Here is a 120142-nt window from a genome sequence, read left to right as displayed (position 1 = left end):
TTCAGAAGGTTAACTGACCGGAAGGGACCAGGAGAAAGACAAAATGATAATAATAAAAGCCTTTCACAGTAATTAATCCCTCAATTCTAACAATCCAATGCTCCACTCAACCTAGCAACAATCTAACTCCCTGGCTGTTTTCCAACTCAATCAAATTTAGCTTGCAGAGCACATTCTCCAACGGTAAGAGGACCAAAGGTAGAAGAACGATCTTCTCACCCTCAAGTAGGACCATACTTCTCAGTGATGTGCCAGTTCGGTCTACATAACTGTAAAAACAACAGACTTTGGAAACAGAACAAAATTATGTATGATGAGGAGGGTCGGGTCCCTTTGCATTTTCAAACCCAGAACCACCAACATCAGGTCATTTCTTTACAAGTCTTCCTGAAGATGCTCTGATCCACAACTACCCACATCACCCAAGTCACTTCACACAATTGTATGTAACTTGTAGCTATGGTTTGTTTTCTTCATCAGCAGTTCTCGCTCACTTGGTTTGTTACAGTGGGTAAAATGACTAAATGTGCAAGGACAAACATAATAACATGGAACGTGTGATGTTTTCTGTGAAAAGTGTCAAATGTCATTCTCATGTTATTACCTATGGCTGCATTTACGATATTTGCCCATTAACAGTAAGGGGAAAGGTTACTCTCAATAAAACCTGTGAAACCATCTTGCGTGTGCAAAAAAAAAAAAAAAGCTGGTCTCCTTTATAGCTGTCAGCAGCTACGACACAGTGTGATCTACCTTTTTGTTCAATTATCACTTCAAGGTTGAATGATGTGACTGCCATGACTAAATTGTGGGTGAATTTTAAATATGCTGTGGAAGGTAGCGTCTACTCAAATTAACGTCACTGACCCACGATGAATTTATAAAAAAAAAAAAATCAATACTGTATATAAAACAAAGAGCACCAGCCTCTTCATTATTGCATCCAAGGTAATTATTCATTTTAAACTGTGCAAGGGCATAACTTAAATGGAAACTTGAATATGCAATCTTTCATGTTTTTTACATTGTATTTACTGAGTCATTCATGCAATCAGCCTCTTCATGAATTATTCCACAAACTTGATTGCAACCAAATAGAATTATGAGTACAATTCAGTGCTGTGAGTGATGCTGTTTTCTTCCCTGGGAAACTACTTCTCAACGCCATGAATTACCGCCTTCACCCCCATCTTTCGCTTTTTCCTTTTCCTTTTTCAAGGACAACCGCCTATAGTAGGGTTATTCACAAGTGTTTGCCTTGGTTTCTAAGATACTGTGCGTGCTTGTGCTTGTGCATGCTTGTGTGTGCTGCCAAGTTTCATTTTCAATTTTGCTGTGTTTATCCAGCAGATTCTCTGCAATCTGTTGACAAAGAGCCGGCCATGACAGCTAGGGCAAATGTGGTGGAATTGCTGGAGAGACTGACAGAAAAAGTGAAACTGATGGCTGTCAAGTCTGAAGAGCTCTTTATAAGGGGACAGATCTATAGCGACAGTATGGCTGAGTGCGATGCGTCTCCTCTGCCCTACAAGCTGAACTACACCATATGTCTCCTAGGTGTTCAGCTTTCTATCATTATCATCCACCAAATGTTGAATCTTAAAATAATCCAAAATATTATTCTCCATTTATTGTGGAGGTCTTTGGGGATTTTGGAGGACTGGCTCACTTTGGCCTCTCGAACAGGTACCTGTAATCATTCAGGCGATGGGGTTTCCAAAATAATGAGGTTTATTGAGGATGTGCAGAAGGCACCGTTGCAGGAAAGAAGTCTGGAGGTGATGAAGACATTGATTAGCTTCACAGCAGTGAAATAAACAGGTGGTGTCAGAGATAGGCAGGATGTCTCAGCTCTGTGAGGCAATGTTTTCCTGCGTAACTGACATCCTTGGAGGCAAAGAAGATGCCAAGGTTAAGGACTAGGGGATGAGGTGACACTGGTGTTGCGTGAGATGTTAAGAGAGGAGGGGTGCAGGAGTAATGAGCGCAAATGTATGATTTCAAATTTACTGCAGTAGTGTTTGAGAAAGATTACTTTCTCTTAAAGTAGGCAGTTGGTGAGGAATTAGGAGGTGTCAGAGATAATGAATCTGGTGGTGAGGTGGAGCTCCATCCAGCAGTGATAAATTCACATTTGTTTATGGAGATATATCACTGTCTGTCACTATCAACGCTCACGGCGAACCAGTGGAGGATGTGTCCTGCGATGCCAAGAGAGGACTTACTGTGGCAGATGAGAAGGGAATGCTAAATTGTCAAAAGCTGCACTCAAAGCAAAGAGGATGATGCTGTGGCCTAATCTGGCATCCGAAGAGAGGGGGGGGGGGCATCTTTTAGAGTGTGCCCACACTGACAGTGACTTATAAAGATTTTGAAGTGAGATTTTCTAGCGCAACGAGAGGACTGCAGCAAAATAGATAGTAAAATGAAAAAAAAGCCATCTGAAATCACTCACAAGTATTTTGTGCCACATCGTGAAGGACAGAGAGCTTACCAAAATGTTTTAAGGATTTGCAGAAATTAGATTGCACCCACGCATTTAGAGGTCAAACAGATGGCGATAATTTTATTTGTTGTTATACATGTGTCAGTTAAAGGCAGCCAATCAAACCCACTACATCGTCAATGTGTGGTTTGTCTTTGCTGAGGAGATTTCAGAGATTTAAGACATTTCGTTTATGTCTAATATGGTTTTTCCACAAAAAGGTTAATTTACCTCCCCCCTTATTAAAAAAAAAACTGAATATCTAAATATTCTTCATAAAAACTGTACCTACTGGGCCAAAGAAATCTCCTGCTACACTGAAACATCCATAAGTTTAAGCACCTTAAACTTTAAGGTGAGACTTCCATCTTTCAGCAGATTAGTGTGAAAACAGTCTTTTAGTGTCAAACTGGAATAGTGAAGATGAAATACCTTGTGAAGTGACAACAAACAAAACACATTTTGAGTAAAAAGAGATTTTAAACATGTACATTGATGGCCAGAGTAAAACATAGCCGGCAGGTGTCGGTTGTCAAACCCAACGAGTGGATAGTAAATGCACTGGCTGTTATTTTATTTGGGATTGTTGTCAGAGAGGCATGGGGGATCTTGCCCCGGCTCAGTGAGACTCCCATGACAATATCAGCAGATACATTTTAAGTCAAGACTATTGAAGAAAGCTCTTTGGGAAACAGTGCAGAGACAATCTGTTCTAACAAGAGAGGCTAAATTACAACACTGCACTCTCCAGGGGAGCTTTCAGCAACTAGAGCTGGGGACTTGGTTCCAGGGTTAAACAGTAGATCTGGTCTTGGATGAGACCAGGACACTGTGTGTGGATCTATGAGTGAGAGCAGGTATAAGCAAAGATGCATATCAATATCATTATGCAAATGCCCTTCCTGTATTCATCTAAAAATCCCATATTAAAGACCACCAGGAGAGGCCACGCTGCTTCATGTCAATGGCACAATGTGAAGTGGCAGCATAAAAGAAGTAGATGAAGCATCGGAGTGAACCAGATGAAAATAAATTGGTCACTGAGGGAGCTAAAGGCCAGGAGGCCACTGGCCTTTGGCTTACCCCGAGGGCAGCTGAGCCTCAGAGCGGCACCGGTCTCAGGTGGGGTGTGTGTTAACCACCACACTGTTCGAATGTTGCAATTAGTCAAATGTCATGAGTCACAAATCAGCCTTTCAAGACAATCTGACACCTCATCATACTGAAACGGTTGTCCACCACATGTTGGGAAAGTTTCATGAAATGATGCAACATATGCAATACTGAGGCCTAAAAAAAAAAAAAGATGGAAAGTGAATGGTTCCCTTTCTTCTTCCCTTAATACAGCAGTTACGAATGCTGAAAGGTTAAATAAAATACAGTATAATGAATGTGGTTATGTCTCTTGTCCCACATTTATACTGTAAAATATAGCGAGTTAGTACAAGTTCTGGAATGACACTGTTTACATTTCCTTTGAAAATATATGATTCTGACATTTCTTATGTCGAAAAATGTCCTTTTAGTTGAGTGGTGACAATTCCTGTTGGTAAATGTGCTACAATTTATTGCATTTTGTTATAGCTTGAATAAATATGTTTACTCTATGGTCTCTACGGTTAATTCTGTAAGCTGCAGCATGTCATTATTTTTTATTTTTTCATTTGTCCACCTTGAGGGCGCAATAATGAAAATCACTGAATGAGAAATGGGTCTGAACGATGTCTTTAAATGACTTCGACATGTTGTTTGTCATAGAGCTCTATCTAATCTATCTGTATGAATAGGACATATATATTTGCTACACACTACAGAGCAGCTCTCACCCCTGTAACTCCAATTTTGAAAAAGCAGCATAAAACACACACAAAAACAAGATTCTTACATGAATCTCTTACTGTGGAATTACTTAAATATTAGCACCTTTAATTTCTAATCAGCTGAAAATTAGAAATATACCCATTCAAATACTAAAATTGATGCTAGTGATGTGTATTGTTTTCTTTTGAATAGTAATTAAACTGCTGCTACTGTCCTCCTTGGTTTATTGTCCTTAATACTTCGAGTGCTTTCCACAGAGAAATGATCCCCATTACCAATAGTTTCCTGTTGTTTGTAGCAATGTCCAAAGCAGTGAGGCAATTTAAGGCCAAATTGCTCCCAAGTGCTGAAAAAATATCCTGGCAGTAAATAACAGTTACAGTAAACTGCTTTTTCATCCAACCAAAACCACAACACCCCATAAAGTGACCACATCATTCTCAGAACGGTATATTGAGTAACATATTCATTGGACCAAACTGCAACTCTGGGAATGCAGGTGGAGCCTTGTAATTGGGCTCGGTGGGCTCGGCTATGTATTTCCCGTTCTTCCATTAACTTCACACGCACTTGAGTAAATTAGGAGGAGCCAGTGCAAGACCTGATGATGGGACTTGTGCTGGGGAGGGGTGCTGGTCCCTGTAATAGGGCGGCAAAGTAGGAGTGTAGACTTCTAACTTCTGGGAAACCCAACCAGTTGGATTTAAAGCTTAAATGGTGGATCGCACATCGTGCCCCCTGCCTGCACAATATCTGCAGACAATCCTAATCCCTGCCTATCTGTCTTGAGATACAAATATTGACAGGGTGTGCATAGCACCTATTGTATCATTGCCTGAAGCCATCCTCCCAGAGCTGTCCATATTTGTGCTCAGGAAGCTGTCAGGTGGTCCAGAGATAACTGAATTATTTTCAGTCTCTCCTGGCTTATCTGTCTAATGGAGTAAAGTTTGGTTTTAAGACTTTGCCATGTGCTTAAGCAAAAACGGTCGATTGTTGGAGGTGATACACCATCCTCACATGGACAGGAACGCTGTCCAGGGACCTCTTTGCTGTGGTCTTCTGGATTTTAAAGATTTCTCTATTAGGATTTGTCTCTGAGACCAATGACTCCCGCAGGCGCTGGATCAAAAAACAAACTAATGCAAAAGTCAGACGAAGGATCCGCACGCTGCACTGGTGGCTCCCACATAATTGTGTTCGTCCCCTATATTGGGGGGGGGGCTGCTCTGCTGTTATTGGTGCAGTCTGACGGCAGCGTGACTCTCAATCACGTAGATCACAACCACCTGATCTGATGAATGTGTTTGTGTCTATATGTGATATTTTGTGATGGTTATTTGACAATACCTGATGAAGGTCTCTGTTAGATCGAAACGTTGCTCTGTTAAATGAAATTTCCCAGGAGCCATCAGTACACTTCGTTGATCTTTTGTCTGACATTTGCCATAAGCTGTCTTTGAGAAATAGAATCACATTAGATCGACAAAGTCTGAGCAGCCGAGCAAAAGAATCCATCATTTAACTCTGTAGCATCATTTAACTCGCAGAAACCGCATATATCTGTTATCTGTCTAATACTTCTAACAATGATTTACAGAAAGCTACGATGATTTGAATAAAATGAAGTTAACATTTTAGGCAAAGTTGACAATGTGTAGATCAGAGCATGAGTCTACACAAGTAAAAGATCACAAGATCTAAATTAAAAAGTGTATAATTTCAAAATTACAAAGTGGACTTAAGTGGGTAAACAGTGTGTCAGACTCGTGGGCATTGCAAAGAGAAAAAAGCTGGTTCATTTTCACATACACATTTTTATTTTGCATCAAAGGATTGAAAAATGGCCCTACTGTATGTGGCTGTGTATTCCTGAGGGCAAACCAATCTGGCAGGCGAAGATTCTTCAAAGGGACAGCCATCACCAGAACAACGATCAGAACAAAACCACCCAAACAAGTGTAAAGACATCGCATTGTGAATCTCATTGGCAGAAAAAGCTAATTGGCTGCATTTTTTTTAAAACTGGAAAAGGTTTTCAAAGGATCTGAATTTGGCAGTCGTTTAAGTCCATACATCTTCATAAAGGTGATAGTGTAAGTCCATAACCATTCAACAGTGTAATACATAAGAACAAATCTACTGTAGTATAATTTCTTTGATGTTAACAACATATATATTCGTCGTTAAAATCTGCATCTCGTTTCTCTTCAGGTGACACCAGGACATTTTGGCCAGCTTCCACTGGCATTTCCCTTTGCTGTCATATTGCCCTTTCAATATTGCACTGTCATTATGTCACTATATGTAATTGGAAAAGAATTATGAAAGCAAATATATAGATATTTTCTATCAACATATTTCTTTTGAGAATTGGCAGAGAAGTGAAACATACTTATTCCTTTGTCTTTGCTTTGGATATCACAACTAACGTGTTGCTTTGTTATCATAGAAAAATGTTCTGGTAACCATTTTGCTGAGAACCATTGTTAGTATAATGCATAATAGGATTCCCCGCAAGTAGTAGGTAACACAGTTTGTTATGTTGGTATCAGTTCCAAGTATTTAACTGTGTTTTTTTTTCCTTGTAACTCTCAATATATGAGTATTTCTCAAAACAATTACAGCACAGCCAAGTATATATCTTCTGTTTAGGTTCTGTTTAACATAGACGTCCCTCTTTGCCATTATGATTCTCCTCCTCAGCTCAGCTGACAATGAGTTTGTGCTTATTTTTACCAAAACGCTCTGTGCAAAGTACAACAATACAGTAGCTTCATCAAAATAAGCTAACAGTTTGAGCATTAATGAAAAATGGTTCACAATAATAAATCACAAAAGAGACAACATTGGGTTTGGCTTGCATAGCAAAGCAAAAGAAAGAGAAAAACATTAAAAAATATATTTACAAATTATGCAAGTCCATGTTCATTTTAGTTAGTCATTTTGTTGTGATTTTTCTTCTTCATCTCCATTGTGTGAACCTTTGTACACCGTGTGACAGAAAATAGAAGCGGACATATAACATACTGTTTACTCTTTTGAAGAGGGGGGATGAAAATAACACTGTGAGACTGGTGTCTGTGTCTGTACATGACATTTACAGCTCTGCATTTTATCTCGCTCTCTGTTTCTTTGTCTTCATTCTGTCACCTCTCCATCTTCCAAACATCCTTCTGTGTCACTCGCAGAGAGAGAAAAATCTCATAGCGCTTACAAACAAGGTGTCCTGGGACAGGCAGCAACTGCAGGGAATGATGTTTCACAAAGACTCTGAAAGAGAGGCAGGGCAGACGCAGCAAAAACAAAATGTAAAATCTGCTGTTGAACACTTTTCTCAATATTGCCATCTCTATTTCACAATCCCAGGATGCAATTCAGTTTGGATGCAAGCTAGAAACCGGTGGGATTTCCTTCTTATTGCAAATGGTGGAGCATAATTCTTCCAAATCTACAATTGTGGGACAGTGACAGCTAGACATTACTGTTTTTGCTGTTTTTGGCAAAAATTAAACTTTATTACATGCTCTGTAATTATTAAATCACACAGCCTCTGTTATTATTTGTCAATCCGGGTAAATCAGACTATAAAATGGATTAATAAATCTGTTTTATTTTTCTCTTTCATTTTGCAGATAGCGGTAACGCTCGCTTGCACAAGCTAACATGCATTATTTGTATTGTGTACACATATACGTCCTCATGAGGATGAACACTTACAGTGTTCCCTGTTCTCTGTGCTGTTTGTGGGAGGATGCCCGGTGTGGGAGGGATCTGTGCCAGGTCTCTTGTGGGAACCCCTGCTCAGGGTGGCCCTGTTGGATGTTGTCGTGCCGCTCCAGGAAGCCATATGCTGCCGCTCCAGTGTCGACACAGTCACCATGCACTCCTCAGAGGGGTCTGAGGGTGCAGCTGCCCACGAGCTGTGCATGTGGGAACCCACACTGTGCAGGGACTTCATGGCCGCTGTGTGGGCTGTTGAGTGGATGGTAGATGATTTGGCACAGGGTACAAGTGAGACACGGTGGTTGAGGCACTCCTTGTTGAATTTACTGTGAGAGAGGATGCTCAAGTAAATAATGTCTGAGAGGGTAAAAGACTTAACTTACCGTCTGTGTTGGTGTCTCTTCGTCTGGGCAGAGTCCCCACCTTGTCTGTCTGTGGCTTGAGGCCAGTCAGTGGTGCCCTCTTGTGGCCTAGGCTGTGTGTGCCCTGGGCACCGTGGTCTGCTGTGCCAGTGTCTGAGCGACACTGCTGAGAGCTGTTACCTAAAGTGAGCAGAAGGGAGAGAGCTAATGAGGATGCCTGAAGAAGTACTATGCTTACACACAGTGGATCAGGCCAGACACTGAAGTGTGATGTAACTGTCTGTGCAATACTGTTTTTCTGACTGGTACAATAATTCATCACTTCATTTGTATATACTGCATAGCTTTTTTATTCTATTTATATTATACTTATATTGGCACCTGTTATTTAACTTATCTTTGCACTGTTCTTGTTTTTTGCTGCTGCAAATTTGCAAATTTCCCCAATGTGGGACGAATAAAGGTTTATCTTATCTTATCTTATCTTAAACAGAACTAAATAAATCAGATTCACTACTAGATGTTGTGTCAAACCTGTATTAGACTTACTAATCTACATGTGATGTCTTCAAAGTAGGGAGTTGTAAAGGTGATTCACACACTCTCTGCATCACACAGGACTATAACTCCTTCATAGTTACTAGCCAGAATACACTGTTTAATCAGAGGGCCGCAAGAACCATTTTTCTTTGTTAGTGTTTAATCCAAATTAGATATCATGAAAACGTTTAAACAAATATGCTATATTAAGCATTAAGCCACAACTGCAATATGGCATCCCCTGTGGAAATACTGCCAGCACGCTGGCTTTGTTTATGATACGGTTTACTGGACTAAAGACATTTTCTCAATCTGCCTGAAAGCACTTCTACTACACAGACTTACAATATGTGACAGCTAAACATGAGACGATGAAATGTTTGCATTTGCTAAAGGTTGTAAATATTTTTAGTCACACTGACATGCAGTTTGCACTGAAATGGGTTATCAAAAACACATATTCTAAATTCACAAGTCACTCTCTTAACCTATCAAACAATGGAGTCTAAAAATGGTACAGTTCTGTCCCTGTGGGAGACGCCTTCAAGTTTCTCTCTAAAGAAGCGTTTTCAGACAGAACCCTATTTATAAATGCATCAAATCTTAAACCTTCGTTGTGTGACTTTTCAGAAGTGCAATACTAAAGTTTTTAAAATATCCTATATTATAGTTTTAATGTCTATGCAAGAATAGCTTCAAGTAACTGTTAAAGGGCTGTCTGAATAGCTGTTTGACAAAGAATACTTTGTACGCCACGATTTAGAGCAGGATAGTCTGAGCCTATAAAACTTACTTACTTACATCTTACACCAGTTAAGGTTTCTACTTTGCCTTTAAGTGTCAGTCACTGTCCCTGCTGGCTACATATACCTGTTCTTGATGGGCTATGTAATATCCTAAAAGACACCCACAATACTAGTGTGTTAGGGCTGGTATGCATAGTGTTTTGCTTTTGTATGCCTAAACTGTCTTTGTTCTATGCAGTGTGTCTGTAGATGATAGTTCAGCCAGCCAACAGACTGCACAGTTTTATTTTGTTTTGCCTCAGTGGCTCAAACCCTACAGGCAGACAGACACTGATATTGGATGCTTCAAAACTCTGGATTATGTTAAAATGTTTTTAAACGTTTATTGCCATGTTTTTTTTTACTTTATTTACTCCTGGGATATCTGTGCATAACAGCTAAAAGGCCTGGTAAGGGCAGGTTTGTAGACATGGTTTAAAAAAAAAAACTGTTGGTCTGACACGCACGCATCCACTACACTGACCTCCACACACTCACTTTTTGCCTCGCTACGTAAAGTACACACTCCTTCCCCCACTGGCACTGAGTATTGTCATGGGATTCGAATCATCTACTTCAAAATCCAATTCATCCAATATGAGCGAAATTCCCAGGGATACTGGGCTGAGTGGCTGCGGACTCATCGGCTACATGTGGGAGGAAAAGAATGTGTCTGCACTATATTATCTGGCCACGGCTATTTTACACATCTGCATGAAAAAAAGAGCATGAGCTCATTTTGTTACATTCTTATATCTGCATCTTTAGACACGTGTTTTGAATGTATGTTTAAGTTGAAACTGCTGAAATGTATTGGCATGTGGTATATTTATATATATAATATAGTTTTACATGCACATATCTGATATGCTTGCTCTTTCATACATAATCAAGAGAATTACTATCTATCTACATCTATTTGTGCTGCATTGGCCAAATGTTTCATCAGTTTTTGTGCAGCAGGAACGATGTGGTGATGAAGCCAGCTAGCTGTGGACAAGCCTCGTTACTGTCAATGACCCAGTGGTTTACTAATTCAAAAGCAGTCAAATTAGTTTTACCGCTTGTAAGACATACCTGAGCCCTCAAGGTTATCCATGCTGTGACCAGGAGTGTATTCAAAGCCACATAAATTCTTTGACACCACGGCATATCTTTCCTCCTCCTCCTCGTCTTCTTCAGAAAGGAGAGTGGTTCCCAAGTCAGAGCCCAGTGTACTGGACATGAAGTCCATTGGAGGGATGGGCGTGTTGGACACGTTTGGACTGCTCTTCATGTGCCTAATTAATTGTGGGTAAATACTGTATATTAATGAACAAAATAGATTTAAACAATGCAATAATAGATAATGAGCAGAGAAATTAATGCAAAACAAGTTTCAGAATGCAGAATCAGTGCATATTCAGAAAAGGTTGGGATGCAGAGACTGTGAATGCCTGCAGTGATTTAACTGATTACTTTCTCAGCGCTGGTGTGTGTTGTGCTAACACAATGGAGTTGTAATTGGACTGGATAAAGGATATCTGGATGGGCAGGGCTGTCACCAACATGCCTGTTATCTCCCCCACAGCTGTCCTCCATGATGGCTCACATCCCGCCACAGAAGAGATGCATGCATAATTACCAACTCTATTTACTGATGTCAGAACAGCATGTTAGACTAAACCCAGTCATTACCCTCCAACACGTGGTGCCACTGACTGTCAAGTTTTCCAATGCTCCATCAAAGGTGTAATCAATGGTGGGCTGTTTTTTATCGCTCACAAGAAACATGGACCGCGGGTTCGGGCTGACACACGTAAATACCAGCGTTACAAGATTCTCAAACATCGGCTATTGATATGCAAAACCCAAACTATCAACAGAATAAAATGAATAGAATAACAGGTATCTCTCCTAACTGTGCAAAGCAAACATATTTGAACAAAATTGTAATGCATGCACACAGTATAAGACTGTCAAATGATCTAGATGTCACACAGATCTTCCTTTTCCCCACAAAAAACATAGACGCTGGTCCCAAATTGTAGTTTACTGGAATTTTAAAATGTCCTTACCATGCTTGCTTAGCCACCTCATATTGGTAGGCTCTGGTGAGCTCATCCAAGTGAGCCTGCAAAATGGATTGCATTTCCTCATGGTGGGCAGAGCTGAGGGAGGAAGATGAGGGCTGGCTGAAGGAAGCTGCTGCCGGCGAGGAGGACCTTCCTCTTAGGGGGGGAGTGGGACCTCTCTCCTCCTCTACCTCATTGTCTAAATTCTGGTGGCGGTAGGTCTGGACAGACATGGGTGGGGCCCAACTGTTGCTGTCATATCTGGTATGTGGACAAAATGTTTTTCTGGATTAATAATCACATTGACTTCCATGAACAGCTTATTGCATGTATATTTTGGAGAGAACAGGAAAAAGGAGAGAAGACTCACAACTTAAGATCAAAATGTTAATAATTTGCTTCTTCTTCCATTGATATGTTAAGTGAGTATAACAGCTTAATACAAACCTATTGATGAGACTTTCTTTTTTAGGAAAATAAGCAGATAAAGATCTATTTAAGCATTGTGTGAAATGTGTGAAGCTCTTGTCCAAGCATCCTGATGGAAAAACACACACACTCTCTCTGGGCACAGGTGCATATATTGTGACCTCTGTGTTTGCATGTGTTGCTTCTGTCTGATGTGTGTTTTCGTGTTTGTGTGCATCTGTTCCGGGGTGGAGATTGATGAGATATGAACGTATCTTACCCTCCTGCGTGGTTTTCCTGGGGGTAACAGTCAAGGTCAACCTCGGTACCAGGGAGAGGGTGCATGGGTGGTGGAGGCAGGGGCATGTTCGCCCAACATGTCCCATTTGATTTAGAGGCCTTTGTTCCACCCTTCACCTTCTTTTTCTTCCCAACCTTTGCACCTGGGGGTAGGTAAAGAGGGAAGGAAGCTTAGTCTCCTCCACACAATACCAGGAAATCCCTGTACACTTTACACACATACATTTTGCTATATTGAAATCACACACTCGCAGCACTATCTTGAAAGCTATCCTCTATCTTTCCCTTCCGCTATCCTCTATCTTTCTCGCACCCACTGTTCATTATTTCTCCTTTTTGTGTGCTGACAGCACATTAGAGCTTTTTCTAAATGGTGACATTTCTTAAAGAGGCATCAAAACCTGTGGCGAATCACTTTAAGTTGCTTCCATACAGCTTCCGCACTTGCTCTACTTTATCGCTGGTAAGCCTGACATTTAGCTGAGCAAACAGCCTATTGTGCAAAAGTACAGACTGAAATGCCTCCATGACTTTACTTAATGTATATACACTGCATAAATAACACAGAACACTGAGGGATTTTCCGCCATCACTAATCAAGTTAACCCAAAGAAATGCGTCATGATTGTGTGACATTTCTGGGCTAGATAAGCTCCCAGGGTAGAATTCAGATGAAGACAGAAGAGTAATTATGAACATTAACCTAAGGGTCCATTTTCAGTTATGTAAATAAATTCATTTTTGTTTTGCTCTGTTCTTGTATAGTTTGCCAACTTCCTTGTGTAATTTTCCCTGAAAAGGAAGAAACCTCTTACCTGTCATTATATGACAAAATGTTGGATTTACTGGGCGTTAAAGCACACAGAGACCCAAAAAACATCCCATCAAAAAAAAAAAGAATTGAGCTCTATTTTCATTCTGGCTCTTACCACTTCCAGGGCGTCTGTCAGTTAAGGAGTAGCCCAGGTTTGCTATTTCCTGCTGGGCTTGGAGAGAAGCCTTCCAGCGGGGATCCGGCCTGTCCACAGCCAGCTCATGGAAGCTGTTGGACTGGAGTATCTGAGTGGTGGCATAGGGGGTGGGCTGACTGCCTCGCGCTGGGCTGTTGTAGCCAGCCTTCCCCATGAAGTCAATACTGCTGTAGATGGCACCATCAGACAGCATGGTGCCCGTCTTCTCCACCGCTGCGGATGGTAAAACATCTGAGACAAAAGAGAAAGGTGACAAAACGAGGAGGGAAAGGGAAAAGGGATCATGGAGAGATAAGATGACATGAAGTTAACGATCTTTAAGGTCATTAACACTCCCTGCTGCTCTAGCACTCTGTATTAGTTAAATACAGGTCTCAAATGGTCTTGATATAAATGAAAGTGATTATCTACAACCATAATTAGCATACAGCACGCTGTGAGAGCCCAGCAGAGTGTTCACAAGAGGGATATTCAAACAGCGCTAACCTTCAGCTCTACTGTCCTGCACAAATAAAGCTCGCAGCTCACCAGGGTTCCAATGGGGTGAGAGAACATGCAAACACACAAATGCACAATACAAACTCATATACTTGAACTATCAATCTGATACAACCTCGAAAAAATGCACAATGGCAGAGCATGAGGAAAAACGAGAAAAAGTCCATGCAAACGCCACAAACTTAAGCCAAATATCAGGCTTGTCAAATCCTATTATCAAAGTACAGCCCTCAAAGGCTCTTTTAATTTGTGTGCGTGTTTGTTTGTGTGTGCATGCTTATGTGTGATGTCCTGTCACTGTGCTTCCCAATGGATGAACATCAAAACTGTCCAACCAGGCATTGCTAAAACTGTATTTCCCATCACCCCCGCCTGTTTATGTTTCTTACCTCCTCTGCCAAAGTTGCTGCCGCCCTTCGGACTCCCTAAGCCCCCATTGGCTGGGAGGCTTGTGGAGGGCCAGGAGTCAGCCAACCAGGGGAGACCTGGGTCACCCGCTTTCAACAGCCCTGGACGGCTGCGAGGGGTCGTTTGTAGAAAGAAAGAGGAGAAGGGGTAAGACAGAGCCGGTGACATATCATACACACACACACAGACATATATATATATATATATATATATATATATATAAAAATATATAAATATCCAGCCTGCACCATAACAGTATTGCTCATTTTCTTCCTGCTGCATCAACAACAAATTGATGTGAGGACTCATTCAGCATATTCTCGCCTGTGGAGCAGCCTAGCGCACAGGCGACAATAAACAACAGAGAGACATAAAATGGCAAGTCTATAAATCAGACTTCTGCCTCCCCTTAACTCCACCACCCCTAACTCTCCCCGGAGATACAAGGCAGGCCTAAATACACACTAAATCCACTTTAGAGCCTTAGCACAACAGAAATTTACATTTTAAATTGAGAATCATGGACAGCCTCTGGCAGATCAGCTACACTGGTGCACTGTCTCCATAGCAACAGAGACAGCAAAAGCCCATTAGGTGGTTTAGGAAAGCTACCGTGTCATTTTGTTTTAGTGAAATACAATGGTCATGAATGCAGACTTTGACTTCAAGGTAGGAAAGTTGTGGACAAGCAATTCAGGAAGAAAAAAAAAAGACAATTTAAAACCTCTTTGTATCAGCTGTTGTAAAAATGTCAAAACATTCACATGCCTCATGCGTCCTGTTCGCATATGTTTACCTAATGCGCAGCTACACAGTGAATTTTCCACTGAGCCTGATTCACCAAGTGTCGAGGGAATTGTTCACAGCTGAGTTGGTGATGGCTCAAAGGTGTTCAAACAATTACGTCAATAATTTCCATTTTAAAATACACAAGCATGTACATACATTTACATACATTTACCGACAAACACATGGCAAGATCAACACAGTAACACACATGTGAGTATACAGCGTGAAGAAGCACACTCATGCACACAAAAGGGTTAGGCAAGAAACTGGTTATTTTTAGTTCATTATTTGCAACATTTGTTCTAGCTCTGGGCTTCTCTGCTTGCTAAGGTGTGACAAAAAGGAAAAAGGGAACAGGGAGGAATGAAAAAGAAGGCTCTTTTACTTCCTGCAAAGCAAATTCACCCCTTTTTCTTGTCGTTTCAGTGCACTTTGATATTCAGTAGATACAAAGCCCGGCTTCGCTCTGGGCACTTTGAGCAGGCCACAAATTCTCATGGCCGTCGAGTGGAGTCTCAAGGTCCAACTCTTTGTTGTTCCATCCCCATCACAGTGTACTGTACGCCCAGCTTTTTTAAAAAGCACATTCATCACCTCTCTCCTCCTCCCATGACCTCTCACTCCGCCAAACAACCTCAGATGAACTACGAGAGGGCCAATGAATAAAACAGCGGCCCACCTGCATTAATTGGTAGCACTCACTTCAAAGGGGTGATTAATGATTTCATAAAGTGTAAATCAGTGCAAATCATACACTGATATGAGCAAGCAGCAGGGATATTGGAACATGCATGCAAATTCCATTCATCATGAAAGAACTCTTCATTACAGGTATTACAATGGGCTCTTGTCATTGGGAAGGCAGGCAGTGTGTTACAGTGCGCAGCAGTGAAATGTCAGTGGGAGAGCTCGAGCTGTGGGGTCTCGTGGTTTTTATGAGTTAATTTTGAATTCTCACCTGCCATTTCTGATCAGACCTCTGTCTCTTTGGAATGTAACTGGTAGAGGAAAGAGGACAGAAACAAAAACAGTTCAGCTAATCTTATTTTGTCTAAAAATGCACAGAGCAACCATTAATGTGAACGCCTGACAAATCTATTATGAAATGCACAATGTAAAGACATACCTGCCCGAGTAAAGGTGAAGGACTGAACTGCAATTCAAAAGACAGGGAGAATGTTTAAAAAGGTAGATAAAGTGTCCTGAAGCATACATATATATATTTTTTTAAAAAATGGATCAGGATCTCATGTGTGAGAGCCCTTTCACCTTTGCTTTATGTGTTCATTAATCACTGGTTTTATGTCAGCACTGATCACATTTTGATGAAACTAGGGGCAATACTGCATCTAATCACTGCATTCCAGCATTTTCTGAATTACTCCGATTGACCCGAGGGATAAAGTTCAAATGAAGGTGACGCATTTGACCCCCTTTACCCTGGAGCATCAGCATCATTATAATTTCATTTATTTAATTCCTCCAAAATACAAATTGGAGCGTGGAGGCTGACTTAAAAAGATATAGGAAATATATTCTAATTCTGAAATGAATTCATTATTTGACAAATGTGACACCTCAAAACACACACAAAAAAAAAATGCTGCATTGAAATGTTTAGTGTTAATACAATTTAGGTTTTAAAGTATTTAGCATTTTAAAGGAAATCATAGTATGTTTTTTTTGTTTTTGCAAATGGAAGTGTGGTGTTTTGGAATTGAACTCTTCAGTTTGTTTTTTGTGAGAGGGGATCAGAGATGAAGCACTCAATCATGTAAATCCCTGCTGAATTAGGAAATCACAGCACTCTCTCCCGAAATCACTACAATGAAATCTGCAATACACATTATGATAATGGCACACAGCTATATGCTTGACTCACAGAGGGATAAGACTATTTCATATGTAAACCTTGTGTTAATGTGCAAACAACACCAGCTTTGGTCTGATAATGGAAGGGGATGTTAAATTACTTATCTCACATGAATGTATTAGAGTGTTGAGGTGCAGTGCTGATGGAACTCAGCACAGTTGATGCACATCACTGCACAGTGAATTAAAGTCAATAGGGCCTATTTCCATCTGTGCCGAATATATTTCGTTTATTCTGCATTTTAGCCAGCTCATCTGTGATGACATCAGCTTTCATTGGAGAGAGAGAGACCTATTGCGCTTTGAGATCCTGTGTTGATGCAGAACCATGTAAATTGATTATTTTACCTGCATAGTTGCTGAGTCCCTTCCTCTTTTTCCTCCTCCAGTACAGCCAGGCACTGAAGCCCATGAGGACAATCCAGCAGGCCCCTCCCAAACCAGCGATGAAGGCTGGCTGCTTCACCACGTCTGAGATGCTATTGTTGCCCTCCGATCCTGTCATTATGTCCCTCAGCTCTGCACCTGGGGGCACCGCACACAAATACACACACATGTACCCAGGAAAGAGGCAAATGAATGGTTGAATGTCAATTTAACTACACGCGAATGAACAAATAATTATATTTCAATAGTTGCTGTGTGAGAAAATCATTTGGGACAAAAACAAAATTATGCCAAAAAATCCATTTCATTTCCACTGTGGTCCAATACTTGTGTGAAATGAGAAAAAACAACCCTTTACAGCAGACAAAATGAATAAATATCATTGTGAATTAAACATGCAAACAAACAAATAAAAAAAAAAGAAAACTATTATCCATTATTATTTATCTAACTGTGTGGGTTCATTTTTTGGTTCCCAGGACACTCAAATAAGGAAAAAGATCCATTTTCAATTTTCAAATAACAAAAACCTTGCTCAGGTCAAATGCACTTTAAAAAGAGATGCAAGGCAGCATATATAAAACACATGAACTGCACAAAGCACATGATACAAGGGGGGGGGGGGGGGGGGGGGCTGTGGTAAAAGAAAGAAAAAAAAGCAGCATTGGTGCATCCAATATTTAGGCAGAGTAAATCAATTCAGCAGTGCACTTATCAACTTGAGCTGCAAGACACGAGATTGACAGAGCAGCTCTGACAGAGTTTGATTTTCTGTTGCAGTTACTGTGCTGTGAAATTAGATTCACAGTCTCCAGCAGGAACACCCTCCCCACCCCCGACCCCCGCCATCATTAAGCTTCGGTCCACAGGCCTGTGTTTCCCTTTCTCTGTGCGTTAAGGGTGTTATTATATATCAGTCAAAAGTCACAGATGAAGAGCATCTGGCTTGGGCTCTGATATTGATTCTGGGCTTATATACTCTGGGCATCCTTTAGCTATTTGATAAGATGTGATAGTCTGATAAGCTCCTACAAAAACACTGTCTACTTTGTTAGCGCCAGCTGCCCACATATTGAAGAGGATTATTGATATGGCTAACAGAACTTGGCACAGTGTTACCAGACACTACACTTAATGAAACGCTATTGATTTCTCAGTAGACGTCTGCGTTGTAAAGCGCAATCTTCTTTCTTCATGTGCAATAAATTGATAAATCATTTTTCCAGACCCCCAATCTGTGACGGAGACCCAGGCCCTCCATTATGAGGTCATTTCATTTGACTCCAGGTTCTGTGTGTGAGTGGATTACCCAAGATGATGAGCTGGGGTTTGCTCTTGACCCCCACCCCTGCGCTGGTGCCTGCAGCCACCTCCACACGGTACTGCACTCCAGCCTGCAGCCCCCCGACAACCACTGAACGGATGGTTGCATCCACAGACTTATTGACATGAAAGCGGGTTTCGTTGGCCAAACACCAGATCTGACAGACAGACACGGCAGAATTCATTGTGAGGTACAGTACATTACTAAAATATTCAGTTTGGTACAGTGTATCAGGTGCAGAGTTTGATCCTACCTTGTACTCCTGGATGATGCCGTTCTGTTGGTCTGAGGGAGGAGGGTCCCATGACACGCTGATGGACGTGCTGTTGTGGCTCCCCACTGTCAACACTGTCACTTGCTGCGGAGGTGCACTAGGTGCTGATGGGTCGGATGGGGAGATTAACAGACAGAAAGGAAGTAAAATGATTGAACATATCATTCTTTATATTACTTATAGAACAGAAAAGTGTTTAAAGAAGCGATTCAAAGAAGGATTTTTCAATTCATATTCATACAGCAAGCCATACAACAAGGTGTTTTCTAAGCCAAGCGTGGCAGATGGCTACCGCCGCACTTCATCTCCATTTCATATCTTAATGGCAGAATTGCTTTGCATAACTACAAAAACTGGGATGCACTGGGACCTAAAATGCACACTTCTTCCACCATACTGAATTTAAGATTCTATTATCTTATTGGCACTGTAAATTACACACACAAAACATTTGAGGTCCAAAGCATGCTTTGCTAATTGCACAAAAGCTAACCATTCCAAGCAGACTAGTAAAGTATAGATATGAGTAGAATTTCCTCTGCCAAGAAGAAAATGGCTGAGTCCAGTCGCTAATATCACTTCCATAATGGATTAGAACCATTAAGACCACACCTAATGCTTCCAGAGTAGCTATATTTAATTTTGCATATGTTATCTGAATGAAAGTGGTCACTCTCCATGTCCTGTAATGAGGGTTCTGAGATGGTTTGTCAACAGAAATGTGGCGCTCACTGTGCCTCATCTAAAGTCCCTCTTTAATGGGTCATATTTCTAAATGTACCAAACTGGCCTGATAACCTGCATGGACCATCAGCGATTTAAAGAGACTGCAGACAGCAGGAGGCAAACAACATGTCTATGCAGCTGAGCAAATCATCATCTCTCACTGAACGGTCTACACAGACGCTCTGGGCACATAGTTTCTCATTATTCCCATTAAAACTATCATTACGTTCTGACTGAGTGGATGAAATAACTACTCTGAACCCAATTAAGGAGCTGCAAACAAATAATTCTATCTGCAGTGTAATGTAAGCAAGGCACTGAATGCCACAGCGGTGCAGAGAAGCCAAAGCAGGTGGGCCATGACGGGATTCTCTTGTTTGCCACCTGGCCAGAGAGCAACATGGTTACTGTGACTTACATTTTCCAGATGGGTTTGGCTCTGTAAATGGTTGGAGAGGAGTTCAATGAACATGTGCAAACTGTCTCGGTGAGGCAACAGCAAGCCGTACTCGTAAGATCAAAATAATAAAGCCATAAATTCATTTTAGGAGTATAAGAAAAAGCGTAGGCTGACAGTCTTCTGGCAGGTCTTAACAACTGGCTCAATTAACTTGTGTACTAAATAATGGAAAAACAATAGATTTTTTGAGTTAGAAAGATGAAGCAAACATCTCAGAGTGATTTAACTTGTGCTTAAAAGAGAGGCTCTGAACAGATATGGCATGTCGGCATAATATTTGACAGTACAAAGGACTTACAGCTGCCATATGACAGGCAGTTTATTTCTATTACATTTAACAAATTGACTCAACTCAGTTAGAGGATATCTATATTCAACCATTTGGACTGCATTGACTTTCTGCAGTAATGACTGTTAAACCCATTCGCATAGATGTACTACCACAACATAGTGATGACTCTTCTTCTCAGAAAGCATAAGGACTTATTTAATAACAGCCATAATAGCAGCCATATATGAAACTGAAGAAGTTATCTTACATTATATTCATCATCCGGCGTGGACACAAATAATCTTAAACAAACATTAACCATTATAAATACAAGCACGGTGTAATGCCCTCTAAGGTCATCCATCGTCTTTGTAGGCAAAATCTCACAAAATGAAATCGTAATCATAAATCAGCCGACAAACAAAAACATCCAATGGAGCGCAAACAGTATTGGAGCATTCTCGAGTAAACAAAACTTCAGCAAGGAGCAGTTTATTTATCATTTCTCTTTTTTGATTTGATTTTCGGAAAAAATAGTAAATAGACACAAAGCTGTTCAGCAGCTAAGCAGCAATATCCAGATGTTGGACTTCTGCACTAGCACATGAACACAGAATAATAGCTATGGCTTGAAATTAAAAATTGTAGTAATAGTTGGAAATTGCACATCTGGATTGTCACCGCAGCCCTTTGGACTTGGGCCAAAAGCTGTCTACCATTTTTTTATTTATTTTTGATGATGATTTCAGTACTAGCAGTTAAAATCACATATCAATTTGCGGTTATATTGCATTTAAGTGAACATTTCATTCCTTTTGTCAATCACTACTGAGCTGCATCCTGAATACTGCTTGCAGACAGCTGTAGCAAGAAAGCAGTAAATGTAAAAGACTGTGACGACTCCATGTGCTAGCTGCTTTATATAATTCCCAAAAGACAAGAGTAAGCATAGAATAACAGTAACTGTTACATACTGTATGTGGGAATGAGAGGAATGAAGAACTAAAAGTAGGACAGAGAAATGGGAGAAGACACTGGCAGCAATCTTGGACAGTGACCACTAAAATATGCATTGGATTTCACAAAGTTCTTCACGCGACGATCATGCCAAAGTGGAAATTTAGCTTAAAACTATATATGCATGTTTTTGGTTAGCTAATGTGAGTGCACCATTAGTAAGCTCCGGTTTTCCAAATATCATTTCAGTGCTGCTGTTTCAGCAAACTGATGGGGCTTGCCCAGTCAGTCAGAGGTTTACATTAAGAGAAGACAGGAACCATTAAGTGTAGCTCTGCAATTTCCGTATGTATAAGAACAATCCCTGAGGATGAGTAATGGCTACAACACCGGTAATGACTCAGGATAGCATTACAATAAATGGTCACAACTACAGAAAAGGTCAAAGAGTATGTCCCTAATAATGTGACTAATACTAATATTAGTACTGATGAACAATTTAAAGCAATTATTGTTTTCAATTTCTCAGAAAACATTTCAGTTTTTACTCACAGCTGTGCAATTAAACAAAAGGCACTTAAGCCGCTTAATGTCCTGCTATGCATATAAAATGCAAAACATAACCTCTTATGCAAATTAGCATATCAATCATGCTAATGAGTACACGAATTAGCAAACATTTCTATGTCAACATACCTGTCTGCATATAGCACACATGTAATGTAATCTAGGAGGATCAGGGAGCTCTATTCCACAAAGGATGGGCCCAGTCTTTTCTCCTCACTGACCCTCCGGCTGTGCTCTCATAATATCAGTATCTTCCTCGTCTTAAAAGCTAGACCTGCCTGGGACTATAGCGCACCTGAGCATTTCCTTCGCTTTACCACTGGCAGTGGTGGAAAGCCTATGGTTGACAGTGATGATGGTGACGTCGCAGAGCCTTCTGCCTCGGGCCACACTGCTCACACAAACAACACCTCAAAGAGTTGTGGGGATCATTAATCTTTATACAAGATTTCCCCGCGTATGCAGTGGGAGACATCAGCTTTTTTGACCTCCGAGGCCCCGAAGACGCCCTCTGCTAGCATTTCACGAAGGCACTGCCACATCCCCAATTTGTCTTTGATGGATATCAAGCAGGTTTTCCCCTCACACAATTCTGCAGAGCGGCACATTTCTGGGCTCTAGAGCATTTATAGATCAAGCCAATTTTCCTCTACCATGATGCCTTGTTCCCAATATCCAAGTTGCTAGAGCATGTACGCCAGTCCGTGAAGACCTCTAGTGATCCTGTGTGGCCATTTTAATTGGGCTATGGTTAGGTGAGTTTCTGTTTCTCCACCAGTTGTATCCCTGGTTCATAGCCCTTATCCTGCTACTAGCGGGAAGATGCATTAATGGCCCCAGCATTACTTGCTGTCAGTACGAGCCATGCTCCACACAGTCCAGCTGATTCAGCATCTGAATGCACAAAAAACACAACACGAAGAGGCGCTCCTGTCCAGCCAGCAGGCACAGCACACCTTTCTGCGAATCAAGCATCAAGTTCATTCTTGACCTTAAGCAAAACTAACTCAACTGAAGGGCAACTTACTAGCTTTTTCCTGAGCTTTCAACCTTATGATCCATATGACGCATATCACTTTTTGGAAGGAAGGACAAAAAAAACTAGTAAATGGACCTCGAGTTGGGATAGTTTCCCAATTAGCTAATATGGAAAAGAAGTCCTAAGAATGCTGTATATGAAATTATACTATTAATTTATACTAGTGCAACTTAGCTACCATGTTGACTGATCCATGACTGTTAAGCTAAATCTATCCACTAATAAAGACTGTGTGATGTGGTTGAAAGCTCTGGACAAAGTTAATGAGAGGACTTGGGAATGTTGTGTGTGATAACTTTTATGAAGTTTACATTCACCCTGTCACTCTGTTATGCTATGCTTTTCTTCTACTTTTTTCTCTTTTAATTTACAGGCTTTTAGTAAACTTGAGACCCATCTTAATCAATATTTGTTTTGGGAATTGGCACCATTAAATGTATGCCGAATTATCCATATAAACAGAGAACTATGACTGGATTACTCTGATATTGATAGTCAAGTGCTGGAGTTCCACATCTTTTTTTTCTATGATTTTTAAGCCGATCTGTGCATCTAAATTAAAAATGGAAATAGTGATAAGTCCTACTGAGTGTAAAAAATTGTGTATCTCATATGTTGATGATTTGTTGATGATTTATTGATTTATGTCTCAGAGGACAGGAGTTTAATTATTTGATGCCAATTGCATCATTCACTGACAAGGGGTTAATCCTATATCAAATTAATTGAATTATACTGTTTCCCACTTTGCAAATAAAGTATGCAACAAATAATGTTATATTACACTATCACTTACATTTGTGCCACAAACACTTAAGTCATGAAGACTAGGTAGTTGATCAATTGACCTGCACAACAGAGGACAAGGAAGACACTGATACTGGAGGCACTTGACACTGTGTGTGTGTGTGTGTGTTGGTAAAAGGGCGACAAATCACTCAGGTCTAGTTGGTGTGTGACTGAGTCATGGCAGCAGGGGGTCCACAAAGGAGCAGTGAGAGAGTTGAGCTTATGTCAAAAGAGACATTTCCTGCCCCCCGCCACTGGCCACCAACCCACAGAGGCCCGGGCTTGTCATAGACCCCCACTGCGCTGTCTGAGAGACCTGTTTTCACACACAGGGGACATGGCACTGCAGCAGCATGCGTGTGTGGGTGGGTGTACTTGAAATGCCATTATCCATTACTATCTAGCCATGAAGCCATTACTCGCAGCAGCCACATATAAAAGTGGGTAGAATCATTTACACAAGAGCATCTGCTCGTGCATAAGTAAGAAAATCTTACATTTATTGCAAAATAAAGTCAGCAGAGAAATTGGTTTATTGTCAGAAACGTGAATTCATTTGTCGCTTACCTTCTTCCATGGTGCGTGCTGTCATGGATTCACTGTCTGCGCCCTGGAACTCATTGAAGAACGGCCGCACTTTAATCTCATAGACAATGCCTTTCTTCAAACCAGAGAGAGTTATGTCCCTCTCTGAGGCGACCTTCAAGTCCTGCATCTGCCACGGCCCTGGGGAGGGTAGACCTGACGTCTGTCTGAACAGAACACGGTAGCCTTGAATAAACTGGGATGGATTCTCCACCTGAGAGGAGAGAAGGAGAGAGAGTGGGATGAAGACATGCTGCATGGTAATGAATGATGTGCGAGGTGTCATACATGTGTGTGTAAACTGCTTTGGAGTGGTGGATCAGCGTTCAGTTTGTGTCCTCTGTCACTGACAATGCACGCTTAGTTAACCATTCAGTTTAATTAGCAGCAGAGAAACGAGAAACCATACAAAGAGTGTTGCAGTGTATTTGCCAAAACTGAGCAGTACCGCTGAGTCAGAGGCCTTCAGCACAATTTAAGCTCAAAATATTGGATCAGAATGGTCAGAATTATTTTCTTGTCTTCATTTTTGCTGGTGCATGTCAAGGTTAGAGCAAAATATGTAACAGATACAGCTCACGGTAATGGTTTGTTAACGAGGGTAGAAGCAAGAAAAGGTTCTCACAAGTGATATAAAGCATCCGTTCATCATCATACCAGTCCAAATATATCAGGATGGATCTCTTTTCTTCTGTAGCAAAATCATTTGTGAATCTAAAAGCCTTATTAACACAAGATATAGCGCCACCCACTACGTTACTTGGAAAAGAATTTATATGTGTGCGTCTTTGAAAGAAAATAAATAACTCTCCTCTGTCTTCACTTTCCTATTGTTTATAGCAGGAGAATTTATCAAGATCTCTACTGCACACTTTCAGTGTGCACAAACAACTTTGATACAGACACCTTTGCCTGCCACTGGGTAATGAATGAGTGTTTTTGCGGCAAATGGAGCCTGGTCGAACAACACCTGCAGACCCATTCAGATAGACCACAAACACAGGTTTATCCTGTCACTGTCTCGGCCTGCAAGCAGCATTACAGTACTTGGTTGTCGTACTGACAAGCATGAAATAGCAGACCAGTGTAAGCCCATACTAGGAGTGTCATTAACCTGCAGCAGCAGGCAGTGGGGACACCTTGCCAACAGACAGAAATAACATTTCCCAGATAAAGGCTTGACTGCAAACTGCCTCCAGAAGTGACACATGTAGCACCTAATGGTGATGTATTTGTCCTGAATAGAAACATTAGTCTTGATTCCTGCATCACCTCAAACCATTCTAAATTGATGGAGCACCAGCTGTTCAGACTATGAATCCCACAGTGCTTACTATGTGTGTGTGTGCCATCTAATCCAAAACCCAGTGACATGCCAAGTATAAAGTTCTGAAATAAGCTTAGACGAAATTTGTTTTGCTGCTCTGAGGGTAAAAAGAAGCATAACTACTATTAACAGATGTCAGTTTTTCAAATGGTATTAGTACTCACAGTCCATGTGACCTGCACTGAAGTAGAGCTAAGGACCACTGGGTTATGCATGCTGACCACCACATCCCCCAACTCCTTCTGCACACGACGATGGTCCACTCCCTGCGCTGTGGGACTAATGTCTGCGAGAGAAAATGAAATGCAGCCATTTAAAGTAAATTAGACATGCTTATCATTAAAAATAAATTATAATTCATACTTATTTCTGTACCTTGAGTCCGGACAGGCTCAGACATGGGGCTGGGGTCCCCAAGCCCTTGAGCATTGACTGCCCTGATGATAAACAGGTAGACAGTATTGGGTCGCAGGTCCTTGACTGTAAACTCAGTGGTCTTCACGTGGTCTGCCACTGTCTGCCAGCTGTTACTCACTGACTGGCTGCAAAAAGAGCACGATTACATCTAATTAATTAGGAAGAATCTTTTCACCAACATAAGTAATTTAGACAGTTACGTTGGGGCAACACTGGTGGGCCGTGCTCCTAGAGATAAGGAGCAAAAAAAAAATCACATGTCATACAGTAATGACATGCCACACTCACTTGGGAAATCTTTTCAAATACTTCCTGTCATCATCAAAAAGAGTAAGCAGGGTAACAATCATGAAGCACTGCCTTTGTAGTCCTTTCTTTTTGGTAAGGAAAGAAAAAAGGAAAATTCTTATGTGCCGATCATCTTCCGCTTGAAGTGAGCTTTTATGTGCCAAATAATTAGCAGTCAAATTTAAATACCAGAACGTTTTTTCAAACTCGTAAATGGAACCGTAAGGTTGTAAGAGATGATACATTCAGGATATTCTGCTTGAAAGTGTCCTGCCACGACTGAACACCCACATCTGTTACTGCCACGAAAGTTCGGGGTCACTAAACGTAGCCCGAGGCCATAGGTCACAGACATACCCAAAGGCCTCGATGACATAGGAGGACACTGGGGAGCCCGCCTCTGGCCCCGGTTCCCATGACAACGAGATACTGCTCTTAGTCACATCAGTGACCTCTGGCTTGGACGGCGGCCCTGGGAGGGCAGTTGCGTTGTGAGATGTGAAGTCTACGAGGTCAGTGGCATCTGACGATAGGGGACACATAGAGAGACAAAATGAATACCTGCAAAGGCAAAACACAGTGTGTCCATTCTTCAAGTATTTAATTATTGCTGCTGAAGCAGACCTCTGACATCCAAGTAGGCGCTCCATGATGTTTCGCCACTGGAACTGGTAGCAACACAGGTGTACAGCCCCAAGTCAGACAGCTAAGGAAGACAGATTTTGATATTATAATTAAAATTTAAACCAGCTCCCTTAACCTGCAGCAACTTTAACAATTAGGCTGATTTCAGAGTTGTTACAAAAACCAAATTTAACACAAAAACACCAAACAAATCTCTATGAAACTGCTCATCCCTGCTCATCCAAATCACAAATAATACAGCTTTCAGATCTGTGCTCTGTTGCTGTATTCGACTGAATCCAATAGCCTTTGTAACTCTGATCCCAGATGGTTTCTACAAGCTCTTACGTCAGTCTGGGCTTTTGAAGGAGGTTCACAGCTAGTAGTACAGTAAAAATGCATTAACCTCCATTGGCCTGCATTTGGCTCGGGAAAAGCCGGAGAGTGGATGAGAGGAAACTTTAACACCGACCAATGAAAAAAGAAAAGAGCCCAGTAAGAGCTTACATTAATTTTCTTAATTGATTTCCTCCAATAATAGTCACCCCCACTCCCAGCACCATCAACATTATCATCATCATTGCTGACACAGGATATAAGTGATATGACAATCTATTTTATATTGGCAATGCCTCAGGAGATACTGACGACTACGCTATCTCTCAAGAGACAGTAGAAGAGACAGAGTGACACAGGCAAAGCACTTTGACACTGGCAGAGGACAGTGTATATATTGCAGTTCCTCCATTACATGAGCCCCTTTAGACTCCTCTCACAGGTCTCTGTCCTTGAGTCCTTGAGTTTAAATGCTGCCTCAGAGATTCAGACTAAATAGCAGCGTTTTACAACTTATAAAAATCAATCCCCCCATTCATCTTTTAAAAGCAACCTGACTGCACTTGTCCATTTGAATTACATTCAGCTGACACCAGCTGGCAGATGAGAGAATTTCTCTTTCATCTTTTAGACGAAAAGGGGGGATGTGATGTGCAAACACAAAAAAAACCTTGACATGTGAGTTTTTTGTGTTTGTTTGTGTATCTGCAATACATTTAGATCCTTTTTTTTTTTTTTTTTTTTTTTTTTACAGCTATTTTATTAACAGTGTAGTGTAAGTGGTTTACATGCAGGTGATCAAAATATTGAAACACTGAAGAGGAAAAACAAACTTGCAAGCAATTAGAATGTGAAATGTTTGCACAGTATTACATCTAGGCAAACAGCAGATTCAACTGATGAGGTGTGGAGGGGAAAAAACACCTCTATTTTCATTTTGGGATGAAACATTCTTTTGATGATTTATTAACAGTTTTTCGTTTTTATTAATTAATCCTTGGGTCCCGGAAAAAAACATTGCGAATGAAAGTTTTGTAACGTTCCTCAGTCAACAGGATGGTTCAATATCATTGAGCTTAACCCAGGATCAGCCAGCCTAACAAAAATGTCTTGTTTACTCAGTTCATAATTGATTTGATCAACATTTCTACCACTACTTATAACACTGGAAGTTAATTGCTGAGATTTAGCATTGCTAAAAAAAAATCTGATGAGGTAATGAACATGAGCAGTCAGGTTTAAAACACACACGCTTGTTTACAACTCAGTAATTACTTTGATGACTACAATATTATCAGTTGTAATGAGTTGCAATATGGCCAAAACTACCAAAATAAGACCTAAATTGCAATAAGCTGGAATTGCCCTTTCATTGTCTGTATAATTATTGGGACATTGTGCAATGCAATGTTACATTTTCATAGCTGCATGTTAATATATATGCACTATTACCCACCCTGGTACTCTGGATTTGAAGGCTTCCATGCTCCAGCAGGGAAAACCGCGGGTCCTTTCCAAGCAGACTGGCCCCATTCTTTCGCCAGGTGACTGTAGGCTCTGGGTCCCCTGATGCCTGACACCGAAGTATGGACACAGCTCCCATTGCCTGTGTTTGGTTGGATGGGCCTTGTCGGATAATGGGTGGTGGGCGGTCCTTCAGGGCTAAGGATAATAATCAAGGAGTGGGTATATTATTATTTGAATGCATTTCTAGCACTGTAATTTTGATGTCATGGTCTTGACGTGAAACATTGACTCTTTTTTTTCTAACTAGCTAGATGATGCCTGATTTGTGAAGAAAAGAAGACATGACCTTATCACAAGGTGTTAATTTGTGATTGCAGTAATTGCATTAGTGGTTGCAGGCCCAAGATGTTAGGGTTCAATCTGTTGGATTTGTTGTGAGAGGAAGTGACTGTTTTGTGAGCCTTTTCCAGAGTAGGGCAGTGTGCTCATGGCACTGCATCACACCTTTGAGCTTTAATTACTAGGTGAGGATTAACGATGCTTCACCCGTGGTGCTAATTACCATACCTTCTTTATAACACCTCTAAACACATTCATGCCTGTCCTCTCTCTCATCCTACTCTGACTCATGGCTGCAAAAAAAAAAAAAACAACTAAACTCTGAATTAGCATGCCAAGCAGAACACCAATTCATCTCTTTTAAAGCTTTTTAACGCATGTTATATCATCCAGAAAACAGCCTCTGCACTCTGCAACTGTAATTTCTGGAGTGTTGATGCTCTCTAGGCCTTGTAACTACTACCCGCTTCCAATTTCCTCACTGCTGCTCTCCACTGTTATCAGGTCTGTCTCCATTTGCACAAGTGTTTACAGCAGGTTCCCTCTGCCTTATCTTTCATCACAACTCCTTCAGCACAATGAGGAACACAGCAACTCAAGCAGAGTAGCAGATAAATCAGGTACAACTAGGTGCAGGGACAGTAAGCAGAACCACAAGTGATAGTTATTATGGAGGCTGAATTGTTTGCATTTATATAGCAACATAAACATAATCTACATCGTGCTGCTGGCAAGATTTATTGGGATTTCACTTCTATGTGAAAGTGTTAGGAACATGAATCGAAGGCCTCATCAGACAGTTTTTCGTGGGGAACTTCAGTTGGGCATAAGATTAGTCTTTATACTGGCTAATGATAGACAGCATTTAGTTTTCATTAAAATATTAGAGCTACTGTACAGCACGCTATCATTACTCCAAATAATTAGAGAGCCAACAAGATCATAGCAGTGTTCTTAATTTAGCTGTAGTCCTGTAAGAAATGCAATCATACACTCCAGCTTTAGCAACAGAGGCAGTATGAAATGTTGCTTTTCATGACTGTTTATCATTGATCACTGCCTGAAGCTGCAAAATAATTGGAATTGTTTTGCAGTAAGATTATCAATAGAGGGATGTTGGGAGACCAACATTTTAGATGTGTGCCTGCTACTGAGTGAATGTTGATTATTACAACATTGATTAGAGGAGTAAATCTAATCCAAGCATCGACTTCTACAAATACCACCACACCACTGCTCAACACTAGAATTGAAAGGTAAGTCTTGAGGACCTAGTATGCACTCTATGATTAAGCATCACACCGGTGGCCACTTAAGCCTCCAGGTATCCACCATGACTGTTGGAATTAGACGGGTCGAAGTGATAATACGCTCAAAATGTATCTAGTATCAAACCCTCACCCCCTGTAGGCTTGAAATATGGTTCTGAAAAAAGCGTAGCTTGCTCTTACATGGAGGGCAGCGGCTGTGGTCAGCTTGGATTCCCAGCAGTTACAATGGATTCTAAAGGTGACCCAGTTTCACATCCATGGAAAGTTGCCAAACAGCTTCTGCTGCATCTCAACTGTCTCTCCGTATGCCCAGTGGGTTCCAAACAACTTTCAGAAAAAAAAATGGCCAAATACAATGCCTCTGTTTCAGTCCCCAGACAGAGACTTCCCCTGCTTACAAGCTGCTGTGTGCCATGCTTTGTGTACATTATGGAGTGCATGACTCCTACTCTTACAGTTGTCAGGAAAACTACCCTGTACTTCATGCATCTTTAAGTGCAGCATGTTCCATTTTCAAGCCTAACTGGATAATTAATAAACCTTTCGGTCACACATCCATGACAATGTCCACAGCGGAGCACTAGTCCACTAGTCCAAAGTTTTCATTTAGTCGAGGACCCAATAGGACACCATTAATCCCACTAAGCACTGCTAGTAAATGCTAGTAATGGCACCAGGTGAGCTTCCAAATATTTCACTTGGTATCATGGCAAACTGTTTACAGCCATAAATCAACCACATTCCTCCCTTCCCTTGTGCGCTACACCATACATTTGGATATCGATCCATCTCCTCTGAGTGACAGAAGAGGAGTCATTTCCTCTCCAAAACACACTTCAACAGACATTAATTTAATAATGTGTGGGAGAAAAATCCAAGAAACTAATGGAGAAAAGGGCACAAACAGCTCCTAGCTGGCAGAGGCTCAAGACTTAATGCTGACATTAAAATGCTTTGTCAAAAAAAAGTGTAAAGTGTTTCTCCATCAAGGAGACAGTTTTATTTTACATAATTTTCAGTCTTTTCAGACTATTCAAATTTACAGTGAGGTGATAATGAAAAGAATGATTGTGGGTGACTGGCTTTTGGAACATACAGATACATCTTCTCCAATATAAGTGTGGGCAGCCAAAAAGCCTATAATAGCATTCAGTGTTGTATTAGGTCTTTTGTTTGTGTGTGTGTTTTTGTATGATTTCCCAATAAAATAATGCACCAACACCAAATACAGGATACTACTGACAATGCTCTTCAATTAATAATGCATGCTGTTAGTCCACGGCCCCAGTTTGAGCAACATTGCTTTAGGAAGCTAAGTAAAATATGTTTGATGTTCCCACAGACTCATGAATGATTCTATGTGCACAGCATGAAGAAGAAGCTGGCTGTCAAGGCTTCAAAGGTGGCATTCTGCACCATCTATTCTTCAAATCATGTTACACTATGAATATCCATGTATGTACGCCATATGTACAAACTACTGCCATTACAAGTATTGCATATACAGTATATGTCCATTTTTACATATCATTACATCAGAAAAACAGTAGAGAATTCCCTCCATGTGATACAGTGGAGGGAAAAAAGTAAATAGCTTCATTATTATATTGAGCCATACAATCGTGCCATGGAGTTTTGAGTTTCCCCTCATACTGTGCAAGAAACTCCCTGATGCCTAATGTACCTAACAGGGCGTAACAATCGTAGTGTGTATATATATACTTATATATACTTAGTGCATGAGGGATTAGTGCATGTTGGTGCTGTTAAATTACATAACAAAAAAAAAAATCGTATGTTTATATCAATGTCTGTCCAGAGCCAAGATTAGTGTCGCCATGTCAGTATCCAACCTAATGTGAGATATGGTCACAATCACCCCTTCTGCTCTTATGGCATTGAATAAAAGCCCGAAAAATGTTTTTGTAGGACATGATGATCTCACAGTGACAGTTGACTTTTGACCTTTTGGATACAAAATGTCACCACATCATGTTATCCTATTAGATATTTGTGTGAAAATTTGTCTTCACTAGTGTATGAATTCTTGAGCAATGGCCAGAAACATTTTTTGTGAATTCATAGTGACCTGTCATCTTTGACCACCAAACTTTAATCAGTTCATTCTTGCATCCAGGTGGACGTTTGCGTGAAATTTGAAGAAATTCTTTTGAGGTGTACCTGAGATGTCACGGTCACAAGAATGGACAGATGAATGGAAAACCTGAAAACCTCATGTTTCTGGCCATGGCAACTGACAGCACAGACGCACAAAATCCAGTTTAGTTCTCACATTTTAGTTTACTGTATAGATGAACATTTTCAGTGTGTGTGTCTTCTTACCATCTGCGACCTCAAGCTGGGCCTTGGCCATGATGCTGCCAGCTACAGTGAGGGCCTGGCAGATATAATACCCTGCATCAGAGCGTTGCACTGATGAAATGGTCAACTCTCCATTTACAGACACAGAAACACGACTATCTCCCTGTGTTGGCTGGTTGGGAAACAGAAGATCCTACATGGAATGAAAAGGAAGTAATGTATATAAAATGAGATGGCATACTTGTAGCAAAGCAGAGGTATGAAATCTAGTCACTGGAACCTCCTTTAAAGATGAAGTTATTATTTTCTTTTCTGTCTTATCGACAACATATTTTCCATCCGATGAGATATTTATCTTTAATGGTTCTCTGAAATGGTGAAGTGATTATTGTTCACAATGTTACAATGTTACAGTATTGCTTTGAGCAGATACTGTATCTACACACACTTTCACAAAATAATATTGTGTCCAACATGAACTTCTCCAATGCTTAAATAGAGTATTGGGACTATTATTGCACATATACATATTTTCATTTTATGCAGATGATGCTCATCTTCATACTACTTTTTTGCCAAATTACGTGTAACATTTTCTTAACAGGAAAAGACCTAACTGCTTGGCTAACTGACTTGCTTACATATTCCCAAAATGATGTACAATTTGTTCAGAAAAGTGGGTCAATGTCTCTTTCCTCTGAAGGTCTGAATGGCAGTTTACCCCGGGAGTGATAATCCTGCTGTGATAACCTGCAGTCATAGTCATGAAATTGAGGCATCAGCGTTGTCTGTTTTCTGCACCCCAAGCAGACAAGCTGATAGGCAGGAAAGGACATTAGCCGGCTTTCATTATGTCTAATGACTCTAATGCAGCACATGACATTGTTTCTTGCTCAGTGAATTGGCCGGTCAGACTGGTGAAGATTGATGATAAATGACCACTTCATTATCACTGTGTGGAACAGATCCACACTCTGCTGTCCTCTGGTTTCATCCTTTCAGTTAGATCCTTGGCCATTTTTTATGTTATAGATACTTTACTCTGGATGCTGCAGCAGAGTCTATGTCTGTATAGCAAGGTGGGCCTAAATAAGAAATCATAAATGCCCCATGCATGCACACATGCCTGAAAATACAAATAAACAAGAACATTTGCCAAAATCAGTATCCTTACCTGGCTACCCTCTCGTTGCCAGAAGACGGTGGGCTGAGGTTTGCCCCTGGTCTCGCATGGAAAGGTGGCTGTTCTTCCTTGTGCCACAATTTGGTCACGCGGTCGCACCACAAACTGGGGCGCCTCTGAAGTTAAAGGTAAAATAGATCATAACACAATAGGAATACATTTGCACAGACTTCTAAAGTGTGTACTACAGGAGGACTAGTTTGAACTGAAGGTCCAGCTGCTAGCTAAAAGGTTCATGCAGTAGGTCTTAGCTATTTGTTTAAGAGGTTTTCCTTGACTATGCCCATCACATAAATCATGAGCATCAGAATGAATGATATCAGGTAATTAGTAGTCAATTAAGATTTTTGAAGTAAGGCATATCTACTACACTTTAGCTGGACCTACATTTTGAAAGACGTGAGGTGGTGAAACCACTGTTTCTACAAGACACTGCAAGGGGAATTCAGGGGTTGATTTTAACAACGTAGATATGCATGTCCAGTATTAGTTTGATGAATGTGTTTGTGGAATGCCACAGTAGTCCATGCATACATGTGTGTGATCAAAAACAGAAAGAGAGTAACGCATGCATAATGGGATCAGCTCTTACTTACCAACGGGGCGAGCTGGTGACACAACAATGGTGTGGGTGAGATTAACACACAACACAGAGAGAAGGAAAGCAGAGGAGCAGAACAGAGGGACAGAAAAAAAGAATGAAAATCAGAAATGAATGAGGTGGAGTTGGATTTCCATCCATGAAGTTGAAGGGGGAGGAGGGTGAAGCTCAGTCACCAAAAACAGGTGATGGTATGGGCCTCAAGGAAATAGCATCTTGGCAACATTGGGGGGGAAGGGTAACAAATGCCAAACACCACTGGCTGAGCAATTGATTTGTAACACAAGAATAACACATTCACACTCTTTACAGGTCTGTTTGTATCTCAAATGTCTTGGATCTTTGACAAGGGGCTGGTTTGAATTATATTCAATTAAATTGATTAAATAGAAAAATTCTGAATGTTACAACATTCTAATCATTAGTGCCTGACTGATAGTCATGCATTAATTTCAGAGCATCTATCTTTAACTTTAATCAGTGAAAACAATTTAAAAATATCACTTGTGGAAATATAGCAGTATATATAACAATATAAACCTCTTCATGGCTTTTTGAAAAATTGTCCAGGGCAGGTTTTATTATCATTTATTAGTGAACTGTGCTAACTCACTACACATGTCCTATGATAATATGCTTATGCACAAGCACAAATCTGGCTTAACAGAGGGGATATGTCGTTAAAATATGTAAAACCAATCTAAAGATTGGATCAAGGTATTTGGTATGAGTCATGTCTGAGGAATATGAACATCAATAAGAATCCAATATATAAAGTACATAATAAAGAAGGAATGAACAGTTAATGTTATGAGCTTGGTGATGTACAGTATGTATGATGATATATGATGTGCTTATTCAGGTGTTCAGAATGTGTTATTGGTTAGTTCTAAATCAACTGTTATGTATCTTAATTTGTATGAACAATGTTTTCACACTCTCCAGTTATAATGACAATGTAAAGAGCAGAAATCAGAGGGGATCTAACCTGCTAAACTTCAATATTTTCTTGTTTTTAATATCAATCTTGACTACCCACCCATCGATATGGTGTGAATATGGATTGAGTGGACTGGATGGAGAATGAGCCCCTCTGGAGAAATCATAAAAAGTCAAAGCTGGTTACATTGTTCATATCTGGAGCCAAGCTGGAGATCTGAGACAATGAACTACATCAGCCCCACTAAATGAAAGAAAAGCTGAGGCCAGGCCCAGCCTTTCAGCAGGGGGGCAATAACGCTCGCAAAGTGGGCAATAAAGGACTGATTGCTCTGTGGCCTGCTTTGGGAGACACAAAAAATATCAGGGATGGGTTATGAGCTTTGCCACGAGTGAGTCCACAAGCAGTTACCCACCTCTGATAGTCAGGTAGGCAGAGGCCTCCACTTTACCCACACGGTTCTCTGCTAGGCAGGAGAAGGTCCCCTGATCACTGACTGACGCTTTCTTTATCCTCAGCACGAAGTCCTCTTTTTCATATCTGATGTCATACCTGGTGACAGAGAGGAACAGTGACATCCAGTCAATAGACGTCTCAGTTTGACTTCATAAAACCGGGAGATCAACAACAATTATATGCATATTACATTTTCATTTTAATAAAGTAAATACAAACAACAAAACACTGAAATTGAATCAAGGTTGTGTGATGTTTTAGATAGAAGCTTTTATAAAAGATGTGTTATTTGTGATAGAATAAAGACAGACTTTCTAAGGCAATTAAGACTCCCTGCTGCACACTCTGCTACAGAGGCAGAAAAAGGGGGAGCAATTATGCCGAGATGAAGGCATGGCAAAATGAAAGGTGCTTTCAGCTGGAACCCTAGCTGTTCCACTATTTCAATATTTATAAAGACGAGCCACCCACTGTGGTGTGGGCTGTGCGGTATGCTATACTATATGTGTGTGTGTGTGTGTGTGTGTGTGTGTGTGTGTGTGAATGTATCTGTGTGGGAGAGAGCATGAGAGAGGGAGAGGGAGAGATAGACAAACAGTCTGAGAGTAAGGGAGTGGCACAAGCTGACAAACTGAATTTGATGAATGAGTCAAGCAGTAAGAGATGACTAATTCATAGATATATTCTATGCATCAGTGTGTATCCACCAGTGCAGCATACTGTAAGGCAGCAACGATGCAGTTAGAGTGAGAGAAACATCTCAGCTACCAGAGTTTAGATAAGCGCCTCAGAGGGGCTACAAACGGAATGAGTGGAGGAGCAAGGAGTCAGGCTCTCCCTCTCTGGGGTCCCTTTTGGCGTGAGAGATCCTGTGAAATTGTCTAGCCAGCCATACTGATTCAGAGATGGAAGACAAGTCAGGCAGAGAAATGGCACAAGGGGTGAGAAAAAGTCACATTTGAAATAGATGTTCCAAAGGGTGTGGGCAGAATATCGATGGGGGTTGTGGGGTCTGTCCAGAGTCTGGTGAGGACTCCATTCACAGCACATCTCTGACCCAGATACAGACTTCCCAGGAGGCTGACGGTTTTAGGAGAAGAATGAAAGAAGTGGAAGGAGGGAAGTGAGGCGCGGCAGGTCTGAAAGTAGGACATGTTTCTAGAGTCAAGGGGTACTGAGGTAGAGGGCGCAACGCAGACAGACAGACGGACTGCATGACTGAGAGACAGCAGTTATTATCATCTACCTCACAATAAATTCCATCATAGTGAAACACCAGAGAGGTCAGCACTCTGTTTTCATATAGCAGTAATGGCTTATAAGAGGTGTTAGTTAAAGTTGTAGCACAAGTTAACACTTCTCTTTTTTTTAGGGGAGGACGTTTTTTTTGTAGTAGAGGTTTTGTCCGTTGGGGTGATAATCTTACTTGATGCTTTTGATTTACTTGATAGCGGTTCTAGTAGTAATTGAATACATATCCAAGGACATAATTAGTTTTAGCTGTGAAACTTCCATCATTCAAAAGCAGAAAGAACACTTCAAAGCCATGAATAAACCAGTCAAACAGAAAATACACGGAAATGTACTGTTTCAGATTTCTGAAACATCAAATATGAGGACTACTTAAACCTTGCAAATAAATTAAAAGGTTTTGATGGATGGTCAGATTGCATAATCAGACATGCTGTAATTAAAAGTATAAAGCACTCAGCAGTAACTATTAAGTCCCACATGACAGGCCAATAATGACTTTAAAAGTAAGTATTCTAGTGGGATTGCAATGCAATTAATATGTGCTTATGATGTGGATACTGAAGGGTGAACCAAACCACAGGAATACCTTACACACACATAATGCAATATAATGCAATCTCAAACAACCTTGCAATTAAATTACCATGTAAATGAATCAACACCTTTCTGACTGACTGCACATTATATGTACTGTTCCTTGTAGGACTATATATATATATATATATATATATATATATATATATATATATATATATACATACATATGAATATGCTTGCCATGTGTCCGTCTCTGGACCTTTTGGTGTTTTATGTACTCAGATAAAGTACAGGGGTACTTGAAAGTGAGAATTAGTTAAAAGCAACCAATAGACTTTCATCTGCTGTTCGCATAGTGGTTCAAACAGCAAATAATGAGAGTCTCTGAAGCTGTTAAATTATTTTTGCTACGGTGATGAAAGTCTTCTATGTTGAATCCTTTTTTTTTTCAAGTGGTGCTCATTAGCTGTGCTTCAGCATTTATCCATTATGACTTTTATTGCATAAACAAGCTCAAACACGAGTGCATACACAGACACATGCACCACACACATTCACACGTATTTCTCACCTGCCGCGGGGAATATCCACGTCCTCCTTTTTCCAGCGCAGTGTAGGCGGTGGGTCACCATGGACCTGACACCTGAACTCTACACTCTCGTCAACTAAGACCACCTGGTTCACTGGCCGCTGCACAAACACTGGTCTTTCTGGTTGTGGGCAGTGCACATAACATAGATGCTAAATATACTTTTGACAGAGTGGTCAACATTATGTGTAGTAGTGTGCAGTAAATACCTGTGAAAAAATCATGCTTTATTCGTTTTAGAAAGAGTGTATGTTTAGAGTGTATGTCAGACTTCTCACCAAACACAGACAGCTGAGCTTTTTCACTTTCTCGCTCTCCAACCATATTGGCCGCCACACACACATATATCCCCACATCACTCTTCTTGGTATTTGAGATGGTGAGTTTTCCTCCACGAACCTGACAAAGAAAAGCATTTAATTACTATGAAACATTTCAATACAAAGTACATTGTAACAGGTAAATGAGAACAGATGAATCACTGATTTCAGAGTATAAGGGTCACCCACCGTGATCCTGTCATCTTTGAGGTCAAGACGAGTTTTATCTTTCCTCCAGAAGGTGGTGGGCTCAGGGTGCCCGCGTGGGGGCTGGCACTCGAGACTGGCGGTCTCCCCAACTGCCACCACCACATCCTGCGGGTTCAGTCTGAAGTCATCCCGTAACACTATGAGACAAAATAAAGGTAGCAAGGCTTGTTACTCTAACTGTAACAGTGGCTCATTCAGTTGATTAGTTTCAAAATGTATCAGATTCCATTACGTGAATCAGAGAGTCGCTCTGAGACTGAGCTGTCTTGGGTTTACTATTGGTTTACCAGCTATTTCTAATGTGAGAGTCCAAAGACAATTCTATCACGTAGACTGCCTCACAGGAGCTTCAGCAATCTCTGTCTTTAACAATAAAGCTGTCTCCCTCAGGGGGTATTGACTATTATCTTTGATCTCAGTGGCAAAATGTAAGAGAATGTAAAGGCGGATAATATTAACAGTACACTATATATGGGGAAGAAGAGCAAGACACATGGAAGGAAAGCAAAACTTTAGGAGCAACACAGAAGTAAAATTGCTGGATGGAACAAACACCAAGTGACACTATTCTTAAGTACATGACACACATTAAAACAACTTTTTGTTTGTAAACCCACATAGTGGTTACAGTGATGCACATGTTGGAGCGGTTCCACAGACTTCATAATGTAACTGATTCATCCTCTTGGGAATATGAAAGAGCTCAAAGCAGTAAAGTTCGTTTGTTGTGTACAAGTGCAGCATTAGTAGTACAGCCTGATGACTGAGCAGGAGGGAAATTCAGACGGTTGCCAGATCATTAAAATTCATCCTCTGGAAACTACGAATAACCACAAAGGATTTTGCAATAGATATTATAAATGTAATTCAATATAAGAGAAACAGTGTCATTGTGAGAGTATAACTGTTTGCTATCTGTTTTATAATGCTAAAAAATGATTTTATGGTTACGAATAATATTGCATGTCCATGTGAGCCATGAAAATGAAGAACATGTATCTGCTGGGGTGATGATGTGTTTTTTTAATCATGATTAAATTGTTGCACCAAGGGCTAAGGCCAAACCATCATTGCAAATATTGATTGGACATCTGAAAATAAAAGGTCATTAATGGTCACTGTACTTTGTGAAATTCACTGAAATTTTTAAAGATACTGTTTTGATTAATAAAACATACCAGTTTGGATGAGATAGATATTTTCTGAAACCTTGGATGGAAACAGCAGTTTTACGATGGGTCTATATTTCGTAGCTGACACACAGTCAGCCCTTGGTTTCATTTGAAAAGAGGCTGCACTACTAGGGAGTAATACCAGTGACCATGGATGGTGACTGAACATAAAGCTTCCTTTATGAAGCTTTATGAAATGACTAGGGAACAGGTGCAAGGTCTCATTTAGGACCAGGGCTAAACCACTTCCAAAAAAATCTCATCAACAGCAGCAAATACCACTGAGATGTTCCTGCTAGAGGGTTACAGTTTTGAAAAATATACCCAAACTCCACCACACTTTTCTTGAGAGAAATCAATACTGTGGCTAGACGAGGAGAAACAACTTCATAATACTAAAAAAAAGACCCTGGAATTATGACAGCTACTTGAAATACAGATGGTGAAATATTTTTTAATAATTTTTTTTTTAACATACACCCCTTTGGTTCATTAGCATTCTGTTTCTGCAGTCTTCCACACTTGGACAATCATTTTAATTTATGTATGGCAGGAATGTCTGTACTTGATTTTGTGCGTTCAAAGGAGCGAAAACATCAAGAATTGTCAAGCGATGCCTGTAAAAGCCATACTCATGCATTTTGAGCAGAGGTACGAGCTAGCTGCTGTTAAGTTAAAAGGTTACAGCTTCAAAACTTCCTCATTCTGTCACCGCTGTTTTTTCAAATATCATTTCAAAAGCTATTGCTTTAAGAAGCTACAGAAATGGCTGTACTGTAAGCCATCACTGGAATTATGGTTAAAAATAGAGATCATGATTTGGATCCTGCAACGAGTTGTGGCCGCTCTGCATTAATACATTATGACAAGTTGTTTTCGTGAAAAGCCTTACTGTAGGCCAAATTTAAATAATAAAGCGCCTAGTGTGACAACGATCATGACTATGAAAGTAAAGGAAAATGTTTGTAAAGAATTACAATTAAGTTTGTTTTTTGTCAAATACATATCAGCTTATGAATAAAATTGACTGTTAGGTGTCAGATTAGGCATTTGAGTTATGATGAATGACTAATTAATGAAAAACCAGCTAAATGAAGATTACATTAGTTACATCAGTGAAGTTAATGTCAAAGCCATCTTTTCAACTATTAGCTAATACAGTGGTTGTTGGTGATGTGACTGGTACTGCAAGACAGGTCTAATGTAAATTAAATGCCTGGTGCATAACAAAATTAAATAATAGTTTGTAAAACTCATAGCAGCATAGAATGAAAAAAAAAAAAAAACTGGCTCAGTGTTCCGTTTGCTTTTCCTCCTCATTACAGCCATAAGCTGTTCTGCTGATATACTGTAGAATGAATTCCAAGTCCCAGAGGACACCTCTAGTGAAAAAGAAAATCAGGAAGGAGCCAAAGGCCCTTTGGCCTAGCTGTCAATCACGTCCAGTCTGGAGTGCTGGAGTACACGCGTCTCAGTTGCAGACACTACTTTGGCTCAGACATATGCCATAGCTGGCTGTCACATGGAACCATACACTTACTGACCCATTCGTAAGACAAAACACTCCACTCGTCCAGTCACACAACTACCCTCCTGTTCCTGTGTTGTCACATTAAAGATGCTTCTGTAACAGCAAAGCTTGTCTGACTGTGATACCTGAATACACACAGGAAAAAGGGGGAAAGTGGGTAATTCCAGGCAAGAAGTGAAAACCTAATTACACAAAAGTAAGGCAGAGAATCTGTATTGTGTCGTGAAATGGTGGTGATGGTTTAACAATAGCAATAGAGTTGATGTACAGTAACTGTGACACTAATTGAATTTCTTTTACTAACCAGAGAGACGTAATATGTCGTCTACTACTAATTGGAATGATCAAGGTCCCAACCATTTGCAATAATATCTACATAATTTCAAAGTCCCCAAATTGTTAATTTCTCTTCCTATTACTTATTGTCTCGATTTCAGGGATACAGCCAAATTACCTAACCCCCAAATGTTTTGACCCTGAAATAATACAACCCTGAAAAAATAGGGTTTTCATTTGTTTTTTGATTGATGGTACATAATAAATCATGTCTAAATAAATGGGAAGTGAATAACTTATTTCATGCAATCTCTTGGTAATAGGCTGCTACAAATTTGAAAGGGTATGTGGAGGTAGGGTCTTTGTCCAAATACATAAACACTGTTAGGTCTGCAGTTGTGATTTATCAAATCCCAGGAGTATGCTTTCCCCCATTGCAATGACAGCTTCCCACCCTCCCAACACTGCTGTGGGTGTACCCCTTCCTTTCCTGCTCTCACTGAGAGGCCTCTGCAGGTTTCTGTAGGTGGTGTTCATGAAGGCATGTGGGATGTGGGGTGGGGGTGGTGTTGTTCTAATCTGTTGGTCTCAAATGTGAAGCCCCTGTGGAGGCAGCACCCATGTGTGGTCTGTTGTCAGGTAGTAATTATTTCAGATGGCGGGGCCGCCACCACTGCCTAATATTGTCTGATTGAGTACTACTCAATTATTCAAACAAGCCATTCAGGGGACTCACTCGTTCACCAGTTTGATTTATCAAATCAGAAGGAGAATGATTTGTAAATGGGCTTCATTTCATGGCACAATGGGTGGTAAAAATATGTGACATGGTGGAGGTATCTGAATATAAATAACTATACAGGGACTCATTATATGATTAATAGGAGTAGGGGGGTTGTGTGGTTGTTGTAAATTTTTAGATATTGCATCTTGGCATTTTGATTTCTTGAGACCCTCTTCAGGCACAGCAGCTCTCTATAACTGAATTTCATTTCACCACAACATCAAATCCATGAAGATCCCACTTGAGTTCTTAATGCGTGTTGCTCAGTCAGCAGGCTCCCAAAATGCTAAAGAGCAGAATATCATCTCAATTTGGTAGCAAATACGTGGATTTAGGGCAGCCTGTTTATTATTATACCATATGTGATGTTTCAAAATGTTGCACTACGTTTACCAGACGATGCATTTATCCTCTTCTCTGGTACACTTTATGCATCATCTATCCATTAAGCTTGCATGCATTTGCTGCAGCGTATCTCTTCAAGGGTGCAAGTCAGTGTGGATGAGTAAAACAAAAGAAATCAAGTAGCAATGCTTCAAGTACTGCTCATACTTTAGTCAGCCTTGCATAGCTGATGGATGGCAATGCTTGTTTGTCCATCTGTCCGTCTGTGGTTCCACCTCTTTGGTACAGAGGATAATGAATTGTTATGAAATTACTCCAATGACTTTGGTGATTCACAGATTTTTTTTTGTACTGAACATTATCATCGGGTCAAAATTTGCACCTGTCTAATACATTGATGTATTACCATATACCTGCGAAACTAATGACAGTCTCATCATCCTCAGCTAAAGTTCATGTTTAGTGCCAATTAGCAGGCATTATCTCGCTAACATGCTAACTAACCCAAGCACCTCAAGTGTGACTGTTACTGACTCACTGACAAGTTGAAGTTTAACAACAACCAGGTTTCTAGCATTATATTGGGACTAGTCACAATATTATAATTTCTTACTCCAATTTGATGTCTGGTGCATAGTGAACATGAGAGCCTCATAGCAATATAAGTGCCCATTAGCCTACTGGTGGCATATCAATGTATTGATATTTCAAGGTTGATACAATATATATGAGTCAATCCAATATGGCCAAGTATGCCTGTCAGTTTCACTTCACTTTCACTTGTAGAATGTCAGTGTGGCACTAGAATAATCTTAAGGTTAAAGTAATGAAAATACAAATATATCCATGTATGTTCATGCATCTGTGAAAAAAAAACAGGAATCTCTTCAGGTCGTGAGATGCGAACTCTGATGCAATTAAGGAGTTGCCTTTTCTAATCATTTTGACCTATTAATTTAGCACTAATTGAGTCAGTTCAGAACATTAATTAATTGAAAAAGACATTCATTCACTTCAGAATGCAAAATAGTAAATAAACAAGGTGTGACAGACAGATGGTGATGGGAGAAAAAATTAAAACCCAATTAACTCATGCAGCATTCTGTTTTTTTTTTTGGTTATTTTTTTTTTAGTGATCTGCTTGTTTGCTTGTGGATGCTTGCCTGTTTGTGTGTGTGTGTGTGTGTGTGTGTGTGTTTCTGCAAGCAAGCTGGTGGTCCAGCAGGGGAATATATACCCTCACACCTTACAACTCCATCCAAAAGGAAATGGTTGCTTTAGTACTGTATAGCAATAGTGCAGAGGTAAAAACAAACAGAATTGAATATGAGGACAGAGGAAAGATGGGGATACTAACACCTTGCGAGTTGTTGCATGTAACAGATGGTTGCATATCCATCCGGGAATCACAGATGCAATGAAAAAGTGATGTGCTGGATGTAGACAAAGCTCGTCAACATTAAATCAGGTGGTGTTCTTATACAGAAATGGTTAAGTAGCATCTCTAATTCTATTACTATTATTATTATTTCCTCTATTTTGTGTCCCAACCTAATAGACAAGCATTGTGGCACTAAAATAACCAGAATACTGTTGCAAAGGTTTGTACAGTTAGTGATCCAGTACCAGAAAATGCATTGCAACAGCTATGTGATATTTTATGACAGCGGTCTGCTAAATTGTGGTTTGGAGTTTGCTGAAGATTCTTTTTGAACACGATAGCCTGTAGGGGTGTGTCACTTTCTTAACTGCAGTGAAGGATGTCCCATATCTGTCACATGCATAAAAGGCACATTGATGCATACACATGCATAAACAAAAAAAAACAGCTGCCCCGTCTTTATATCACAAACTTTGCTGATGACCACAACATATCACCGTTGTTCAAGAGACAGACACAGACGCGGAGACAGATATGCCGACACACAATCGGAGGGCGGGGTGGAAGCTTGAGTGGAGAGGGCTATTTGCATTGGGGATTTTTTGAATAAATAAACAACTTAACATGTCTGTGCCCTAAAAAAGTCATCAGCAATCAGTCAGGACTACGATCAGCGGGGAGATGAGGAGCGTTTATACAATGTCCCCCGAGGATATGAGCCCAGCACAGTCGTACATTACCTATTATAATTCTACCCTCACAACAGCAGGACACTGCATGAGTAAATCAAGGCCTGCTTTCACAGAAAGATTATGCTACCCAGCACATAGAAAACAGTTCAATTGCTGCCATGTATTTATGGTATGATGTCCAGACAATATACTCACGGACAAACACATATGAACACAAAATGAAAATCAGCATTGGTATGGAATGAGGGGTAAATTGAATGCTTTCAATGATTCAGCTTCAGTGATTTAGGTTAATAACTCTAATAATAATTTCCACCTCTAGTTTGTATTACTGGCCAATGCTCAAGCATGTGTGTGAGGGTTAACATTCCCCTTTTTTAAATTCTTATTACATATTTATCAGTGATTGGTGCAGCAATAAGACCAAATATTACCCACATTATATAGAAAACTACTCCGAAAGGCAGCGTTAGATCAGAAGTTCCATGGTAACCGAAGAGAGAGTAAGTCTCAAAAACTGAGAGCAGGCAGCTAGAAAACCTAGCACCGCTTCGCTTTGCTTTTTTGGCATCATTAGCGTCGAGTCCAATTAGCGTCAATATGAAGGTTGAAAATAGATGCACAGTGAAAAGTGGGCACGCCTGTGGCAACACAAAATTTAACAGAGTTTTAGATGCAATTTAGTTTCTATAAACTGGGGATGTTTATAGCTAACAGAGGCAGATTTTAATGGTAAATGTTTTTTCCTGTTGTTTCCTTTGGATTATCCTCCATAGTTCTGGTCTTAAAAAGGGTAAATGCTTGCATAATTATTAATAATTTGCACCCCACGGAACCGTAGGGCCCATTTTACCCATATTTTTGCTCATAACCTCTCATTCCATGAGATATTTGAATGTGAATTTAGACTAAAACGTATTTGTTATGCATTCCTTGGCCTTTGAGTTAGGAGCCAGTCAACCACCATGAAGGGTTAACAATAAACGCCCTACCATTGTCATGTTTAATTAACCTCCATTCTCATGTCATGTAATGTAAATTGAAGATGTGGATGGTATAGGAGGCGGCTGTCCCTTCCCCCCTTCCCCACATCTCCATTCCCTCATCTCTCACTTGCCATGCCTCTAGTTACAGTAACAGCATTCCCTCAGACCACATTTCCACATCTATAATTAATTACTCCTGTCTCCGTGCATTTCTTCACTAGAACACATTCCACTATCTCTCCGACTAACCTATGTAAATCTGCTCCAGCCTGCTCCCAACACTATCTCATCTACTTACACCTGTAAATCCAGATGCACATGTGTGTGCACAATATTATGCAAACATTATGACATGACCTTAGTTCATGATTTTGCATGTAAGAATGCTGGATTACTCCTCATTAAATTACACGTAAAATTCTCTCTTACTATATTTATTTATATATGACATTCAGAAAATTAACGTAGCAAATAAAGCGGCAAACAACCGTTTGCCATGGAAACTTATTTGCACATTTGCTTTGGTCTGAAATGCTGAATCTCGTTTATCGAACCTTAAAAAACAAAAGAAGAAAAAAAAATTCTCCCAAATCTGATTGTGCTAGGAGGCATATGACCTGTGTTTATAAATCTGAACACTCCTCTGGCTCTTACTGCAGAAATATGAAGAGCGAGGAGAGCAAAAATGGAAGAAAGCAATATATAGAAAAAGAAGAGCACATTATTTTTTCTCAAAGACCATGGATATCATAGACCCTTACAGCAATATTGCGGAGATGTACAACATGAGCTGGAAAATGAGTCAGGGATCAGAATCTAGCCTTTTATCCGCCTTGTTTCACTAAAGCAGCGGTCACCCAGGGAGAGAGAGCTTTCTTACATGCACTCGTCTTCTCTAACTGAAATTATGCACGCTGCTGTGTTTCACAGTCATCATCATCATCATCATCATCATCACAAAGGAATGAACTGGATAAACAAAAAAACTAAATGCATTCTCTCTCAGACCTTTAAAGGTTGAAAGGGCTTAATCTATTTTTCTACACCTTTCCTGTAATTCTAGCAACCACTTCTGCGCTGCCCTTTATGTCCTGAAGTGATGTCCCTTGGGAAATCTTTGTTGTATATAAACTATAGTAGGCTATATCATATTTCCCTATTGCCTTGACTTTTGAAGAATCTAATGGAAAAAAAAGTGATGTTGGAGAAAGCGAAAATCGTCCGGGATAATCTGTGCGTCTACACCACCCAGCTTGTTCAAACACACCTCATGATGGCCACCAGAGATGGTGGTATTAAGCTGTGTTTACCACAACATCCCGGTTATATCCTTCTTTGCATGGGTACATACAGATGGGCCACAATATGTGCATGTTTGGATGGTATATAGATATGTATGAATGCATTTGAATAAATGCCCGGAGCTATGAAGCAGGGCACTGCACCCCCACTACTGCTGGCATTCGGCACAAAAGAAAACTAATTAATATGGTAATGTCATGCTACCACATTAACTGATAAAATATGGCACGCTTTGTTGCTTTGATTACACTGATTTGACCTTTGATCTCTAAATGAGTAAATGAACTGAAATGATCAAATATGAGTGTAGTACACAAGGTTCGAGTGACCTGGAGGTTAAATTCCCCAACACCCGCACCCATCCACCATGTTGCACACAGTGCTGACATCAACTGCTATCAGTGAGGGTCAACTTAAAATATGACCAATCCGACAGGGAGTTAAAAAATAATCTAATCTGATGATGTTTTTTTCATTTCTTTTTTTTTTTAACATGAACATTTTGATGGGGATCTCCTCAAATTTGTTGTGACCCAGTGACATACTGAGTCAGTCATCAAACAGATGAAAAATATATGGCAATTTAAAACATATGTAATGGTCGACATATATCTGAGAGGTAAAGATCGTCTATCCATGATGCTAATTTATCAGTGGGGTCCCGGTCAGCCATTCAAAAGCCAGTTTCAATGATGAAGGTTTCCAGGTATATGTCTCAGTAACCCTGAGCGCCTCCCAACTCCACCCCAGCCCTCAACACCGATGCTCCACTGAGCAGCTTAGAAGATTATTCACCCCAAATCTCTGCTAATCGCACCCATGCACACCCCCTGACACGCACAAAGCAACCCAGCACAGATCCTGTACGTATGGAGGGAGCAGCTGTTGGTGGCTGCCGCTGACCTGCTGCTCACCAACACCTTCTCTTTTTAAAGCCTGTACGCAGATCTGAACGCTCTATCCATCAGAAGAAAGACCAATGGTGCCACTTCAGAAAATGGCATGCATTTTTTATATATGACATTTCCATAGACAGATACTGTAGGTGTGGAAAATTAGTCCAATCTTCCAGTGATTGCCCATCATGGGGTGATCAGTCTCCACTGAGAGAGCACGTCGCTCCCCGTGTTAACACACACATGCATATTCATGCGCTGGCTAGTAAAGGTACACACTGACACACACAGAGGGAGGTACATGTGCAAACACAATCTCGCATACCATCTCTTTCACTCTGTGACACACACGCAGAAGATAAAACTGCTCAATCCATCAGCATCTTAATGGTGCAGACATTTACGTTTCAAGTTAATCATCTCTCTCTTCATCCTGTCAGGTTTCCTCTCTATTTTTGTTCTCCCATACCGTCCATTTGTATTACATCGTGTTACACAAAGGAGGTGTCTTCTTTCAACTCTTCAGACTGTTCTGTTTATCCACATACCTCAGTGTTAGTCCCAGCCATCATGCTCCTCTATAACAATCCCCTCCCCCTCCACCCAAGACAAAAATGTAAATCTAAAGCCAATGTGTAAGTGAAGGAAAACGGACGAGAAATTCAAATTCTATGTTTGAGCTGAGTGTGTGGTGTACTGTTTGACAAAATAACTGTAAATACTGACATGGCTAATCTCAGCACAGCTGTTAGTATTAGGTCCTTTAATCCTGGTCCAGATCGGTGATGTGCTCACACTGGCTTGGGGACAGATGAGCAATAGCCACCAGGCTGCCAAGTGGGCTAAAGGCAGCAGACTGGCCTGACGCTCACTTTTAGACATGATAAGCTGTGAATCTGTGGGTCCTGGAGGGCAGCTTCCGTACAGCATAATCTTTGTGTTGCATCATACCGCCTTTTGACTAGATAGGATGCTGATGCTTCTGCTGCAATCTCCACAAAAACTCTGAAAACTCGGAAATGTATTTTTTTTTTTTACTTTAGTCTTTTGCCACAGCCTTTTCATGCATCTGTCCTGACAGGAAGTGCCAAAATAAAGAAAAAAAAAAGAGGGGGCTGGTGAAAACACCATGCACTCATGTGGACAGAAGAGATGTTCTTAAATTAACATTAACATTTTTATGGTGTAGCCAGCAATGAAAAGCAACGATGTAGCAAAACTACAGAGAAGATACTGGCATTTCTTTTATTTGCAATATAAAATGTGTAATCTTGTTACACTATGGTCAATAAGCCACACTAATTGTATAATAATAATTGTTGATGCAAAAATACACTCATGTGCCTGATTTTCCTAAATTAGTTTAAACTCTGTGCAATATTTGGATGAAACGATATGTACTAAAACCAGTTGGTTTGAACATCCCTCAGTACACCTGTGAACCAGAGCACCATTGAGCTGTTGCTATTGAATTACTGTCTATTGCTATGATCTATCATCTGCTCTTCTTTGTCTCTTTTTTTCTTTTTATATTGGGTTTACTTAAAAAAAAAAAACACTTTAATACTGACAGAGACTGAACACAGTTCTGCAGGCAAACTCACTACATGTGACATCGTATTCAGTTTGCTCAGATGTTCTCTATATAAAGAAGGATCTGATCCATTTGATTGTCTAGTCCCCTGCTTCATCTGATTTTATCAAAATCAAATCATATTTGTTGATGCTTTCATAACCTGTCAGTCAGAGTTCTAACTGACACGCTATCACTCAACACAGAGCGCACCCCCCCCCCCCCTGATGAATTACAGCACACAACACAGGGATGGTTCTTTTTCCAGCAGGCAATGTAAGAAGCTTTTAAATCATGGTAAAAATGACTGCTGTGAGAGGCTGACTCTGCAGTATGAAGTACTGCACTTCTCTGGTGCTGACACACTGGAGCCGCACTGCACTGGTTTTACTGTCTGATCTGCATACGACGCCATGTGCCAAACCCAATTCTCTGTGGTCAGATGAGCAAGAGAAAAAAAAACGAGACAAGACAACATCTGTGCGTCGTATCAGTAAGAGGAAGGGTCAGAAGTGTAAGACATGCAATAAATGACTGACAGAAGCAAGCATGGACGTGGACACCAACACATATTCTCTAGGTACAAGGCGTAAGGAAGCTGACAATCCTGTCTTAATCTTCTGGATAAGGAAAATCAACCAACACTCCCACAGCATACAAACAGACAGTGCAAACAAAACATACCCAGTTGGCTTTCACCGCCTGTCCTCGCTCAACACCATTAAAATCCAAAGATTATTCATTAAATTGAAACCATTTGATAAAATTCTGATATCTTGCAAATGTAAGGGTGTCTTGTACATACCTTGAGTTACTTTCATGCCGCAGAGCAGGAACTATGCTGAAATTGAACTCTAATTCAGCAATTATTCAAATAAAATGACTAATGATTAATTGCTGGCCTTAGACAATCTTACTTGGTATGTACAGGAAGCAAGATGCCTAGACAATTTAGATGATTTATGAATAGATTTTTTAAAAAACATAAAGTTCTAGAGACGCCAAAACAAGTTAACAGACCATTATTATTTCACTGCTGATTAAATCAAATCTTATAGGAGGTTTTCAAATACATCCTGACAGGGATATGACTGTGAGAATATTTTCTACTCATTATCATGTCCTTCTAAGATGGTTGGTGGTATTTCTGAGTGTGATACACAAAAGCTGAGAGGTTGGGGGATGTGAAAAGGAGAAGAAAAGCAGGAATAAAGAAGGGGTCAATCAATAAAAGTTGGCTTTTCTATACTTAATAAAGCCTGTGCTCCCTACACTATAAAGACTGCACTTATGATTGTTAAGTTGCACCAATTACTGGCTGGCAGAGGCATTTGAGAAAAGCACCATTAACCCCGGCATCCGAAGAAACAGAAAACAGCCGGGTGTTTTCTCTAAGGGAGTGTAATTGATGAGACACCGTGGAACAACACACCCACTGGAGCGTCCAGTCCCACGGCAAATTATTACTTGGCTCACAGTATATGTGGAGTCTACCTGGTTTCTGTTTTCATGATATTTGGTGGCTAAATACTGACACAATATACTTTGAAACAGAGATGTTGAATGAATACCATAAAGTCACAGTCAAACATCTACTTCCAAAAATACAAACTATTTTCCTTTTTTTTTCACTGTAATAACTACCATTTTCAGAATGAAGATTTACATATGAAAATGTATGTACATTTCAGCATTTCACATTTTCCTGGCAGCAGGAATGTGTGTAAACACAGCTGCATTCAAAGAGTCTTCAGTAGACAGCCTAATCAACACAGCAGCAGAGGAATCAGCCCTCAGACTGACACACTGAGTCCTGAGCCCCGACACATCACTAATGCTTTTTTTTCTCCCCCAAATCCCCAAGTAAATAAACTATTTTTATATTAAATATCTATGTGTGTTGGAGTTCATGTTAGAATCGCTGCGTTTGAATTGAATTTGCAAGTTCACCCTGTATCTGTGCAGGTCTCCTGCTCAGGCTTCCTCCTACAGTCCAAAGACATGCAGGTGAAATGAATTTGGAAACTCTAAATTGACAGCAGTTGTGATTGTGTTTTTTGAGTCCATGTGTGTGTGTCAGTCCACAGTCAACCCTGCCTCTCACCCACTGTGTGCTAGAAAGACTCCAGCCTCTAACTCTGAACAGAATAGGCAATTCTGGAATATTTTATTTAATTTAGATATTTTAACACGTGAAAAACAGAGCTATTGAAAGTAGGACACCAAACTAGGTACTGTAGGTCACTGTCACGTCATGTTTCCCCTGCTAATACCACTTATTACATTATTGGACTGCAAATGGCTATTGCAGTGGCAATGTCAGACACAATGGGGTTGACACGTTTTTTGTGAAATATTTCAGCAACTATTGCATGGATTACCATGAAATTTGGTACAGACATTCCAAATCCTTAGAGGATGAATTCCATTGACTTTGGTGATTCCCTGACCTTTCCTATAGTGTCACCAGCAGGTCAAATCTTGAACTTATCCAGCCTACAAGATGAATTAGCACAAATTAAAGTCACAGGTCATCTTTAGAGCCCCCTGTCTAGACTAAGAGTCCTCAATAGTTTACCCTCATGAGTCACATACATTAATGTAACTGTAAAAAGTGAGATTAGCGACTGTTAAGTCTTTTGCCAGTGTTAAATGATTGGTTTTATGTAAACTACAGCTACTTTAACCACAGCTGTCTGCAAAAAAACAGGTTTAGTTAGGTAGTCTGAACATGGAAAAAAGTCAAAAAATGGATGGAAAGAAAACTATGAGGTGGCAAATACACATGATGTGTTCAGTGTAAACATTTCATGTACGTTTCCATGTACATTTTATTTATGTCACACATGATGCAGCTGGTGCTGGACTGACGCTCCAGCTGTGGACACAAACATGATGCTTTAATTGATAGGATGGTATGTGCTCTTTCAAGAAGAAGAGGTGGAAATTGAGAAAATGCTATCAGTAAAAGTCAGGTGAGAACTATTCATAGGTATGCTATGGTTCAGCCAGATAGATTACTGTAGAGCTTAAAAGTCTCCAATATCTGGAATCACATCTCTGCCCACATTGGCTTAATGGACTGAATCCTATGGGAGCCTACACTCCCGTGTCACTCTGCTGCACCACTTCTGGCTCAACAAATGCTAAAAAATATTACGGTTTAGAGGTGAGTGGACTCCATATTACCTTCAAAATTTCAAAAGGCTGTGATTTATCCTGTAAGTGCAAGAATCTTCTTTCAGAGCATGCTTAAGAGCTTCAGGAATCTCATCCACCTCGTCAGCCATTTTGGTGTAGGTATTAAACTACCCCCCTCATAATCTCTGTGCCGGCAGAGAGGGGCAAACCATAATCAGCTCAGATAACTCTGCTATCACATAGGTGTAGGCTCCCATATCTATCATTTTCCGCATTAAGTTTTTTAAAAGGAACACTTTTTCTGCTAAAAAAAATTTTCACTTAGCTCATTTGTCTTCATCCTATGGAGGCTGTCAATGTTATTGCCAAGCAAACAGGATTTCTTTGTTTCCTTATCATTTAATTGATCAGCAGAACGATCTGTAATAATGAATTGTTTCTGAGCAAATTCCTAAATTACAGAGCGCAGCATGTAGTAACAACTTCATTAGCTCGGGCTTGAGGTTTTATCGGAATGAAATGTTCATTATAGTGTTACCTTGCATTCACGTGTCTATCTGCAAGAGAAATATCAAAATTAGACCAATATTTCATGAAAATTAACATATTCCTTTCTAAGCAATTACAGCTTGATAAATTCTACCCTGGACTGTTTGTTCTCTTACTTCTTTGTTTGAGGAGTATGTATGAATTAGTAATAAGACCGGTGATCCCCTTGCTGCTAAATAGGTTAGAGGAAAGAATATATAATTATGTATGAGGGAAGATGGGGGCTGTGAGAGACAGCTTTACCGATGAAAAAACAGAAATTCAGATAGCATGATGTCGAGGGGCACACAGTGTTGAGAGAGAGAGAGAGTGTTTATTCTGGAAGGGAAGCTGTATAGTTTCAACCTTGGTGGGTGTGCTGTTGAGCACTGCATGGCTGAGTTGAGCTGCAGTGCAACTTGCTGTGGCTCACTCTCGAAACCCTCACCCACAGAGAGTTCCCCAACTGTCACATGCCACTGAACCACAGTAAACACACACACAGACACACACACATAGACACACACGCACGCACAGCAGAGCCATTTTCATTAACAGAACCACTGGCACACTCAGCCCAGCTGGTCCCTGAGTCGACACTGGAACTGCACATCTGGTGTCAATGCTCTGTTAGAGGGAGGCCATCTGGTTGGATGGAGGGAGGGGGAGACAGGAACAGAGACAGGGAGTCAGAAGAGATTGGGGAGACAACAAAAAAATAGGGCTCTCATCAATACTGTGCCATTCAACGTATGCGCATGAAAAATGGATCTGTTTGTCGGATGTACTGTATACTCTGCGTGCATTAGTCCTCTTCCGGGTAAGAGGATTAGATGTCAAAGTCAGGTTTGCTCTCTGAGCATTTGGAGTTAATGGCAATGAACAGATAGCATGTTTAATGGCTCCGACTCTCAGCAAAACACACGTCTTCTAAACATGAATAATGGTCCCTCTGTATTGTCCTCTGTCTTCCACAGGGAACTTAATATTACATAATACATAGAAACATTAATAATTCTTAAGTGTTTCAATGTGACGTTGCAGCACATTTTAACTTCCCTGCTTCTCTTGCTGGAATGTATTATGTTATTCAGTGTTGCAGTGCCTACCAGTCTGTTTGTATTAGAACACTGGCTCTTGAAGGCATGCCCATATAGCATCCATGCAACGCTCCAATTAACACTGTTGAGCTGCATTTATACTTCACTGGAAACTAGACATGCAGAGCCGTGCAGCGGTTGATTGTACACGGTGTTCGACATTGTCGCAGTGACGCTCCATCTACAGCTGCAAGCATGGAGCTAATGTGTAGACACAAGAATAAGCAAATAAAATCATCACGACGAAATCATCTTAGTCACCTACTGATGCGCGGGCACAAACCCAGGACGAAGAGTGAAGGTCCTGCAGTAGTTTGTGACCACAAAGATCACAGGTGCACCAGCAGAAAATGACCTCTACCCTCCCTGATTACATTATCAATGACTCCTGACATCTTCTTGTTAATTTTCAATGACCACAGCTTGACCCCGACACTGATAGAGATGTGTGACACACATTTAGGACTCACATTTGTGCCACTGTGGAGCAAAAGGTCAGAAAACGACTACAAAAACCCTCGGATGCACCGGCAGTAATGCACTAATACTTTACGTTTAAGGCGCATGTACACATACACACATGCCTGAAAACACACCCACTCACACAAAGTGCCTCCTGCCGCCAGTGGCCGACTGAATCATGCTCTTATTAAACCTTGATCGGAATTCGAGCTAGGGCATTATCCACTTACAGTTATTAATGCTGCGGCTCTCTCGGGAGGACAGAGCAGGCAGTCAGGGAGGGACGCACGCCACACATACAGATGCTGGCATAAAAGCTCCATGTCCGTAGGTAGGATTGGTTACATTACATGCATGGATGAGGTTTGCATTATTTCAGTGGCTATACAATAGATGCTCCTGTTAAGGTAAGGAATTGGACAAATGCACATCCACTATGAAAAGAGATACAGACAGCATGGAGCAAAAACAAAATCCTTTAACAGACACATTATTATCAAACCAATCAGGAAAGTGGTGATACCAAATACCACAACTCTGCACTACATGCTTGATGAGACATATCAAAATTGCTCCAAAAATCCTAGCCTCAAGGGAGACAAAGAAATGGAGATTCTCATTTGACTTTTCCAATATACTTAAACCTCAGCCCCTGTTAATTAGAAAACCAAAGACCTTCCTTCTTCTGGCAAAGTTAATTAAAAATGCGTCCACTTTACCACTACTATAAGGAGGAATATAGAAAGAAACAAGAGTAACAGAAGACTGAGTGAGTGGGAAAAGGAAAAGAAAGTAATGAAGGGTTCATGTTGAACGTACACGAATGGCAGACAAGAAGGCAATTAGATGATGTCAAGTGGTTCCCTGATTGAAAGTCTAGGTTCTATGAAAGAAGCTGGAGGAGTATAAAACAACCTAGATTTATGCAACATTCATACATGTTGCCATGTTATGGAACAGAGGTGAATTTGCATTGCTTCCAGGCATATGAGCTAAAGGCTATGCCCACAAAACAGAGCAAGATACAAGGCTTGGCAGATGCACAAGGAAATTATTAGAAGCCTAACTGTGTGGACACATTCAAGCTGCAGAGTGGTGATTTCTTTGCAGTGAGTAACAGTCATGCTGAATGTTGAACTCTATTTTTATCTGTAGTTTGACATAATTCAATTAATTGATTAGTCCTTCTATTGAAAACAAATCTTTTTTTTTGTTTTTGCTTATTTTGATTTGCTGGTTCCACCTTTACATTTTTGAATATGTTCCTCTTTTCTTTGCATTCTATGATAGCAAATTAAATAATGAAGAATTGTTAAATTTAAGTTTTGGACTGCAAAGAAACCCACTCACACCTGCAATTTAGCAGTTCAGACGAATTTCTGATGAGTTTGTAGTTGTGCTTTAGATTTGTAGCTTTAATTTTAAGTTTCTCCTGACTGTATTGTTGTTTCTCTGAAAATCTGTTTCCAGTGGAAGGCAAATGTTGATTTAAATGGTTGACTCTTTCCGAGGCACCTTTTAATTGAATAGGCCTGATAATGTTGTGTTTTAGAAAAAAAAAAAACACATATTAAGAATGCACTGTAGTCTTTAGCAAGGTCACAATTGTAGAAAGGCAAGATAGAACTCACTGAACTTACTTACTGTCTAAACTAATGTGCTACAGATGGTATACAGTCTCTGACAGTGGCTTTGTTAGCTAAAACATCTGATTTTCACATGCAGTTGCTCGTAAAATGTCCTTCCCCCAGGGCCACCAGCTTTAGGCTTTGTGCTTTTAGCAGTTTGTAGCCCTTCCTAATCTGTAATAGTCTTTCCAAGAGTTTCAGCACCTGTACTTACAGCCGCCAAACCGCATGAAATTTCCTCCCAGGGATGGGATGATACCAGCAAGGCCTTACTGCCTGGACAACGCAGTGATACAAGGGGAGTGGTGGCTGTTGAACGGGAGCCAGACCATCTAGACAGGGGGAGGGGAACGCATGCAGGGAAAAGGGAAGCGACAACTGTGGCTGGATCTGGCTTTGATGAGGAGGCATGAGAAGAGGGGAGGCTCAGTCTTCGAGGGAAGCAGGTGTGTGAGGAGGTGATAAGGACGCTGTGGCAGGCACTACACACACACACACACACACACAAGCTCACACACATACATGCAAACAAATAAACATACTCCTGCAGATACTACTTGCTGAATACGTTCATTTAACTTCAACATTGAATTTAAATGGAATCCCCTCAAATAACCGAGCTTGCTTGGTGCAGTCTCTAACTCTTTCGGTTCCCTCCCATCATAAGAAGACAGGCAGAGAATTATGGTCTAAGAATAGGAAAATTAAAGAAAGGGATCAGGATGATGAGGAAGGGAAAAATTGGAGAGAGGCTGATTTAAGGAGCTAATATTGTGGTAAATACACACTGGGGGAGAGGATGTGTGTCGTGGTCGGTGTCTACTGTAATTGTGTCTGCTTCCACACATATACCACACACATATACATTAATGTGCGAGAGTTAACGCATCCCGGGGGAGTGCTCTGTAGCAATGTGCGGTACGGAACACAGAAAAGTAATTTATGGATAAGATATTTTTTGGCTGACTTATTTCAGAATCCATTAAGATTAATTAAGTGTTGCTAAATGTGGTGCTATAGAGTTCAGATTTCGCAGATGCATTCTAATCATTAGCTCACAGTTTATTCAGCCTGCTTAACAGCTGCTAATAGCCTGAGTGAAGCCAGACCACAGTGTTCTAATGGTTGGAGAACAGCGAGTACAACCGTCGGACTGGTGGATGGTGAGTAGTGATTAAGAGCGCCATTAATGTATAAACCATGTTGTCTGAATATAAATCTAAACCCCCACACACATCAGCATTACAGTATGCACCTGTCCGTGCTTGTTAATCAAAGTCAGAGACAGAGTATGTGAGAGAGAGAAAAGGAGGCAATTAGACACTCTGTCACCAAATATTTGGTTTGTTTGGCAGGAAGGCTGCATTAAAGAGTGACGGAGACAGCCAAGTCTGCTCAGCCTACTTCATATCCACTGTTATTTCAGTTAGACTTTGCACAAGCAATTAGCGCCAATCAGGGATTAATTGAGCTAACACAGAAGGAGAGGGGTGTTTTTGGAATTGTTCTGCTTTAGCATTCGTCCTGAGCCCAATTAAAAAGTCATTGAATTGATTGGTTGTCTGTTCACTGTAACTCTGTGTGCATTTGTCAGCACATGTGTGGTTCCACCATGCACAGCAGCGCATTAATGCCTTAAATCTGATGAGGACTCATTGATATCACGGAGAGCTTCAGGGCAGGCGAGCAGGTGGCCTTTGAGCTAAGATCGCTTTGACAACTGCCTTTCCAAGGTCAAACGTTTTAACGTGGTCCTGTTTGCAGTTCTACATACTTCTAAATCGTGTTTTTACTGCTCCATTATTATGTGGTGTCTCTGGATTGTACTGACCCATATCTGCTCTTGAAAAAATTTGAGCCAATAATATAAATGAGTAAAAAGAAATATCTAACAATCAACAATTTAAATTGCCTCGGGCAAGGCCTTCTTTGAATGATACAGATGGCAAAGACCTGATCTCCTCTGGTCTTCAGTCCAGACTTCATTATGGGTATGAGAGCTTTGTCTGATGATATGATACTGCTTTGATAAGGTGTTCAAATCTGAGAAATGTTTACTGGTCTTAAAAGTTATTTGTAAAATTAGGTCAAATCTTAATAATCCACTCCTCTGCAACAGAGATAATGAATTCAAACATGCTGACTCATGAGTTAAACTGAATGTGTCAAGATATATTTTTGTCAAGATATGTTGGTTCATTTAGGTGCGGTTGATATTTTGGTTATTTGGTTAATTGTCCATTGTCCCGCTGAGCAAGACCAGATATAAATCAATCCATCTTAAGAATAGTTTTTGTAAATAGTTTTTACAGTCATTTCTCTTTAGTGGCAGCGTGGCACAGGGCACTCAACTAGGCACAAACTTGTAATAAAAAAAAATCTAATGTTGTAAATACTTAATGAAAATGTGAATTAATTCAATAAAATATGCAAAACAGACAGGAGAAAATGTTCATATTTGATGTTCAAAAACATCCTGTGTGGATGACTGCACAAGGATAGACTTGTGTTGTAACTTAGTCATGATGGGAGCTGGTTATCTGAGGCAATCTGAGTCAAACTAGCAGAGAAAAGGAATGGCCTCTTTGCAAGGGCACTCACACAAACTTGTACCCTGAATTGCAAATTCTATGAAATTGGTACAGCCTGTACCACTTAAGACAGTTTTTTTTCCCCAGACATCCTGAGTTCTTTAATATCACGCCGATTCATCGGTGCGCAATAAATATGTTTTGTGTAATGTTTTAAGGTAACGTCTCTTTGATAATGGCAATTGGTGCTTCGTGATCATCTGTTGCATCACCTTTGTTCTGGACAGAAGGGTAGTTAGAGTGAGGAGTCAGGTCTCTGAATTGACACTTTCCAAATCTAATATAAAGGGTGAGCATTGCATAAAAACAGTCTCTAGTCTGGAGCTTGGCGAGATTGTCAATGAAATGCACCATCTATTTTTCACATGAATAGAGAGAACAAACCATAACAGCATGCCTGCTGTGACTTCACAAAGCCATGTCTCCCCACAACACCATCCTATATACTTTATGTGCACGAAACTGGCGGCCTACTTCTACATCAAGCTTATATCTTAGCAAACACGGGCTTTGTCTGCTTTATTAGAAATGGCCTCTGGTCTCTGTGAAAAGAATTACAGAGAAATATGCTGTACTGTATGTACTGTATGTGGAAAAATATTTCCATTTCCAACTGACTGAACATGAAAGCTTAGAGATCCACATCCGTTTCTTTAAACAAAACAGACATACTGGAGATCATATTTACTTTGCAATTCCGAGTCAGAGGCACAAATTCAAAAGCAGAAAAATCATTTTCATCTTCAGCCTATTTTTTTTTTTTTTTTTTCATGCTCTCTCACCCCTTCCCTTTAGCTATTGGCATTTCAACACAAAAAGCAAGCAGGTTACTAAACATATCACTTAATTCTACAGAAACAGTGCTTTTTGGCTTTGCAAATTACATGAATGGAATCATTTTTGTTAATCTTTTCATCCATTTTCCACTCAACAACAAGTGGCGCACCTTAAAATACAAATTAATTATGTTAAAAGCCCCAAAAGACCGTTTGGCTGTATTCCTTCCATATAACAGAAAAAAATGCTTTTACTCATGGATGATGAATGAGATTCTTTGCACTTGATTGTCTGACTTTGATATTAGTTAGGCAAGGACTGTCTCAAAGTATGATTGCAAATGCTTCAGCTGCTCCAGCAACAGTTTTTTTTAAAAAGCATGTTAATACCTTAATTGTCTTCCAATTAAAAAGGAATAAGTTTGATACCAAAAACACTTACACGTGTTTCATATTCAATTGTCCTTGATCAAGCACTTACTCAAAAGAGCATGGTCTAAATTCTCATAATCAACACAAAATGTTTCTTCTTAACTCATCAAGTCTTGAGTCTTGCAATTCAAACTGCAATATTTTGCTGTATTGAGTGAGACACATTGTTACATGTATATCAAAAGCGTTTTAACACTAAGCTAAGAAGTAGCCCTACAGATTCAGACAGATCTTGATTGACTAGTTAAAATCATCACTCATGAAATATTGCTGCAAAGAGTGGCTCTGCAATTACCAATCATCATTATTTGATTCTATTTGATACTGTTTTGGTAGTCTGTTGTGACGAGCAAGAGCTGCAGAAGTGGTGCCATGCTAAAAGTCTTTAAGAAAACATTTCTCAGCAGATTTGAATAGAGTTAGGGGAGTAAGTTGGGTTTTGAGTTTGGACAGTTCTACACAACAGCTTTGACTGTATGGTCTGATATTTCCAGGAGTTGTTTACAACTGATTTAACAGTGACAGTGAGTGAAAGAGACAAAAAATGACTGTCACCCTTTTGTCATTGGTATTTATGTAAGGCCCAGATCACAGCCACGGCCTGGGGCAAGGCTAAAGGAACACTTTTGGCCATAAATCGCCTCGCTCTGTTATCCGGGAGGCAGAGGATGCAGGCAGGCAATACAAAACCAAGGAGCTGATTGTTTCAGGGGTTTCATGACCCCCTGTGACAACTGTCTCCCCACCCAGCATCCATAATAGGAAATGATGAGGTGTATGTATGTCTCTACTTCATATGCATTTCTGCACACTCTGACAGAAAGCTGTCGGCTGTGGGGCTGGAGTGATTTTCCACTGGCATCCATGGAGAAAATCCTGGTTGGATTCAGAACTGCCTGGCTTTTCTGATGTGTAAGAGTACGGGAGACAGGCCTAGCAGGTTTAAGCAGATTAATTAGGGTGTAGCGAATACTGTGAAGAAATCTCTCTTCCATAGATGCTATATCCACTGACACAGCTTTGCATACCAGCAAGCCCCTGAAATGTGCACACTACCCCCCGCGTCTCACTTTAACCGTCTCATAGACACACACAAATATACCCCGCACACGCACACACACACACACACACACACACACACACAGAGGAGGCACTGTTGGAGGGCAAAAAGTCTGCCATGGCCCCCACTCACCCCCTCTCTCTCCAGGGTTAGTCCAGTAACCATACCCCTCCCTCATTCCCTGAATGTGTTTATCCTCCGTTTCACTCTCACTCTGTTGTTCTTAGCCCACATTTCCCCTTGTTTGTGCACTTGCAAGGAAAATGCTGCTTTACCAGGGATAATTTTCACCTCCTCTCTCCTCGCCGGAACGTGGTGCTCATGTAAACATGGTTGCCCATGAGGTGAACAAAAGAAGCACCCAATATGAGACAGAAACAGACAACCGAGGGATTAGCAGCTGTGAGAGCGGTGGGTGCAGTTTAAAATTCAAAACTGACGCGCAGCAACACCAATAATGACGGAAGTTAGTTCTTCCTGTAGCAGACAGGAAAGTGAAAATGGACCCATTCAAACTCAAACCAAAACTTGTTATTCCTTCTGCACTTTCTGTTAAGACCCATTACTCCATCTTATTTCACTGCACTGATTGATATTGAAGAAAAGACAAGGGCAGAAATAGAAACACCCCCCCCCCCCCCTTCCTGAATCCTCATCACCATCATCATTTTCATCATTACATGAAATATGACCGAGAGCATAATCCCACAATGCCGTGCAGATGTCGACGTGAGTTAGCATCAAGAAGACACAAGAGATATGCATGCATCATCTGGCCAGGAGAACATCACTTGTGGGGAGACAGCCAGAGGCCCTAAGGAGGAGAAGCAGAGAGGAGGAGAAGGGGGGGGGGGGGGGGGGGGGGGGGGTGAAGAGGAGAGAATGAAAGAGAAAGTAGAGGGAGAGGAGAGAAAGGTGCAGAACAACAGAGGGAAATTGAGAGGAAAGTGAAGAGAATATGAGGCACAATATTAGGGAGGCAAAAGCAGATGAAATGAGTGGGATATTCACCACAGCACAGGCAGGGACATAATACAGAGGCAATCAGAGAAAATGGAGGCATAATATCCCAGTGCTGCATAATCTCCACAGATTCAAGCAAAATGCATAATCTCCACAGGTTCAACAATACACCATGTGCCCTAATTCTGAGCCAATTACAAAGTGTGCGCCGTTTGGTTGGTTTGCATGTGTACATGGGTATGGATTTGACTGGGAGGAGCTTGAATGTAGGAGGGAATTTAGCATGGGGTGGGGGGGGGGGGGGGGGGGGTGGGGTGGGGAGGAGGTCTTCTGAAAGGTGCAGACAGCTGGGGTCCCCATGCACGCAGCATCCCTCCCCTTTGCCTTCCATATACTCTAATGCCCTTCACTGACCAGATTAAAGCCCAAATGACAAGCGCACAAAGGCTGGTAACATCTGTTCTGGAACACACTGTCCATCCCTCCCCATGCTGAGCTGTGTTGGTCACTCCTCAGCTCCTGTCCCCATGCGGACAACATCTGCAGCAATGGACTAGTGCACATTAACCACTGGAGCATGAGACTAAGCTAACCCACTAACCATGAGAGCATCATCCTTTACACAGGAGCACAAGTGTTTTATAAACCTACTTTCCACATTGTTGCCTTCTTTATATTTAAATGGATGTTACCTATATTGTTTTCATGACGGCTTGCTAGCAGACTCATTCTACATTACGATGTTTAGATCTCATGCTATGGTTTCACTCATGATGCACGTATAGGTGGTATATTGGGTCAACTTTCCCTCTCCAATACTTGGCCCGGAACATAAAGGGTTGCTGAGGGGAAAAGGTAAAAACATGGAATAGCAAAGTGTTGTGGCTCTTACGCTGCTATTGTGCAACATCCACTTAGCCCTGTTGTGTCTGCTTCACATTTACACTCAATTCAGGCTGAAATAAGCCTTTTCCTACCGCATACTCTACAGCGGCCAGGCCAGTCTCCTGTGAGACTAAAAAGCACTGGTTGTGAACGAAAAGGCTTTTTTCAGTCTTTTGCAATAAAATGTTTCACTTCTACAACCAGTGCAATTACACGGCATGCCATCCTTCATTGTGGACTAGTGTAAAGTGTCTTTAAGTATGAAGCTAAGCCAGTATAGGCCCTGTTGCTCACGGCATGTGCTTCCTATCACTTTTAATTCAGATAAGGGATTTTTACAGCTGCAGTGAAGGACTTAAGAGTCCTCACATCGTACAGTAAATGGAGCATAGTGGAACTGCACAGAATTCCATGAGGTGGAAGGCACCATCCTGAAAACCTAGAAACTAAGTGGCAAAAAAACCCAACACATATCTCTAAGCTAAAGGATCACAGGTCTTTGGATTGAGGATATGAAGGCCACCAAATGATGTGACGATGATGGAGATGAGGCAGTAATCTAAGGGGGAGTGGTAACAGGGAGTCTGCAAGTGGCTTATTGAGAAGAATGTGAAGTGAGAAAAAAGGCTACTGACATCCAGACCAACCCTGTGCCCTTGCAATACCAACAGTAACTTCTTGACTGCTTTACACAAACAGACACATGTCAGATGGGGGAGAATCTTATTTGCTGCCTTGTCGCAATTACATCCTGCACAAGAGTGGAAAATGAATTGACACACACTGGGGCGCAAGCACTTTGAGGATTTGTTGGTATAAAAGGCAGTGACAGGCCATAGAAGGGCACTCAATCTGTCCTCTATAGAGAATTTATTTATGAAAGAACCTAACCCAGGTAAAAAGCACGAGGAGACAGACGCTTGAGTGTGTGGGCTTGTAGAAGTGGACAAAAGAAAGATACTACGTTCAGTGGATTTCATGAATTAATCAAGCTTCCGGATATTCCCTTTTCCTTTTTACTCACTGAGGTGTGTGCTGGGGAAGTCTGATGTCATCTCAGTGCTGCCCTGGCCCTGGCACTCTCCACTTCTTGTGAATCAGGGGCTTCAATGGATAGAGTTGTTGACCATTTCTGGGCAAACTGATGTGATGGAGGTGAATGAATGGGCAAACGGAAGTCTGGAATATGACACTTAGCAGTTATAGCAGCGCTTTGTCCTAGATTGGTGGGATGTTGGGTAGGCCACATAAATAATAAACCGACTGCAGAGCTCCTCTGGCTGGCTTGGTGATGTTCTTCACTCTTGTCACCCCAGCCAGACTGGAGACCACTGAAGGGAGTGGATAAGCTTGATCAAATTAGAGGCTTCACACCATGAAAATACAGGATATTTTGCTTCCAGCCCTGCTTAATATGCCAGAAAAAGGATGAAGACACTACAATACAACACTACCGCTTGTGAATGTGCAAAAGTCCCTGTGTTTCATTTTTTCATTAGCAGCAAATCAGCCTGAAGATGCCCTCTTATTCACATACCAAGACAAGTTTTTATTCAGAAATTGCACATCAATCACTGCACAGCAACAATTATGAACCATTATCATTTTGCTCAGAGACACATGACTTGGCTTTGTTACACTCAGATGCACACACAATCACACACGAATAAAAGCACCCGCGGCATCTCACAGACACACACGTATGAGCACATGGGCATCGCTAGGGGTCAGTTTGATTATTACTAATGCGATTTAACTTTTTTTCGGACTATAATCCCGTCTGTAACACCGATACCTGGCTTTACATAGTGGTTATGAAACGCGGCTGAATGCAGCTCTCAGACGACAGAAGGCTACACCCTGCTGCAGCTTCCGCAGATGACAGCAGCAATAAGTTACAGCTGTATCTGCAAAAGTGTGAAGGCCTCACTCAAGGTCTGCTAATGGAGTAGCTTAAGCCAGCGCCAACTCATCTAAAAGGAGATGTATAGCCATATTTCAAATTCAAATGTTGAAACACGTCTGCATTAAACGATGGACAATAATGTACTGCACGTGGCATCACAATGCGCCACCTTGAAAGGCGGACAGCGTCATGTAATGAATCATTTTGTGATCCATCACATTTTAAAATGCATTGTGTGGTATGGCATCTGCCCACACACAAAGTCAAATGATCAAAAGTATGTATAGTGTGGGTGAAATAAAAATATCAGGTATTCAAATTTTTTTTTTTCAAATATCTGGCTGATTTTTCACCATTAGTCTTGGACTGGTGCAACTTAAGCGTTCACACTCAAGGCTATCTCGACAGTAAACATATTTTTTTCCTAGCTGCATGAGAAACACTGTCTGTCAGATAGGGACGGAGAATCTGGCAGCTGTACCCTTCCACTGTGCTGCTGGAGGATTTTCAATCTGTGGGCAGGACACCTCAGGCAGACAGGAATATTTGGTTTATTCATAACAGGCCTCCTCAGTCACAGGCTGTGACAAGTGCATAGGAGCAGCTTAACCCAGTATGACCTTTACCAGAATTTTGCCATCCACTGTTAAACTAATGGATGGCAATGACTGCTGTTGTCATCAGACTGGACCTTACAGTGAATGCAGACTAGGCTAGTTTAAGCCATGCATCTTTGAATTGACAATGTCGAGTTGTTCTAATTCATGAACTCTCGACACAACCTTTCATCAGGCACAAGATACTATAGATATGTATTTATTCTTTCCAACATTCCAACATAACCCCTAAACTTGCTGGTGCATTTAATAAAACAGTACATCCAGGAAGGTTAAATCATTTCCATAAGGGCAAATGAAAAAAAACTAAAAAAAAAAAATAAATAAAAAGACCGACAGAAATGTTTGACAGAAATATAATTGTGTCTTGATTGGGAAAAAGATGTAAAGGTGAGTTGACGTATTATTGAAATAAAAACTAATTTTACACATATTACATGAAGTGGATCAAGTAGTATTGTTATAGAGAAATATGAGAAGTGTTAGTGCCAAATGGAGACGATTTAAAGTCAAATTCATGTTAAAGTTGCCTATTGCCAATTAATGTCAGATAGTAAGATTCAAGAGAATGGCACGACCACCTAAAAGCATTTACCAAAGTATAATAGACACTCAGTGGCCGCTTTATTAGGGACACCTGCCAAGCTAATGCAGTGCAATACAACAGCCCCTCCACAACATCCGTCATTACAAGGCTCATAATATTCAGTTTTTGGTGACGTTGTCAGAAATGTGTGAATTCAATTAAATGTTATTATTGAGGTCACAGTAAAAGGTGGTGTCCTGCTGGACTACATTATACCGAGAGGTGTGTCTAATTTGCATACACAAGCGAGGCAGAATATCAGAAACACGTCTCGGTGTAATGCAGTCCAGTGCAACACCGTCACTGACTATGACCTCAATGCTAAAACATATAATTTAATTAACACCTCTACGACACTGTCAACAAAAGCTGAACATTACAGGTATCATAAAATTGGACTGAACAGTTGCACTGGATTGCTTAAGGCTGCATAGCTTCACCTAATAAAGTGACCACTGAGTACATAAAGCCATTCAAGTCTACTGAGTCTAAAATGTAATATGTTGAAGTGTATATTGAATTTATATATACAGCTGCTTCTCAAAAGAATTAGAAAGCTACAGCAAGCTTCAACACAGTAAATCCAGTTAGTATGCTTCTTCACACCAGGCATATGTTTCTTCCAACCAACTGTAAGAAAGTGCACCAGAGCTCTTAAAGGTGTTTGCATGGTCCAATTAACACCAGATGCTAGCCCTTAGCTAACTTACCGAACCTCATAATGCACAGACCTCCAAGGAGTGAGCATGGTCCAGTTAGCACCAGATGCTAGCCCCTTATCTCACTGTCTTCAGCCAAAAAATATGCATAAATTAGTTCCACTCGCCTGGCCTGGCCACCTCTATATTTGCACTGCTGTAAGCATTAAACCACCTTAAGCAAGGCAAAATAAATCTTCTATATGGTTCCAAAGCTGTATGAAACTGACTGGTATTGTTTTATTATTGTCTTGCACCGACATAAAGACCAAAATACCAAATGAGGAGACATGTTGAGCTGTTCAAAAAGGTTTCATGGCCATTTCATCAGCTACGTTACAGGCAAATATGCCATTATAATCAACCGCCACACTGAACAGCAATTACAGCAAGTATGCACAAAATGCAAATGGTCCTGTGGGATTCTACTACAGCGACTGGAGTGAGAACACAGATGGCAATCAACTACACATTATTATTATACATATATCTGACTTCCTGTGTCACCGTATTGAAAGGAACAGCCCACTGTCCTCAGACCGGAACCTTCCTTAAAATGCACTCATCGTCACAGACAGATTTGCAAATTAATCAGTCAAGAGTGAAGACACATGCAGCAAAGAGCTCGTAATTGTCATCCATTGTGGTGCTATTAGATTCATCCCAATACACTACAATATAGCAGGCTAAAGCTATTGTAAATATGACATGCTCACCTGTAAAAAATGAAACCTACAGGCTGTATAGAATAGGTGGGATTTTTTTGTCAGACCCATGGAGCCCCAATCAGGGACTGCGATTACATCAGACATGTTCTTAGCACGTTAATCTGATTCAGTTCAAATGGTTTAAAGCAACTGTGCATTTTTTGTATGTATTTTCTGAGAATCTGAACAAGGGGCTCTAAGTGCCCCGAGTTAGATAAAGTTCAACTCTGAATAGATAAACACTCTGGAGCACTGCAGCGTTTTCTCTGCCTAATCGTAAGAGCTCTGGGGATGTATTTTCCCAACAGCACTGTCAACAACAGAAACGGAGAGAAGAGCTAGTAGTGCTTATTACTGACCACCCGGAGCCACTGTATCTGATTAAAAGGACAAAACTTGCCTCGACATAAACAACAAACATCAAGCTTAGAGGAACATTACTGGGGCACTTGAACCTTTGGGTACATTTTTAGATTTGTGTCTCAGTTACTGCTGTGTTTTTGATTGCCTTAACGTAGCTGATGTAAACAGTTACGTGTAGCTTGCTGGCAAAAAAAGAAATAGATAGCTGATAATGTCCTGCCTGACAACAGCAGAATGCCTTCACTGCAAAAATGCCTCAGTGTGAATGGGATGAAAGATAAAGGGGGGGTGGAGGGGGGGAGGACTGATTTGTGCCTCACTTTGTCTAGTGCAATCTCCACTTCAGGCCTCTAAAGAATTATGCTCTGGAAGTGCAAGTATATTGACAGCTTTATGCATCTAAGTTGGGTCTGTGCTTCAATGATAGGTCTTTTACCACAAATACAAACAGATGCCCATCACCGAATGCACTTTGCCATTCATATGCATACATGCTTCACCTAAACGTGACTGTTGAATCTCTTTCGGTCGAAACTTGGAAGAATGATGAAACACAGCTTGTTTTATTGCGGTATCTCTAACATCTCACTGATTTGGCTCAAGGGGAAGGCTTTTGCACTTCCACGTGTCACACACAAGGGTTAGGGTTATAAGGTAATATTTACTTTTTACCAAAACGGCAGATTGATGTTTTCCCCCAGCGTATTTTCTTTATCAGAGCTCACTGACCAGAGCAGAACACCCCAGGAAATATCATGCAATAGTTCTTTCTGTTGCATCATGGTGTCAAAATTATGATGGAATTAAGTTATTTGATCAAGTTTTATATTATACTATTTCACAATATAGTGAAGGTGTGATAATGACAAAAATAAAGAGAAGATAAACTTATCCTCAACACCTTGGCAGCTGAGAAAGATCAGTTCTGATCATCTGGGTTCACAAAACTCAGTTTTCTGCACCGGCTTAACGAGAGCGAGGCAGAGGAAGGCAAACAGGGGATAAGTACACAGGAGGGCTGTTGGACTGGCAACAGATGGTGCAATGTGGCCAACCTATCTACTGACAGAAAACATTGACAGTCTGCCTGGGAACACACAGGGCTGGCAGGCACTAACTTTGGATGTTGTCAATGGGTATGAGTGAAATGCATGATAAATGGCAAGTTGCCACTTTCCAAAACACCAGAGAGTGGCTCCCAATAGAGACAATGAACCTTACTATAAATGATGTAATACATTTTCAGAATCGCATCGCTAGTGCTAACTTAACAATATAAGTGGGTGATAACAACCTCTTTTCTAGTATCACAACAACAACAAAAAAAAGGGCTGGACCTACCGGAGGCTTGACCAAACACAAATACTTTCTAATCCACTACCCATGTGGTGTAATGCCAGTTGCAAAGCACAAATATGGAGGTGGGGATAATTGATTCCTTCCATGTGATGCACTTTTGGAGAGAACATTGTTTCATGCCTGCAGAAAGCATGGCTTTGACTCTCAAATTATTCTAATTAGGCTACTCTTGCTTACTCCATAGTCTACAGTGATGAGTGGCTCAAAGGAACACAGAGAATGAGGATGAGGATGCAACACAAGCTGAGGTCGTATTAATACATTTTTCTGGCAACCTTTGGAACAATTCAAAGCATTCCTATCTCTCTTGATGTACAACCACAGGTTATCCTTAAGTGCTAACATTTTCTCAAACAATTCCGCACACAGACGCGGTGTGGTGAGTGTAATACGCTCGTGTATGCGGGAAGGGTGCCTATTCCACTTCCCACGGATCGCAAACAACTGTCTGGCAAATTACAGATAAATCTGTGAGTGCTACAGGACTCTTGCATGCTTATGCATGGGCTGTAATTATGCTGTTTGTTTTGATTAGTGGAACGTGTGAAAATGAGCGAGAGGAAACAATTGCATGTTGCCAATCATAGTTTGCACACTGCAAATTTGGTAAACCAGGCCCCTGGTCTAAGGAGCAAAATAATTTAGTTAGTTAACTAACCAATTCTGATAAGCAATCTCTAGTCAAACAGTCTAGCTGATAGAATCATATCAATTCCAGTGGTCAGCTAGTAGTTAGGTAGTTTCCCCAAACTACAGAAGTCAAAAAGGAAACAAAGACAAACACAACATATTTTCTCATTAATCCCTATTGGTATCTAGCCAAGCTTTTATTTTTCAGCCATGCTCTTTGGGTGCCGACGTCCGTCTGGAGGTCTGTATCTCAACAACTATTACTCGCTTTGACATGACAGACATTCATGATCCCCAGTGGATGAATCCTAATGACTCTGGCTTTTAATAGAGCCTTTCTGTAGATGTCAGCTCAGAATTTGTACCGTCTCGAGCAATAATTCTACCAATTCATTTCAAATGACTATACTGTGTGTTTAATCTTTCATCAAAACAATTACCCCAGGGGCACTAAAAACACAATCCAGACACTAGATTTTTAGCTTAGTTTGTTAGCCTGCCGTGACTGGGAGGATTTAACTGATGATTGTCTGACTGAGTGACCATACTTCTAATTCACTTAGCACAGTCAAACAGAGGGGGGACTCATCTTGCTCTTGAGTTTTGTACTAATGAACACCCCTGCATGTGCCGCCCCTCCACCCTCACTTCCCCTCAACACATCACTGTTTATGTCTTTCCGTCCTTTCTTAATAGTTTGAGGGAGCTGCTCTAATTCCATCAACAGCCACTCACTCTGATGATTAGTGCCAGTCCACTGGTGGCCTGGAGGTCACGCAGTTGTTTGTTGACGTTGCTCTGAAGTAGTGCTCAGCTGCAGCGTCTGAATAAACAGACTGGAGATGTGAAAAGCTGGCTCGGTGGTTGGCCGTGTGTGATTGTACACATTGACAGCAGGTGACTGTTGATTATTAAAATTACATACTTGGATGTGAGAAACAAGTGACATGCTGCAACAGTACGAAAAACACAATGAGTGTTGTTTATCGAGCAAAAATACAAGACCTTCTAATAATAAACAGACGTGGCCTCGTTTCTCTGTGAAATGGCTGATGTTATCAATTGTGTCAAATATGCTCCCAACAAGACAGGAAATAGAATTTCAACAAGGGTGAAGATACTCCAGTTTTGTGCCCAATGAAGGTCTATCGGCTGACACAGTACATGTTCCCCTGCTGCCCTTGGATCAAATTCATTTCTCTCCCGTGTAAAAAAACATCTCACGTAGGATTAGTTCCATCATTTTCAACTAAAGCAAGCTATATATTCAGTGTAACCCACTTCCCATGTAAATCCTCCACCATGTAAAATATCCACAGCATGCTACAAGATTTAGCAAAGATGAAATAACCATGTTGATGGAATAAAAAAAAAAATATGTTAATACTTTCTTAATGGATGTAATGCTATCACAGTTGTATTGAAGTGAGCCTAAATTGGGATGATTAAGCCCAAGAGCAACAAGCTAAAAGGAATAAGAAACTACTTCAAACAGGCAATGGCTTTGAAATACTGACAGGTGTATTAGTAGGTAATAAAGCAAATAGAGGAGCGAATAAATACACGATGAAGTAAAAGGAACTATTTCTTCAGATTTGAGGAAAACTGTGTGTGCTTTGCCTGTTTTTTGGGGGGGGACTTTTTTTGCCATCCTACCCACGGTCGGTTTAGAAGATCAATACCAACACAAGACATACAATATGATTTTGCTTGGATGCTGTCCATTGATTCTTTGTCATGCACTCCACTGTGCAATGTCAATGGAAAAACAACTGTGTAGAAAAAAAAACTATCTTTTAGTAAAGCTTGGTTAATTCATAAGACAAACAAATGTTATGAGATATATTTTTTGTTTTTTTTCCAGGCTGCCAGTTGTAGATTTGTCTGGCATATCTACATAATTTACATATTTTAAGCTTTGCTACGACCTTAAACAGCTAAAGTGTTTTTTTTTGCATCACAAGGAATGAATAATGCCTCTTCAAATTTCAGTCAGGCTGAAGCTCATAAAATGCACAACGAACCACCAAAATTGAGCTTGTACAGCACAAATGTGCCGAAGGGAGCAGCACCCCTCTGGTTAGCTACATTTTCTGAGCCACTGGTTGAGATACAATGCTACAGCCCATTAGAAAAAATTGAGAATGTGTGTGGACTCTAAAGAAACAGACCATTTTGAGCTAGTCTCACTGTCAGAGCATCCCCACAGCACTTTCATCTACCCGCTTGCTCCCACCCGCAGCATTGCATGACAACTTTGGCTGCGGCAATACTGGCAGAATCCTCGAGCCCCCAAAGGAGTCCTGCGATTATGCATCCCTGTAGCCATGATGTTCTGAATTACACGAAGACAACTAGAGGCTGTCTTGGTCATACTGTCTTTTATCTAAGAGAAAAAAGCAACTTATTGACACTGTCTGCCCAAGAGGAGACAACATAGAAATATGTTAGTGTCTGTTATTTCAACTGGCAAACACAACTAGAATAACTTTTGAAATTTGTGGCTTAATTTGTGGGAAAGATATCTGGATGTGGTTTCTAGCTCTTGAAGTGAGCATAAAAATATATACAGTTAGAAGAAAAAACAAAAGATAATAATGACATAACAGTGAATGCACATTAAAAATGACTGTATTTAGACCTGTAGTTTTTCTGTACGGCCATAAAGAAACCAGAGCATACACAGACTTATTGAAGCACATGGTGGACCCCGCCATGCAAACATTGATCTCCCCTAAACCCTAAAGATCGTGATGCCTGCTTGCATAAAGCAAAATTCATGAAGAGATCTAAACAAGGCTTCAAGAATGATCCAAGTATTCTACAATACATCAGTTGTGACTTATATGACAGAATTTAAAGAGACACCGAAGCATCTCTGGAGCGAAGATGAGAGCATATTCTGTGTTTACTCAGACTGAGCTCCTGTATGTTTGGTATGTGCTATTTGCAACACAATATAACATGTTTGTTATTTTTACCCTCCATATGTGTTGCTGATATGCAAGTGCCGTGCCTCTCTTCCAACAATAAAAATATTTGTCAATAATAATTGCAGCTCCTACACTTAGAACGAATGTGACAATTACTTCGAAAATGAATTCAGAATGCCTGTTTGAGCTGCAAAACACAAATGAGATTTTTTTTTTTTTTTTTTGTATTTAAGGAGAACCAGAAAATCCCCACAAAATCACTCTGCCACAGTCATTGTGTTAATAAAGTCGGCCACTATTCAGTCAAGGGAATCAGTGGAGCAGCTATAACATTTGTCTCTTGACGCTATGACGACAGTTTTGGGTCTCTGGTTTCTTTATGAGAGAGAATTATTCACCATCTTCAAATACAGCTGTACTCTTCAAAATGTGCAATGTAAATGTGGTGTACATGGCAGTGTAAATTCTGATTACAGTGACACAGGGATGCTGTTATAGTGCTAGATTGTTATCAACTAGAATATAAAACATCACAATATCTGTATCCTGTAACGGGGCACACACACACACAGACAAATTCCTATTTTAAGGCAGATTTGTGTCTTCTCAAATAGCCAGCATCTCCTTATGCATTAGTATTTTCAGGACAGTTTGCCACTATTGATTTGAGAGAAAGAAGAGGAAACAGCACCAGTAAAAAAAAAGACAATAGAAATATAAGTGTCTAATGTGGAAAATGCAATGAGACAAAGAGAGGATGTGGCATACAAAAAGATCTCAGATAATGTCTGGACTGAGCTGCTATTAGGTTCAGAGCTCTTGTCTCAGTTAGTCTTTTTCTATTCCATGACTTCCCCAAATCAACACTGGGTGACAAATGAGCACAAGTCACAAAAGCACCCTATACACCATAACTGACGTGGAGAGTACCTTTCACATCTTATTACGACAAACTACTATATACATCATAGTTAAGGCATTAGGCCCTATTTTGTGATTCAAAATAGAGCTAAAATGAAATCACTGGGTGTGTATATGTACAGTATATAGTGGTACGTTGGCAGGTGAATGTTTTGTGAATTTAAAATCAAATTGCGAGATACTGTTTGCCTGGAATTCCTTATTTCTTATTTGTGTACTACATCTCTATGAGAGTGAGAAATAGAGAGCAGGAGAGACGGTGTGGGTGTTTGTGTGTGCATGCATGTATATCAGTGTGTGCGTCCGAGCGTGTGTGCATCTTGTTCATGGCAAGAAATCAGCTCAGTTTAGCACATAATGGAAATGTGAATAGCCCAGAGCGCCTCTCTCCCACACAGGGAGAGAACTGGCTGGGAGCAGGCTGCATCTTTCCAAAACCAAACAGTGAATGGGAGTTAGCTAGGTTAAAATCCTGCCCCCTTTTTCTCTCCCTCCCTGGAGCGATTCACAGCTCTGCCCATACATTACTCAAACAGGTCATCCAAACAGGTCTCACTAGCAGTCTGAAAACATATCCCAACACACATGTGCGCACACATGCTATGCACACACACACACACACACACACACACTTGTAGGTTCAGTGGATAGGTGACGTTGCTCATATTATGACAGATGACATCTTATATATGGATCCCTTAGCACAACAGCCCAAAAATGTTATGCTTAGTTTAACATCAACTCCACATTTTTCAGATTCAACATTAAGTTTTCATACACCCCACAAAAGGTTACCAACCTCGGCACACACTGCATAATACTGCACAGTTTTCTCATTTTTCCATCATGCAACACTGAGATCTCTTTGACCAGGGCATTACCTTTGCGCCCAGGTGGATGTGATGAAAACTCAGACTTACATGCTACTTCCAGAGATGCGTTCCGGCTTACAGCCTCTCCCAGGTAGTTTCGGGCCACACACACGTAGCTGCCATCGTCGGGCTTGCTCCGTCGCCCGTGCACAATGCGTAGGAAGAAGAGCGACCCGCTGGGCAGCAGCATCCGGTGGGAGCGGGGACTGTCGCGGTCAGTCTCAACACGCTCCCCATCCTTGTACCATTCCACCGTAGGGGTTGGACGGCCCTCTGCCTTGCAGTTGAGAGTGGCTGGTTCCCCTTTGGACACAATGAGGTCAGAGGGGTGCTCCACAATGCGGGGAGGGAAGTCTTCCTGGCGGAGACGAGACCCTGGAGGGGAAAGAGAGAGTAAAAAGTCCCATTAAAGAAATAGTCAGAATATTGATGTATACATAAATAATGGATCTTAATTTTGTTGCAGCGGCAGCAGCAGAATGTTTGGAATAAATGCAGCTTATTTAACGTGAGCAGCAATAGGAACTATGGCAAAACAGAGTGCAACCTATTAAAACATCAACTTAGTCGACAAAAAAATCGAACTGCATTGCAAAAACAGCAAAACAGCAGCCGCTTACTACCGAGTATCACCAAAGGGAGTTGTAGAACACGATGCCAGTGTTGACTAAAGTAAAATGACAGACTGAATCTCTGAAAATAAAGAAAGCTCAAATAAATGGCCCATTAGTTCTCACTGCTAAAAGAACAAGATCAATAAAACAATAGATGTGCAAACATTTTGTCAATAAAGCAAAGTGTAATTTCATTAAAGTTCTTGAAAGGAAAGTAGATTAGTGTCTGGTTCCTCACTACAAGCTGTGATACTGCACTCACATGTTTACTTTCACAGACCGGAGCTGAGGAGTCATTACATCTCATTAGCTTTTTCATTAACACGTTTCATCAAACACTGACATCAAATATGTCACTGTAGTCTCAGTGGGTGTAGAACAGCAACTGCTACATTTTCACTCTGTGCTGTAATAGTGTCAATAAGCAAAGTTTAGAATTCATTTTCCTCCTTAAAGGTTACATTTTTATGTTAAAATGGATAATATTTGGATTTATTGTAGGTATTTGATAGTCGGTCCACAGCAAATGTCATGAGGATGCCTAATCCTGACTATCCTGGTAAGAATGGCATCATAAGCCAGTTAACAACCTTTACCCCGCTCGCTCTTTGCATTTACTTGGCCATGTGAACACCTTAGCTCAATTCAGTGCCGTTTCTCCAAATTCCACATCTAAATGTCACAGAAGAATGACCCAAATGTGGTGGCACCGTGTTTGTTTACAGACACGACAGTATCACGACTCTCATCTGCTTCATGGTGTATGATCGCATTATAACATGTGTTAAAAGGTCTCCCTTTTTCTGTCGTGGGCGTGCAAACAAACCTGGAGTGCGATTCCTGAGTCGCCAGAACAGACCTTTTTTGGACTTGAGTGAGGCACAGAAATAAATAAGATATAAATAAATGAAAATGATGTTACACGGTCTCTTGTCTTTTTTTTTTTTTTGCCTCTGATGGTGACAAATCATACAAATTGCAAAGGCAACCATGATGATTGGCTGCCTCACAGCAACTGAAATAAAGCTGTGAATGTGAGTAAAATTGATGCGACAGTCTATAATGTTAAGAGGTTTGTTGACAAAAAGCATTCCATTAGCTGGCGCCAACACACCAAAACATGGTGATACATTATGTTTTTAACACGCGTCTCTTGGTTAAGTAACATTTATGTGCATCCGCATTGACGCACAAAATACACACAGTTGGTGAAATACTAACTTCTTCTAATTGGTTGTCCCATTACAAAGTCTCCACTGTGGCTGATGCAGAGTCTGAGACTTGTGCTTGTCAGACGACAGAATTGAAATTAGATGATTTAAGTTGTGGGTGGCTCAGTGGCTCAGTGGTCGGTACTGTCATCTAACAGCAAGAAGATCCTTCAGGGTCCTGTCAATCTGTTAGCCCTGGACTGGCACCCCGTCCAGGGGGTTTGCCTGCTTTCTGCTCAATGCATGCTCCAGCACCCCATGACCCAGAATATGAATAAGTGGGGATAGAAAATAAATGGATGGATGGATATTTGGCTTTTTTTTTTTTTTTTATGTGACTCTTTGAATTAAACGTTGGCACTTTCACAGATGAACAGTTCTGTATTGGTAACTGCTCAGGTAATAAATTCAGTGATACTTTGGCTGGAATTTTAAAATGGAGATTCTCGCTAAACGATAGATTCAGAAATTTTTTTGGGCCAAACTGGCTCTGGCTTATCTTAAGCATCAAGCTTTTTGTAGCTCTTTTTTTCCTTCTCCAGTCTGTCTAATTATAGGGATCTGTCCATGGTGCTGAAGCTGAAACTCAAGGTCTTGCAGAAAAAGCTGGTCAGGAACATGTTAGGGCTTGTAAGCAGGGGCCACTTTAATAAAAAGTCACTTTGAGCTGACATCTGTCTACCAGTAGAGTTCAGAGGAACTCAATTTAGGCTTATAACCAAACGATTAATTTGACGGTCAAGCAAAGAGCCCCTGCCTCTCAGGTTCGTTCTGACAGTTCAGTTCTGTCATTTGAAAATTAAATTTGAGATGCCACAACTACAAAGTCAGTCTGTCAGTCCCTTAAATTCAAAATCACTGATACTGATAAAAGACTAGAATAGATCCAAACAGTCCAAATGGGCTCGCTGTCCGTGTAATATGAATTGTTTTATGCATGGACTGCAAACTCTCAGCATTATCCTCTCTAATACATCACAGACTACCTACAGTATTACCACAGGCATCGTCAGTCAGACACCATCCACTGGGATTACTTGCGCCTCCTACTCACTGATGTTGGAATTTTAACTACTAAATCCAAAAACGGTTGAAATGTATCCTGAGTTTATTACATATATCTGCAGAAGTGATTACAAGCCAACACAGGAGCCCTCAAAGTAATCCTGTTTTTGAGAAGATCGATTTAACCCACATGCATGTAAAACTGGCTGAACAACACATAGGAAACATCTTTCAGCAGCAGTCTAATGCAAACTACCACCACAATCAGCGCCTCCCTGAAATTATGTCGACGAAAAACTGATTACTGTAGGCTTCCCAAAGATACTGTGGGATTGATTGCAGATCCATTGCACTGCTTTAGATTGCACACACACTGATGTGCAGTACCAAACAAAGTGGCAACACTCAAATCACTCATCCAAATGTCCTCGAACCACCCAAGCCCACACCCACTTTGCAGATCACACCTGCACTTCATTTACTCTACTGACACAGATTTATGTTCTACGGGCTACCAGGGGACAAAGTAGCACAAAACACTTCATGATGAGGACAAACACTTCCCACCAGGAATCGTAGAGTTACCTTTAAAATGCTGCATTTGTGCATATGTACAGTGGGCCATGTATTTCACATGGTTTGTAGACACAAACTGTGCATGTGTGTGCATGTGTTGGGGGTAGGGGGGTAGGGGGGTGTCTTCCAGACTAAATGAGTAAGCATCTTCTCTATGGCACATCAGACCTTTCAGCTATAGGACACACAGTTAGCTCCATCATCTGTGTCAGCATCCTTTTTGCAGTGGGCCACACTGAGCACGACCACAGATAGATCCCTTACAGCAAACTGTGAGCGCAGGTTATAAATTATACAAACACTTTTGAAGGATTATGTGTGCACAATCAGCATATGAGACCTAAGGTAGTTAATTCACTGAAAACATAGGCTCCTTTCTTTGAGAATGCAAAAAAAAAAAGAGAAAAGTTTGTGAAAATAATTCACCATATTAACATTGTCAGAGTGTATACTTCAGTAACAAATGTGTTCAATTAAGGCAGCCCTTATAAATAAATGAGTAACTTTCGTCTAGCCATTAAGTAGTTGGCCTGGCACGATATCTTCCACCAAGACCAGATGAGCCCACAGTGATATATATGGCGCATTGGCATTTTGCTTTTATGATTTTAAGCCCGAATTTAAGAGGAAGAGACAAATTCTAGTGGGATACCATATTCAGAATCTATGTGGATTCACTGGAACTGACAAGAGCATGGGTTCAATACGCTTCAGGTCACAGCACAGGGTGCTTTTCTGAGGCTAAATGTGAGGCAAGGCAGGATTCCAACCATAACATTTAGTAACAGACGTATTCATGAACTTACCGTCGGTTTGGGTGTACAGAAGTCCACAGAGAAATAAATACCGTAGAGGACCCATTCTGGCATATTGGCCCCGTAAACTATCGGCGCATGAATTCCTCTTTAAGCGGAAAAAAAAAAAAAAACAATCAATGAATCAGTCAGTCCTGTTTTCACTTGTGCCACTTTGTGACAATTTACTGTTTCAAGTTGGTGAAGTAGAACAACCAAAACAGTTATTTCAGCCGCTGAAGGAAACCATTCGCGTGTCCATTCTTCCTCTCCAAAGAGCGCACCAGTGAGCAGTGGTCCGTCGACTCGCCGACACGTTGGAAATTTCTGCAGTCGCCAACGGAACACATCACGCCCACAGACGCGCGCACACAGTCACCGATGGTTCCCCCCCGTCCGACCGCATTCTTTTGGCACTTCAGCGGCTCCGACCGCCGGGGAACGCGTCCATCCTTACGCGGGACAAGTTGAGAGATGAAAGGCGGGGATGGGAGGGATCGAGCCAGAGGTGAGAAGCTGCACGGTGCAGCACAGCGCAGCCCCTCCTCTCCTCTCCTCTCCTCTCCTCTCCACACCACTCAGCTGCCCTGGGAGAAACTAACCGGTCGAATATAACGCACACAATAGATATGAACACTTAGACTCACTGGCACTTTGCATGGTGGACAGTTGGATGCTCGTTAGTGTTTGTTTCACCCCCCTTTTTTTTTCTTCTTCTTCTTCTTGGAGACAATTGAACAGAAGCAGCTCACTCACTCACCCACTAGACACAGTATTTGCAAGCATGAGCTAAATGCACTGAAATGAAAGTGTGCTGGCTTTGGCCATTTTGTTGACAGACAGATTAAACAGATTAAATTAAATTATTTAACACTGCCTCCGGTGGATTTTTGTAATTACTCCTTAATTGTAGATTTGCATGGCAGTCTTTATCAGCTTCCAAATAACAAAAAAAAAAAACTCATTTCTTCTCATCTGTTCCAAACATTTTACTAACATGCTTAATCAGGAGAGTGTCCTGTGCCCACGTGGCTACCAGGATTACTTCTACACATTCAGTAAATCAGGGCGATCTAATTAGAAGAGAAAAAAAAACGTCCCCGAGCTAATTCTCTGGTTTGCAGCATTGCAAGTGTAATTTGAGATTTGCCACTGGAGCCATTTTGTTTGCCCACTAAACAAATATGACTCCACCGTCTTGCAGATTTGATCCCACAGAGTTGGTACATTCTGTATTATTATCCCTGTACTTTTTCACCAATAAACCATCCCTGTCAATGCTATATGCACGTCTACGCTGTCCTGCAAAAACACAGTGCGTTACATCAAATAACTTAACCAAAATCTGGCTTTTTCTTTTCATGTTCATGGTTGAAAAAGCTATTACAGAGGTATAAAAAAAAAACCCACTTCATTTCTTCATTCCTGCCCACTGCCTGAGGTGCTTATCCTGCCTTGTCATCAATACTGCTCAATATTGTCAATAGCATTATAAATGCAGTGCCTTGCCGTGAGACAAGAATGAGATGGGCTGCATCAGGTGCTATTGATCTGGTGGATGAAATTAAACCATTTTTGGCACTGTGTTCACAGCAGTAGATCGAATAATAATTGTGGGCGATGGCTAAATCGAGTCTGTATCAAAGGGGGGTGTAAAGTGAACACAATCATATAAATTGGATAGATCTCATCCATCAGAGAATGATATTTTCAATAGAATTTTCCTGTCCGATTGTTCTTTTGGCAGCCCAGCTTCACGGTGCCTCAATAGCTTTTTACCCATGCTTCAACAATGCACGCCTTTCACAAAATGGAAGTGCTGCAATATATAAGTTGCATCAAAAAAAAATAGAGAGGGAAGAATTTCCTTCCCTGAGAAGCATAGCGCAGCGGAGGATTTAAGTAGCCGATTGACTGATCTTGTGAGGAGGGTGAACTTGACCCAGCGCACATCCTGTCTTTCAGAAGTGCAGGGAGATAATAAATAGGCTTTTCAAAAAAAAAAATAATAACCTCACAAAATCCATCAAGGTGAACTTTAATGATCTGAGAAGGAAACTTCAAGAACATGTTAGTGCTAATTGTACCAAATGACTTAATACACATTAATGCCGCTATTCATCATAAGCACTTACTGTTGTTATGTTAGCATCAATCTCATATCTCTTCCCACGAGGCGTTGGAAGGGCAATAATAGACATATTGGAATTCTGCAGTGGAAATGCAAGAGGGATATTAAAATATTAAGTCTAGACATATGAAAATGTGGTGATTAATGAGCATCATCAGGTGACATTGTCCAAAGTTAGGAGTTATGGACATGAAGTTGAAGACAGTATGAGCGCTACTGTGTATGGTAAAAGACTACACGCAGTACTGTATCAACACCCGGACTACGTCTACTGTAAATAACACAAACGGGAGATTTTAAAATAAGGCATTAACATGTCAGGGGATTAGGTTGCATCTGTCAGTCCTGCGCATTTTTAGCTTAGCGACAACCTAGAGCTGATTATATTGCATCTTATTGTTTAACGCAGGGCTTGAGATTCCACATGTGTGATGTAATGAAGGACTGTCCACTTATTCTGTTTCAAATCAGCACAACAGCGCTGTGCTGTGCTGTGCTGTGCTGTGCTGTGCTGTGCTGTGCTGTGCTGTGCTGTGCTGAGCGGAGAAGACATCTCAGGTTTTTGTCACCATGTTACATATAATCTTGTTTTGATGTTATCCTGCTGAGAGGACACTCGGGCTGGCTTACAGAGGTCCACCCATACGCTCCAAATATGGCATGTTAAGCAAAATGTTATAATTAGTAAAGAGAAAAAACATTTTTGACCACCGTTTTTGAACATTGTAATAGTTTCAGTAAATAATATACATTATGTAGGTGATGGTGATCATCTCTCTTACTTTTACCGCCTCAAAATGCCTCAACAGACACACCCTCTGAAAACAGGTATGATACATGTGGGAAAGGTATCTTCCTATGATTGGGAGATTGAAAATCACATTCAAATGGAGAAATCCTGCAGAAAATGGCACGGGGCATCGGTAATTGCGTAATGGCATTTGATTTGTAGCATAAGGTTAAAAGAGAGAATGTGCGTTTATGGAGTGAGGTGATTTGATGTTTATCTTTGAAGTTGAATAAGATAAGAAAGGCAGAGAAAAGGCTCCATCTCTCATCACACACTGAGGCTGACATGTTTCCAGGCAACGTAAGATTCTGCTGCCTTTCTCGCACAAAAACCAAACTCAAAAGGGCTGCTGGCTCTCATTAATCTACCTCTCTCTCTCTCTCTCTCTCTCTCTGTTGATCACACATAGGAGACAGTGTCAAGGTCACAAGTTTTGTCCGCACCATTACCTACTCATAACCGTGTTTGTCCAAGCCAGGAGCGTTGGAGGTAACAGATGGTGTGTGTGACAGTGTGTTCAACACCAGGCTTGCTCAGCCTTAGTGAGAGTAGACAGAGTAGACATGTGTCCTGACCACAAAGCCCAATCCTGTATACACAAACGTCTGTCGAAACGGCTAAGGGTGTTAAGTCCAAGCGGATGCCAGAAACAACGCCTTGAAAGTTACACCGGTGAGTATTTACATATCATCTACGACTGGAGAGGTTTGAAAAAGCCTCGGTGAAGATTATTAACTGTGTTAATCATGTGCATATTGTATCACACAGGATTTACAATTGTAGCATCAAAATATTTGAATGCTGTTGTCATTGTTGGGTTCATTTCCAAACATAATAATGGAGAGCTTTGAGCTAATATAGATACAAAATATCAAGGGTGTGGTAGAATGTGACTTTTTCACCTTGCTATAGTCTTCCATGTCATGTTATGCAGTATATGACATTCTGAAACCCTGCATTTTTTAAACTACCCTTCCCTTTTCATTTTTCTATCAGGTGCATCTTTACATTTTCTTTTAAATATCACTCCCGCCCTCCAATATCTCATTTCAACAAAGAAAGACATCAGGCACTGGACAGAGGTAAAACTGTGCATGTTGTTCCACTGTGACCGTGAATACTTATCACATAAGCATCAAAACCAATCAATCAATAGATTTATAGCACCGTATCATCCTAATCCTACTGAGAATCCCCCCCCCCACCCCCCACGAGGCCACTAGTTTCCACTCATCATTTTGGATTGCAGATCACTGAGTCACTCTGGCTCTCAAATTTTCTCAATACAATAAATAAAGTTGAACTGTATTGAACTGCAAATTGTTCCATATGAGATCAATTATGTGATGGATTGTACAATCCATCAATTGCAGTGACTCGGGCCTTCGGTGGCTGAGGTTATTTTCCGCCTTGTGCATCTCCCTTCATTGTTCAGATTGGCTGAGTTCCAAAAGTTATTAGGATAATGTGTGGGGTGGGTTCAATCCTGTCAGGGCAACGTGTTCCGTGCTTCCTCACCAATACAACATGAGGTAGTCGGGGGCCGACCAAAGAGAGACTCGAGCTGACTGTGGAAGTGGGGAAGGTCCAGCTGACTGGTCAAGCAGAAAGTCCCTATAGGGGGATTTGCTGCTTGAACAGCCCCAACACAACACGGCAAGGTAGATTTTGAACCAAGCCATGAAAATTGATGATCATACAGCAGACTATTGTGGTTTGACGGTGTCACTGTGATACAGTAAAGCCTTACAGAGTAAACACAACACAAGCTGGCTCACTGTATTCCAACAGCTGGTCACCTGGTACTAAATGCTAAATCAGTCGATGGAGTAATTCGTTTTAATAAAAATCCAGACGGATGGTTCTACAGTAGGTTGTTTGCTGTCAGACGCTCCCCGAGCAAGAAACCTTTGTGTTTCTTTAAGACCTTTCTTTAAGAGGGAGGAGTCCTTTGGCACCGACACCTCGTCTTTTGATCATACACACGAATGATTTAGATGTCTTGGCTAGCCTAAAGAGTTCTTATTGATTAGCAACAGCTGTAATTGACCGGAATACTCATGCAATACTTACTCAAGTAAAAGTACTCAGTGCAGAAATTTGAGTAAATTAAATTTTACTCAAACACAAGTGCAATTACTTGGGTGAAAATGCACTTAGATAACGGTAAAAAGTAGGTCTGTCACAATGTACTGTGGGTAAACTTTACTGCGTTACATTGCATTGTTGCAGCCACAAACACACACATTTAACCAAAAAGAGAGATGCACAGTTTTTGTCATTCCACGGCACTCCTCAAAGTTTTAAAACCTTTTCAGCTGAACGAGGTTCTGCGGAAACAACTGTGACAAAAATGACCGTCAAAAATAGAAAAGAGTCCTCACACACCACCGAAGGTAAACGTTTCCCAGTGAATGTAGAAGGCACCACTGGCGGATCCGCCATGAGAATTACAGTATTTAGCATTTAGCATTTAGCCAGCCTAGCACAACATCATGGGTGTGATTTGGGTAGCTTATCATTATCGCTGTGTGATGCATTAAACCAGTGGTTAATTAAGGTAAATGCAACCTTTTTTTTTTAACCTATACTGACGTACAAAAAAATATAACCATGATTAGATGTGAGGGATAATGCACAGCTAGCCGTACAGTTATTGCACATCGAACCCCAACAAGGTGCCACAGGGTAATGAAAAGCAGAGGGGTCTTGAATCATCCTGAAGCCTCTCGCTGTACATTATCCTGTTTATTACATGGCTTCGTACTAAAGAAATCAACAAAATGTCACAAAATACTGACTTACAAATTATTTCCTTGATTTAGTAATGCTATAATCGACCAATGAGAACAGAGTATTCAACAAACCTGTGTAATAATTTTTTGCATTATATTACATTGTTATTCTGTTCACAAACTGCTAAGCCAGGCCGAGCTGTGACTGCACTGCTCACACCCCCTGACACTCGGCCAGTGAGTGTGCATTTAGAACATGTTATGTTTTCCTAAGTGCTGCGTGTCACCTCTGTGGGCAGCTTCTTCTCTGCCTCTGCAGCTACCAAACAACCTTACCAGTAGAAATATTACTGTATGGCTGTACGAGTGTGAGTTTGAGAAGGTTGGAAGTACGTCCTAGACCCCGCAGGGGGTGGACTGGACACAATAACCGCATACCCTTGCAAACAACAACCATGATGCAATAGAAATTCTACCATTGCTCTTGTGTTAACGTGGTTTTCCGGATTCAGACTGATCTTCAAACCGCACCGTACCTCTCAGGACACCTTTGAAGTAATGTGCAAAGGACTCTTGAAATCAAAGCTAGACATTGAGGAGGAGTTTTCTTTCTCACAGGTTGAGTGGCGTTGTCCATGTATAACTATCACTTTATTCTCTTGCAGGGGACGCGCTGCTTCCTGTGTATACCTTCACGCTCCACAAAACACCATTGAACTCCTGACACACCTTGCTAAAGTGGAGAGAAAAAGGGCCCAATCCTTCCAACTCCATTTAAATGCTTTCAAGGTGAAAAAGGCCCCATTCAGCTTCTGGAAGTGGAAGAGGTACTTTTGAAGACACTAGTGAGATATCTCTCTATAGACATGGAGGAGAAAGAAAGGGCTCGTGTTTAATCAGGCGCAAGGACATTTACACCATTTGTTTTTCCTCTGGATGAACACAGAAAAAAAATAGAAAAACAAGGAAGCAAATGCTGAAAGCAATATATAGGAGAAGCCCCAGGAAGCACTGTGCTTTGAACATTTTCAAAATGGCAGATAATAGACTTCTACCATGCGTGTAAACATTGCATTTCCATAGAAATGGCCTCTTTCTGTGTCTCAAACAGGTAGTCATGGGTGGGGGAGTTATGTAGCACTCAACTCTTAATCCTGTTAGATGTTTCTAAAACAGCACTGGTTCTCTGATATAAAAAGGGAACAGAAAAAAAATGGGAGACAGAGTCTAAAAGAGATCAAGTGTCAGTGTTGGCAATTTTTTTCAAACAAAGTTTGAAGCAGAGTGATTTCAATCAATCAGATAATTTCTCTGTAGCTCATGTTTATTACTTCCTTTTATTTCAACATATTTACTATTGCTTCATTTAAATATTGGTTGAGGTCACTCACAGAATGAAGTCACTTGTATCTTCTGGGGACAAAAGTTTTATCCTAAGTTTATACATTTATGTCATTAGACTGACGAATCCAACATTTAAAATGAATTATTTATATGTAACATCTCAACTAACAGCTCACCACATTTTATAATGACCAGTTTTGCCGTAATCTTGCCTCTGATTCTCTGTTCTAAGCAATTAATAAATAGTCATGTGCAACTCTTTAACACAGGATTTTTTTATGGGGGAATGAAGCACAGTAGTTAAACTGTAGTCTTTTATAACAAAACATACACCTACTATATAAAGGAATAGTAGAAACTTTGAAAAAATAGACAAACTCATAAAAAATGCACAGGGAGTCTTAATATTCTACTACCAGTGTTTGCAGACTAAAAACACAACATCGGTTATCCTCCTTAAAGCAGTGAGTGTTGTGGTTCAGACAAAACACACATCTCTACATAGGGAGAACCATCATGTCAGTAGGAGCATTTTTATTTTCTAATTTCTACTTCAGAGAAAATGTTTGACTTCACACTCCTGACTTAGTCCTCCAGGTGTAAGAATCTGGGGAGTGGAAATATAAAAAGTTTCTCCTTGGAGTAGGGATGTGTTTAAATCACCTCCTCCTCTGGGAGTTCTAGCGCGCTTGATGTCAGTGCGTCTAAGAGGGGCCGCTGGGTGATTTGACACTCTGAGGTAAAAAATGTATCAAATCATATTTTATAGATCTGTAACATTAGAAATGTGAACCTGAATACTTGACTACGCAGGATATGAGAAGATACTTCATTTAAATGCATCTACAGCCATATATTCAGTCATTTTACTTAGCACATGGACTGAACCTACATCCTCAACAGGAGCTTTATATTTCAATCATGATATTGTTTGGGTTTCTTTTTATGCTGACAGAGAGAAAAAGCTCATAAATATGGTTTGATTTTATTACGAATTACTCAATCTTTAATCTTATCCCACCTCAATTACTGTCCATCAAATGGGTCTATTGCCTCAAAACAAGAGTTTGATAAGATCCAGCTCACTCAAAACAGAGCTGCCCGCCTCACTCTTCACTGCTCAATGAGGAACAGTGTGGAGGGGATGGATGTCAGGCTGCCATGCGTGAAGGTGGAACAGAGACTGACATGCAGCCTGGTCCAGTAAATAAGAAACAATTGTGCCTAGATACATATATTTACAGCTGACACACACCAGTGGAAGACTAGAGTGTTATGGCACTAGACTCACCTTTATGGGATGCTTCACATTACCTGAAACCAATGCTTTAAAGAAGACTATAATGTATAGGGCTTTGTCAGACTGGAATAAATCACCCCTCCATCAGTGGAGGTTGATCAGATTTAAAAAGAAATGAACGGCGATTATTCAGAAAGAAATCAGCTTAGGCTACATATGATGAGGGTTGAATGTATTTGTGGTACTACCTTAGGGGATGTTTCACTGTGCACAAGTAGTGTTGGGCAGGTATATAAACTTACAACACATGCCTAGCTCACTAATTCTATTTGCTATGAAGTTGACATTATTAATGGGAGATAACTATTTTTCTTCTCTTATATTTATTTCATTTGGTTTTGATAATTTGGAGGGCAGCATGGTGGTGCGGTGGTTGGCACTGTTGTTGCACCTGCGCATTCGCGTGACAATGACAATGAACAAATAAATACTTTCCGTGAAGAAGTTTACTATACTAAGCCATTGCGAGGTTGTGTTTTTTCCATTGAATCCTGCCGTTCTGATCATTTATTCGTTTCTATTAATAAATACAACCCAATGAAGAACATAGCAAAAAAATCTAATGAAATCTGTGTAGTAGTAATCAGAGAGATGATTATTACACATTGTGTCTTATTTTACAAATTGTGCACAACAGGTTTCCCCTAAAAACCTGCCATGCACTCCTCTCTGGTATATCTGATTAGATTTTGGAGGACATTTTGACATATCAATTTGCATTTCTATGGCGGAAAATATGCAAATTTTAGACTGCTGTCAGGCTATAGGTAGCACCTCTGTTTATGGGGACATTATTCTATCCTGGATAATTGGTGGGCTGCTCCATTAATGGGGTCTTATGATCCAAACAGAAGGGTTCAGGCATGTCAGGGAGTGGGAGTAAGAGGGGCAGTGAGTTTGACTGCCGATTTTGTGCATCACTTCCAACTCTCTGTTCTCTGGTCAGTCTTCCGTGTGTCCCTGACCTATTGTCATTAGGTTTCTGGGTAGTGACCGAAAGAATGACATTGTTGATACAAGTGACTGGGAGTTCACGGCCTCACTCGACGTGACAGGGTGAGGGACTAGTGATCCAAAAGGACCATGTCATTGTTTCTGCTCTTTCATATTGGCAGAAACTGTTAAGGTAGTTCAGGCTATACCCACTGGAAACATATATTTTCTACAATAAAAAAGGCATTCGTTCAATTTAATCTGTTGCTCTAATTCAAACTGATTTACTTCCTGAACTTCAAAAGACATGCAGTACATCACCAAACCAGAAAACCACTATTGCTGTTTACATTTCGGCTGTGATTATTCGAAAATGAATCTGCAGGGTTTGATAAAATGTTGTGCTTGATTTGAACTAATCATGCACTAATCATACATTTGGCATGAAGCAAGTTCATTGATATTAGTCTGAGGGAGCATTGGGTAACCAAAAAATAAATAGGAACATAAAGCATCATCAATACAAATGTACACCGCAGAGCTGTTCATCTAGCGGCAGTAAAGGGAGGATTCTATAAACCGGTTGTCACCTTCACCTGATTTGCACAGTAATGTCAAAACAAGATGCATCGGACCACATCAGGGGCAAGTAGGAGACCCAGTAAGAATTAGATGACACACTTGGGTGCCTGCTATAGCTGTGGTCTTTCATCATACACACCTATAGTTTATTGTGGTTAGATGGTATTATGAAAGTGGTGGCTTTGGTCCGTTCACCTCCAATGACCTTTAAGCAAATGTTATGTTTTACATCTAGAGTTCATTCTGGCCTATTTAAGGCAACATCTTGGAGCAACAAATACAATAAGGCCTGACATAACTGAAGCATAAGGGTATTTTCTTATCCTCAGTGATGACAGGAACATAGACATGAGATGGAGCTTAACTTACTGGTGACTCAGACTTGGTATGAAATAAACAAAAAAAAAAGAAACTTCTGAATCTCAACGATGAAAAAAAAAAAAAAGTGTTTTATACAGCCAAGGACATTGTGCTGTACAGTGTCGCTGTCTGTGAGACAAATGACGCCAGAACTCAGACCTATATTCACACGAAGCCTGCTACAGCACATTAGCACGATACCCCTACATTACTCCGATACTTACACTGCCACAACACTGAGCCCAGTCATTTCTGATCTCTCCATCCATCTTAACAAAACAGAATGATGGGATTCAAGCGAAACCGGGCTATGACTCATCATTGCTAATGTAGCTGTGCCATTGTTTCATATGCATAATGATTCATATCCCTTGAAACAGCGTCTAACAGAACAATTCAGAGGGAGCAGATAGAAGTGTTAAATGCAGAAAGCACAGCAGCACTGTTGTCTATTTGAATTTACTATTAAAAACAAAAGCGTTTGCAAAGGCACACTTGGGGTACTGTCGCTAAATTAAATGATCTAGAAGGTGATGGTGAAAGTCACTTACAAAGGTTCAAATTTTGCCATGACCTTTATGTTTGAAGTTGATTTAGAAGGAGGGGAAGCAGTCTCTCTGACCCGTCACTTATGGATGGTCTACAATTTCAAATATTTCCTCCTAAATTATAATGTGTATCTGCACTCACGATACCAGATCCCTTGACTCCCACCACATTGCATGAATTTTAGAACATTTGGAAAAGTTAACCTGCCTGCTGGTCCTTGGTGCCTGACATCAAAACGATCCTTGGCGCCTGTGTACAAATGTACAGTGACTGGAGTTGCAGAGACTAATATTACAACTAAAACTGAAGAAGCAGCACGAGGCTCTTGTCTCTGAGCTCTTCTCTTGTTTGTCAGTCAGCCTCATCATCCGACCCATTCATCTCCATCAACTAGAGTGGATGAAAGAATGCAGACATTGATTTTTTATTTTTTTTCCTGTATTATCAAGATAAATCAAAGCATTGCTTATTGTTTGCGTTTGCTGAATGGCTGAAATTAAAATCTAATTCTTTTTGTTTCATTCATTATTGTCCATATTTGCTAATTTTGTCTTATTGATAAGCAGTGTCACCATATCTTACGGTAAGGCTTCATATTAATCCCCTTTTTTTTCCAAAATAAGTATTTTCCAGCGGAGCTCAAGAGGCACGGCTGTGATACAAGCTTGAGGGTGGTGGGAGAAGTCAGACAGGTCTTTGTAGATCTTCATTACAGAGATCAATTTCCAAGGAGAAGCTCATTATTTGAGGCTAAATCAGGTAGTAAACTTAGATTGACTGATGAGTGATGAGGTTTAGAAAAAAAAAAGGTACTTGTGTGTGAGGCTGTTTGACTGAGAACGTACACATGAACACGGCCCATTTAACAGGACAGCAATGGGCCATGCATGTCACTGTTGGCATGGGAAAGTGAGTCTATGATGTATATATCTTTGTTCCTGAACTTAGTTAACGCTGGAACTTCATTTGTCAACTCTAATAGACTTAGCTATAGTGATGCCCCCAGGTGTCACTGCAGTAACTCAGCCAAACTTTAGTTCTTCCACTATCCACTGATGTCAGTGGAAGCATGAAGTGAATGGCAGAGGCAGTTTCTAAGGCCGGCCTGGGTGATAGAGAACATTGTCAAGTGTTGTTAATGTCACATGCCATTCCTAATACTGTACACCAGATTAAATATTGGCTGAGCAAATTCCTGTAATAAATGAGAGGACATTACATTCTTTTTCTTAGCTTAGAGTATGATTTGTACGATGAGCTATATTTTAGTAGGCTGTGTTCGTGACAGATGACGATAATATGAGCAGGCAGATGGATTATTTCTGCTGCTGTCATTAGGCCTAATTTTGTTTTGCCGTGTTAAAGCCAGATAATGCAAAGCTACCTGGAAAAAAGAAAAAATAAGAAAATAACCTTCTCAGGACTTGGTATGAACTGGATGACTGACTCTTTTAAAACCTGAGGAGGCATTTTTGAGGTAGGCACAGAAAGTACTTTTTATACTTAATTATTGCTATTAGTGATACAACAATAGAGATAGAGATTCATCAGCCAGTACAAATCGTTTAATACCGTCTACTGTCTACATCTCTACTGCGGCACCTCTCTGTTTAATATCTCTGGCTGTTAAAGCCAGGAAATGAGCTGTGACAATGTTGAATTAGCCAGACAGAGAAGCCTCTCTAGCTATCTACTATAAATCCAGCTTTTAACCATATAATCTGTTATTTTCAGATAACATTAATTACCAAACAATGTTTTGAGAAGAGAAAAGTTAACGTTTTGCTGTGATGGTTGTTTCTTACATTAGTTAATTCTTGTGGATAGTTCTTGTATGTTAATTATGTTGGTTATTTATTATTTAATTTCAGAAAATCCAAACATAGACATGGACTGTAAGATCACCTTTCTAAATCGACTAAAATCAAAAATGTAGATATTTCTTGGTGTCTGTGTAACCATTACATAATGCTAATTATGCAGATGAGGAAAAGTTGCATCAATCAATCAATCAATAAATCTTTATTTAAATAGTGCCAATTCATAACAAATGCTATCTCAAGACCAAACTCTTCAATTGAGAGACCCAACAATTAAAGAATTCAAAAGTAAGAGTTCAAGAATCCCCACATGAGCAAGCATCAGGCATGCATGATTTTGAGTATTGGCAATAAAAGCATTTCATCAAAACATACACTCAGATCACTTTTCTAAGTTCACTAAAAGCAAAAATATACATATTTTCTGATTTATAATATTGAAACATCATTTATGCAAGTGATGTCAAAGAGAACAAACATTGCATTGCTGCACCATAGTAATTTTCTAACTTTTTAAGATCACTAGAAGCAAAATTAGAGCTATTTCCACTTCTTTGGTGACTACTTAGCCCATAGGCGAATTACTCAAATTGCCCAACATGCAAGTAGCAACCAAGCTTAATCACAACGGCTTAGCCTATACATGACAATTCAATCGGGAACAACATTGTTGGGTTTCAAATAGACCATATAGGAGCTCCCAGTATATTATACACTGAAGATAATATGCCACAATATTGTTCCAACAATTGTGATCTATTAATAATCATAATAATAATCTATTAAGAAAAAGTCATTGTTTTAGATCCACATTTGTGAGCATTTGTATACTGAAGTCATTGCAAGTTGGAAAAAAAAATCCCCCAGTAATAAATGGCTCTTGTCTTTGCTAATCAAAGAGAGGGACCTACGTACTAAAGTTACTTTGAATTTCTGATCTTTTTTTTTAAAGTTACTTTGCAATTAAAGAGAAATGGTAATGTCTCAAATAGCTATTAATAGTGCTGGACTGGTCATTTCATCCCCAAGATGAAAAGCGCCCCTGTAACCATTATGTTTCAATTATTGTTGCTATCACTGCTATATGTAGAAGGGGAGAGAATGTGCACCCTGCGAGGATACAGTGTTTTGAAGCATGTTTGCATGTGTTGGAAATGGGCCTCACGCAGATTTATGATGACAGTTGGTACTCTTAAGATTCAAATGCTACTCGCAAAGCTTTGTGTACTGAGCCATCTTTTTAAGTCAAGAAAAACAGACACAACTGTACTGCAGATATTTCTCCTCTATTGCTTTGAAAATTGTTTTGTGGCCCATTATGTCTGTTTGTAGTACGCATTTGTGCCTTTTCTACTTAAATGTATAGAAACGCGCCATCGCCGCCTGTTGTCAGAGGCTGTAATTCCTAGTTTTCAAAAGACACATAAGCAATCATCCAATTATCCAATCAAAAAGCTCCCTGCAGAGTGTGAAACCACCCTCGGGTGTTCTGACTCGCTGTAGTCTTCATGTTGGTCAATGGATTTACATGTTTTTGCTTTTAGGTTCAGCTAATCAATTCATCCACTGGAGGCACCTACTGCAGGACTGCCATACATCCTCCAACACAAGTATTACTTCAAACCTGATTGCTGTGAAGAGGCTGCTTGTGACCCTGAGCGTTTTATAGATCAGTTTTAGTCTCTGGGTTTTTGGTAAGAAGTGTGGAAAACACTGAATGGAATTTTTAGTTTGCTTGGATGAGTTAAACTGGATTCAGCTGAGCAGCTCTATACCAGTAGAGATTTGCACATTTTGCATATCTTTTTATGTGTCTTGGATAAGTTGACCCTTTATTTTGCAGAATGGGATGTATTATCACACATAGAAATAATTGTTTCACAAAAAAATATATTTGTTGAAAACTGCTGAAAACAATATGTCTCATTCTTCCCTGAAAAGTCTGATCTCTGTCTATGTGTACTGGAGGCCTCAAGTGTCCATATTACACTTCTGTACGCCAACATTTGGTTGGACACTGGAACACAATTGGCTCCAAAGTAGTTGTGAAGTTCTCTGTGGATTTTTTGGCCTCTAGTAGTGCTATGGAGTTATTTTTCTGTGATACTGTGGTCCCCATTTTGTGAATCTCGTGCGCAACAATGCACATACACACACGAGACCACAGGGATGGCACACTGTCATGCCAATGGTTTCACACTATTCCAAAGATCAATAGGTCTTTGTAAACCACATCAGCAAAGGCACGGAAGCGAGTTAACGTGGATGTTAACCATGCTGGATTTGAATAAAAATAGGCTTTGCAAATGTTTTATGAGGAAGAAAATACTTTCACAACATAACTTTTGTCTGTTTGCAAGAAAACTCCACGGGGCACCTTTGAGGTGAGCACAGAAAACTTTCCCCCTTCAGCAGATGCATGTGAAAACAATCGTCAAGTGTCAAACTCTCCACAGACATCTTCCTGCACAGTATATCGCAAAACAACACAGTCAGTGAGGAAGAAATTAAACACATTTTTGAGTGGAGGGGAACTTTAGCTGACTGACACAAAAAAGTGGTAGCCCAGAACAAGCTTTACTATATTAGAACAGAAAAGCATTACTTGCCCACTGCTCAACCCTACCACTTCTCCTCTGGCGAGGGCTTCTTCATGCCCTGTGGGGCATCATCAAATCATGAAGATTTGGAAGATGGGCCTCAAATTTTATAGGTGCATTTTCCTAGGACCTTACTCATTGACCGGAGCAAAAAGGTCACCAAATGTCAGCACAGGAACCACATTCTCTTTACCGGACATGAGTCATGTGTGGAGACTGAATTGCCCCCACTTGGTATGGTACCACAAGAGTAACCACAGGACTGGTTCCTGGCAGACTGTACAACATCTCAGTCCAGGGAAGTGGTTCATGACCAACCCACTCTCAATTCCCCCAATTCCTTTACTCATGGTGCTTCTCCAGAAAACTTGAAAGAAGTCTTCATTTTTGTCAGCTGCTCCTGAGTCGAAATGCTCAGCAGTCTGGTGCTGGAGAAGTGTGGGATGTATGTAAAAGCTGTCGGTGGGCACTCACGCCCGATGAATTTATTTTAGTGTTTAATAGAGGATAAGAAAGCACAATGTAATGCCATCTGCCATCTCTTGAGCCCCGGAGGGAGAATAGCTTGTACTACCTTTCCCTCGAGCTTCTGTCATCACCATCGTCAGCATTGTTGCCAAAAGAGCTCCCAATCTCCAGTCAGGACATGTTGAAGGTACAGCAGGACAAAATCTGCTGTGTATCAGAGCCTGCATCCAACAACATCATTCACCACCTTACTGTGTTGCTTCACTTCCCTAAAAAAAAAAAACACATATTGACTTTAAATACTTCTCAGCTAGTTTTAGAACTCAAGTGTCTGGTCATCTTGAGGGACACAAAACCTACCACCTAAGATTGTTGCGTCAGCCATACAAACCAGAGAACGGAAGGCTGGATGGACCACTTTAAAGATCTCTGATGGGCAGGTGCTAAAGATGGATTTGATGGACCTAATTCTAAAGATCTCCATCTGAAACGTGTACCTGGCTTTTGTGGAGATGGGTGGGACTATTTAAGGAAAGTCCCGCCAGATTAGCTCTGTTAATTCAGGCTTTCTTTGAATTCCACTGTCCAGAAGTCCACCAGGGTTTCCCCTTGCAAAGATTAACCCTAAATCGACCCTTGCGAGGCCTCCTGACCGAGATGCTGACATCCAGGAGATTCTACACCTGATTCTCCACCCTATGTTAAAATCTCACAGCTGAGGGACCTTTGCTTATTTGTCACAAAGGTGGAGGAGATGTTTTCCTCTAATGTGTTTGTTATTCCAGGTTGGGAATAGAGGTGTTATTGGTATTTGGTAAAAAATGTGCGCTAAAGGTGATGAAATCTGCGTTTATTATTCTCCTACAGATCATTATTGTTTTACAGCTTTAGAGCAAATCATATTTCCTAATAATCTGCATCTAGAATTCTGAGGTGGCATATATTTATAATCAAAGCTCAACGTTTCCTTTGCAAGTCAGTTAGTCTGCACATTCACAGTTTTCAGTTGCCACAGAAGAATAGTACTGAGCATAACCCACAATGTTTATCCAACCTCTGCCACGAGCATCTGCGTTGCCTGCCTCTGCTGTTTTAATAATCTCCTTTCCAATGCAGCAATTAACAACAACAACTTACTGTCTGTATTGCACTGCTGCCCCCTACTTATGGGCTCTAGTAAACAAACTGTATAGGAGGAATTTGACAGCCTTTTTGTGAATGCAGTAAGTGACAAAGACATGTGTTTCTCAAAAGCAACACATTTGCTGCCTCTACCAACCAAGTGTTCACCGAGTTGTACAAAATAGTTTGGAGACTTTGTTTGCAGTTTTTAAATATTCAAGACTTTAGACATATCTCTCCATTTCCATGAAAATCATCCATTCTATTACAAACAATGTACAAAAGTAAAAATGACAGAAGCCTCATCCAGCAGCCTCCAGACACTTGCATATTCGGTGCTGTTGTTCTGGGTGTCAAACAGACAGGAGAAAAGCCGATACATAATGTACAATAGATGGCACTCTCAAGACTGCAAAGACATGAAGGAATATATCCACACATTTGCATTCACTCCCTGGAGAGGTGCTACTCACTGCACATCTAAATGGAAAATCAGCCTATTCTTAGATTATTCAGAAAAAGATGTGCCTTTCACATACGTAAAATGTGGCGTTATCCTCAGGAACAAGAAATACTCGTCTATGGAAAAAAAAAAAATCTGCAATTACTCTTACTTGAGCAGACAGCTCATAGTTTTCATTTGGATGAAATACATTCTGTGTCACTTTTGGGTAGACTTTGAGAAGGAAAGCTGTGTTTGAAGAGCCTATATGCTGGACAAACAATGTAAGATCTACTTTCAAAAAACCACCACGCTCTGGTCTTAACATGCAACTCGGTGACAGGGGAAGGGAGCTTAAGGGGTCTGCTTGAAGTGATCAGTGCACATGGTTGCATCAAAGGTAAATAGATGGGTGGCAAAGAGAGGGAAAGGGGGTAGTCTGCTGAATCTACACAGCAGCCAATACTAATAAGGGAAAGCTAAGCCGTTAGTGAGGCTTAAAGCAGCTTACAGATGAAGAGAGTCTCAGTTTGGCTGCAGTCATTTTTTATTTTTTTTTATCCAAAAAGTAAAATCTTGTGGGGCTTAGTAATTTCTTCACATATACTGTATGCAAGACAGAATGAAAGGAAATCCAGCTGTGTTGAAATGCATCCTCTGCCGCCCGCAGCTCAAGTTGAGCACTTAATATGTAGTAAAGGGAGCTTAATTGGAATGGAGATGTAGACACTTTAATTCCTGGCTGATGTAATTTTAAACAATGTTAACATTAATGCAAGTGTACCATCCATATCCGGCTATGTCTTCATGAGATTTAATTTTCTCTAGGTGATACATATATATATATATATATATTTGAATTCAGATTAAAGTTGGCACTGAATAACACAAAGCTTCATATGAATCGGAGTCCTTTGCAGGACATGAATAACTCAGTGGCATTTCTTTCATCTGCTCGCTGTGCAGTCGTTGGGTTCATCAGGTTCCACTGCTACTAGTCATCACATTGGTTAGATTTTAGCATCTACAAACATTCTTACCCCAATTTAAAAAAAAAAATAAAAATAAGCCATGCATATTCATCTTAATCCTGTTATGGAATGACACCATCTGAACAAATTGCGCAATGCGAAGGGCAAACAAGCACATTTCTAATCTTCTTATTCCAACCCCAAGCAAGCAAAAGTAGTGGTATTTGTCAAAAGATTCACAGCTGCCACAAATGAGATATTTACAGGTTACTTCAGACTCATGTTGTATCACTTCTGGTTGTATCTTAATTGTCGGTCCTTCATCTAATACCAGCTGTTAACATCCTCCTTATCAGCTAGGTTTGCAGAATTTTGTCGCATCCTCACAGCCGATGCATCTGCATATCTAAACAACAGCACAGACAGATTTAAGACCTGTCAGCTTAACCAAGCTGCTCATCGTTTCCTCTCACTGTCTCTGAGTAAACTAGGTAGTTTTTTTTTTTTTCTTTCTGTCGCTGCCTTTTCCTGTTCTGTGGGGCACTCGTGCAACTATCTCATTTAATGCAGATTACACTCTCTGCACCAGTTTTCATCAATTCTCCATTTCCCTCTATTGTTTGAGCATATTTACAGTTTACTGCTGGGTGTGTTGCAGTATGCACATCAGGATTTTATTTTTAACCTCTTCACGGTTTACCATGCATGTTTTATAAAAAGCCGTCATAAGCCATGTTCACAAGAGTCATTAAATAGATTCATTCATTCTTGTGTCTCTAAGTGTCGGCCCTTTGGTTTGGCTGGTGACCAGTCCAGGGTGTAAACTGCCTCTCGCCCAAAGTCAGCTGGGATTGGCTCCAGCTCCCCCGCGACCCTGATGCATAAGTGATATAGATAATGGATGGATGGATGGATGGATGGATGGATGGATGGATGGATGGATGGATGGATTCGTGTCTCCGTTTCCTCCACAAATACACTATTTTTGAGGTTAATCCTCTGAATGCTTACTCACTGCCTCACAAATTTAATTTTTGTAAATCTTAAGATGTTTCACTGTACTTGTATTAGGATTCCTAACAGTTTCCGTGATGCATGGCTATGAGGTAGGTTTCAACAAACAGAACAAACAATTAGCACTAATAACAACAAACAAACTAATCATTTAAGGCAGCAGTTGACCTACAGCTCCCATGTTCTGCGAGGCGAAATTAATATTTTTTGTGTTGGCTTTGAAGAGAGGAATATTATGATGTTTCTGGTGGGGCTCCTTTCTAATATATCTAACAGGAGGCAGGTTTGATGCCTTCGCTGATGCATTTTTGTAAACAACCGAGATGATGTGGAACGCTCTGCCGAACCAACTATCACATCAGTATTAAACAAACTAGTATATTTAGGTAGATCTTCTCTAAAAGAAGAACAAACAGCTGCACAGCAGTTGATGGGAAAACTATTCTTGCCATAATTCTGACAGTATTTGGTAATGTTAGATTTTGTTGCTAAGATCGGTTGTGCCTATTGAAAAATGAACTGAGAGGTTCCAGAGTAATTCACTTTTGAAAATTGGTTTGCCAAGCTTGCTAGAATGACTTTCTGAACATAAAACATTAGAAAAAACTTCTCTACCTGCAGCAACTGACAGCAAACATTATTTCAGCCAGGAGAGACTTATTGAGCAGAGGCTGGTAAAACACGGCAGTAAATGCAGGATGGAGAAAAGCAGTCTTTGGTGGTTCGAGATGTCATAATTCAAAGGGGGTGGAGATGCATGACATGAGAGTAATATCGCTCCCCATGGAGTCTCTACACCTGTAGTGGTCATAAAGGGGTGAAGAGCCGTGAGATCTGGATGAATGGGGAGCAGAACTTCTAAGGAGGACCTCTGGGAGCTGAATGCGATGAAGACTGGAGGTGAACAGGGTTGGAGGAGGGTCGCACCAGTTTGCCTGCGTTGACAACTGACAGCAGCAGAGAAGAAGACCGGCCTTAAAACGTTGACAGCCACGAGACGATTGGCTCGTGAGCGACGAGGTAAGAATGCGACTGGTTTAAATGAGTGAGTGAAACGCCCACAGTCAGCTGATGAGTTAGAGGCGGGAAGAGAGTGAGTGATGGAGAGAGGGAGGGAGTATGAACACAACGTCTTCCAGTCTGAACTTTCACTGAGCTTCATAACCGTGAAATATTATATAACATAACAAATGCTCAGGGTCAGAATGTGAGAAATTAAATGCGTGCTTTTCCCATGGTGCCTCTGTGAGGTTGGCTTTTTATGTTTTGTGTGAAATGTTGGGTGCAGATACTCTGTACCTCCACAGGATGAACTGCAATACATGTGGTGAGCTCTGACTTTGCATCTAGCGCCACCATCCAGCACTAGTCCAGTACTAATGGTAAGTGGCCTTTCTGGTCATTTCAACCACTCAAAGGTTTTACATTACACCCTCATTCATACAGGAGGAAATGTTCCACAGAGGCTATTCTGTCACACACATCCACACACTGAAGCTAACACACACACTTCATGCCTGTGTGATCTCAAACCACCGCTGTCCTTCATGGAGCTGCTAGCATGACTGCAGACTCTTTGCTCTGCTGTTTGGACACATTTTACCTGTGGCTGTGGCTGTGGTGGCTGTGGCTCAGTGGTAGAGTGGGTCGTCCCTCAATCAGAAGGTCGGGGGTTCGATCCCCCAGCTCCTAAGGGTCAACATGGTCGAAGCATGGCTTCAGTGTGTGAATGAGTATGAAAGAACAGTCCATCCATCCATTTTCTACACCGCTTATCCGTCAGGGTCGTGGGGGGAGCTGGAGCCTATCCCAGCTGAGTTCAGGCGAGAGGCGGGGTACACCCTGGACTGGTCGCCAGCCAATCGCAGGGCCACAGACAGACAGACAGACAACCACTCACTCTCACACTCACACCTATGGGCAATTTAGAGTTACGAATTAGCCTAATGTGCATGTCTTTGGATTGTGGGAGGAAGCCGGAGTACCCGGAATTTTTAGGTATCCCTCGTATTCCGTTAAGGGCAACAAGACTTTTCAAATGTTTTGATTTTGTGGTAGCTCAGTTGAGGGTCTAACAGCTACTGCTCTTAAAAGTGCAAATCCTGTACTGCAAAGTGGGAAAAGGGGGCTTCTAAAAGGCTCAGGGAGAAATGATGAAGAACTCTGGGAGGAATTTGCTTGAAATAAGGATTTTTTTTTTTTTTTTTTCTTCTGTTGAGCAGAAATCACGCAGATGAAAAGACAAACATAAGTGGCTGTAATATACATGCAGATAGTCAAAGCATTTAGCTCGGAGCTCTCTCTCAGGCAGCATCACAGGGACCTGGAAATAAGAAAAGGGAGGATAACAGGGAAAATGACTTCAGCTCTTCTGGGACAGACCATATAATCTTAAGACTGCAAACAGAGAAAAATAAGCACAACTCAATATAATAAACATCAAGTACAACCAGAATAGGAAAATAGTAAGGAGGGTTGCACTATTAATAAAATCCAGCATTCGCCAACCTCCTCCAGAGTGCTTGCTTTGTTCCAGACACTGCCAATTTGACTCTCCCATCAAGCGTGACAAGCTGCTGGATATACTGTATGCTATCAAAGAGTTGAACTCATGTGACCTGCTATCCCGAAGCATGAAGTAAGACCCTCTCAAGCACACTTAGAAGCACGAGATAAAGCACACTATGGCCCCTTCACGGCAGGAGACACCACAATGCTCCTGCTCCCCACAGCAACAGCCACACTGCTTAATCTAATCAATTCAAATTAACCTTAATACACGCTCTGCCCCGGGCTTTTGACTCTGCTGTATCTCGCTGACACACCTTGTACAACTTCACCACGTTCCCCACTGAACGGCCTCCGCGGAGCCTAACTTGGGGTGACACGGAGGGCTTGAGAAAAGTTCATCTGCAGATTTTTTTTTTTTTTTTGTAAATTTATTTCTCAAAGAATCGCTGTAAACGTAAAACTCGGAAATATTTGGATTTGCAAAAATATCAAATATGCACTTGGGGAGGATTGTTTACATATAAAAAAAAAAAATGATAGCGAACAAAAATGGGGGTGAAATGACATGAATTCTTGCACAGCGTGGGGACGTGGCTCGAAGCAGAATTTAGTCATGAGGATTAAAGTTGGTGGCCTTACAATGCCCACAAGGTTGCCCACTTAGAGATGTCAACGGCTAAAAACATTCACTGTTTAGTATACTAGGTACATAATCACATTATATTACACTCATCTTGCACCAGACTGGACACCGCTCTGACCCCGGAACAGCCTGACATCTTCGGGGCATAGATTCATCTAATTATCCCTGCCAAAGCACTGCACAGATAGTAGCAGGATGCTGGTCATTTTATACAGTGCCGGGGTCGTCTCACTGCATGTTATGACATTCATAATGAAATATTCATCTTAGCACAGTACACGGCGCTCTGTTTAACATTAAAACTTGGCCAGCAGGCTGCCTCTAGTCTTCATAGCGCTGATGGTGACTGTCTCACAACATGCTGTTTACCATTTCAAACAGTGCTGTCTGCTGGACGTCTGCTGCTCTAGCGAGCGAGGGAGAGTCTGAGTAGGCTGCAGCACTCAGGAATATACAGCATTTAGATTCCGACGGATTGAGAGCCATTTCTTTTTGTTTGTTTGATTTGCCATGAAATAAGCTATGAATACTTGGCACGCACAGTCGGTGCCATAGTGGCAAACAGGCAGACGGCAATAAAACACCTCGCACCTTTTCCCCCCTCATTCTATTTTTGTTTTTCTGCCTTCAAAAGAGTGTTGTGTTTTATTTGTTTGAGGAAGCTGGGGGATTTTTTTTTTTTTTTTTTCCCACCTTAATATTTTTGTTTTGATCCAATGAACAGCAGATCTTTGGTGATTTGTCCTACTCCGTCGGTTCTCGTGAGATGCTGTTTGTGACATTATTGGCATCATTTGGCGTGCAACATTTTCCACAGCAAAGCAGATTCGCCCCTCACCATTTGGCCAGATTCAGATGTCCTCAGTTACACTGCCATCAAGTGGTGAAAAGCAGCAGTCTGGTGTCGAGGACGAGTGTCACTCCACGTGACTCAGTGCATGCCTTGTTCTCCCCACCATAATATTCTCCCTGTAGACACTCCAGTGCAAATAATAAACAATTTTAGGGCTGTATGAAAGGTTTAGCAAGCGTATTTGGTAGTAACAGATAATTAATTATGGTATTGAGATAAACTGGACAACTGGTTTATCTCAATACCTTAAGGAGAGAAGAATTAGGCATTCTCAGTTATACAGTTTATATAGGCTGTAGAATTATACAGAAATGTTTCTTTGTTAACATGTCTGTCAATATAAAGACGGCCTCATGCTGTGTGTGCTGCCCACAACTCTGAGTTGTGACATTTGATGTAAAATACACAGTGAACGGGGTAAACAATCACACACCCACAGTCAGAGAAAGTGAGGGGGGAAAGGAATTTGTCACTGAAACTAAGCGTTGCAGCCATCTTGTGGCAGCAAAGCGTCATTACGCCACACAAACACATCTGCCACATCACAGCTCACTTTGAAAAAAATAGTCTTAGTTAATGCAGTTTTCCACAATGTAACAATTCACTTAGTTCAGTCCAATGCTCAAAGTAGCTGTAGTGAGTTAGAATGGAAACACCAGCACAGTGTCAGGCACAGCGAGCTTCACTGAACATCTACACTTTGTCACCTGTTCATCGTAGGCACTTGAATACCAAAATCCAGCTTCTTATTTTCAGTACCACTAACAGTAAGGCTTTAAGGCGATCCACGCAGTGTCTCAGCTTGAGCCGCTGTTTAACTCTGAACAGAGCTATGATGCCAAACCTCGCAGCATTGCAACTTTGAACTTTGCACAAAAACAACTCGGAGTTTAACTCTTCTGCTGCCTACACATTTCAAATTATTTGAACCTTAACCCCCTCTCGCTGTACACTGACCCGGCAAAGCGTGTGTCCAGGCGATTACGGCTGACCGAAAAAAGAAAATCGGCGTTTCAAAGGGGTCTTTTATCCAAATTTCAAAGTGCGTGTGTAACAATACACTGCAGATACATTATTGTTAAATATCAGCGTGGAGCTGCTGAGGAAGAGCTAAAACCATCACAAATGACGATGTGGGTTTCATCAAAATGTCCTGTTCTTGTGGGGTGTAAGGAATATTTCAGGGTCTACAGAACACAAGTGGGACTTGTATTTGTATTCTTATTAGACTCTGTCATATAGCCTTGACCTTTTGCCTCAGATCTTTTCACAGCGTTTAATGCCTTGTCGCTGCAGGAGACACGTTTGGTGAAGGCTGTTGACAAGCAGCGCAAGATCCAGGAAAAAATGCAAGGGGGGAGTTCGCTTCAGGGCAGCATTCATAACTAGGGGGTTGATTGTTGTTTTGTGTACATTTCTTGACGTTTAATTGCCTTCAAACCCATGTGGGACACGGAAGGTAATTGGTTTGGATGTAAGGATGAGGAGATGGGGGAAGACAGGAATTGGAAGTGACAAGTGAAAATACTGCCCTGTTAAAATTTTTGACCAATAATAAACGGAGTTAGACAAAATAGCATGAATACCTCTTGAAAGCACTACAGGTGGACCAATACCCCGGCAGGTTGGCCACAGATGATTTGGCCTCTTTGGAGCTCTCTTTGCTGGCTCGTGTTTACTTGTAAATGAAAATCAAAGTGCTGTTTGGCAATCCTCTTTTATAGTTGACAAATGTTGCCAGTTGGCATTCAACCAAATAAGATCCACCATTACTGTATTATTTAGTACTACCGGTTGTTACTTTACAATTGGAGTCCTTGTCCTGGAGGAGTTCATCGGATACACACCCCTTGTATATCGTTCATGATCGAACATGAAACTAATTCCTCATCCTGGATTAATTAAAACCGCAATTGACGAAATTGTTAAATTGAATATTTGCATCCCGCAATGATAATAACAATGACATGCTTCAAAGTAAGCAAGCCATCATCTGAACAATCAGCTATTAAAAGCAAAGATTTGCACAGCTGGCTCCCATTAAGTCCCACAGCCCACTCAGCAAGATTCATTAACCATATTGGATCACAACAAGCAAACTGAGAGACGTGCCAGAACACTGGTGACACATTGGTGAAGTTATCGATTTTTAGTTTCCTTTATAATGTCTTTTTAACAGTGCCACGTTGAAATTAAGTCAGTTAGTAATCATGACGCATAATTGTTATTTGTTTTCTCTGTTGTGGCCAATGTTAAGAAACCGGAGGGCTGCGCACCCTTCATCTAGATGCAGGGATGACTGTGAAAGGTCTCCGTGCACCTTAACAGCGTTTCTTTCCATCTGCAGTGAGGACCCTGAACTCGGCTTCTTAGTAATTCCAGAAATACGCTCCCTCACCCATATGCAATGATTTATTGAACAGGCAGCTTTAGCTTTCTGTCTATAAACATGTTCAGTGTGCTACTATGCTACATTGATGTCTGGGCAGGTGCGATGTTGCTGACGCTGGGCTGAATCTGATTAACACGGTGTAGCAAAAACAAACTCCACCCACTCCAGTCCAAGAAAAGCGAAGCGGCCACAAGGTCTTTAAAGGCGCATACTAGGAATAGAGGAGCATGGGGAGGTCTTGATACTGTAAAGGGTTAATGACTGGATGGTTTACATGTGACAGAGTAAATGTGAGTGGATGTTCACATGGCCACCGCATGCAGCTGACTAATGGTGTTGCTGTTTTCATGCAGAATTATGTAAGGTAATATATATTTACAAGCACACCTGCATGGCTACCAGTGCAGTAAGCAAGTTTTCACTTGGAAAGATTTCAGAAAGTCAAAACTACCAGAAGTCTGAGAGCATCATCAAGTTAGTTTAGTTCTGTTCTTCTTTGTAAATAACACAAGTTCACACCAGCTGTCCTTCCCTTACCACCTGTCAAACCTCAAGTTCATGTTAGGAGTTATGTGTCCTAACCTTTGAGCCATCATTCCAACTGACGATCAGGGCAGTGATCCGAGCCGATGCAACATCAGTCAGTGCATGAACCACCTTGATCTTGATCTTTTTGGTTCCGAGTGAAATATTTCACCAACCATAGGGCAGACTGTCATGGAATTTGGTAGATAACGAATCTGAGTGGCTTTGGTGAACAACCGACTTGTTTGAGCTTCTACCAATGTGCGGTGGAGAGCATCCTCAGCACCAGCATCACTGTGTGGCACGGCAGCTGCTCTGCTGCAGACAGGAAGGCTCTGCAGAGGGTGGTGAAGGCTGCACAGAGGATTGTGGGGAGCGGCCTGCCCACCACCACGGACATTTACACTAGCAGATGCAAGAAAAGGGCCATCTGCATCATGAAGGACCCAACCCATCGTTCACACGCTCTCTTCGACCCTCTCCCCTCGGGCAGGCGGCTGTGGAGCATCTGGAGCAAGACCACCAGGCTGAGGAACACTGCTGAACTCTGGTGGTGCTCTGTAGATCCCACGCCCCCACCCCACACACACCCACACACCTATCTGCACCAAGTACTTCTATTCTATTTTATATAGAACCTCTATTTTCGATATTTTATTTGTTATTTGATATTTATCTTGGCTTAAAATGGGACCTGAGAACGTAATTCCATACCTCCCCTTGTGTAAACGTGTATTGGTATGACAAAGTTCCTTGAATCCTTTTTCTTTAGAACATTTTCACTTATCTATTGAACTACCTGAACATCTACTGGATGGACATGGGACAACATTTGCTGCAGAGTTTCACGGCTCCCAGAAGACACATCCCAAAGATTTACATGATACTCTGACATTTCCCATTGCAGCACCAGCTGGCCAAAGTTTTGATGTATCAAATGAAATATCTCAATATCTACTGAATGGGCTGCGACAAAATTTGGTCAGACTTTCACGATCCCCAGAAGATCAATCTTATCGGCTTTGGCGATCCTATGACTCATCATCAAACGCCAACCTCAACATCAACCAAATACCTTCAAAAATAATGAAGTTCCCATCAGCATTCAAGGAATTTTGTATTTAGTCCTCGCTAAGCATGCCAACATGCTGACATGTAGCTTAAACCAGCCAAGAGCCTCACAGGTCCACTAGCATGGCTAGTCAGTCCTTTTTTCCATGAAGTGTGCATCAGACAGATTACATCCATAATCATTGCAGGACGTGTATAAAATGTGCTATTCACATATAGATTATTTTTTGATCAGATGCGAGTTTTGGGTCTAATGATTATTCTATGGGTTTGTCTTGTATTGAATGGTTGATGAAGTTGAAAACATTTAAGCCATAAGATTTACACCTGAAATAAGATTTTTTTAAGTTTTTGGCTGGAATTTTCACACCATGTCCCTTATATTTAGCGAAACATCACCTAAAATAAGATAAAATTGCTAATTTCATCACAGCAAGTGACATTTACTTAAATGAATCCAAACAGATTTGCATAGACAGCAGAAGATAACTCAATCTATACTCAAAATTAGTCAAACTAAATTTGAAATGATCTGCCTTAGAAATACAGTTTATGCGGTAGGTTGGAAAGAGGCTGCAGGTGCAGGTGGTTGGTGATTGTTTTATTCTCTTCATTCTTAATTATAGCAACTTCAAAGAGTGTGATCAAGATAGACAGACATTTACTTAGTGAATATGGTGCATATGAGCTTTCCAGATATTATGTTGAGGCACGTTCAGATACAGAGGGGGGATCATTAGTCGTGGTCATGCATATTATAGAGTGCACTGTACCAACCCAACCTGCTTTGTAAACAGTGCTACTTTTTCCAGGTCACAAGCCATTTGACAAACTGTGACATTTTCATGTCTTTGTGCGCATTCGTATCACAACTGCCTATAAATCCCAAACTCAGCCTACTGTAAACAAGCAGCATTAAAGGGGAAGAGATGCTATTGTGCCTTCTCAGCATTTAACAAAGGACAACGCTACCCTTAGGTCTCATACTTTAATGTCACACTGTTAAGTTAGTGTCTTTGGAGTGAAGAAACACGCTCCTACTCTTATCTCAATGACAAAATATTATCAACCTTCATCTTTTGTGTCGTGATGGTTTTCTTTGTTGAAATTTGAATGCTTTGGATGCTTGACTGTATTGGAGTCGTCATTGTCAAAGCGCAATCTGTGATATGTATGAGAAAGATTATTGTATCTCGTGTGGATTGTTTCTTTAACATGCCGGGTGTGGCTTGGTACTGCTGATAAACATGTCTCATTAATTTACGGTGGGGCTGTCAAATGGCTTTTAAGGGTTGTAAATATCAGGCTGGTATGATTTTGGAGACAGTTTCATGGAGCAGGTGAAGAAAAGGGTCAAGAAGACAGGACGACATCCTTTGTTGGGAAAAGGATTTTTCAAGTTAGTGCAGTCATTAAGCTCAGATTCTTGATTCTGGTTTGCTGCAGTAATTGAGCTCATGTTCTCTGCCTGAAAGCCTTGGGATATTTGATAAATGTCTAATCATGCTGACAACAAAAGTGAGATAAAAACACTCAACCACACCACTGTGTTACTTCTGACCACACACACACACTGATACTGTTGGGCGGTGTCAAGTACTGCTTGGCACAACACAACCTTAGCCTTCATGAAGTTCAAATGTGTATTTTCTAAAAACAAATGAGCCGAAAACATAAATGCATCTTTTTTTTAAAAAAAAAAGATAAATAGTCAAATCCACAAATTGAATATTAAAAAAAAAACAAAGAAAAGATCACATTAGCAGCAGAAGAAAAAAAAAACTGTGCATTTTATCTCCAGACTGTGTTTCCTCAGCTACATGGAAGAAAGAACAGACTCAGCCTGGGATTCTTTGATATGATAAACAGCACTTTAATTACAGGTTTCTATTATTTTTGTGTAAGAAGTAACCTCGGCAACACTAAATGACTGATGTGTAATAAAAGCCACATATTGGTCAGAGCCTGGGCATAGCTAGAGACAGTAGAGTCGCCCTTAATGAGGGGCAACAAAGCAGAAATACCTTTCACAGTCAAATAGGTGCTAAAATCGGTTTGTTGAAAACTCGGGCGAAGTGTCGTCTGGAGAGGACTAAAACTGCACTCCGAGTGATGGGAAGACACACATGACTACAAATGACAGTGAGGGTTTAACCAAAGCACCTTTTATGGCCTATTCCCTCACTGGTACACACTTGAGTTAACAGAGGATACAGCAGTCCTCTGCTGGGGTCTCATTCCGAGCAGCATGAGCAACACGGAGGCTTCTTCAGGCTTGCTCAAATATCTCTGCTCTCCCAGGGTCCAGCTTCTTTCTCTACCAATTGTCTTGCACACAATTGTCTTGTATGAGCTTGTCTGCTGAGAGCGACTGCCCACTATCAGCTCTGAATTCATTTTCATAGAAAGCCTGTGGGGGGTTTTAACACCTAGAAAGGAAATACTAATGGTGGATAGTAAATACTGGCATAAAAAGACAGGAAATGTTTAATGAAAGTAGTGTCAGTACAGTGTACACTTACATTTTAGACTGGCACTATCAATGCTTCAGCGTGTAAGCAGAGGTGGAGCTAATTTTAACAACTGCAAAGGGTCACAAGATAAATCTGAGGGGGGTCATGAGATGATTAATGGGAGAGGAATGAAGTTGTTTTTTATTATTATTTATATATAGAGAGATATTTTTTTTTACCTTTTGGCATGATTTTATCTGACTTGCTTTTTTGAAAGGGGTCACAAGCAAAAAGGCGGCTCCCAATCCTTGCAAAAGATACCAAGTGACTACACCTGTTAAATAAATACAGCACAGTAGAAGGTTTATACTATATTCTTAAAAAGTATATATCATATACGTATACTCTACTAAACTCTAGACTACTATAAAGATCGTCATGATCTTCATTCAGTGAATGTATATTATCTTTAGTTTGTTAGTTAGTGGGAAGATACTCTAACGTTTTGTGTCTGTAGGTTGCTATGGATGCTACTATTGTTAAGACCATCAGCTTAATTTCTTAAAGAAATCTTTTTGTTAGTATTTGATAGTGGAAGGCTAACGCCCGGGCCACACTGCTTACCTCTGCCTGTGCGTGAAGGCCATCTCGCTATACTCTTGGAGCTCACACACACATGTGGTTTCCAGACAGACACTGCTGCAGTGCTGTCAGCATGTATCTCTATCATATTCCTCTCTGAAACCTGGCTTTAATAATGGCCATCAAACAAAAGACTGAAGGCTTTTTGTCCACAGAAGCACTACAGGGCTTTTATTTTGAAAGTAATACAGAAATTGTTAAAAAAAAAAATCTCTTTAGATTTCTTTCTTGTCCTTGACATATTCTACAGGTATAAACATTGAAACTGCAGCAAAATGTGTAATGTTGCTGTAATCATATCAACAAGACTATGAACTGTGAAATGCATGCTGCTCACACTGACTGTGTGGCTGCTCTGACTGGTTAACATCGCCATTAAAATAAGAAGAACCAGATTCAGCTATGCATAAATGCTTCTCAGGTAGGCAGCGTGGCCCGGGTGTAATAAAGGGCATCGTGTCAGGAGTTGTGGGTGGTACGTTCAGCTACTGTTTTGGGCTATTTGCCACCAGGACATGTTATTCCATTCAAATTGCTGCCCGAATCCAACCACCACTATGTCTGTTTAAAATAAGGCTGTGTGAGAAGTATGTATCCAGCAAACAAAGTGCAAGCCCTTTCTCAGGGCGTATTGATGTAAACTTATTGAGGACAGCAGCCTCCAAACCTTCATCATGAGTCTGAGCATAGCCTATAGTTCCTGCTTTGCAGTCTACTCTGAAAACATTTTGCTCATTGATTCACCGTTTAACAGATTGCTGAATAACATTGTTTATAATGCATTCATATATTTTCTATTTTAATTGGCATCCAGGTGTCCAGGTTCACAGCTCACTGAGTGAGAGAGAGAACAAGAGAGAAAAAAAGAGAAGAGATATTGGAGGACAAAGAGAAACATTTGAAATAAGAAGGGACACCTAACTAACCTCAAATTCTTCGACATGAGGACTCACTGTGAGAGCCTCTTTTTGGACGAGCTTGCCTGTCTTCTTAGACACGACTTTTCCTCTGCTGGCCTTCGTTCTCCTCTCTCGGTTATTCCCAAAGAAGTGCCAAAAGACAAACGAGCCCAAGATCAGGGAACGCACTGAGAAATATATTGGCAGATGAATGAAAAGTAACATGACAACTAATCGCAAAAAAAATAAAATAAAGTAGCATTTGACTGAAATCCCTGCTCCAAAGATAAATCCTTGGAGTACCATTTATATTTCACAGCAAAGTACCTTTTTAAATCGAAACATAAATAGCATTTTGAACAGCACATTTACCTGCCATAACATAAATGGCTGACAGTGAATTCATAAAAAAAAAGGTAAAAGACATTCCCCCTTAGGGTACAGCAACACAATGATAAGCAAATAATTGATTCCAGAGAGGAGGTTGTATGATGATTATATGATGCCTGCAGTTGCACCATTACTTTTGGTGAAACCAAAATGCTGCATCAAGTCTTGCAGTAGCCTACTGTTGATGTGCTTGTTTTTGCTGCCAAAAAAATATAAAAAATGTATGGTATTATGTTTTCCTGTATTTTGGAAGAACGGCACATCACTGTTAGAATAGCAATCACAGCAATTTATTACAGTGCAGGAAACTATTAGGATGTGTTGAAAATGTTGAGTGTGGCAGCTGAACACCGTGTACTATTACTATCATCTCTGCCATCACAGTGAAATGAGTCAGTTAGGTGTATTTTAATGCTAAAGGTTTATTTCTGTCATGAAGGGAATGGTGTCCATGAAGGGGACCAATCTGTGTGAAGTTTCTAAATTCTCCCTGTGCTTGAGTGGGTTCTCTCTGGGTACTCTGGCTTCTTCCCACAGACCAAAGACACGCAGGTTAGGTTAACTGGTGACTCTAAATTGCCTATCGGTGTGAATGCGAGTGTGAATGTCTGTGTGTCAGCCCTGTAATTGACTGGCGACCAGTCCAGGGTGCACCTCCAATGTCAGCGTGGACAACCCTTAAGGATAAGCGGTATAGATAATGGGTGGATGTGTAATGAGATGTTTGGCTATTACTTTCAGATTTTTTTGACAATGTAGGAAAAAATGGTACCTATTTGCAGCAGTCATAAGAATTCCTAAATATAGCTAAATAAATATTGACTGTCTGGGAGACAACAGAAATATGCTGCCACTTCTGTAAAGCCCTCAGTGTTTGTACCGTTGAAGGGAATCAGTTCATTGTACATCAAGTGTAAAAGTTGATTCCTCACAATAATACGGGTATTTGATGTCTTTAGTCATCAGTATTATGCCTGCATAAAGCAATTTGTTCAAGTTACTTGTTTACACTGTCATGCCACTTCTTTTTCTTGGTTAAGGCATCTTTCACATTCTTGATGAACACTGAGCAAACAGAACATCAAAAAATTACAGAGCGGCATTAACACTGACTAACACAGCATGGCGAAAAATGGTAGAAAGAATTGCCTCTCAGCACTTTCACAGCCCTAGGAGATTTAAATAATAAAAAGCACTGGGCCTCTGAACAAACAGGATAATTATGGCCTACAGTCTTCCTGTCGCTCGTCTGGCACGGCCAAGCGGAAAGAAACATGTTATTACCACTCAAAGGTTCTGCAAGGAGAATTAGGAGAAATAAATGTTTCATGTAGAAGGATGGCTTCACGGTGAATCCCTCTGACCAAATCAACAGCCACATTTTATTGCTTTCATGTATTTTATAGTATAAGGGTGACAAAAGCGCACTGGGTGGAACACATCCTCACACGCATGGACATTAAAAGACATTTTTAGATTAGATAAGACCAGGTTTCACTATACTTCTACTATATCTAAATAACTTCATCAATTTAGTTTAATTAATCACATCTTTAGAGGAGAGCAAAAAATAATACTCTGGTATAATTAATGTTTGCTTCCGTTGTTGCCTCAGCTTAGTCAATTAAGTTTAATACTAAAGCCTCTAAATAGTTATCATCTTTGTGCATCAGAAACCTCATCAAGCAGAAGATTCAAAGGACTTCCACTGATCGGTTTGGCTAATTAGATCTTTGTCATAAAATAATTGGCTCTGTCAAGTCTTCACAGAGCACAGGGACTCGGACCTTTCTGTCTGGTTTCTAGGTCTTGCTCCAACATGTGTGCAGCTGCCAGCAGTACTGCTCAGTGGAACAGATGGAGTTGTAATGGAAAGAGCTTGTCTCCATTAGCTGCCCTGCATTTCTGTAACATAGTCATTCAAGGCAGCCGTCGCTTTCACATTGCCACACTTTTCGAAACATAATGATGGTGCCACAATAATATATGACCTTTATGTCTGACACTGAACAACGTACACATACCTCATACTTTATGTTCCAAGGACAGTTAAATCAACCTTTCAGGAAAAATAAATGCACTGTGTTGATTTGTTCATGTTTTCAGCATTTAAACCGTTACATTTCCGTAAGAATGAAGAGCATCATCTTTTTCAAACACGCTTCGTATTATTCGCGAACAGAAGTTTTAGCCAACCCAGATGACGTACTTTTAATAAAGGGCTTTATAAACCATGTTTAGGTTTAAAATGGTGTGCTGTGAGCTGCATGGTCACTTGAGAGAAAACGTTACATTTGCAACGAGGCTTCACCATCATGTAAAGCACTCTCCGGCCTTTACATTTAGTGACAGTGTGCACAGAGGAATTACGTCTGGCCTCTATACTTTAAATTTAATGCGGGCTGTATGCTCTAATTCAAATGTCATATTCTTGCATGCCAAGTTTACATCTTCTTTTCATATTTAGCTGGGGTAATGCAGGGAGACCATTCAGTCAAAAAGCCACCTTCCACCAGACGTTGTGTATTAATTATGAATATGCTTTCGGGGCAAGACCATCCAGATGTCTTGTGGCAATTGGAAAACCTTTTTGCTTCTTATTTTTGAATTCAGATTGTGGAAATCCCAAATGAAACTCAGGAGGCCGTTCCACAGTCCAATTAGCATCTTAAGCAATTAGAGTGAAGAGAGAAGAAGCCCATGGTAAATTTCAGTGCAGGCAATTGGAACCCAGGGTTAAAGCACACTGTGCAGCGGAATGCTTGCATCAAGAGAGCAAACAGGCAATGAAAAACACAGCAATCTCATTTGTGCTGAAGAAGAGAACCACTGAAAAATAATATTTATGTGGCAAATGGAACACAGTGGTGTGACAAAAATCCTGTACCCACCATCTAGTTGTTCCACTATACTTTAGATTTTATTGCGTATTGGGTATTAACAGCTTTGTCATTTTCTTTGACATTGTTTTGGAAGCAAAATGGGGTTTAAATTGTACACTTATCCTCCACTCAAGTCACACCCTGCAAATAAGGCGATATTAAATTGTGTCTACTCTGTGCAACATGCACTTAAAATCATGCAACAGAAGAGAGAAAAAGTCAAAACAAAAGCGACCCAGTCTTACATATTTTATAGTAACACTCAAAAGCACACCATATCGCACATTTAATTTGTTTTGGCAGCACAGTGCTGAAAAACAACCACATTGGGTTGGTTTACAATGCAAATGCACTGAGGTAAAAGAGGGCATTTGTAGGTATATGGAATAGTTACCCATATCCGCAATGAACGTCTGCATTGTATGGTAATACTGAATGCATGGAGTGCTTAATGAGATATACAATTAAGCACCCCCACAACTTCTGGTGTTTTCATTGAAATGTTGCATCCATGAGAGGGATAGATTTCAGTAATGATAATCTCTAAATAATTATAACTTTCTTCATGGTTTCTCACACTGCAGTCTAAACACAACTAAATTTCATGTGGTTTCATGATAATTACTTTTTTGATAGCCTTCCAGCAGCGCACAAATAGTCCATAGCCAAGCAAAATAAAGACGTGTTGTTGTAACTAAATGAGTTTTTTTTTCTTATTATTATTTTTATTCAACAAGCAAAAACATGACAGAAACACGGATTTCAGAAAGCACAGATAGCGAATCCCGACTATTTTTTCTTTAACAGAGCAGATAACATTTGATAAATGACCTAGCTGCTGCTACAACAACACTGTGTTCTCTTAAACGGCTTCAGAACCCTTATTAAAATGCTGTTGCAGCTCCTTAGGTCTGTCTTGAGCCTAAAGCCATTTGCCACCTAAAATCAACAGCCTTCTAGGCCACAGTTTTCATCTCTACAACACTGCCTCAATGTTAAAATCAAACACTCAAAGGCCAGAGAGAACGCACATGAATATCTTTAATACTAACATCTACTGCAGACAGAGCATATGAGGCAGCCACACACTCTATACATTATATCTGAGGCATTACTGTCCCAACAACATTTGTGCTGGCTACAGTATGTCGTCTCCATGCATCCTATTTAATGTCAATTAAAGGATTCCTCCTGGATCTACAAGTGGTATGCATAAAGGACTGGGACCATTCTCTACCCAGGCTCTTCTCACGAGAACTGACTGCTATACTGTGCAGGTGTTTCACATCTTCACACACAATTACAAAGGCACATAAATGCCTGGCAAAGAATGTACTGCTTGGCCCCCTGTCGCTAAATAAGCCTTTTTTTTCCGCCAGATTACGCCCTTCTTGCACAGGCCTGCACAACCACATGCAGTCACATGAGAAACAGCCACAGTAAACATAATAATGGTGGGAAGCAACTTAATCATTGCCTTTACTTACAAAAGGGTACGGGGTGATAGCTATGGGGTCCTTTGATTGGTTAGCTTCTTAAAATCAGGATTAATGAAGAAGCACTGTAAATGTATGCTATATCAAAGCCAAAAGCTCTGGGGAAAGAGTTAGATGCTGCTTGAAATCCATAACTACAGCACAGGTTGAAATGCACATGGTTGAAACGTCCTTCCAAGAATTCTTAAGAGACAGACTAATCCCTAACAGAAACATTTCTGCAATTAAATATTTGGCTCACATACTCTGCTTTCCCTTGCCACTTTGCACTCACTGAATGTTCTCAAAGGTAGAACTTACTCATGGAAAACAATCTCTCCACATTTTAGATGACTGAAAACACTGATTCAAATCTACATATTACAAACAGTAAGATTTAATATATCTTCTAAATTATACTGTTATGGTGCCACACTGCACCGGTCAGTGTTTGCATAGAATCAATTGTCTTAATCCACATCCACACACAAAGAAAACGGTGCTACATATTGCATTGGTGGGTGTTGTAGAATGTTGGCTGCATTTAGTCCTGCTATAAATAGGCAGGGTGTGCGAGATGTGAGTGTGTTTCATCAGATAAAAACAGTTAAATCAAGACTGAGTGCTGAAATGATGGATGCAAGATGAGTGGCTTCGATAGAGAATGCAGATGGCATACTCCTCCCCACCTCGGTCCCTCATCCTCCGTCCATCCCGCACCATGTTGCTCTCACACTACATTTCCTGCATCTGTCGCCTAAAACAGCCTGTACTAGTCAGAGAAAGAAGCTTTTAATTGCATTTTCATGTAGGTGTTTTTTGAGAGTGTCATTCCCCAGGCAGAAGGAAGAGTGCTCTGAGACAAGCTTTACATGCTCACCAGTGCAGTCAAGCCCCACCAGGGGAAGTGCGTCAGAGTGGAGAGGTGCTGGAAGTGCAGACAGCCCTGTAGGGACACTTGAAAAAGCCATAACAGTCAGAGTATAAATAAATGCATGGGGAGAGCATTTTTCCTCATGGATGAAAAGCCTTTAACCTTTTGGTCCACATAAGAGCAGAAATCGTTCTTTGACATTTAACTTGCATATTCCTCTTTTCTTTCCAGATAGATAATTTCTAACTTTTATAGGTAAATCAGCACAGCCTTATTGGATTCCAGCAGCCTATTAAACATCCTCAATCTTGCTCCATGCTAGTGAATTTGAATAAATTTGGATGTTCCAGGGGAACACCTGTGAATTCTAAGATGCAGTCCCTTTCCCCTTGGACAGATTATTCAGCATTAGTGAACACTCACCTCTGTCTCCTCCTGTGCAGTCAGAAAATGACAGAGAAGAGTTTGTTTTAGCCCCAAATCTGTGATGCCACACTGATGCATAATTGATTTGGAAAAGGACAGAAAAGGAAACAGTGACATAACCAGAGCACGGTTTGATGTTTAAGGGTAGGCTTGCTGGTCTGAACAGATTTCTTTTCAGATAATACTGAAAAGAAGTTATAGCTGGTAAGAATTGAGTAAAAAAATCTGCTTTAAATCCCCAAACCTGTTGGAAATACTGAGAGAAATGTATGAAAAATGCTTTCAACAGTTAGAGTGACTTCATACACACTGTAAAACAGAATTTGATGGATTGAGATGTTTGAGGACAGGATATCAATGACTTACAATTGTGTTCAATGTTGCATAACCAACAAGACAATGTAGCAAGACACAAAAAGGTCCATTGAGTGATGCGTGCCTATGATTGAGATGTTTGACTTACATCATTCTGCATATCGAGTCTATTTTCTGCAGTATTTACAATATTACTAATGCAAACAACCATTTAATACTACAATCTACCATTAGGCATTAATAATTTAGATGCAGCTGTTGTCGCGTTGATCTTTAAGGACCCGACAATCAATCTGACAGTGACATCAGGTTCCAAGGTTTTGACATTTAGTAGTGGGTCAATCTTTTTCAGAACATTTGAATCACAAATCGTCCCTTCAAAACACTAAAGCGGCAAAGTGCAGAGGTTGACTGATCAATAGCATCACGCCATGGCAGTGCAAGACAGCTGTGGGAATCGAGCACAGTGCTGTTGAACAGTAGCATGTGTGCTTATCAAGGTTTCACTGGATAAATAACAGTTAAAAAAAAAATCCACCCAGTGAGTTTCCAATCCATTGAAGTAGAAGAACAGCTTCGGGCTGTACATCAATGTGACATCACAGATCATAGACGTGGATCTCTAAGGGCTCATTTATAAAGCTTGTATACACTGAAGATACACCCTAAAACTGGTGCGCAGCAGCTTCAATTCTCAGGCTGAGATTAAGAAAATATGAGTGTGTGGGTAGGATTACAATTAAATACTGAAAACAAAGGAAATTAGTTTAACACTTATTTACACCATTTAAACTAGTCCTTGCTGGAATGTATTATGATCCATCACATATGACTTGTTTGGACGGTATAGAAGGCTCACTTAATTATAAGATTTTTAATGGGTCTGATGAGATGGCCTCTCTGTAGTGCAGCTGGCTATCAGGGATCAAACCAACCCTGATGCAGTGTTTTGAATGCTCAAGTCATATGAATATATACGTGCAGTGCACATACTTTTCATTTAGAATTTGCAAGGCAATACATAAAGGGCTGCAGTTATCGCCCCTAACATTTATTTCATATTACAACCTGAACTAGTCTTGCTTTCTGCCTTTATTTGACAGTTTTATACCATAGAGACAGACAGGAAATGAAGGTAGAGAACCGGGGACATGGTATGTGCCACAGCCTCTCTTCTACCAGGATGCCCCCAATATATTTTTCAACACGAAGAATACTTTTTAAACTAATTTAAATGAAATTAGTGGTATGCTGAATGGCAAGTGAATGTGAATAAGTAAGGCGTTTGCAGTAATAATGTCTTTATAGCGTATGTTGGGTATGCAGTCACAGTCCTGAGAAGCAGGGAGAAAATGTAGTTATGACTGAGCTACTTGCAAATGTAAGCTCTAGTGAGTGAATTGTCATCTGAATGGCATATTTCACTGTGTTTCACTGTATTACAGCACTATTCAAAAATGGGAAGTTTAATTTGGAGGTCATGTGTGTAGATGTTTTGTTTTGCATTGCGCACTCTTTTCTGTATTATTGGTCAAGTCTTTGTTATTCTGTAGAGCTGGTTTGTCTCTCAGTGGTGCTCGGGCTGATATTCACACAGTTGACTACGCTATCAAAAAATAAACAGAATTTATAGTTAATGCTTGGTTTGACTATGGAGCAAAGCTTTTCAACTAAGGTGATATGTTAAATGTTAATTCATATTTAACAATTGTATAAATTGTTGTCCCTCTAAACAAAAGGTTCAAATAGGTTTCAATAAAAAAAATAGAAGATTAAATCAATAATGAATACAAAATTGCTGAAATATGCCTTTTCTGACAAATTGAGCTATACCCACTATAACCCTTGGACTAATCAGCAAATGCAGGGCCAGCAAGAGGAGAATTTAAAAAACGGCCAGGCCAGTGGTGCATTCCGCAAATGATGGACAGGTGTTTCATTTGGGATATATAATATGCAATTATTTCATATAGAACACTCACTGTGACCTTTTCTATCAACGGAAAATGATAATTTTATATTGAAAATAACATGGATTCAATGAATTACGAAAACAGATGACAAAATAAGCATGACTTATAGCAGTGTGTAGTCATTGTACTGCCTTAAAATATGGAAGCATTAAAACGAAGCACACAATCTGAATATGTTAACAAAATGAATGTAGGAGTGTGGTTTATGTGCAAATAGGGCTGAGGTTAAAGTATGTGTGGGAATGTGTCAACATGTGTAAGAATATGTGTTGAGAAAACACAGAATGAGAGAAGATAACAATAGGAGATAGAAAATAAAAGAAAATGAAATGAAATAAACTTCCACATAACTCACTGCTCCATCTCTCCTGGTTTAATAAGAATCAAACCGGTGGATTTTCAGATGGTATTTGCAAGGTTTGAAGCGTTGACCTTGAAATATTATGTCCCCGTCAGGCACATAAGTGTATGTTATTGCCAGAACACAGTGCCAAAAATCATCATCCCTTCTGCTTTCATCAAAATCACAGGAGTAGTGTCTAAGTGATTAAGTTTATGTTTTGAATACATTTTGCCTGATATATTTGAGTAACAATATATATTAGTCTTCTGCATTTTCTTTTCAAACTATTTTCATGTACTTTACAACATACTTGATTTACATTTATGTGCTTTATTTCTGTGTATATTCAGCTTGATTGCTATATAAGGCATCCAGAAGAAGGTATCCATGTCACGTTTGACTGACATTTTATTCCTACTCCAATCAGTAACATCAGTGAATCACTGAATAATGTATTGAATTGGATGACTTTGCTCAGCTGAGTAAAAACTGAAAAAAAAATAAAATCAAAAAATCATTGTTCAAAGGTTGTATTACAGCCTATTCTACACAGATCTAAGTGTGCCGACAAGTTTGCTAACACAAAACGAGAGTTCCAGACTAACACAATTATTTTCTTCCAACCTTTGGGAATTATTTCAATTCTGGTCGGCTGAGCCCAAAAAATGTGGTTGATCAGCCAGATTCACAGGAATTAATCATGAATCAAATGAACCGGTCTTGAGTGTATTCACTGCAGCTGGACAGCTTGCAAGAATTAAAAGAATCATCTTCCCACTCTAATTCTAGTTGCTGGAGATTCAAAGAAAATGCAGCTTTTATCATCATCATCAATCACTGCATAAAGTAAAGAGAAGTACATTCAGTAGGCTTCAGTACAATTTCATTCATTGTGAAATGAAAGCAAAAGTACACAGAGTGCCTCGTTTCCACACTTGCCACCCATGCCAGTAAGATATACAAGGTTTTTAAATCAGTGCATTTTCTCCTGTTACTATTTCGACAGTAACTTATTATACAGTTTCTATTATTTAGATTTCTTTAAATCAGCAGGTAAAGTGTACGACTCGCACACAATTTTACTGGTTTGATAACACTGAAAGAGGGGATTGTGATGTCCGTACTGTTGGATATTGGAC

General features: G+C 40.5%; 1 protein-coding gene across 1 annotated transcript; it reads right to left on the bottom strand.

Annotated features, from left to right (window-relative positions):
* Window positions 1-7515: 7515 nt before the first annotated feature.
* Window positions 7516-79242, bottom strand: LOC139212626 (roundabout homolog 2-like). Its single transcript, XM_070843099.1, has 28 exons — window positions 79188-79242; window positions 75024-75350; window positions 38859-39016; window positions 38628-38748; window positions 38332-38470; window positions 35929-36065; window positions 34569-34580; window positions 33964-34088; window positions 32811-32982; window positions 28847-29052; window positions 27055-27136; window positions 26788-26953; window positions 26101-26267; window positions 25890-26011; window positions 24381-24612; window positions 18984-19108; window positions 18716-18887; window positions 17368-17544; window positions 16274-16300; window positions 16106-16145; window positions 14340-14467; window positions 13411-13683; window positions 12462-12624; window positions 11777-12034; window positions 10797-10999; window positions 8416-8574; window positions 8027-8281; window positions 7516-7579 (listed from the first exon to the last, which is right to left on the bottom strand). Coding segments are annotated over exons 1-28 (4203 nt in total). The 3' UTR covers window positions 7516-7577.
* Window positions 79243-120142: the final 40900 nt, after the last annotated feature.

Source organism: Pempheris klunzingeri, chromosome 14, assembly GCF_042242105.1.
Source record: "Pempheris klunzingeri isolate RE-2024b chromosome 14, fPemKlu1.hap1, whole genome shotgun sequence".
Taxonomy (NCBI): Eukaryota; Metazoa; Chordata; class Actinopteri; order Acropomatiformes; family Pempheridae; genus Pempheris; species Pempheris klunzingeri.
Note: the sequence above shows the minus strand (reverse complement) of the source record. Positions and strands in the feature narration are given on the sequence as shown.

Bases quoted from the DNA above. Each gene is read 5' to 3' on its own strand.
- LOC139212626 (XM_070843099.1), bottom strand. From the start codon at position 79,242: ATGGGTCCTCTACGGTATTTATTTCTCTGTGGACTTCTGTACACCCAA. The intron at 26,954-27,054 runs GTCTGCTTCAGC...CCCTATCGTCAG, and splicing joins CGCCTACTTGGATGTCAGAG to ATGCCACTGACCTCGTAGAC. The intron at 26,268-26,787 runs GTATGTCTGTGA...CTCTTTTTGCAG, and splicing joins TATGTCATCGAGGCCTTTGG to CCAGTCAGTGAGTAACAGCT.